Below are 144179 nucleotides of genomic sequence, written 5' to 3'. Positions count from 1 at the left end.
ATGCTAGTTTTAGTCTCAAGGAGTGACACAAACTGCATAGCAAAAAATAAACCCACAGTATTTATGTAAACCGCAGTGCTTGCATTAAAACCCTTGTAAAACGGTGACTGAACATTAGTTCAGAAGAACCAAACAGTCTTTCTTCTTAACGCACTAGAATCAGAGAGGCTGAGATCTATCAACAAAGAGCTGCAATTCATCAAAGGTGCTCCAGTGAATGTGCCTCAACTGGACAAGTGAAACGACAGAGTTATGAAGACATAAAAAAATATGTGCAGCCATTTCAATGCAAATGCTGTTCCACAACATAAATAAGAGCATTCTGTAGCTGTTATTTACGGACACAGGAACCTCCCAAGACAGCGTGAAAGGATTCACTCACACTGCCTCAGTTCAAAGACACACACACAAAATCCACTCTGAAACAAAAGTGAAAGGACATTCATTTCACAATGAGTTTACACCATACTGTGTCTCAGGCGCCAGGCCAAAGCTTTTGTTCATTTGCCCACTTCGTTACGTCAATCAGTGCACTATTTCCAGGGACAGTGGCATCAGTGCTTTCTGCCAGTACCAGCTCTTCACCAACTCATTCCTCCAGTGCAAAGATCTGTCGCCTCTACACAAACAAAATACTGATCAATGATATGGCTGCCGGTTGTCTGAGCTTTTATCTCTTTATTAAAACAAAAGTAGTTTTGACATATAGAAGATTATATGTGCTTTGTTGCAATCTTAAAGTTGATCAAATTGATTAAATTGCAAGCCCATATGCTAAAGTACTATACTGCAAAGTGTAAAAATTGTTTAGTTTGATTATTATTAGTGGTGGTATATTTAATTTATTATAATAATCATTGTTTTATAATAAATACACGTAATTTATTTCACAATATTTTGGTGTCAAATCATATTGTTGCCCTTTAAAAGCATTAATCTTCTGTAACAGTCAACAAACAAACATGATGATTATTAGCAGTAGTTCTCATTATTGATATTATATAAAAATCTGTATTGATGATATTGCTGTAATAAAAAAAAAATAATAATAATATTGCAACACAAAGCCTTCTGGGGCTTGAAACTTTATTATTATTAGTAGTAGTATTAGTAACACTACTACCACTACTACTATGACTACATTTTACTAGTAGTATATTTAATAAATTATAATGACCGTTATTGATATTAAAATAAATAAATAAATATATATTAGTATAGTAGTTTTACAGATGCAATGTAAAATAAAATAATATTGTTTTTCTTTAATATATTTAAACAGTAACCTTTTTTATTATATTTAATAATTTGTATATTAGTATTCAATAATAATAAGTATACCTGTATTATTATTATTGCTTGTTGTTGTTGAATAGCCATAAAGATATATAAACAAAATGTTCTCCAAATTGTGCAGCCATACAAGTCAAGTCACTTTTATTTATATAGCACTTTTAACAATACAATTATATCAAAGCAACTTTAGTAGTATTGAATAGGAAAATAGTGTTTTAATAATGCAAATGACAATAGTAAAAACTCATTTTTCATTTGAAGGCAGTTCATCATTGAATTCAGTGATGTCATCATCCAGCTCAGTTCAGTGTAAATCATTGTCTGTGCAATCAGGTCAACAAAATTAGCTGTAGATGAAGTGACCCCAACTAAGCAAGCCAGAGGCGACAGCGGCAAGGAACTGTAACTACATCGGTGACAGAATGGAGAAAAAAACCTTAGGAGAAACCAGGCTCAGTTGGGGGGCCAGTTCTCCTCTGACCAGACGAAACCAGTAGTTCAATTCCAGGCTGCAGCAAAGTCAGATTGTGCAGAAAAATCATCTGTTTCCTGTGGTCTTGTCCTGGTGGTCATCTGAGACAAGGTCTTTACAGGGGATCTGTATCTGGGGCTCTAGTTGTCCTGGTCTCCGCTGTCTTTCAGGGATGCAGAGGTTCTTTCTAGGTGCTGATCCACCATCTGGTCTGCACACGTACTGGATCTACAAACAAGCACAACTAATCTTAGGTAGTTAGTTTGGGAGTTAGGTAAGTAGGTAGGTACAGTAGGCATTACGATGCATAATAAATTATTTGTCAATGTCTTGGAATCAACAACAATAAAATGCTTGAAAGTGGGTCAGTATATAACTGTATATTGCAAAAACATGTAAAAATATGCATACTTTTTAAAATATATATATTTGTGTGTGTGTGTGTGTGTGTGTGTGTGCGTGCGTGAAGAAAGAAAGAAAGAAAGAAAGAGAAAAAGGAAAGGTATTGAAAAAAAAACAGTTAAATAGATATTAAAATCATTACCCAATATTTGAGTGTTGTGTACAATGAATCCCTGATGAATGAATGAACAAACCCCCAAATTCTATAAATTACATTTTGGGGCATAACTGGTCACACCTAATCCATTTATGAAGTTCTTTGAGGAGAGATGTGCTAGTACTTTACTAAATGATCACACTTACAATTTTTGTCCTACAGAAAAAAAGAACACCCTAGAATGCACTCAGGACACCCTTACAACCACATGACAACAGCCTGCTAACGTGACGGCACCACTCACACTTCTTCAGAACATGTAAAAAGGTGTTTTGCTCCACGATCTGTGGCTGTTATAAGGCGTTGAAGCAGTGCACTTGTGTCCAGGCTGACGCAGGGATTGGTGGAGCCGTTTCCCTGGCTCTGAATCCTCTGACGCAGGGCCACTCCGCTCATCTGCATATCGATGGCGGGCAGATTAGCAACATTCCGCTTCACACAAAAAGCCAGCCACAGCGACACACACTGAAGCACAAGATCTCACCCGATTTCACTCTCGCCCCCTTCAGCTTCCCCAGTCAATGCATTCCCCAGCAGCAGCCTATTGACAGCGAGCCTCTGGAACAATACCAAGACGCAATGTAGGATCAATCCTGCTGTTTGCTCCTTCTCCCCAGAGCGAACAAAGACTGCAAAGAAAGGGCCGAACCCCACTGTTAAAAAAAGGTGGGGAGCAACGGGGCAGAGAGGGGAGGCGTTCAGCAGAGCAGAAGCAGGGGGTGATGGGTAAGCATTAGGGAAAATGGGCTTGACGGGCAGCTGGAAAGAGTAAGCTCATTTAGAAAATCGACATCCCCAGCTGAGATAAAACCAATGATGATTTGTACTGTATCTTCAGGGGATAAAAGCACTTCTATAGGATTTCATAGCACGCAGCATGAAAGAGGTGGCTGGGGGAAGAGAGCGCTACATTTCTAAGTGAGCGAGAGGCCTTGAATTCCCATAATAAATAGGGAGAGTTAAACACTGGTGCTGAGAGAGGCTGCTCTGCTCGGTTGGCTCTCTGCTTGACTCCGACATATCAGAGCACTTTCAACTCTTCTGTGCCACTTAAACTCATACAGATTTAACTGACAGCGCTCCATCCCAAGGAAGACCAACTGACTGACTGCCTTGGCCTGCAGTCCAAAAACAATCGGGGAAAAGAGTTCACATGAATCCTTATGAAATAGTTAGCTGTGATAATGACTGTAGAGTTTAATGCAGAATAGAGGATCTTTCATAATACCAGATTTTTCAAGCCCTGAAATCTTAATGGTCAAGTGACATCTAAAGATATTCTAAAGTAGTAAAATAGTACTTCACCAGCAAAAATGCAGTTTGCTTTTTTTTTTTGTCAGGTTTAAAAACAAATAAAATAATAAGAATAATCATTGAATAATAAAATAATAAGAATAATAAGTGATCCTGTCTTTTCTCAAAACTTGATTCAGTTATTATAAATTATATATTGCAGCATTTAAATAATTAATTTACAATAATTTTGTAATTACAGAAAACACATTTTGGTTTGTTTTAACTAGACTTTCACTTCAGTTTTACGTGTTACATTTACATTTTTTCATTTTTTTTGTTTGGTTGAAACGTTTATTTAGTAAGTAAAAAAAATAAGTTAATCAGAAAAACAAACAAGTAGGTAAACAAACAAACAACTCAAGCAATCAATACAATCAATACAATACATTATTCAGTAAGTAATAAATGAATAAATAAATATTTTTGTTGTTGTTGAAATCCTTATATTAAGTAAACAAACAAATAAATAAAATTGCTGTTATGATGAAATCAGCTGCTTTTTGGTTGAAATTGTTATTCAGTTAGTAAACAAGTAAATAAATACTTAAGTAAGTAAGTAAACATAGATAATTAAATTAGAAAGTAAATAAGTAGGGAAAGTCAATGTATTTTCATTTAAAATATTAATTGTTAAACACTTTGCCACACCTAATGTTTGGTGTCACTGCGAGACTGGGACTCAGTTCCAAGTGCTCAAAAAGGTCAGTTTATTCGACAGTCTTGAATTTCAAAGGAGAGAAGAAAAAATAAACAAACAAAAAATTATCCAGGTACAGGGCAGTCTGGAGCAGATCCAAAAGAGCCTCCCTGACGAATTCCAATTGGAAAATCCACTAATGCAATGCCCAGATAAACTGACAGGTAGGCAGGGGCGCTGTTGAGGCGAGGAACTGGTGGCACGCTGCAGCGAGGCGAAGAAGAGGAGTGACAGCGATTGGTGATCGCAACCACAGGAGGGCTGAAGAGTAGCGCTGCCTGAAAGCAGGAGGAAGAGGGAAAAATCTAAACTAAAGGATGGAAAACAAAATGGGCACGATCTCTGTGCAGGCCAAACGAGAGATGTGGACAGAGCTAAGACATACATGAGGAGACTAGATAGAGAAGGAGTGATTAACTTGATGCAGAGCAGGTGATGGTGACCGATAACAAGATAATAATGAAACAAGAGAAGGCTGGGGAACCATCTACTAGATGGGGAGGGGGAGGGTTAGTAGCAGATGATTTTAGGTGAGAGTGAAACATAGGCTTGACCCGAGAAACATGAAAGAGTGGGTGTACCAGACCAAGTGTGGGAGGTAACTTGAGCTTTACCGCCACCAGACTCAATACCTTAGTGATCTGACATGCCCCATGAACCTGAGGGATAACTTGCGAGAAGTCACCCAGAGAGGAAGGTCCTTGGTTGACAGCCATACTCTCTGACCACATACATAGTGGGGAGCAGGAATACGGTGACGGTCAGCCGCTGCTTTGGTTCGTCTGGAAACCCGAGAGAAGGTTTCCTCAGCCCTCCTCCGGGTGCGGCGACACCTGCGGACGAAGGCTAAGGAAGACGGAACAGCAGCAACAACTCCTGTGAGGGGAACATAGGAGGTTGAAAACCAATGGAGCACTGGAATAGAGACATACATGTGGCCGCCACTGGCAAGGAGTTATGGGCACATTCAATCCAGGATAACTGTTGGCTCCAAGAACTCGGATTATGGGACGTCAGGCAGCGGAGAGCTTGTTCCAGAACCTGGTTTGCCCACTCGGACTGCCCATTGGTCTGAGGGTGAAAACCTGACGACAGACTTGTACAGGCCCCGATCTGTCAACAGAACTCCTTCCAGAACCGGGAAAGAAACTTAGGCCCCCTATCAGAAACCACGTCCACCGGAAGGCCATGAATCTGGAAGATGTTGTCAACCACCACTTGAGCTGTCTCCTTAGCTTAAGGAAATTTCGGAAGGGGGATGAAATGGGCTGCCTTAGAGATGTCCATCACCGTCAATACTACGGTGTTAGCCCTCGATGGTGGAAGACCAGTGACAAAGTCAAGGGCTATGTGTGACCAGGGGCGGGAAGGGATGGGTAAGGGGTGTAGCAGACCAACAGGAGGCTGATTAGAACTCTTGTTCTGGGTGCAAACTGGGCAGGCAAACACAAACTGCCTGACATCCTGGGCCATGGATGGCCCCCAGAATCGGTGGCGGATGGCAGCCAGACATCTCCGAACCCCAGGATGACAGACTAACTAGGATGAATGCCCCCACTGGAGGACTTCATGGCGCAGCACAGCCGGCACAAAAAGTCTACCCTCTGGGCACCCCCTTGGCACCTCTCTCTCTCGTATGGCCTCCAGCACTCTCCACTCCACATCCCAGGAGAGGGACCCCACCACAATTTCTCTAGGAATAATGGTTTCAGTTGATGCACCTGTTCTCTTAGTATCCCTGTAAAGATGGGAGAGGGTATCGGGTTTTCCATTTTTGGAGCCTGGGTGATATGAGAGAGAGAAGTTGAACCGGCCAAAGAAGAGTGCCCATCGGGCCTGGCGTGAACTCACCCTCTAGGCCGAATGGACGTATTCCAAAATTCTTATGGTCTGTCCAAACCAAGAAGGGCTGTGCTGACCCGTCCAATCAGTGACGCCACTCACCCAAGGCCAGCCTGACCGGCAACAGCTCCCGGTTCCCTACGTCATAATTCCATTCTGCTGGGCTCAGGTGGTGAGAGTAGTAGGCACAGGGATGTACCTACCCATCTCTGGGACCTCTGAGAAAGGACCGCACCTAATCCAATCTCAGAATCATCCACCTCCACTATAAACTGACATTCAGGGTCTGGAAACGAAAGAACAGGAGCAGAAATTAATCAGGACACGCATTAACCAGAGCCTGGAAGACAGCTGGGGCATCTGTCAGGCCAAAGGGTAGCACCCGGTACTCATAATGTCCCGAAGGAGTGATGAATGCTGTCTTTTGCACTCATCCCCCACTCGAATCCGAACCAGGTGATAAGCATTATGGAGTTCCAACTCACTGAAGACCTTAGCTCCCTGCAAAAGTTCTAAGGCAGATGATATTAAGGGCAGGGGGTACCTATTCTTAATGATAATGTCATTCAAACCTCTGTAATCAATACAAGGGCACAAGGAGCCATCCTTCTTCTTAACAAAGAAAATTCCTGCACCAGCAGGAGACGAGGAGGGACAGACGAGACTGGCATCAAGGGACTCACAAATATATTTGTCCATAGCCTCTCTTTCTGGACCAGACAGGGAATATAACTGACCCCTGGGCGGAGAAGTGCCTGAGAGGAGGTTGATGGCACAATCATAAGTGATGGTGGTGATAGGGGAATCATCAAGAGACCGAACAGAGATAGGAGTCGAGAGGGGAATGGCAGGAATTCCCCACTGCTTGGGTAGTGCAGTGTCCATGAAACTACCACCAGCCTCAGAATCCACCAGGGCCGAACAGGAGTGACTGGAACCTCCAAACTGAACACCCACAGGAAGAAATTAAGAGGAGATGTGCCCACCAGAATCCCCCTGGCTACTGATGGGCCCTGGCTTTTAGCGGGCATTTTCCGACGAAGTGTCCGGCCCTCCCACATTAGAAATATAAGCGGCGGGTGAGTCTCTCTTGCTTCTGCTGAGGAGTGAGACGCAGACGTCCCACCTGCATAGGTTCAGGGTCAGCAGGAGATGGCAGAGCCAGGACAGGGGTGGAGTCGCTGGTCATTTCTCCCACCCTCCAAGAAGTGCGAGCAGTCGATTGTTGGCAACGAAGCTAAGGCGGCTCTCTACACGGAGGGCCAAGTCGACCAGATCATCAAAGCTGCGTGGAAGCTCCTGGGTGGCAATCTTGTCTTGGATCTCCTCATCCAGTCCAGCATGGAACACAGCTCTGCAAGACCCCTCATTCCAGTCACAGGCCGCTGCTAAGGTCTTGAATTCAATGGCAAACTCAGTCACTGAACGGCCTCCTTGCCGTAGCCGTGCCAGATGGGCTGGACAGAGCAGAACGATCGAATAACTTGACGATCTCCCGTCAGAAGTCCTCAAAAGGAGCACAAAAAGGGAGCCCGGGCCTCCCACACTGAAGTTCCCCAGTCACGGGCCATGCCTGTGAGGAGGGTTAAAACATAAGCCACCTTAGTCTCTTCCTGGCCACACCAACAGGCTGGAGGGCAAAGACTAGGGATCACTGAGACAGGAAGGCTCTGCAGGAGTTAGGGTTCCCATCATAGGGAGGTGGGTTGTTGGCATTAGGCTCAGGGTCATGACGGGTAGAGGAAAGGCTAGTACACACGATCTATGTGCAGGCCAAACAAGAGATGTGGACAGAGCTAAGACATAAACGAGTACAACACGACGATCTGATAACAGACAGCACACATGAGGAGACTAAATAGAGAAAGGGTGATTAATCTGATGCAGAGCAGGTGATGGTGACCAATAACAAGATAATAATGAAACAAGAGGGTGGAGACGGGCACCACGGTGACACAGAAGCACATGGTAAGTGTAAACAACTACACACACTATAAGGAAAAACAGACAGATCAGCCTGGGGACGTGACATTTTGGCTGAAATTGTTATCCAGTGAGTAAACAAGTAAATAAATAAGTAATCTAAACAATAATAATAATAATAATAATAATAATAATAATAATAATAAATATGCAAGTAGGTAAGTAAGTAGTTAATGTGGTGCAAACAGTTCATGCATCCAGTGTTCATTTCAACCCAAAACACTGAGGATAAAATTTCAGCTCAGTTTCATTGTCAGGTTTCCTGGCAGGCGTATCACACTAAAACAAGCCATTTCATTCCCTTTTCTTCTTTATCTCCCATTCTCATGTGCAGCAAACAGGCTGAGCTCCACATTGATAAATAACACCAAACCGGTGAAAGTAAAATATGACAGGTCCAATCCTCGGTCAGCAGCCAGCAGTCGCTGTACAAAGGCCTGGGGGTACTCAACAGAATTTGAAATTTGGGCCCCTTTTTCTGTCTCTGTTGTTTATTGATTGACTTCATAGACCACGTCCCTTAATGTTTTACTTTCATGTCTGGGCTTTGTTGCATGGATGGTGAACAGAATATTGCAAATTGATCTGTCTCGTCTATACTATTGATTCGTTTCTGAGTGAAGTACTATTGCATTAGCTATCTGTTGACTTGTCATCTCCTGATGTCCTCCACTTTTCTGCTCTCTTGTCTTGCCCTCTTCTTCTCTTTATTGGGTGGAATGAGCATGGCTAAACAGCAGCTCCTGAGCTGATTAATCTTATGCATGCTCCACAGGCTCGCTTGATGCGCTAGCGGTGATGATCTATGTCGTAAACTGACCCATTTGATTTTCTGACCTACACAGCCTCTAGCATCTCCCCTCAAGCTTCCACCTCAGTGGGTAGTTACGCTTTTTGGCAGCTCTATAAAACATAAAAGACAACACAAGATCTCAGACACCTGCTTTGTAAAGGTTTCATGAATTCTTGTGTTGAAAAGCATCAATCAGTTGTTATTACAATTTGTAAATGTTAATAAATTAAATGCTAGTTACAAGCCATATGCATTCAGCACAATAAGTGCTGTCCAATTTGCCAATAACTGACTCTTTTAAACTGGTTCTGTAAATTGCTTAAGATTCCCATTCCCAGTGTAGTAGTCCTAGTCAAAAATGTCCCACACAAAAAGAAGGCAAAGTATGTGAGCAGAAAAAGGTATTGTCTGTCTATCACAGTGCATCTCTGCAGACTAAATGAAAGAGTTCACAACACACCTGAAAATATAAAGCGTCCTTGTTTCCCACAGCAGTGTGGTGCAGATGCTCTGCAGGTTGAGCTTCATTGCTCCTGAGCAAATCAAAGAGGTGGCATTCAGTCCAGGTATAATTACACTTTGATCACTTTCTTAGTATGGTGGAATTACAGTAATTAAGATGGGATATTCTGCAGTCCCAGGTCCCAGGTCCCAGATCTTTTGTCATGGCACCAGGGCGGCTGAAGGATGGCAGTTGTTGGCGGTGGGCGTGGGCTGGCGGGAAAAGCAGTTGAGGGACCGCTGCAATCATCTTGATTTCATGTGCTGAACGATTACATGCTATGCTAATTGCTAGCAGAGGGATCTTTAATAAATATTTCATTCAGCGTAGCATCATTACAGCCTAATGCCATTATTAATCTCTACTGGTAATTTCTATTGAGGAGGAGAAGCTCTTTTGTGAGGAAAGCAGCGTTTCCCCAGCATGGAGAGGGGGGGGGGGGACATGGCCAGGAACAAGTTACTTGTCCATAAAATTACACTGAATTGTTAACATGACTCTCCTATCTCCCTGAGTGGAAACCACGCAGGCATTCTAATTAATGTCCCTCTTAAAAATGGATCTTTAGTGAAATTAGAGTTCAGTGACTAAGAGCATCACAAAGCTCCCACACAGAGAGACAGAATAAGAGTCCTTCTGTTCCAGCGATGTATCTTAGTACTGAATGCAAAGATCAACAAATATTTAGTGCACATGCAGTTTCCATAGTGCTGAATACAGGGACAGAATCACGGAATACAGTCATAAAACTGAGTTTTTGAATGAAATCAAAAGTAGGCGTACAATTAATTTAATTGTGAAATGGATTGAACAGCCAGGTTTTGTCTACTACAGTACACATTCAAACACACTGGTGATGATTTCAGCATCTGCCATTTCACTATATGAGCACATGAACACAAACTTCATCTCTAGAGATGATCTGAGAGTCACACCAGAATTTCACCATTTCATTTGATCAAACTATTGCAAGATACTCATTTAGAGTCAAAGGTCTTCACTACAAAATAAAAGTTTGGTTTAACTTGAAGAAATTATGACTTAATACATTACTATTGTAAAGGATAATGTATAATAATAATAATAAGTTTAAGGAATATCATACAATATCATAATTATTTTGCTTCAAAGTGTTCATTTAAACAGTAAACTGATTTGACAAATACAATGAAATAAGCTGTTACATTTTTAAAGATTAATCAAATTGTGTTATGTTATGTAGTAGACATTTTATCACCATTTCTTGCTAATAATTTGTATTAAATCAAATAAAAACACACAATCCAGAAAAAATGTAAACAGACGACACAGAGTTTCTGGGGAAAAAATGTAATAAAATTCACAGGGCCCTGTTATTGTTAAAATTTTATGAATGATGAATTCAATGAATAAGACATTTTTTTCATTAGATTTTAATTAAAACATTAAAATGGAATCAACAAAAATCCAAAAATGGAAAACAAAGACTTTCTGAATAAATTAAGTGGAATTTGACACTTAATTTATTCAGTGTATTTATATATATACATTTCAGAAAAAATATAGTATATTATTACTTATATGTTTATTATTCTTATTTTTATTTGTTATTTTTTTATTTTTTATTATGCTAAAGTTGATATAGATCAGTCCTTTATTCACTCTGACAAATGGTTTTAAGCTTTTCCACTTCAACTTTTTTTTTTCCTACCTTTTGTGTATAGCTGACAATTATATTTCATTACAAATCTGGAGAAATTCTTTCATGTCCCAGATTTAATAGCCTGTTACATTTGAAATCAATATGAATAGAAAGTGAACGAGTTGCATATGTTACATTAATCTCATTCAGTGATAATAAAATGCATGTAGTGCACTGAGAAAAGTTTCATAGAAACATTCAAGAGAACTATAGACTGATGATAACACGTGGGTTTTGTTCTGTCTTCTAAAATGCATTCACTAAAGCGCTGCCTTAAAAAACAAGCAGCGGAGGAAGCATTAGCATCTGAAAGAGCCTCCGCACAAACCAAAGCAATCCAAGGTGGAACAGTTTTGTGAAATTGAAGTTGTGTACTTCCAATTATCTGTCAGCGGTGACAGATAGCCTCAATAATATATTCACATTACAGCCGTGGATCAATTTTTAATCAAGCCGAAAACTGTAGAGGAAGTGAGCTAAAATGACCCGTGAGGAGAAGCCTTGATTCTCCACCAATCAAATTACTGCCTCTCACAATAACACATAATCATGCCTGCCAGTGAGTCTGCACTAATGGCAGGGCTTGAGTGCCATCTAAAAACAAGGTCAAAGGTCAAAAGAACGATGACCTTGTACAGTCATTCAGGTCTAATGATAAAGTGATTTGTTATTGCAAACAAAGTGTGCTTTGTGTTAGGAAACTGCTGGAAAAAGCCATTAGCACTGCAGTGCTCTCTTTATCAGAGCTGGGTCATTTGCAGCCAAAGCCGTCCTGTTTGTAATATAATATCGGGCTTATAAACAAACCCCTTAAGCGAAAAAAAAACATCCGTGGAACAAATGAGTGTAAAGGTAATTGAACGCAACTGAAATGTAATTTCCAATAAAGCCCTTCACCCCTTCCTAAACCAAAAGCCTCAGAGTATCCCATCTTTTAATGGCTCCCCCCCAATAACCACGCAACCTCAACATCTCCACCCCCCCCCCCCTCACCCCCCGGTTCAAGAAGATTGAGCGCTGGTCTCAAGTGCATGCTTGGGCGTAAACAAACTCATTTACAGATCACAGAGAGAGGGTGGAAAGGAGCGCGCCTGGTTTTCCAGGGATTTACATTAGAATCGCATTAGCACCAGAGATGTGTTTCATTCAAAACACAAAGTGCACTGCTTGACGGCAACATACCTGGGACTGTGTGAGCCTGGGCTAAATGCTGCATTCCAGTGAATGGGGCTAAAGCATACACCGCCTCAAAGGGCTTTGATAGAATCAGCTTCTTTATCTGATGCTGAACCTGACATTCAGGCATTTCAGCGGGGCTTTCCCCGGTGTCTTTCGTTATCTGTCCTCCAAACAAGACCTGAATGACCCGGCTTTCAAAGGGGAAACTGATAACTTGCTTTGGGGGTGGGATCAGCGAAAGACTCCGCAGACCCGGCCCTTGAATTCATTTCAAAGGATGGGGGGACTATAATGGCATTAAGGGGAGGCAGGAGTTTTAGATTTGGTTATTTTCAAGTTGCTGATGCTGCCTTAATCTACAGGCCTTTAAACTAATGTCGTTAGTGGATGGGCGGGCAGATCCTCCGTAATTAGGCCCAGTGGCTCCCAGACGTAAATGAGAGTGATGGGGCTTTGGAACAAGTTTGTCAGCCGCATTTCCAAATTGGAGGTTTAAAACTGAAGAAATGTGGATGGCATGCTCCTCTCTCTCTCTCTCTCTCTCTCTCTCTCTCTCTGTCTCTCTCTCTCTCTCTTTCATGCACATGTTTTCTTTATTCCTGGTACGTTAATGCTGTGGTGGGATTAAGGTGCACATGTAATGAGAGGAAATATCCTTAAGATGTTTAACTGATTAATACTTTGCTACTTCTCTTTGATTTTGTTTCCGCAGGCTGAACCACTTTGCTATAGTGAAAGGATGCCAGGTTTGATAAAACAAACATTCCCATCATGCCAATACACATGCTGCCTAAAATAATAATAATAATAAAAAAAAACGTATAAAGCATTCCATATGTCTACATTATTAAATATGATAACCTTATTCGAGCTACAGATCTAAAGTCATTTATCTTACCACTTCAGTTTGATTTATTTTAGTATGTTTTGGCAGTAAAAATCATCATTCTTTAAAATTTCATCCCTCTGTTATCAATGACAGGAAATCATGTGGGATTGGGGATTTAATAATTATAGTATTTATAGGGATTTGATTATGCTAGTTTTTATTCTGTATTATAATGACATTAGCAACATACAGTCCCATTAAAAAAATTAATGAATGAACTAATTAATGCTTTTATTCAGAATGGGTAGATAAAATAGAGCCCATTAGAATTATATTTCAAATAAATATTTTGCTGGGTTTTATACTATATATTCTGCTCCACTCTTGCATCTTGTTTAGACACTGTTTGCCCCTTATCTTCCAGGCCCGCCCGTAACAGCCTTTCTGCCCCTTGGTTATCTGATGTTCTACGCGAAAACCGTTCTAAGCTTAGAGCTTCTGAAAGGGTGTGGCGCAAGTCTAAAAATACTACTGACATTATTGTGTATCAGTAACTCCTATCTTCTTTCTCTGCTTATTTCTCCTCTGCTAAAAATACATACTACCATAACAAAATAACAATTCATCTAACTCTCGCATGCTTTTTAAAACATTTTCCTCACTTCTTTGTCCTCCTCCTCCCCCTCCTGCTTTATCTCTAGCTGACGACTTTGCAACGTTTTTCATTAATAAAATTAAACACATTAGTTCACAATGTTCCACAACCCAATCATTCAAGCTCATATCACAAGCAAACTTACACTCATTTACATCCTTCTCTCCACTCTCTGAGGCAGAAGTCTCAAAACTCATTCTTCACCCTACTACTTGCCCCCTTGATCCTATTCCATCTCATCTTCTTCAAGCCCTTTCTCCTGCAGTTGCACCTGCACTCACTCACATCATCAACACATCCCTCCACACTGGTGTTTTTCCCTCATCATTTAGACAGGCAGGTATAACTCCACTACTTAAGAAACCCAACCTCAACCCATCTCTTTTAGAGAACTACAGACCAGTTTATCTTCTTCCTTTCATTGCAAAAACACTTGAACAAGCTGTGTTCAAACAACTCTATACATTTCTCACACACAACAATCTCCTTGACAGCAACCAATCTGGCTTCAGAAGTGAACATTCAACTGAGACGGCCTTGTTTTCAGTTGTTGAAGCTCTAAGACTGGCAAGAGCAGAATCCAAATCTTCAGTACTTATCCTGCTTGATCTGTCCGCTGCTTTTGACATGGTTAATCACCAGATCCTCCTATCAACCCTACTGGCAAATGGCATCTCAGGAACCACACTTGAATGGTATGAGTGTTACCTATCAGATAGGTCCTTCAAAGTATCTTGGAGAGGTGAGGTGTCCAAGTCTCAAAATCTAACTACTGGGGTGCCTCAGGGCTCAGTTCTTGGACCTCTTCTCTTCTCTGTCTACATGGCATCATTAGGTTCTGTCATTCAGAAACATGGCTTTTCACACCACTGCTATGCTGATGACACTCAACTCTACCTCTCATTCCATCCTGATGATCCGACGGTAGCTATTCACATCTTAGCTTGTCTAACAGACATTTCTTCCTGGATGATGGACCATCACCTTCAACTCAACCTTGCCAAGACAGAACTGCTTGTGATTCCAGCAAACCCATCGTTCCATCACAATTTCACTATCAAGTTAGGCACATCAACCATAACTCCTTCAAAAACAGCTAGAAGCCATGGAGTTATGATTGATGATCAGCTGACTTTCTCAGACCACATTGCTAAAACTGTCCGATCCTGCAGATTTGCTTTATTCAACATCAAGAAGATCAGGCCCTTTCTTTCGGAACATGCTGCACAACTCCTTGTTCAAGCTCTTGTTCTGTCCAGGCTGTACTATTGCAATGCTCTCTTGGCAGGTCTTCCAGCCAATTCTATCAAACCTTTACAATTAATTCAGAACGCAGCAGCAATATTAATTTTTAATGAGCCAAAAAGAATACACGTCACACCTCTGTTTATCAATTTGCACTGGCTTCCAATAGCTGCTCGCATAAAATTCAAGGCATTGATGTTTGCCTACAAACTACCAGTGGCTCTGCACCCATTTACCTAAATTTGTTACTTGAGACTTATGTGCCCCCTAGAAGCTTGCGTTCTGCAAGTGAACGTCGCTTGATTGTGCCATCCCAAAGAGGCACAAAGTCACTTTTACGGACTTTTAAATTAAATGTTCCCTCCTGGTGGAATGACCTGAGCTGGTTCTGAGGGCCAGTGCGTGTACAGATGAGTCTGTTATTAGGAGATGCATGCGTGTGTGTGTGTGTGTGTGTGTGTGTTTATAATAGAAGCGTGCTCCTCCAGACTAATTACAGCGTGAGGAGCCACATGCCCCAGTACTCTGATGTGTTTTTCATGTTAACACTTCCCACTGCCTCAGGTACATTCCCCACTACCAAGCCCACAAAGCCCTTCTACCATGTTCTACGGAAACGACATCACTTTATTTTTGGATTAAATTTTCATTCTTTTGTGTTTTCCCCTTTTGCACATTTCTTTATTCTCACTTTTTTTCTGTAAAAAATACACAAAATAGGTCAGAAGTGTAACTTGCTTACAATAAAGTTGGATATACAGTACATTACCAGAAATATAAATATATATGACCCTCAACCACAAAACAAGTCTTAAGTGTAAATTGTTTAAATAAATTCTGAATAAATAATCTTTCCATTGATGTATGGTTTATTAGGATCAGACAATATCTGGCCGAGATACAACTATTTGAAAATATGGAATGTGAGGGTGCTGAGAAAACCACCTTTAAAGCTGTCCAAACGAATTCTTAGCAATACATATTACTAATCAAAAATTAAGTTTTAATATATTTATGGTAGGAAATTTACAACATATTTTTATGGAACATGATCTTTACTTAATATCCTATTAATTTTGGGCATAAAAGAAAAATATATAATTTTGACCCATTCAAGTTTTTTTTATTTTTTTTTATTATTGTTTATTTATTTTTTATTATTGCTACAAATATACCCCAGTGACTTAAGACTGGTTTTGTAATCCACAGTCACATATATACATATATACACACATATATTATACATATATGTACAGGTGCATCTCAATAAATTAGAATATTGTGGAAAAGTTAATTTATTTCAGTGATTCAACTCACATTGTGAAACTTGTGTATTAAAAGAATTCAATGCACACAGACTGAAGTAGTTTAAGTCTTTGGTTCTTTTAATTGTGATATTGTCTCACATTTAACAAAAACCCACCAATTCACTGTCGAAACAAATTAGAAAATGGTGACGTGCTAATCAGCTAATCAACTAAAAATGGTCTCTCAGTTTGGTTCCCTAGGCTACACAATCATGGGGAAGACTGCTGATCTGACAGTTGTCCAGAAGACAAACATTGACACCCTTCACAAGGAGGGTAAGCCACAAACATTCATTGCCAAAGAAGCTGGCTGTTCACAGAGTGCTGTATCCAAGCATGTTAACAGAAAGTTGAGTGGAATGAAAAAGTGTGGAAGAAAAAGATGCACAACCAACTGAGAGAAACGCAGCCTTATGAGGATTGTCAAAAAATCGATTCAAGAATTTGAGTGAACTTCACAAGGAATGGACTGAGGCTGGAGTCAAGGCATACAGAAGTGTCAAGTAATTTGGCTAAAGTTGTTGTAGTCCTCTTGTTAAGCCACTCCAGAACCACAGACAATGTCAGAGGCGTCTTACTTGGGCTAAGGAGAAGAACTGGACTGTTGACATTGGTCCAAAGTCCTCTTTTCAGATGAGAGCAAGTTTTGTATTTTATTTGGAAACCAAGGTCCTAGAGTCTGGAGAAAGGGTGGAGAAGCTCATAGCCCAAGTAGCTTGAAGTCCAATGCTAAGTTTACACAGTTTGTGACGATTTGGGGTGCAATGTCATCTGCTGGTGTTGGTGCATTGTGTTTTTTTGAAAACCAAAGTCACTGCACCCGTTTACCAAGAAATTGGAGCACTTCATGCTTCCTTCTGCTGACCAGCTTTTTGAAGATGCTGATTTCATTTTCCAGCAGGATTTGACACCTGCCCACACTGCCAAAAGCACCAAAAGTTGGTTAAATGAACATGGTGTTGGTGTGCTTGACGGGCCAGCAGAATCACCAGACCTGAACCCCACAGAGAATCTATGGAGTATTGTCAAGAGGAAAATGAGAAACAAGAGACCAAACAATGCAGATGAGCTGAAGGCCACTGTCAAAGAAACCTGGGCTTCCAGACCACCTCAGCAGTGCCACAAACTGATCACCTCCATGCCACACTGAATTGAGGCAGTAATTAAAGCAAAAGGAGCTCCTACCAGGTATTGAGTACATTTGCAGTAAATTAACATACTTTCCAGAAGGCCAACAGTTCTCAATTTCTTTCTTTTTTTTTTTTTGGTTTTATAAAGTATTCTAGTTTATTGAGATTATTGAGTGAATTTGTGCGTTTATTTAGTGAATTGGTGGGTTTTTGTTAAATGTGAGCCAAAATCATCACAATTAAAGAGTCAAAAACTTAAAACCTGTATATAAGTTTGGAATAATTAAGATAATTTAATGTTTTTTAAAAGAAGTATCTTATGTTCAAGTCTGCATTTATTTGATAGAAGAAAAAAAAACTATAAAAACTCTTAAATATTGTTACACTTTTAAAGAGCTGTTTTCTCTTTGAATATATTTTAAAATGCAATTCAATCCTGTGATGCAAAGAAGAATTTTCAGCATCATTAGTCCAGTCTTCAATATTACATGATCCTTCAGAAATCATTATAACATGCTGCATCTGTGCTTAGTTATGAATTATCACTGGTGCCCAATTATTAATAATATATCAATGTTATTAAATAAAAAAAAGAGTTTTTGAAAATATTTTTGTGCGTTTTTGATGAACAGAAAGTTGAATGAACAGCATTTATTTGAATCAGAAATCTTAGTAATATTATAAATGTCATTTCCGTCACTTTCTATCAATTTAATGCATACTTAGTGCAAACATAGTAACACAGTAGAGTGTATTGTTGTGAAGGGCTGGTGCGAGTGTTAATGGTGGGTGCAGGGTGGCTGAGCACTAACCCTGTTGTCAGTTCGGGTGTAATTAATGCCACTTTATGCAGCTTGAGGGGATGTCAGGAGAGAGTGGGCTGCAGAGCGTCCCCCTGGGGCCCGGCAAGCTTGAGCCTCGTCCCCCCAGGAGCCACACAGCCTCAGGTGCCTCCACTACAGCCACACTGACCCAGCATGCACTTCTCTCATGACTGTAGCTGAAACAGACACAATCTGACAATCCAACTCTTATAACAGTCGGACAAATGGATACCTAGTGTCTATATATATAACAATACCCAGGATGCTTTGCAGGACAACTTGATGAGTGTTTTTGCTTCTTATTGGTTGTCTTGAGGCAGCTGGTGTCATGAGACCACTAGGTCCAAAGATGACATCTGAAAGAAGAGACCTTGCATTCATCTAATACCTGACACTGACATTGATAGTTGATAGATGAAAAAAAGAGCTAAGCTGAAAGTGCCATCGTATGTCAACCTGCTATAACACTCGTGTTTCGATGGGTTTATTGATATTAGACCCTCAAAGCTTTGATGAATCAGCTTTCTGACCCCAACCAACTGATGCCACACTGCATTGGACTTTAAGTGCTTGAGGGATGATGGATCCTCCTCCCACTGATCTCCAGCAGACCTGAACATATATCTTCTTCTGTCTATTCTTCAGAAATCAATACTCTCACACCAGGGGCTGATTATCAGTGGCAGGTCAAGTGTGATGTGGGAATTCAAAGGAAGCATGTGTGCGATCAAGTGTGCACTTGCTTGATAGTATAGTATGCAAGATGAGAATTAGTACGTCACAAATCACAGCAAACTACAGCAAAAAGCCAGTCTCCAACAAACTACATAATTTTAGTGCGCAGTAGACATATGTAAATGAGAATGTAGCTTTTTTGTATTTGAGGATATTTTTTTTTACTTTATACAGAATGCATATTTGCCAACTTGTTACTGCAACGCTTGCCCCGCCTCTGGGGTCTTCTGATTGGTCCACTGTTGTGGAACTGAAATTGATGAGCAGCGCTGCTTGTAAAAGTTCTTTTAATTTGACTCTGCATCTTAAAAACGCAGCGCTCATGTGTGTGTTTAGATAGAAAATAATGGAAAAGTAGCGCACTGGAATGAAAAAACACATTGTGTGTGAACAGCCCCTAGTCTTTTGATTCGGGTTATTAAGAGACAAACTATCAGAATCTCACAGATAAATAAAGCAGTGAACAACAAGAGCTGCAAGCTGCCAGCTGGGAATGAGAGCAGAAAACAGCACACTTCCTGACACACCAACACCAACACTTACTTCTCAGCGAGGTCTGTAAAATATACATCATAAAAGGGAAGGCAGAAAACTAAGATATTTCTTCATGGCTCTTGAGCAGAAAGAAACCTACAGGTAAGTGAGTGAGAGTCTGCGAGGATGAAATATTGATGCATCTGAGAACATTACTGATGTCAAGTTTTATATATATATTCCCACCTATAAACATATAAGCGTGAAAAACACTGATAGATTTAAATGAACTCATTAATAACCATGGCACTGGAAAGACAGAGTTGAGTTTCTGATGATGGTTCAAGATTAGCGAAGCTATATGGACATGATCTGTGATATGCTGTAAAACTCATCACTCAGAAATATAAAAACAACCCAAAAGTTGCATGTACAGTAGAAGTCTAAGAGGCACTAGGATTAAAAATGTTTTACTTTATAGCCACAAGACATTAAAAGTGTTTAGGACAATAAGGATTATACCTAAAATAATTCAAAATATTCATATTTTTTTCATCAAACTTTTTCCTGAAACACACAATCCTAAAACATTACATAATTTAATTTCAATTAATTATAAGGTTTGTTTTGTATTTGTATTTAAAATATTTTTTTCATTAAACATTGTCCTGAAGAAAGAAAAATAAAATACAAACTAATTTATGTTATACATTATAAAACATCACTAGTCCACTTTAAATGTTTTGCGCTACATATATTATACATATAATTATCAACCAATTTTCTTGAAAAAATACAACAATTTATATCATACATTATATAACTCAGTTCATTTCAATTATTAATACATTTACAGTGATAAACAAGAAAATAACGATTCAATGATGCGGCTCTAACCCATTTCTGTTCAATTTTACAAAGTGAGGAATTAATCAAAAATCATTTAAGTGGTAAACGAAGCTCAGTTTAATAACACTGCTTAACAGGACTTAGCATTTGGTAAAGTTTGTCAAGTACAGTACAAAGCGTGCAGACTCCATACACATTACATATGACTGGGAGAAATATAGGACTAAATAAAGCATGAGCAGGATTGTAAATGGTGTCTGTGCGCTCCACCTGTGAGGACGACCTTGCAGCCGGTGAATGGAGACGGAGGTGTGAATAGGATCGCATCACAGAGACAGTAATGCACGGCTCTCGCTGGTGACCCCGTCTCTGACCTGCGAGACCACCACAGAAACTGATGCTGAAGACCAGCTGAGAACGTCTCCAGTCTCCACTGTCAAACATCTCCTCAATTCACAGTCACAGTCACGTGGCTATAAATATACACCTGCTATATACAGCCACCTCCACCTCCAGATCCCTGTTCTTCATCCATATCTGTGTGTGTGAACTGTAAAATGTTTTAGAATATTAATAATTATTGAAAAAGTCATCTTAAATCCACATCAGCACACAAATTCTGTATCATGCGTCGCTAATCCAAACAAAGCATGAATTCAATGCAGCAACAGGCCGATGTGATGAATCACTCACTCTGCGATGGACAGCGTAGCATTAATGAGAGGAGACGGTCTGTATGCAAGCATGTGTGTGAAGCCGTGATCTGAAGGATTTGGCAGGACCCCTCTGAACTTCAGGGGAGAGGGGTCTGGCCAAGTGTAGCTATGTCTCATGAAACCACAGAGCCGCAGGGAAATGAATAAATAAATATCCCCTCCAACCATGCTGCCATGTTTCAGCAGGGCAGGAAAAGCCAGGAGTCCAGTCGCTGCATGAACATTAAGACAAACAGCAGCAGACCTGTGCCTTTCCTCTCCACGCAGTCAGGAGAAATACATCTCTATACGTCTCTGCACAACTCCAGACACGTTCAATTACTCCCAAAATAAGACCAGTCTAACAAAAACTGCGGCATTGTAATCTTGATGCATTGTGACTTTAACTATTGCTGTCACCAAATAACCAACTATGAGACATTAAAGGGATACTCCATCCAAAAATGAAAATACTGATAGATAGATAGATAGATAGATAGATAGATAGATAGATAGATAGATAGATAGATAGATAGATAGATAGATAGATACATGGTAAAGCCATTGGGACAGAGCTGGCAGATGCACCAATGCTCTCATAATAACCATCAAACACACGGGACTTGGTAGGAGATTCATACGACCATCTCTTGACATTGCTTCATAAATCAAAGTTCAGTCATTTTTTCCAAATGCACTTAATTGGCCCTCAAAAGCAGTGTTTTCTCCTGGTGAGATTAAAAGTGTTTAGATGACAACATAAAGCCTAGTCTGGCATGAAGCTGATGCTGCTCATGGAGATGATAATGACCCTTAAGCTGTAAGCACAGAGACATTCATATTTTATTCATGCAGTTATGCCTCGTGGTACACACCTTGCCTTTTTCTAATCTCAAGCAACTGTAGCCATCTTTTTTAAGGGTCTCGGTGAGGCGTGCACACACACACACACACACACAGTGCTCCAGGGACCCATCTGCCCACCCTTTTATTAATTCATCAGACTTAAGCATCATTTGGTCTGAACTGGAATCAAATATTTCTGGGATTCCTTTATTTGAGTCCCTAATATCTCTTTATTCTCCACTCACAGTCTGCACAAGCTGTGCATTTGATGCACCCAAATCATTGTTTGAAAAAGAAATACATCTGTGTTCTTAGAAATGTGTAGCATTGATTTGTACAGGTGCAAATTAGCATTTTTAAACAAACCTGTGATGCTATTCAGGAAATGACTGAAATGATATTCCTAAATTATTGATCACCAGGAAAGATTCAGTGCATGTAATTTCAGGAGTTTTGCCTAACTTTAACATGTATTTATTTCCCTCCACCTTTCATATTCAGTTCACATCTGATCTCAAAATCAAAAGAAATATATTATATTTTCCATAAAGTAAGTGAAGGAGCCTATTAGTGTTACCATTTAGTCATTTAGCATTGTTTTCATTAAAATTAAGCACGTTTTCCCCATAAATCCTTTTTATGGGAATGCAACCCGTTCTCATTAATAATTAATTTGCATTGCAGGAATATGAACGAGTTGCATTTGCATTGTTTATTAATGTACTACACTCCATTTATGCATCAGGATAGTTTTTGCTGTATACATCTGATTGTGTTTGAACTTCATACATTTATGCAGATATTATTTACCAATTCATTATATGAAAAAAAATCATAATATGCTTCTGTATTAAGTTTTGATTTGTATTTCTCATTGTTGATAGACTCTCATTACTTTAATGCTATACGTGTGAATATGTATGTATCACGTGTGTGAAAATAAAAAATCTTAAGGGTCCTGCAACTTAAAAATTGTGTATGATTTTTCTTAAAAATAATTTACTATTCTGTATAGTTGTTGTTGTTGGTCCTTTTGATCTGCGGTCGAAATGTAACCAAATCTTGAATTAAATAAATGGTCCCACAAAGGTAATTTCCGACCTTGTTTATGGGTGTTGGCCTCTCTTACAGGACGTCCTTTTCCCCAAAGCAGCCTATTTAGACACAGTCAGTGACAGAAAGACTCTGTATCTCTGTACAGGACAGACCAGACTGTACTACAGCAGGAACAGAGCCATTAACTCCTGCCTGACCGTAAGGTTGATACTGCCCTCCAGTGGCCAAAGCAGCTCCATCCATAAAGAGGAGAACAGAAGAAGAGCACTTCAGGCATGAGGGATTGTGTCTTTGCACTTACGGTGTAAGAGGTATAATATTTGAGGAGTAGCAATACTCTGAAAATAGTTTGTCCCTCCAGATACTAAAAAGTATTTGATATTTAATAAACTCATTTAAATTGTCATTGATTAAAGGCGCCATCTGAACCTCTTTTAAACGGTTACCTTTTGCAATTATTTGTATCCAACTGAACATGAAATCATCTCACACAGGAGAGGAACCGCAGGTAACTATAATGATCCACTAACATTTGTCACAATGCTCTTCACTTTTGAACAGAACATCTACTGTTTCTCATTTAATGGTGTGCTGTTTCTTTAAAATAAATGCCATTGGTTTGATTTTTTGTTATCTAACGCAGCCACATTCAGACATTTTTAAGTGTCCAGACTGTTTTCAGACTGCTTTGCTTTGCTGTGTGTTCTGGCTGCTGGTGGTTGTAAGTTTAGCTGTTAGCAGGACACAGCTCCACCTCTGTAAATTCACCCTCCGGGGCCCAACACAGAAACATTCCTTTCATGCCCCTGAACCCTGATCAACCCCTGCACCGGCAGGGAACAATGAATTCCCCAACCTCATCCATGTGTGCAGGTAAAACTCTCTTGGCTTTATGGTGGTAACCTATAAAATAAGTCAGGCTTTGAAGCTCTTAGTTGAACCAGAGGTGAATACAGTCATGACATCTCCCCTAAAATATTAATGACACAACTCACTCTACAGAAACAGTCTGGTTTATTTCAAGAGGCTCACCTGACACCTGCTCACGATAAAAGCCTTGAGTGACAGATAAGGTGTCGGAGAAGATACGGACAAAAAATATATGTATATTTTATTTTATTTTGTTTCATACATCTTTAAAAAAAAACATTTACTTACCTTTACCTTTAATTTATTGATTTTAAAATGCTTAAACCTTTAATACATACATTTTTCTATGCATTTCATGATTTTCAAGACAAAAAGAAAAAATAATATTATTTTACAAATATCAAAAATCTCATTGTTTACAGTTAATGAAAGATTAATATTAAGTTTTTTGAAAACATATGTTAACCCATGGAGGGTTATGGTTCCTACATCTTAAACCATAAAAAAACCTGTCACTTCACATAAAATACATTTTCACTTATTTAAAAAAAATTCATTTTTTATTAAATTGACAAGACATCTTTTCTAATTTTTAACAACTAAAAATTATAAAATTAAAAACTTAAAAAACGAGCCATTAAAAAACATTTTTGATTAAAGCTTTAATTAAAATGAAAACACAAAATACACTAAAACTAAATTAAAAATATGAAAAATCATACAATAGTATCTCGATACTAAAATAACACTGCTACCATGCCCTATTTTGTTTTTATATAAATATGTAATAATATTTCCATGAGACCTAAGGACCTGTTTCAATAAGTGCTTCATCGTTTTTTTTTTTTTTTTTTTTTAATCAATGATTCCTTATGTTTTCTTTTTCAATAACAATTCTAGAAAATAATTAAAATAGCACAATGAATTCATAATTAATTATTGTGAAGAATTCATCATAGAGGTCCCTGTGTATATGGATTGCATATGTAATGTATTTCTGTAAATGGATTAGAGGAAAAATCAGAGTTGACTACAATATGTTGCACCTTAGGTTCATGACGAACAACAAAAAGCAGAAAGAAATTCTCTGTAAAACCTGTAATACAACTTGTTCTTCAACTGTGGGCACAACACACAACAATCACATGCACAAAGATTAAAAACACCCACACACATACACATGCAAACAAAAACATCCTTTCACACACTTAACTCATACGAACACACAGGAGCTTCCACGTGCGCAGGAAACCTCAGGCGATGAATGGTAATCGACTGCATGCAATTTTTTACAGTATGCTAATACATGTTTTCCTTGTGCAGATAGTGGGCCTCATCAGAGAACCACACCGAGAGTCATACACACCAGATGACAACTCGCCCCTCGTGCAGGAACAGGAAACAGCAAGCTCAAAGCCCAGGCCTGTGTTTACCCACAGGAGCATTACTCTGAGTGAGGGCCACAACCTCCAACAGGGACATGACGCTACTTAAGCCGCTTGTCTCTTCGAGCAAATGATTGTGTCATCGTGATCACACCGCGGGGACACAGATCAGTTTTGACATGCTGGCCGCAGCACTTTAGGCTTTAGTGCGACAGGGATGGAGAGTGACATGGGCTGATAACTCATGCCAGGCGTGGCATGATATCATGAGTATCTGTGCCAGTGATTGTCGGCTAGGGAATGCCAAGGAAAACAAGTGAGAGGAAACGGGAATCGTATGAGGAGTGCATGACTGCTATAAGTTACAAATGGCAGGAGTGTCAGCCAAGAGCCAAACTGGGCGATATAAAAGACAGTCCATAACTATTTTGTCCCACATGGCCATATATGAGATACACAGTAACACTCAGGTCAGATTTATGCTTGTCTGTGCAAAAAGCTGCAGTGTTTAGATGTGGGAGGTTATTGCCAGGGCTGGTTAGGTCACTGTTATACGTCAAAACAGCCCATCTTCTCCATTATATTCTGGTCTCTAGATATGGATTTCTTATTTTTATAATACAATAATTATAGATGCATTGATCATGACTGATGATGCTGACATGCACATCATGAAAGACTGATATGACAGCTGATATTTGGCCTTTTGCAAATGATCAAGGGAAATTTTTGAAAAAACAAAAACAAAAAAACAAATCCAGTATATACTTTCGTTAAGTTTTCTTATGAGTCTGTACATTTGAAAAAAAAAAAATTAAATTAAAAGCGTCTTGTTTATACTAAACATTTATATATATATATATATATATATATATATATATATATATATATATATATATATATGCAGAGCAGTATTTACAGCATAATTCCTCAGTGTCACATGATCTTCAGAAATCATTCAGATATACTGATTTGATGCTCAATAAATATTTCTAATAAATATTACCAATGTTGAAAACTAATGTTGTACTGCTTAATATATATATATTTTTTTTTTCAGCAAATAAATAAATACAAATTTACTGTGACTTGATCATTTTCGTGTCCTTTCTGAATAAAATCATATTAATGCTGTAAATTTTAATATATTAGAATTTTTAATAATACTGTATTTGGAGTAATATGTATTACACATGTAAAAAAAAGATGTATATGTCATATGCAATATGTAATAATGTAAAAATAAGCATTCATAAATTGTAATTTGTCATTAACTAAGCAATTTTTGTTCATTTGCCATCACTGAATTTAATCATTTATATATCAGCAAAAAAATCTGCCATCCTGCCCTTTATATATCAGCATTATCCACTAACAAACCCATAATTAAAATTTATTTGTTAATTTTGTAAAATATTGTGCAAAATTATTATTAATTTAATACAAATAACTGTATGTTGCTGTAAGTCAACAAATGTAATGAAATCTCCAACGCAAATTTAAGGATGCTAACGGAAAACTGTGGACAGTGACAGAAGCAGACTGTCTCTCTCTTCCAGCAGTGAGCAGTCTGAGCTGAGCTGCCAGACAGAAAGCCCATTAGTACGTGCTATGCCAATAAAGCAGAAACTATTCAGATATGTGAATATAATGTGAGTGACTGTCCAAAAGAGGAAAATCTGCGTGACGCTGAGCGCCGCTCGAGAGAGAGAGAGAGAGAGAGAGAGAGAGAGAGAACCTGTGCCATTTTGGGGGGAGACGCTAAGGATGTGTTTGGCAGTAATGAAGGAATGGAATGTAGTCTGTCTAGGGTCTGAGAGCATAGCAGTTTTTTTTCTTTCCCTGGCTACAGATTTCTTGTTTTTCATGTGAAGGATTTGGTTGCAGAATACTGCTTATGATTTAGACGGGCAGGTCTTTGCGGGGAAAGCTGATTTTTGGTCCAAGCAGGCTATATCAGTGTGTTTGCTTACAGGATCGATCTAAAATTTGGAAGTACTAATAAAAGGACAGTGTGAGTGTGTGTTTATAGTTTTTCCTGTTGCCCCTCCAAACCTCTTTTTAATTCTGTCTGCTCAGAATTGGGACTGATTTCGTATTCCAACACGAAAACCTGTGATGGTTTTGGTCAAGGTTAAAGGAACACAGGACATATAGAATAGAAGTAAGAAATAGAACAGTGGAGGAATGTGTGGTCTAATTCTAGTTAAGAAGTGATGATTCCCATTGTTCCCTGCTGGTGAAACGAGCCCGACTCGATCCGAGCAGCATTCTTCAAGAAACGGCTCAAAACACATCTCCTCCATCTACACTTGACCCTCCAGCACTAGACCTCTTCATTCTTTTTCTATTCTATCGACATGTTTTCTTTATCTTTATTACTATTTAAAATAAAAACTGCTATATGTTCTGTTAGACTATCCGTGACTTCACAGCACTTCTGGAGAGAACAAATTCTTATCGCTGAAATCTTATCACGTCATGTCAAAGTGTCACTGTTATTCCACCTAAGAAATTTTAGGGGAAAAAACGAGGCAAAGCTGCTACTTAAACACAACTAAGCATTATTAAAGTCTCCAGAGCTATGAAAAAGCACCCTCTGAGCAGTCCTCCAGCTACTTATGTCCTATTGATTTAAGCTTTCTTTCTTTCCGGAAAACTGCCAGGAGATCTACTCTTGATTCACCTTCAAGCTAATGTGCTGATATTTCGAATTTCCTGAGCTAATTTGCCCTCTTTCCTCACTTCTCTGGGGAAATATTGTCTTGGCAAACATGGCTGTTTATTTCACTTAAATGGGGCACTAATTCACCCAGTTTGTATAATTAAAACACAACACACACAACAGAGAGTGGCATTTTATTTAGCAGTTAATTGTGCTGACACCAGGGACCAAGATGTTTTATGTATTCAGCTTACAGAAGCAGGACATAGAAAAAATAATATCTGCTCCTCCTTAATGTTATACTTGAATATCAAACCCGGACTATATACGTCACTAGGGACACTTTGCATAATAATCTCCGCCTACCGTCTTGGGAGAAATGGAACTCTGACCTGCCCCACCCCCACACACAGACGCTCTGGTTGGTGTGATAGCATCATGTCGAGGAGACAGTGTGTTTTTAATTGTAAAGGCAAGTTTGTTTTATTTTCACTGCCAAAGAATGAAAATCAGAAGAACCAATGGCTAAAATTCAATTTTACCACAGATCAGTACAACAAATCCCTTTTGTATGTGTGCTGTCTGCAGCCTTTGTCTGAGCTGATCTTCATGTACAAACACGTAGTTAAAATGAAGTGTAACTCCGTGAATACTCAACGAAGAGACATGAGAGAGATATCTATAGAAAGCTTGACATGTCTACTTTAAGACTAAACAAGTGCTGCCGAAAACAGATATTCTGTGATAAAGTAATCCATATGAAAACAACGCAATGTCTGTTTTTCGTCTCCCTTCATTATATCTAATGTGACCACGCCCCCGCGCTGAACGCGCTATTCAGATTCAAACTGAAGCGCGCGGCTTGAATACACACACACAGAAGAAAAAGCAGCGAGACAATTTTTTTATTTTACTGTTTGCTTCGCGATGAGAGGAATAAGACATAATACACATTCAACATGAAGTTGTGTGCGGAACAACCAATCAAAACTGACTATGTCAGTTGACCAATCAGAACACAGTATGCTACCGAAAGGTGGGGTTTAAGGAAACTGAATCTTTTGAACAGCGTTGCGCGAAACGTTTGGGGATCTCTGAGAAATGAGGTAATTTTAAAATGATATTTTGAAAAAAAGGCAATGTTTTTTAACCTTGGATGGATTTAAACCTGTTGTACAGGACTTATAAACAGTGATAGGAAGCTTAGAATTTTCATCTTACTGGCTCTTTCATTATTGTACCATACAGTACCAATCAGCAAACTTTCCTAGCATTGCATTAGCTGTTTAAAACCCATATTGGTTGACATTTAATCTGTTCATTACGTCTCTGTTTAGTTAAAAGTGTACTTTTTCATATATCACCTTTAATTGTTTAGTAGACGGAAAGAGTTTCATTTGAGCTGAAAAACACAAGGCAAACAGGATGTGACTTATCAAGCATCAGAATTTGGGGGTTCTTTTCTGTTTTGAAACACAAGCCTCATTTTCCCTTTATGGTCCAGCTGGAGTTTTGCTTGAAAGGGCCAAAAAAGTCTAAAAATATAGAGACGGAACCAGTGATTGATTCCTCCTGGCCCTTAAAAATAACAACATCTCATCATGTTACCAAATTGAAGCTGCATGGAAGAATTACCCAGACAACTATGAAATTCAAGATTACAACTCCAGATAATCGACATCATTCTGAACACTCCGTTATCTCACAGATGATTGTTTTCCTAGTGAGTCAAGCGTCACTATCAAGATCAGTGCAGGAGCGCTTGATTGCTCTCTCTGATTTCTGCAAGCTGATTAAACGCAGGCTGTAACTCATATTAATGATCAAATAATCGTATTATGATGCATTGTTAAATCTGACTGTATAGTCAGATTTGGGGAAGTCGTGGCCTAATGGTTAGAGAGTCGGACTTGCAATCGAAAGGTTATGAGTTCGAGTCTCGGGCCGGCAGGAATTGTGGGGGTGCAGTTATACCCCCAGTTCTCTCTCCACCCTAAACACCATGACTTAGGTGCCCTTGAGCAAGGCATCGAACCCCCAACTGCTCCCCGGTGCCGCAGCATGAGTATAGTGAATATGGTTAGCATTACATTTCACATTATTTCTGTATAAAAAAACAAGTAACGTTAGTAATCACGTTGTGCCTATGCAGGAGGTGTTTGGAGCAGTTGTTCGCACATTGCAATAAGGTTTCTAAAGTGTTCTGGGCAGTTTCCACATGCTTCTTTACCAGGCCAAAACCCTTGAGTGTCCTTTTTATGCCTGCTATTAAAATCCCTCTTGGCTGATCTTGGCTATTGTAACTCGCTGCTTAACTACCATAATACAGTGCATTGTTGGAGAAAATATCTAGTTAATCACAACTGTTTCCCAAAACCGTAATAATGGTATACACATCCATCATTCAAACTGCACTGGTTCAATAATGTAGGTGTAGTAATAGTTTAAGATCAAATTAATGTCAGATTACTGCTATAAATAATGAAGATGGCATCTGAGGAATACTTCATTTATTTTGCTGTATTTACAGATATTAGATTCAATCGTGTGTTAACCTTTTATGTGATCATTCTGGGTTACTAGAGCATATTCAAACATGCACACTGTTCAGAAAACTTTTTATAGCTTTTATTCTCTAGATAAACTAAGGGTACATCTACATGTCAGTAATATACTAAAAGCAGAAAAGACTAGTAGATGGCGATATCACCTTGTAAAAAAAGTGATGAGTGTACGTAAACTAGTGGCCAAAATAGGTAAAACTTTTTCCTTTTTAGTTGAAAGTGACATTGCGTAAACACACCCTAAATGACAGACATGTTTTAAATATGGAATAAAATGTATAGATTGTACTGCATGTTAGCTTGATTATTTTGTACAAGAACATGAACTGTTTAAAGGGGGCGTAACACACATAGTTTCACCCAGTCTCAATTTAATCTTGAGTACCTATAGAGTAGTGGCTACATCCTTCATATCTCCAAAAGTTATTTAGTTTTAACATATTTATAAAAGAAAGATACAGCTTTACGATTCTATCTGAAAAAAAAACAGCTCCTGTGTTGGGAGCTAAAGAGTGATGAGCACTTGAGGGCTGAATGCCAACAAAACAGACATTTGATGCCGTTTCACTTACCGTCTGCAGTTCTGAATCATGACTGGGATCTTTTAGAGCTGGGACCGCTCCATCTTTCAGTATCAAACGATGTGTCAATCCCTCATCGAACTGGGCCTTCATCAACAAACATACTTGTGGAACTCCATTGCTGGCCTGGAAAAACAAACTTTATTCACTGTTTACATAATGTTGGGTTCTTTAGTAAAGCTGAACAAAGTTATCTTTCCCTTACAACCAAAAACACTCTTCTTTAGAGACATTCTTCCTGAGCACGTCCTGTGCAGCGCTGCCACCTGATGAAGCTTGTTGATGGGCACGATTTTGCTCTCACTCTGGTCGATGCTTGCGCAGATGCTCACTTCCAGGAGAAATGCCCATATAAGGAGTTCCACCCTCATCTATGTCATGAAGAGCCACGATCGAAAAAAACTCTACAAAACTTATGCGAACCAGTAAGTAAGATTTTTAGCACAGAAATACGCCGTCATCATACGTCCAAACTGTTTTTTGAAACTTTGTCCGTGCTTAGCATAAGAATCCAACTTTTTAACAGTGTAAACAACTCTGAATGCAAGAAACAGCATTGTAACCCCCCTTTAAGTCAATAAGACTGACTAACAAGAAACAATGCTTTTTACCACAGGTCGAGAGCTGTAATTCCAACCACAGAAGTTTGCAGTTCCCATTTGTAAATGTTTGTTGAAAGTATGGTTTCGGGAAACACTGAATCATTGAACTATGTGAGTAATGACAAAGCTTGAGACCACAGTTGCCTAACAGTACTTTTAGGACAATGCACCGTTCATTGCAAGTGGTCAGTGGACACACATCACTACCTAAACTCATTTACACCCCAAGCTGCATGATTTGATGTATTCTAACACAAATGATGTAGGTTACATGCTAAAATGTATTATATTGGTGCATCCTTAATAAGTGTCAAGAAGCTGTTGGTTATGGTCATTTTATTATGGATAAAGGGTGTCTTCAATAATACAGAACTGATAAGAGGTGACAGCCTGGGTATTCTGGCTACTTTACAATAGCTTCAGCTGTGTGTATACATATCTCTGTTATAATAACAAAAGTTTTAAAATTAGAAAGAAACGTTTATGAATGTCCAATCCATTCTGTTACAGCCCTTAAAAGAGTCTTGTGTAACAAGGGATGTGTGTTTGTGTTTGTGTTTGTGTGTGTGTGTGTGCATGTGTGCGTTTTCAGATACTGAGATGTAAGAGACACTCAGAGCTCCTGGAACCGGAGACTGTGTGCTCTCCAGACTGGAAGTCCTGTACATAAATCTTGGCCATTTAGAAACGGAAAACTGGTGCCTGTTCTCCTGTGGGGGGGAACAGCCTATAGACTAAACAATACTGACCCGCATGACTGTTGACCTGGCCACTTTTCACAACCCCCCCTTCAGACTACACCAGCGTAATAATGAACTCCTGGGACAGCCTCTGACTCCACAGCCAACCCCCACATAACTTTGTATATACGACAGAGATTTTTCAAAAATACAGAAAAAGACCATAGTTTTTCTTTTAAGATCACCAAAGGGACAAACCTAAAGCCCTGCGGTCCTCACACCTTTGACCTGCCAAAAATTAGAAGACCATGCCATGTGAAAAATGGGACACAAGCTGTCCAAAAGATGTTTTCTAGATACCATTAAAGGGGTCATTGGCTGCCCATTTTCCACAAGTTGATTCTTTAGGGTGTGAAAAGTCTGTAACATGCTTTGGTTAGGGTTAGTTCAACCGAAAATGAAAATCAGCCCATAAATTACTCACCCTCAAGTCATCCTAGGTGTATATGACTTTCTTCTTTCAGACTTATCCAGTTGGAGTTATATAAAACATTGTCTTTGCTCTTTCAAGCTGATTAATGCCAGCCAGCGGGTGTTGCATGCATCAGTCCAAAAGAAGTAAAAAAAAAAAGCTCAGATGCCTAAAAAAAAGTGTATCACGTGGCTACGATTTGATGTGTTTTTGTAAGAAAAATATCCATATTCAGAGCGTAATAATCACTTTAATCTTGCTATCGCTCACAGTTGTACATGGAAGCAGCTCTGGGTGGATGACGTATGGAGGTCGGCTTTGAACTTGTGCCACTCAGAAGTGAGGAATGCAGAAAAGCAGGGGAGAGATCAAAACAACGGTTACTATTTAGAAGTACAAAACAAGGATTTATAAAGAGGAATTTTGGAGGATTTCGATACAAGTCAAGAGGAAACTGGTTTTCTTTTGCTAAAGTAAGGAAACATTGCTTCCTTTGCTTCTGTTACCAAACATTGGTTTTCACGAGACTCACTGGTGCATGGGCAATGATGACGTCATACGTCATCGGCCCAGAACTGTTTCTTTGAACAACTGTTGGCGCAAACCACATTAAAGTGATTATTAAGTTTTGAATTTTTTCCTTTTTTTTTTAAACGCATAGATTTGTTAAAGGAGGCCTTTTTTCACCCCCGGAGCAGTCTGAGAACACTGTTTTAATGGATGGGCACTTTTCATTTAACTTCATTTAGACTGATGCATGCAACAATCACTGAATGGCATTGAAGGGATACTCCACCCTAAAAAAAAAAAAAATTGTCATTAATAACTTACACCCAAGTCGTTCCAAACCCGTAAAAGTTCAGTTCGTCTTCAGAGCACAATTTAAGATATCACAGTGCTGCTCATGCTCTTCTGTGTCCTACACGCCACAATGATGCGCTGTTTCTATGTGTATTTAGCTTTGATTTGAAATAAAACAGCACATCCTTGTGGTGCAGAGGACACAGAAGAGCATACACAAGTGACAGAGGAGACTGTTGACAAAGGAATTATTTAATAAAGTCATTAATTTTGTTTTTCTTCGCTTACAAAAAAGTGTTCCCGTCACTTCATATAACCCAGATTTCATGTCTGATGAATGGAATATTCTGATGACGACTTTTCATACCATTTTCTGGACCTTGACACTGTTATTTCCTTGGCAGACTATGGGACGGTCTCAAGCCTCCCGGTTTTCATCCAAAATATCTTAAATTGTGTTCTGAAGATGAACAGAGCTTTTACGGGTTTGGAATGACATGGGGGTAAGTGAATAATGAGAAAATTAATTGAAAAAAAATTTAGAAAATTTTGTTGGTGGAGTAACCCTTTAAACAGCTTGAAAGTTCAAAGACCATTTTTAATATAACTCTGACTGGATTTGTCTGAAGGAGAAAGTGATATACACATAGGATGACTTGAGGGAGTAAATTATGGGTTGATTTTTACTTTTGAATGAACTAACCCTTTACAATTTCTCAATGGTAGTTTAAATTTCTTAATGTTTACCCTGTCAAAAACAGCTCTTTACAGAGCAAGTCTTTTTGTTCTATGCAGCTTTAAATGCTAATGAGCTCTGCTCACCCCGCCCCTCTTTTCTGTGGTGACCAGCTTTGGAAAGCGCCTTTCATTTGCTTGTGGATGTTTGCGTCACAAGTGATGTGGTGCGGACGGGCCTGGAAAAAACTAGTGCGTTGCGAGCGCGTCGCTTCCATTATGAGCACGCATACAGCATTTGAAATAACGAACTTGAACGCAAAAAAAAAAAAGATGTGATATGTGAACGGCCCCTTCATTGGTCAAAATGTTTACTTTCGGTTAGTGGTTAAACGGTCAATATGAGCATCTCTAACTGGTATATAAACATAACATACAAAAGTAATTAATTTTAGGCCACACAAAGTCAACATGTTGGTATGTCTTGCTCTGAATCTGCCATAAAAAAAGAAAAGTTTATTGATCTTTGAAAAGGTGTACAAGCGTTATTATGCCATTATCATTATATTAGTTGAAACTGGTCTTAGAACGACAATATTATCGTTTATCGCGATACTTTCTTGCACAATTTATTGTCCAGCAAAATTTGTTATCGTGACAGCCCTACTCAGGTGATAAAGTGATAAAACTAATGACGGACGCCAATGTCTATCAGCGGTCGTGGGAGGGGCCTGGGTATGTGTGATGTCACACTGGCATGAATCTGAGAATGGCTTGATTTGACAAAAGTTAATGATTTTAGGAGGAAAAAAACAATGGGTGGATTTTTATCATTATAGGGTGGATGTGTACACACACTGCCAACACACATTTATGTTCAAACAAAATACAAAAGTGCATTTTGCATCCGATGAGTCCTTTAAGACAAGATATATTTTATTGCCATTTGGAACAAATTTGGCTAGAGTACAATACATTTTAAATACTGTTGTTGTTGTTGTAGTACAACGTACAACTACATATATGTGTGTGTGTGTGTGTGTGTGTGTGTGTGTGTGTGTGTGTGTGTGTGTTTGTGTGTGTGCGTGTGTTATTTTATTTTATTTTTTAAAGAGCGAGAGAGAGAGAGAGAGAGAGAGAGAGAGAGATTTTCCTGTATGGAGGCATCATGCATTAAATCAATAGTAAAGACATTTTAACAATTGACAGTAAAACATTTATAATCTAACAAAATGTTTTTATTTCAAATAGATGTTTTTTTTTTTTTACTTTTAATTTAACCACCAATTATTGTTATTTTATATGAATCACCCGTCAGCCTCACAAACACGCTTGTGAGGTTTCCGAAGCCTTGATATAATCCTGTTTTAGACGTGCACTCGCAGTCGTTCGATTCTATAACATCTGATACTCTGAGCTGAATTGCCATTAAGCATGTCACCAACAGAAAGCCTTATCTACAAACCAGAACTCATTATCCCACACAATAAATCAGCTCTGACTAATACATATAAGCAAAACCTATTCAGGTTCAACCAAGCTAACCTAATCTTAACAAAACAAAACAAAAAGGGCTGAATTTGATCAGACATTTGACAAGAGCTATCAAAGCGAGCAGCCCGAAACTTTAATAGCACACATAAAGCTTGTGGTCCATTGTCACTTGGCAGCTTCGAGCCATTGCGCTGATGGGGCCACATTGACGTTCGGATTAGAACACGCCTCTGTGATCAAGTGCTCAAATACTAGATAAAAACTACAGAACCCTTTAATCCTCACAAACCACCTCTAAATAGGATCTTAAGGGGAAGCACATCGTCACAGTTGGTTGTTTTCAAAATGGTCCAGTGTCTTTGGCTTACTTCTGGTGCTGCTGCAAACAGATTTGTGTTTAGCGTTTGAAAACCAAGGTGAACATGCTGAGAGGAGGGCAAACACCTTAACCTAGTTGATAAACCTTTAGGCTGTGAAGTCCTGAAAGAATTGGAACAGCGCCGTGTGGAAATGTTTCAGTAAATGCAAAACATTCACATTTTACACTTATTGTATAGTAGAGAAGAATGCAATTTCAGATGCAGCCGAGTGCAACAATGCCTTTTTCAGCAGCCTGCTGGTTGCATAATGTTCATAGCATGCTGTACACTAGAATCCCTAAGTCACATTTATTATTATCTGTATATCTAGCACTGACATGTTGACCTCAATTCTCACATTTCTGGCCAACAAGACATTATTAGTCTTTCCAAATCTTGCATATAGTTTGTGCAAAGTGCAAGGACTCACTAAACACCATTCCACAGATTCACCTGTGACACAAATATGTTCATATCTTTTCACCAAGCCTATGCCATCAATCATCAGAGCAGTAACTGCAGGCGACATTCACACAAGCCAATCTGAGTTTATGACAGGTTAAGAGATGTTTGAGCTAGGCGTGATCGAGGACAATGGGAACTAGTGAGGGCAGATGTGTTCATTTATTGTATAAATCACCTGTATAAATCACTTCATCGCATATTTCACTGAAGGCTAACACTACTTATATAACCACATGCATCACAAGTACAAAAACCTCCCCAAGGAGAATGACTTTAATACATGATTAAGATCCTAACATCATTTCCTGAAATTCATTCACTCACCATTACGTCATTATGGACCTTGATGAATTTATTTTCTGGAACATGAGATGATAAGGAGAATGTTCATGCTGCTCTTTTCCCCAAGTGGATGGGGACTGGTTATTTCAAGCTCCAGCAAAGTTAAAACACACCATAAAAGTATTATTACAATAGGTCAGTATGAGTCGTGTGCTGAATTATAAAGAATTACAAGCTTTGCTTGAGTGAAAGGCAGAAATTCAAACTGTTAGCTAAAAATATTTATATGCACTCTTTTCATAAAGGCTTCCTCAGGTTTAAACCACGGAGGTCATCATGATCGGTCACGTGACATGCAAAAGCCAATGAACTCATGCGATTGGTCAGATTTTCAAAGGTTATATTTCCTTTTATATAACTACATAAAAGTGTCAAGGCTTTTCATAAATAGTTAAACTCTCCTTTGTACTTTTTAACAAATAGTTCATTTTCACAAATATAGGTTAAATCTAAGTAAATATATAACATAGGCGACTGTTGACTGGAAATGTATTGGGATCTGTTGCTGTATTGTGGATTAGTCTCTGTCTCCCCCTATTGGCGCCAGTTATTCATTATCAACCCTCATATATTTCTTTCAGATTATTAGATTTCAGATTATATTAACTCATTTTGAGGTGTGTATGAATATTTGACAGCAAAAGCCCTAATTTTACCTGCTTTGAGGTTTATTTATTTATTCATTTTCTCAAAAGGCAGTTTTGACCTTTTAAAACCCATGAAACAAGTGACTGGAGGCCCCCCGGCAGGCCTGCTGGAGCCCGGTGGTCATTAATCATTGGGATGGGCCGTGTTGTGTTAGTGGGGGCTGTGATTATGTGCTTTCACTGGTGATTATGCTCCTGTAACAATCATCCTCTACAAACACATGGAGGTAAACCAGAAGCACCCCTGGGGAACTGTAAGAGAGTGGACTGTGTGGGACGCTCGTTTGTGGCAATCACTAGGTCATGAAGAACAAATATCTAAGTATAGTAATATTAGTAAATGTTTTAGGTCCCCATGAGGAAACAAGCTTATGAATCAAATGAAATGAAGTGTTTAGAAAACCTAAAATGCAGAAAGTTTCCTGTGATTTGTTGGTGTAGGGCTAGGAGAAGGGGATAGACAATGCAGTTTGTACAGAAGAAAAGCCATTATGCCTATACAGTACATGTAATGTCCCCATAAAAATAGAAATACCAGGGTGTGTGTGTGTGTGTGTGTGTGTGTGTGTGTGTGCGTGCGTGTGTGTTATAAATCTTACTAACAAGTTAGGCCTATGCATTAAACACCTCCACTCATACACTCGGAAACTTTGAACTTTTTATTCCATGTTTATTCAATCCATAAATAAAAAAAATACAAATAAAAAATGGATGAAAAGCTTGAATAGGATGAGTTTTTATTTACTGGCAGATTATCAGCAGTCAGCTGTAAACAAGGGCATCTTTTTTCCAGTTCATGAATCCCATGCAGTGGGGTCAAACTGATTTCCACACCGTCGCTGCCAGTGGCCACCAGCTCCACAAACACACATCACTGAAACTGAGCTCTCTGAGGATGAGAGAAGCACCTTATAAGTGTCACAAACATGTGAATACGGTCAAGGTGACATCTGCTTTATGATCTGACAACTTTTATTAGACTTGAGGCCAAAAAAAAAACATGTATCAAGAAGAGTATTAAGAAAACAGATTTTCTTTAAATGTTCATTACAGTTTAAAGCAAGTCAGTTGTAATGTTTTATATTTTATATCATAAAAATAATATCTGCCATATTTTGGTATATGAGAAAAGTTGTGCTAACATTAATATCATAATATCAGCAGTTAGGGTTTATTTTGCCTTTTTACATGATTACATCAGCTTTCAGAAATCATAAGTGGTAGCAATATTATAATTATTTAAAGTTAGTTTATTAATTTTTTTAGCTTAAGTTTTACTGGAAATATACTTTAAAAAATAAATGTGCAAGCTTACAGATTTCAGATTAATACAGGCTGAAGTTATTGCCGCTTTAACAGAAAATTACTCAGGAGTCTTCCTCTTCTCAATGGATTGAAGACATGTCTAGTAATCTTACAATAATCTTGGAAATCTGACATTTGATTTTACTGAAAAATAGATGTAATAAGACGAGCACCCCTTTAATTTTTCCCTATTATATGTTAAATCATGACTGTGAACAAATCCCTGATGTGAGATTTCTTAATTATTTTTTATAAACATTTACTGATAATTGTCAATTTAATTTAAGTATTTTTTATTTATTTTTTATTAATGATTTTTACTATATTTATTATCATTATTATTATTATTATTATTAATTTAATTTGGTAGAAATGTGCTTTTCATAAATAGTTACCTCTCCTTTGTACTTTTTAACAAATAGTCTATTTTGACAAATATAGGTTAAATCTAAATAAATAAATAAAATAGGCGACTGTTGACTGGATCTGTATTGGGATCTGCTGCTGTATTGTGGATTAGTCTCTGTCTCCCCCTATTGGCGCCAGTTATTCATTATCAACCCTCAAATATTTCTTTCAGATTATTAGATTTCAGATTATATTAACTCATTTTGAGGTGTGTATGAATATTTGACAGCAAAAGCCCTAATTTTACCTGCTTTGAGGTTTATTTATTTATTTATTTATTTCTCAAAAGGCAATTTTCACTGTTTAAAACCCATGAAACAAGTGAATGGAGAAATCACCTAGAATCATGCTAGAATCACCTAGCTAAGTGCTAAAACATGCTTACAACATGTTAAGGCATTTTACCTAAGCTCTAATAATATTAACTTCATGTTAACAACATGATAATCATGTTAGCATGTTGCTAACTTCATGTCAATAGGTTAGCTTCTTGTTAAAAAAATACTAGCATCAGGCTAACAACATATATAAACATAATTATTAACAACATGCTAATCATGTTAACATCCTGTTAAAAAAATATGCGAGCATCTTACTAGCAGCAGGATAATCATATTTAGTTCACGTTAACAACATGTTACTTGTGTTAACAATTAGCCGGTTGTTAACATGATGCTAACACAATTAGTGTTAGCATTAGTGCGTAGTGCCAAGTCTTGCCACATCAAGCACCACTCATATTTAAAAAAAAAAAAATTAATATGTAGTCATTATTAGTGGTACTTGCCAATAAGGCAATCACTGTCGTTCTCTCTCACACTTATTTGACTTCTCTTTCCAAGTGACCAATGTAATATAGCCACACCCTAGCAACCACTTACAGCACTCTAGCAACCACACCATAGACTTCAATTTAAACAGATCAAAAGGGACATATTTGGATAGAAGTGTCATATAGAAACATGGGGATGTTGCTCCTTTAACGCATGCTAGCAAACAGCAAACACAGCATCATGCTACACATGCTAGTAGTGTGCTAGCGATTAGCTAAGTGTTAAAACATGCTTCTTCAGAAAATGTACAAATATAGTTGTTATTATTATAATTATTACTAATAAGTTTCACTTTATTATACTATAAGATGCTGTGGGACAGCTGTGATGGTTCTGTATTTTCTGTTGTTCCTTTAAATGGTATTACAAAATTTTTTGAAATTAACTGGAAAAAAAAAAATATTTAACTGAAAATCTGTAAATTGTTCAACTTCGTATTATGTAATTTCACTGTAAAATACTGTAAAATATTAGCTTTTTTTGCAAGTAAAAACTATGAAGAGTAGAAGGACATTCCCATAAGGCCTACAAGTCACCTTGCATATGATTATATTTTATTTTTTATGCATTTTTTTCTGTATGACCCTATGCACCATCAATAAATGAAGCCATGTTTTACACACAGACCACGTACCACGTCCACAATAACTTGTATTATTATGGTGGTTATAAGTAGTTTTTATACTTTTTAAGATACAAAACAAAACAAAAAAGTAGCTCAAGATCAACATTCAATAAATCAATATCTTTATAATTGTAAAATATACTTAAAACATTGCCACCATATTTTTTACACTGCATCTTCAGCCAATTTTATTTGTTTATTTACTTTATATAAGCTCATTTTTAATATATATATATATATATATATATATATATATATATATATATTTTTTTTTTTTTTTTTTTTTTTTTTTTTTGGTTTTGTTTTGTTTTTAAGTTCAGTGGACACCTTAAAATCAGCTTTTGGCTAAAAATCTCTCACATAGTGAAGTGATCTCACTCTTTTCTCAGCCAGAGAGAGGATTTAACTGAGCATGGGCAGAATAACTGTGACTTCCGCTAGTTTGTGAATGAAGCTCGTTGTGTGACAGCTTTGTTCCTTTAAAAGTTCAGTGTAGCTGTGCTGTGAAATGTCACTTCACACACACGATAGGTCTATTGTGTTGTTTTACAGGCCGCACAGAAGAGCAGAAGCGCTCCGTGCAGCAGCAGCATTCCTCAGGATGTCAGAAACAGGCGCACAAGTGTGCATTAGAGAGTCCAAAGGTTAGCGCTCATTTCAAAGGTTACTGTTACTGTTCGGCCCACTGCACCAGCATAATGAAGTCCTCCTTCATGTGATAGCATGCTGTGTCTCCTGGCAGTTCCTCTCTCAAAGCTGCTTTCTTTTCTTCTGTCAAAAGGCTTAAACAAAAAATATGTCCTCTCTGACCCAAGTGTTGCCATGGGACCAGTCAAACTACATATTTCCAGTCTTCACTTCCCTGCGGGCAGCTCTGAGTGTAATTATACATTAGACACACGGCGATGACAACAGCCTCAGTGTCATTTCATCACTCATGCCAGATGAACGTGTGGTTTGGTTCAACCGGCTCCTCTCTGTTTTTTCTTCAGCATATACTCTGCTGTGATTTAGTTTGACGTTTTGTTCGTAACAGTTGGTAACAGTTGAGGGAATATCATGTGTGGTTTCAAGTGGGGAAAAAAAGTTAAATTGCTCTCATAGTTTAGACATTAACAAATCAAACGGAAAATCATCAAATTATTAATTAACTACAATTACAGCCAGACTGAAAGATGATTAGATAACTCCCTTTGACAATAAGCCAGGAAAATATTTTGTCATTCATTATGATAATAAATTATTTTATATTGCCCTATTATGCCATAATTATTGTTGTCAATATTTAATAGTTAATTACTTTCTGTGAAATGTTTGGTTGTTGCTCATTTGCTCACTTTGTCCATGTATGCACCAATGTTCAGCACAGGGTGGCGCTAAAGGACATGATTTACTCAAACACTATATTTATTTTTTATTTATTTTTTAGTTTTACGAAAACTGTCAAATACTTAACCTGTAAATATTCTGCAACCAATTTTTCAATATAAAACAATAAAAAATAAATAATAAATAAATAATTAAGAATTATATGTTTAATTAATTCTCTTTTTCATGAGAATAAAGCATATCCCAGATTTGTAGCATGAAAAAAAAAATTGTCAATTCTGTATACATGATGGCATTTAAATAAAATATCTAATAAAGTTATCTGAATTTAATTAGGAAATAACAATAAGTACAAATCTTTCTTTCAGATGAATAAATAAATTCAAATATATAGAAGTAAAATATAATTAATACAAATTCACAAATAAATGAATACATATACATTATAAATGCAGATAGAAATCATTTATAATGATATAGTTTTAATAATAACTTTGATCAAATATATATTACACACATACACACACTATAAATATATATTATATATTTTAATAAAATGTGCTTAGTTATACATACACTACTGTTCACAAGAAAACTCGTAAAAATGAGTTTTTAAAGTCTTTCCATTTATTTGACTAAAATACTTTAAAATCCATAATATTGTTAAATATTATTAAGATTAAAAAAAAACAGATTTCTATTTTATTATATTTTAAACTAGTTTATTCTGGTGATGATCAGTGTCGGGGGAAACCCATTAACTCTAGTTCTTCTGTCCCCGTGTTGAGAGATATTGAGAGTGAGACGAAGAGCCAGACGCACTTCCTTCTGCGTGAGGATTATTCATTTAACTTGTGAAAGAGTCTTTACAGTTGACAAAAGTATAACTTTTGCATTTTTAATAAGCAAGTCCAGCCAAGGGGACAAAAAGTAATGAAAAAGTAACACAAGGCATTACTTTCCATAAAAAGTAACTAAGTAATGCATTCTTTTTATTTATGAAGTAACACAATATTGTAATGCATTACTTTTAAAATAACTTTCTCTAACATTGGTGATGATAATTATTACAGCCATTACTCCACTCATATTATATTTTGTAATGTAAATGTGATTTTTTTAAGATTCTCCGATCAATAGAAAGTTACAAAGTCTCTTTACTCTCTCTCTCTCTTTACTTTTGATCAATTATATGCATCCTTGCTAAATAAAATTATAAATGTGCATATCATCATATATTTACCATTTAAAGTGCACACATTATGGGTTATGAAAGGTTCATATTTTGTTTTGGGGAGTCTCTAATAATAGATTGACATGCATGCAGGGTCAAAAAACATTTTAATTGTCTTATAATATCCATTTATTTTTACCTTATTTACTCAACGTCTCCCAAATGATTCGCTCAACGATTCATTTTTCCAAACCCCTCCTATGCGTGATGCTAATCTTCAGAGATTGGTCTCAGTTTAATTTCATCATGAGCCTGTAAAGCCTGATAAAGCAGTGTTTGTGAGCACAGTGCTGCTTTGTGTACAGCGTTATCGGGGAAACCAATATTTCTACCGCTCCGACAGCGGCAACTAGTGGCAAAGAATGAATTAGCATTTTCATTCAGACCAACGGAAAAGACCAACAAGTGGGCGGGAAATATGCTAATGTTTCATGTTGACGTCAACATGAAATGCTTGGGATTCGTTTTAAAAATGACTAATATCAATCATTCAGAGTCGACTCTTTCTTTTGATAGACAATAACTTTATACACGGTGCACTTTCAGATTTAAAACTTTGCAGGTTGTTTTAATTCCCTTTCTGAGCCGTGTTACACACTGCATGAAAAGTCATTTTCGAAAATCCATAATAGTGCCACTTTAAGAGGGACGCATACTCTTGATCTTATTTAAAAAAAACATTTTAAAAAGAAGAAGAAGAAAAGGTAAATAATGTCCTCTACACGTGGTATTATTCCCAAGATGCAGGGTTTGTGGAAAACTTTGGGAAATAACAATTGGAAATGTCTGTACTTCAGCTGATGAACTCAGTCGGCACAGTTGAGCTTGGAGAGCAGTTCATGATTGAAGCTGAGGCAGAAAGTCTTTGATGTGGCGAAATCACTGCATGAATTCCACACAGATGTTGCCCTGCTCTCCTGAGCAACAGCACAGTCTTACTGCCGACTACAGGTCTCAAACCTTCCCAATAAACTAGGTTTCATTTGTTTAACATGTTCTGTATGTTTGGTTACTGCATAATTACTTTTTATTTCTGTTATTTCATAGTTTTCATTACTTTCATATTATTATGATGTGGAAAATAGTAAAAGTAAAGAATGGATAGGTGTGTCCAAACTTTTGTGACCTTCTGGAAGTGAAGATCAGTTGTTTATATCTTAGATTCGTTTTTTTTTTTTTTTTGATGACTGCAATGTGAGAATGAAAAAGATCAAGATAATTGTATCATGTACAAAGACATTATGTGAATATACATAAACGTTATATCTTTTTAAAACAATGGCAAGAAACAAGATGAGAAGAATCCGTGTTAAGCTCATTGAGCCTGCATGAAGTTTGAGATGGGAGGGAGAGAGAGGGCTGTAATTACACAGCAGACTGTCAAATACACCTCCCCTCGGCCTCAGGGGGTCAGCTTGTAAAGGAAGGAAGGAAGTCATTTTCAGAACAAAAACAGAAAAGACCTCTGGAAAAAAAAGGAGGGGTGGGGGGGGTCAGTTTGTGAAAAAGAAAACAAAGGCAGATGGACAAAGAATGAGGAAATGTAAATGTGGCATGGAATAGAGGAACCATCAGAGGAAGAGGCTCAATATCCGTGCCTGGAATAGAGAGGGAAGGGAAACGTTTGCTTTATGGCCTGCTGTCACACAATGCCTACCTCCTGCCTGACCCAACAACTGAACGACCGACCCACCAACACACGGTACAGCTGTACCGACTCACCATAGCGGACGTCCTAATGTGCACAACGGACAGGAAAACTTCCTCTTACATTCATTTTTGGCTCCGAAACTATGAATATTGAACATTTCCCATGAGCAAAACCACAAGTGAAATATATTCATATATATATATATATATATATATATATATATATATATATATATATATATATATATATATATATATATATATATATATAATGAAAAATTATAAATAATTGAATACATATTATAAATTAATAGATAAAATGTATATATAAATATATTTATATATATCGTGTTCAGCAGAGTTAACACGTTATGTTTTGGTAAAGGAGCGGTCCACTTGGAACCTCAACCGAGGTGGTACTAAAAAAGGTACCAGGTACTGTACCAAGTGGAAAACCCCCCAAAAGTGAACTGTACCGTGCCGTACCATGCAGTGGAAAAGCGGCATAAGTAAGAAAAAGGATCTGCTGGCCGTAGTTGATATTGATATTCTAAGTATTATCAAGTGGCCAAATTTTTGAGATCACAGCAGAAATGAAGATATACTATATTGCAATAAGAGCTCACTAGAGGACTGAGGAGCTAAACCATTCAGAGCTTTATAAGAAATTAGCAAGACTTTACAATCTATATGATGTTTAATATGGAGCCAGTGCAGTGTTGACAGAACCGGGCTAATATGGTTCTAGTAAGAATTCTAGCTGCTGCATTTTGGACCAGCTGCAGTTTATTAAGTGCGCAAAGCAACCACTCAATAAATCATTTCAATAATCTATCCTTGAAGTCATGAACACATAAATTAACATTTCTGCGTTTGACATTGAGTGCATAGGTTGTATTTTAGATATAGAAAAATGCAGTTTTACAAATGCTAAAAACATGAGTTTCAAAGGAAAAATATCAGTCAAATAACACACCTAGGTTACTAACTGATGGCGAAGAATTGATAGCACAGCCATCAAGTGTTCCAGATTATTACATGCAGGGGATTTTGGTCCTATAATTAACAACTCTGTTTTTAGCAGTAGGTAATTACTAGTCATCCAGATTTTTTATATCAACTACAAATTCTGATACGTAGTTTTGCAAACTGGCATGGTTCTCCCAGCCGCAAAGAAATATAAAGCTGAGTATCATCAGTATTGTAGTGAAAGCTAACACCATGTTTCCTGATAATATCCAACAAGGGTAGCAAAAGTATAAAAGTAATGTGTAAAGCAACGGTCCTGTTACTGAGCCTTGTGGTACTCCATACTGCACTTGTGAACAATATGATACTTATTCATTCCCTGCTAAAAGTTGATGACGGTCAGATAAGCATTATTTGAACCATGCCAATGCAATTCAAACAATGCCAACATAATTAAAGTCTTTTCAAAATAATATTGTGGAAGATAGTGTAATAATAGAGAGATACAATCACGATCAGGTGACAAGAGCAGGTAATTTCTAACTCATTTACTATGATACTGTCTAAATCCTGACTGGAAATCCTCAAAGATAAAGATATGAAAAAAAAAAACATAGCTGAGAGGATATTAATAACTTTGACAGAAAAGGAAGATTTAAGATCAGTCTGTAATTAACTAATTCCCACCCACAACATATTTGCAGGGTTATTATTTAATGCAAATATAGCAATACATCTTTGATACCAAAGCAACACTTTATATACTTATGGATGTAAATATAGATGCACCAAAAAAGACATGCTCCCATAGTGGCCATCATATTTTTCATTCCAGAGATGTCGAGATCAGTTGATTTTAGCTCTCCTGGTCCTGTATAAATACATCAGTAAACACTGGGTCATAGAGGGTTTGTAACTTGTGAAGAGTGTATTTGCAGATGCTGATGATCGAGTACTGCAATCAAAAAGACACAATGGATGCACATGTAAATACACGCACACTCCTGACTCCGCGAGAGCGGCTGCGTGGAGCTGTGCAGAGGACAGGGAGTATCATGTTCACATTTGTTTCAGATTTCAGCCATGTAAACAAAGGGAGGCAGGCAGACACACTGGGGCCCGTTTAAATTAGGCCCCAATAAGATCTGTCAAATCCACAAGCCCAGACCCTCTTGCAAAGCCCAAATCGAATCAAAAGCAGCCCTTTGATGGTCTCTGAGTTTGGTCTCTATAACAATTATTTTTATTTTAATAATCATTCCCTGGTTTTGGGCTGGAAGGCACAGCAAAGCTTTGGTGGGAGGGAATGGAGCCTTTACACACACACACACACATTAAAGGAATAGGGAGCAAGCACTCAGATGCAGCAGGATTTCTCCAGTCTCTTCTTGAGCCCAAGAATGATATCATGCATTCTAGGGAGTGTGGGAGCGAGTTCAGCTCCATCCTTGATTTGCTCCACTCAGAATGAATGACCTGAGAGGCACATCCATTAGTGAAGAATGTGCTGCAGTAAAGTTGTGCTTTGGTCTAAAGGGGTCATATCATGAGGAGTCCAATCTGCCTTGATCTTCTGAGAAAAGAGTTTGTTGTTTAAAAATGTACTGTAACTTTCAGAACTTCCTCCCCTGTGAAAATTAGTAGCTGTAAAAACAACATGTTCTGATTTTTCACAGCAAAAACACCTATTGGGAAATCAGAAACTTGGTCCAAGCAGTCATGGTGAGGTTATAAGGAGGAAGTAAGAAATATGCTGTTATTTCTCAATGCCAAAACAGCTAATGATCAAACAAATGTACATCAGATCTTGTGCTGTTTCTGGCTGCGTGTAGCACCTTTTGCTCTGCACTTCCCTTAAAAGAATAAAAATTAGAAAAGTATATTTTTAACAAGGGAGTGTTCATTTCAGTCAAGCAGACTTTTTGCAGTGATGCCATGTAATAATCAATGGGTTCCCCAAAGAAACTTCCAGTGAATTGTTCTTAAAACGTTGTTCTTTTTTTAGTGTCAAGTAGTTTTATTTTAGTTAGTTAAATATATACATATTTTTTTATATAGTTTTAGTTGCTCTTCAATTTACAGTACACACACTTACCTGTACTTACAAAAAGTACTGGATAATATAAGGTAACTACTTTGGTTAGGGTTAGGTTTATGGGTAGGTTCAGGGTTAGGAGTCATTACCCAGTTATTGCTATTACAATAATAAGTACATTGTATGTACAAACCCGATTCCAAAAAAGTTGGGACACTGTACAAATTGTGAGCAAAAAAGGAATGAAATAATTTACAAATCTCAAAAACGTATATTTTATTCACAATAGAATATAGATAACATATGAAATGTTGAAAGTGAGACATTTTGAAATGTCATGCCAAATATTGGCTCATTTTGGATTTCATGAGAGCTACACATTCCAAAAAAGTTGGGACAGGTAGCAATAAGAGGTCGGAAAAGTTAAATGTGCATATGTGGAACAGCTGGACGACAGGTCAATTGGGAACATGATTGGGTCCCACTTTATATTAGGTGGCCTTAACTACTATGTACTTACATAAAAAAAATAAGTACAATGTACTTATTGTGTTCATATTGTATTGTAAAATACTTTTGCTGCTGTTGAGGTGGGTTAGGGTGAGGGTTGGAGGTATGGGTAAGTTTAAGGGTGGGTTAAGGTGTAAAGTATGGGTCAACAGTGTAATTATAAATGTAATTACAGAAATTAAATACAGATGTAATTACATGTTTTTTTTTTTTTTTTAAATATAAGTACAATGTAAAAACATGTATGTACACAATAAGTACATTGTACTAAATTATTAATTAAAATGTAAGTACATAGTAGTTGAGGCCACTTAATATAAAGTGGGTCCCATGATTGGTTATAAAAAGAGCCTCTCAGAGTAACAGTGTCTCTCAGAAGTCAAGATGGGTAGAGGATCACCAATTCCCCCAATGCTGCGGTGAAAAATAGTGGAGCAATATCAGAAAGGAGTTTATCAGAGAAAAATTGAGAAACAGAGATTGTAGTAATCATCATATCTGAACCTTCCACATCATTGCATTCTGTTTTTATTCACAATTTATACGGTGCCCAACTTTTTTTGGAATCGGGTTTGTACATGCAGAACAGAACTGTAAAATAAAGTACGATCATAGTTTTTATTCATTTTTAATAAATTGTTATATTTCTAGGTATCATTTTAATTTTAGTTTTTAAGTTTTGTTATTTGCTTTTGTCATTTTGTTTTTTACATTAGTTTTTTTTAGGTCAGTTTTAGTTTTAATTCTTATAAAACTTAAAAAAAACTATTATAGTCCTTAATTTTACAGTTATGTTCTGCATGTACAAACCCGATTCCAAAAAAGTTGGGACATTGTACAAATTGTCAATAAAAACAGAATGCAATGATGTGGAAGTTTCAGATTTTAAGATTTTATTCAGAATACAACATAGATGCCATATCAAATGTTTAAACCGAGAAAATGTATAATTTTAAGGGAAAAATAAGTTGATTTTAAATTTCATGGCATCAACATCTCAAAAAAGTTGGGACAAGGCCATGTTTACCACTCTGTGGCATCCCCTCTTCTTTTTATAAGAATATGTTATCTATATTCTATTGTGAATAAAATTTCAGTTTTTGAGATTTGTAAATTATTCCATTTCTTTTTTACTCACAATTTGTACAGTGTCCCAACCTTTTTGCAATCGGGTTTGTATTTTTTCCAGTTAATAATTTTAGAGATTCACCTTAAACATACTGTATTTCAGTTAGTTGCCAAGGTTTTTTTATTTTATTTATTTTTTCATAGAAAAATCCACTATATTTCAATGACAAATTTCTTTTTAATAGATTTAGTTTTAGTCGAAAATAATAATATTTTATATAAAAATAATAATCTGAAGAACCTGTTTTCACTATAACTTTTTTTTTTTTTTTTTTTTTGCAACTGAAATATTCCACAGATTTTATAAAGTTCCTGAATATGAATACGACTTATACAGCCCTAAAACTGAAACTTACAAGCCTATTATCTAAATGCATCTAAGAAAGGGAAAGATTACAGAGCAACAACTTATTAAGTCAGCACATGGAGTCTAGCTTTTCTCCCTTTAGGCTGCAACTTTCATCAGGATCTGGACTCTTTTTACTTCCTGTCCATGGCAACCTGCTGAGACGGGCCTCAAACCAAACAAATCCAAAAGATCTTATTCAATGACCTGTTTCTGCAGCTCAGAGAACAGAAACAAAGCACAACTGCTACAAACTAACCTTAAAATCTGGGATGAACTTTGCAAATGTTATAACTTGAGATGTTTATCTGTGCAAACTTGCCAGTGTGGGTGATTGCCAGTGAGTTAAAGCTTATTAGCACAATACTGTGTATATGATGGGTTGTCGCGGTGGAGACAATGCCCACTGTGGCTTTTCCTCAGCTGGCCGGATTGGGAAAGCAGTCGCCCCTCCCCTTCCAGTCAGAGGATGTGGAGGCTCAAAGCTGTTATCTGCTCACAATAACATCCTGGTGCATGTACCACACTGCTCTGTCAAAGGGAAGTTGAACACAAATAAAAGACGGCACAATCAAGGACCAGGGTGGAGGGAGTGACAGTAAATACAAGAACCATTTACTGAGGTCAAAGCAGGGAAATATTACTTCCAATGTCATCAGTAACAAGCTAAGACATGATTAAATAGTTTACATGAAACTGCCGACAATGGGGCCATAACAGAAATAAGAAAGTATAATTTGCATGAAGAAAAATTAAGTCTGTTTTTAAATTGGGGTTGGGAAGGTTTTTTATTATTTTTATTATAAATATAAATGCAACCTTGGTTAGCAAAGAAAATTTACTTAAAATTTAAATTAGATTAATACTAGTAAAACAGTATTAATACTAATACTACTAATAATGAAAATCGCTACTGAAAAAAAAATACATTTATTAATTTGTAAAGACAATTGGAGGGAAAATAATGTTACAATGGAAAAATCTTAATGGTCCTAAAAAGTCTTGATTTTCATCATTCAAAATATAATTTCCTATTCTTTATTCTTTTGATTTTGAGGTGAAATGTGGCATGAGATTAGTCTGATGCGTCCAGACAGGAACGGCTGTATCTGCGCCTGAATGACTCCAAAAACAACACCTACAGCAGGAGACAAACAACAGGTGGAGAAGCAAGTCCAAACAAGCAAACAGGAAAGAGCAGAAGCAGCTGCAGACAGGAAAGCTCAGAGCTCGCCACGCTCTTCTTCAAACAGCACTGTGACCTGACAAAAACAGGAAGGCAGATTACTGCGGTTTGCAGGTCGACAGTAGCCCAAGTGAATAATTCCCCAAACTGATTTATTACATTTACTCAGGTCATTGCAGACTCGCAGGACTTCTTCTGTGGATCACAAACAGAGATATGTTGAAGAAAATAATGGTTTCTGCACATAATGACAGTGAACGGTGACTGGGTATCATAAAACTAGTCTACTATATGACAAACAGTGGTTCTGCATAGGGGGAAAATCTGTGAAATATACATAAAATAAATAAATAAATAAAATTACCTTTACAGCATAAAGCATTTTTTCATAGATATATATAGGTTTGCTTTTTTTTTCTGAGGCTAAAGTAGGTTTTTCAATTGTTTTCAGTGGGAGTGCAGTATTTTTATTTATTTATTTATTTACACATCTTGAGACCTTGTGTTTTTTTCTATTTACTGGTTTTACACATTGTCTCACATTTCTCAAAGGAAAAAGCATTCTGCGAACACACTCCTAGGGATTTTACTATTAACCAGTTACTGAAATTAATGAAAGAGCCCCTATTATGGGTTATGAAAGGTTCATATTTTGGTTTTGGGAGTACACAACAACAGGTTGACATGCATGCAAGGTTAAAAAACACTTTCATTGTCTTAGACATGGTAACTTATGATATAGTATGCATTTATTTTTACCTTATTTACTCAACGACTCCCAAATTATTTGCTCAACGATTAATTTTTCCAAACCCTCCTTTGTGTGATGCTTATTTTTTTTTTAATTATAAAAACTATATATACTATATAACAATATTATTTCATAGAGACTGAATTATTTCTGTTGAGGATCTTTTAGGGGCCTTGTATTTCAATCAGAATTCCAAAAGCGGCAAAAGGGCCCTTAGCAGAGGTAAGGAATTGCTTCCTTTCTTTTAAAGCAAGAAAAAAGTGAACTCATTATGAGAAAATACATCTTAAATGTTTGCACATGTGGAGGCTGATGCTATTTGCAGTCACCAAGCAGCCTTTGGGGACATTTCTCTCCCGCCTCTTTTCTTGCCAGATAATCGTCCATATGCTTTTTCAGAAACATCCTGAGTGCAACAGCTTAATGTCCTGTATGGCTCTCACATGTTTGAGCTGCTCAAAGGCTTCTGGGTCCAGATGTGAGCACTGCAGTCAAGTCTGGCTAGAAGCACATTAGGAGCCGGGGAAGAGTGTCACGTGGTCCATCTGCAATTTTGACTCATTACAGCTTTCGGAGGAACAATGACCAGTTCGTATGGGTGAACTGATGGCTAAAGGACGGCAACATGTCACTGAGTTCAACGGGACACATAGGAGGTCAAAGCGGGGTTAAAGTTAACTATAGGTAAAAACGTTAGTTGAGTTAAAATAAAATTGAAATTAAACATTAATAAAGTTCAATAATAATAATAATAATAATAATAACACAATTTCTAATTTTCATTTAGTTTAACTTGACTTACTGAAATAACAAAAAATTAAAGCAAAATAAATAATAATCAAAAACGTTATAAGCTTATTTAAAGTAATAATAATAATACAAAAACACACAACAAAATTACTTAAAACATACCTAAATGAACGACAAAAACTACTAATACTATTACTAATAATAACTAAAATTAAAATTAAAAAAGGAAATTTGAAACCTTTTAAAAAACTAATGCAAAATATTAATACAAACTACACAGATAAAAACTAATAAAATGACAAACTAATAATACTTTAAAATTAAAACAGAAAATATAAAAATAAAAACTAATTCAACATAGTAATACAAACTACACGGATAAAAAAAAACTAACAAAAATGACAAAAACGAAAAATACTCGAACTAAAATTAAAAGAAAACATAAAACAAATATTTAAAATATTCAAAACATTAATTACAACTATAATGGTTTCTCTATGATAAGTCTAAATCCAGCCATATTGATTTTTTTTTTTTTTTTTATTGAACAGCCGCTGGGCAATCGTGGTAAACAGCAGGAATGTAGACGTGTTACTGGTTTCTTTCATTTTTATTGGGACCTATGACAGACATGTAGAACTGCACAGGTGTCATGTAGCTCCCAGATAATCAACTGCTATTTACAAAGTACTGTCTTTTTTCCATCTTATCCTAAAAGCAGGAGCTACATTGATCATACATATTAGAAACGATAAAAAAAAGAAAACGAAATAAAAAATGTACATCATACACTTGATATAGATTTTTTTTTGCTTTTTACAGAGGTACAAATTTGGATCGTAAAAAAACCAAACTGATCAATACAATAGGGTTATTTCATTTTTTATCTTTTTCGGTTTCTTTTCTCTTTTTTAGTATACAAGGAGATAGATTACAATGATGCTTCAGGCACTTTTTAACAGGTAAATGTTGCACCAGGACAGACTGCTTTTGGTTAACTTTCCATTACCACAGATAGAAAAATAAAAGGCAGCTCTTCTCTGAGCTCAGATGACAGCGGTATTGCAGAAGCCGACATATTCAGATACAGAAAGGACACAGTGACAGCTTCCTCCCCGCCACCCATCAGCGAGAGGACTCCAGTGAAGCGACGGGAGCGAGATCGACGCCTCCACACTAATGAACACACGCAGACAAAAAGGTACAAAAGTTGACACCGGGGCAGCACCTTTTCAAAAGGTAATAATATGTACGCTTAATATTTTTTTCTTTAGGAGAAATTAAGGTTCAAAGGTACCGTCCCAGTGACAGGTTTTGTACCTTTTTTTTCTGAGAGCGAAACCAAACAGCAGCACCCCACTCTTAAAAATAAAGGCTTTTACAACATGAACCTTTTAAGCTCTACGGCTCTTTAGAAAAGGTCCAAAAGTCACTCTGAATGTTGGTTTTCCATCTAAACCTGCACATTTACACAGAATGTGTTTGTTAATTTAAAAAAGGTATAAACAAAGAAACAAAGGGAACATAGTAAGTACGGGGGATGGGACTAAACCTAAATGTTTCAAAGCTCATGCCTTCAATTTTTAAGTATAATCAACTTGGTTGTTCAAGTCCTGGTTGCACTTAAATTACATTAACCACTTGAAAAACCAAGTTGAATTTCAACTGTTGATTAGTTTAAGTAATGTAAAAACATAAGTTGCCATGAATTACTGATCATATATATATATATATATATATATATATATATATATATATATATATATATATATATATATTACAGTGCAGAGAATAGGTAACAAAAATAGACTTTCTTAGAAAAAATACAAATTTGAAGCACTTCAAAGAACAGAAGATACAGAGACCATGTTCGGAATTGAATACTGTTTTGTAAACAATGTAATTCGACAACAATCCCGTCATTCACAATCATCTCATTACATTGCTTAATTAATGCTAATTATTAATTGCATACATTTGCTTTGATAAATAACCATAATTCAAGAAAACGTTTTGGAATCCAATTTTGCGTTAATTGTATATTTATTCGATTGAAAATTGATGGTCGAGTCAACCTCATTGCATTGTGGGATGGTATACATGCATACTGCGAATTCCGGCAAATGTTGTTTGGATATAATATGCATTAAAACAAATGCAAACCATTTACTGCAGCACTAGTCGGAGTAGTATACAATTCCGAACCAATCTTTGAACCAATAATGTGAAGATCTCCAAATGAAAAACCTTTATTTTTAAGAGTTTCATCATGTACACATGGTTTTGAGGCTGGACGCTTATATAAGATGAAGAAGCATCTGATGCACTGTACATTCTTTGACGGCTCACATACACTGAGCATCTATGAGAGCGCTGCTTGGTCAGTGGATGATTTATACAGACAAAGCAGGAGCAGAGGAAGGTGATTGGTTAAATATGAAGTCCTTCACATATGAGCCACCTCGTGATTGTACCAATGCCATTCGACTCCCGCAAATAACTGGAGCACTTCTTATTTTGAAACGAAAGGCCTATCTATTGGGCTGTTGTTTTTTATATAATAGAAAAATATCTTTTCACCATTTTCTCTTCTTTAAGGAACTGCATCGATTCATTTGAATGTCCTCTCAAAAATTAAGGCGTTAAGTTATTGTCATGAAGAAACGGGAGATCGTTTTGGCAAACGTCCCTCTATAAAGCACCCTTAAAATCAAGCTTATTTTTCTGTGTCCTTTCATTTCTCTCGAGAGAACAGGACTGGAGCTGGAAACATTTTTGAGACAACACTTCCTTCCATTTTCTATCTCACATCCGTCAGTAAAAAGATAGCGCTTTAGTGTTTTCTCTCCAGAGGATATATGAAATCAAATAGACAGCATACAATCATTTCATTAATTCTTTTTTTTTTGTCTTGTTTTCCAGTAAAAATATCTGAACAGTCCTAAAACACACACAAATGTTAAGAGAAGCAAAGCTGCATAAGGTATTATTTTGTATTTCCTGGGTTTTCTTTTTCTTATCCCACTGGCAAACTGATTCTTGTTTTAAGCATAGATCTAATAAAATTGTGTGAGGTTTGTTTCAATCAAATAGCAATCTATAATAAATAAAAAACAAGGTAAAATTAAACCAAATTCAGGTATATTTAAAAATAAAAAAATCTAAAAAGTACTTTGTTGTGAGGATATCTAGAATTCGTTTTTCAAGACAAAAATGCTGTATTTTCCGTGCAGTTTGACTGCTCACGGGCTCGCTGGAAAGCCCTCTTTCCCCATATGGCTGTACTGTTTTGCCCACAGTCTAATAATTTCGCTCTATTTTTTTATTTATTTTTTTCTCCCTTTGGCTGGTGATTCAATTGACCGCGAAAATAAATATGACAAAAATAGTCTTTGGATATCAAATATGCATCAGACCCAAAAGCCACCCTGGCATCCAAAATACGTCAACTCTAAGGAGAATGTCCCATGTCTGAAGCACAGCTGTGGCTGTCGAAGGCGATTACAATAATTCGATTTGAAACATATACATGGGAGTATACAGTATTTACATATACTCTGGATGCAGCTTATGTAAATTTGGCTTAAATATAATAACGACAATACTATGCTGTGATACAATGTTCTCGTTCCTTTACAACACACACGCAGGCATCGACACACGCTCTCCCACAGACACACTACAAATGGACGTTTCTGACTACAGGGTTAGTGTCTCGAGCTAATCTCACTCTTATTGTTCTGAACGGTTAAAGGGCTTGGGATGGAAATGCCAGGTTGTGTACGGAGCTGTTCAGGAAGAGTAAACAGCAAATTCCTCCCTTCGCTGGCCACAGCGGACAAACGCAAAACCTCGTAAAAACAACGAGTGATTCAGGTTCTCGAAAAGTCAAATCAGTGTAAAAAATATAAAGTACCTGCATAAGTAATGCATGACATGGAGGCTCCAAAAGCAACCTGACAAAAGAGCCGAGCGAAACATCCACAACAAAAGGGAAATAAAAGAACATATATATATATATATATACACGCACACACACAATACCGATCGAAAGTTTGGGATCAGTAAAACTTGTAATTTTTTTAAAGAAGTCTCTTATGCTCCCAAGGCTGGATTTATTAGATCAAAAATACAGAAAAAAACAGTATTCCTGCAAAATGTTATTACAATACAAAATAATGATTTCTATTTCGATATCCTATAAAATATAATTTATTTCTGTGATGAAAAACTTAATTTCCATCAGCCATTACTCAGCCATTACAGAAATCATTCTAATATGCTTTCATTATTATGAGAATTATCAGTGTTGGCAAGAGTTGTGAAATGCAATACTTTTCAGGATTCTTTGATGAATAAAAAGTTCAAAAGAACAGCATTTATTCAAAATATAAATATTTCTTTAATTTCTTTCAAAACAAAAAAAAGAATACAAATATACTGACCCCTAACTTTTGAACGATTGTGTATACTGTTAGAAAAGATTTTTTTTTTTTTAATTAATGCTCTTCTTTTTAACTTTTTATTCATCAAAAAATCCTGAAAAAAAAGTATTACAAAAAATAATAATAAGCAGCACAACAGTTCCAGCACTGATAATAAATCAGTGTATCAGAATGATTTCTGAAGGATCATGTGACAGTGAAGACTGGAGTAATAATGCTGAAAATTCAGCTTTGCATCACAGAAATAAATTATATTTTAATGCATATTAAAATAGAAAAACATTCTTTTACATCATAATAATATTTCACAATATAATTTTTTTGTGTATTTTTGGATCAAATATATGCAGCCTTGATGAGCATAAGAAACCCCTGTAAAAAAAAACATTAAAAAATCGTTCTGATCCCAAACTTTTGACCGGTAGTGTATACAATGCATATATATATATATATATATATATATATATATATATATATATATATATATATATATATATATATATATATATATATATATATATATATATATATACAGTCATATTTATAAAAACAACCAAAAGAGAACATTGCCGAGCCAGATAAAGCATGAATTGTTTTCTGGAACCAGGAGAGACTGTAAAGTTAAGGACAGTAAAAGCGCCAACTGGGCTGTGTCGGTTTCGTCCGCTCCTGCCCTCCTCAGTGCTACTGTTCCGAGGGGAGTTTAGGGCTCATTCGGGACGGGCGGGGGGTTCAGCCGACAGCCTTGTGCTTTCCTCCACAGCACGCGCAGGCCACGCCGCAGCGGTGGCACAGGTGGAGCGGCGGGTAGCAGCACAGACAGGGCGCCAACAGTGACAGACCCAACAGGGCCGTCCAGCGAAGGCAGAAACGTTCCTCGCTGGTGTCGCACGAGCACGGGTCCGAGTAGTCGCCCTCCGGGTCGGACATGCAGTGGTAGAGCATGCTGTCGGCGCACCACATGAAGCTGACCCGGTGGATGCAGGTCCGGATGGGGTCGGGGGCGTCGTGGCACTGTCCGCGCCGGTTCTCCTCGTGGTTGAACATGTCCCGACAGTAGACGCAGCGCGATCGCTCCCCGTCCTCTTTCCTTCGCTTGCCCTTGAGCTTGAACACCCGTGGCTGGGTGGCCACTACGCCTCCGTCGCCCCCGCAGTGGCTCTTGAGATCGCACTGGCTGAAGTCAGAGCTGGGCACATAAGGGTAGTTGTAGTCATGCTTTAAAGGTTCGTTCTTAGCGATGTGAACATACGAGTCAGAGTCCTCGTGTTGGATGAACTTGTCCGGCATAGGGGCGTCTCGATAGTCCTCGTAGCCTGTGATCAGCCAGCGCTCCCGGGGGTTGATTCGGACGATCTCCTCATCCTCAAACGGGAAGGGGTTCCTGGAGAACTTCTGAGAGGCAAGAGAAAATAAGAGCATAAATGTGATGACTGTGGCTAGAAGATCATATAACGCAGTTCTGTTTGTCCCTCACAATACTGAATCATGTCACGTATTTGAAAATGTAATTTACGTGTTTCTTTTACGCATTACATAATCTGATTTAAGGCTGGAATACACGGCACGGTTTTTCAAATCTGAATGAGAATCACACACTACCAGACTTTCAAGTTGTTCCAAACACAACAAACTTTTAGGAGATAAATGACATGAAAAAAGTATGAAATCTAAATATCAAATGTTTATATCCTCGGACTGAATGGAATCAGTCAGGTTCTGTTGTCTGGTGTAGTGCAGATCTGTGAATGAATGTTCTGAAGTGAAGTAAACTTCAACAGATTTCCCTGCTCAGGGAGTAGGGAGCATGCATACTGTGTAGGGAACATGTCAATGGGAACACAGTTCATGCACGGAGCTCACTTCTAACGAGCTGATTATCTGAATCAGGTGTGTTAACAGAGAGACATGCCAAAATATGCAGAGCTGGGGGGCGTAAGGACCGGAATTGCGAACCTGTAGGCGTTTCTCAATGTCAAGGATACTTCCTTGGTAGGACTGGTCCTTCCAAGTCACTTCCTTCAGAGGCTAGGTGAGAGACTCCTCTTTAGCATACGGAGAACACGTAAATGGCTAGCAAGTGCACGTAATTGCGTCATTACGTCAGTGAAAAGGTCCGTTTGAATAACGCTGTGAATGGTATCATCAAATTACTTTGGAGAACTGCCGTTGACGCAACCAATTGTTAAATGACAGGTCCGGTTCAGTTAACCATTTGTATTTGTATAATTTACAATATCAATACGGTAGTAATTTGTACTGGCATTTAAACGTCAAACTTTACTTATATTTACTACAGTTATAACAAATATTTGGTGACGTAAATAAAAACCGTTAACGCTCCGACTACGTTAACGTTCGACATTTTTTTATTTTTTTAACTAACGTTTTATAGCAAAGCTGCGCACATAGGATTGTGGGTGATTTGAGAGCGTGAAGAGCGCGAAGGATACACATATGCATCCTTTCCTGTGTATGGGATATTCTTCAAACGAGGGATTCAGTCCTTGGTTGAAATTCCGAGGATTCTCGACATTGGAACAGTCCTTCGACGGATGTCAATGACGTAGCATCCTCGAAATACTGGCTTCCGAGGATCCTTCCTTGACATTGAGAAACACCTACTGATCTAAACGATTAATTAATGCAAATATTGACTAGACTCCAGCTCTTATATGCCTCCACCTTACGCACCTGATCCAAGCTGTAGCCCTCAGGCGGCCGGTACTGCAGAATGCAGCGATGTGGATGAGGCTCGTAGAAGGTGGAGGTGGCCACTAGCTGTGTAGCGAGCTCCTTCTTCTGAGATGAGTTCGAGGAGCTGTCGGTGGCAGTCTGAAGAACAAAAGAAAGAAAATACACACTCAGTCTCAAATGACTAAATGAAAACCATCTCCAAAAACACATCAGGAAGAAAAAAAGACAAGAGCTGAAAACAGGGCATGCATTGTCCAGGAAATTTTAAGAAAAAGACAGAAAGACAATCCCGATCACAGACAGGTGTTTTTCCGAGTAAATGCGGTTTTCCACGACGTCATGGGCGACTGGCATTGATTCACAGTTAAATATTAATACACCACACACGGCCATACACTGCACATAAACACACACGTAGACGTCAGTGCAGTCAATCCGACGTGACGTGGCTCAACTTCACTGTGCAATTAAACAAAAAAATAAGGCCTCAGGCTGCAGGATCTGTAAAAAACCTCTGAAGTCTCCCTGTTATTAGAGGAACTCAAAATGATTCCAGCATGCTGGGATACAGGCCATCACACACAAAACCTACAGCTCTGGTCCATAACATCACCAGAGAGACCTACAGAACACCTCAGTGCTTGGGTTACTGAGCAAAATCAAGATATTCTCAAGCTACTGAGCCCCCCCGCGGGGCTCTTGTAGGAGTAAATTTGAGACTGTCAGAAGAGGTCAATGGAAACGGCCACATGTCTACTTTAAAGGTATGAACAGAAACGCAGGATTTGAGCTCTCTGTCTGGATGAGCTCCAGCGAAAAGTTTCCAGCCTAGTCGTTAAACACAAAACATAAGAATGGTTGAGACAGACAGCTGCCTGCGGAGGTGGACTAAACCGACAGACAGACAGACAGAGCGGCTGGGCGGATGGGAAGTGATTAGTGGCTGAGAGTCTGGACGTGATCCTTCCTTTGGCTGAAGCGGATGCCTTCAACAACCACCTGCCAGGTGGAGTGTGAGCACCAACACACAGCACAGACCCACACTCCCAGCTTTAAAAAGATTTATGTGGTTAGAAGAATGCATGTCAAAATGTCACCAAAAGAAACTTGTTGGAGTAGTGAGCGATCGACAGAAAAAAAAAAAGTGTAAATGTTGGTTGTTGGTGGATGTCTGTTGGCTTTGAGGTGCTAGTGTACTCCTAAAGGTTGTCAAAACTCCCTTTTAGCAGATGTTCACATTTGAAATCTTTGAAGTCTTTCTCTTTCGGTAAAATAAACCCAAACTATTCACAATTTATCTTAAATATATGCAGTATCCAATAAAATGCCATCCCGATTCAGTTTGAGAATGTGAAACCTATTTCATTACAAATAGGAATACTGTGTTTAATTTTACTTTTACTTTATTTTGTTATAGCTAAAAGTATGAGAGAGACTGTATTTCAGTTTTATTTTATATAAAATATGGCAAATAAATATGTGGATTAAAAGCAAATAAGTATGTTTATTAGTGCCTGCAGTGTGAGCAGCTGAAAGTGAGATTTGTGTTGTTCCATGTTGTTATAAGTCACATTACTTTATGTTATATGTTATGTTATATTATATGTTGTTATATGTTATGTTATGTTATATGTTATGTTATATGTTATGTTATATGTTATGTTATATGTTATGTTATATGTTATGCTATGTTATATGTTATGTTATATTATATGTTGTTATATTATATTTTATGTTATATGTTATATGTTATGTTATATTATATTTTATGTTATATGTTATATGTTATGTTATATGTTATATATTATGTTATATGTTGTTAAATGTTATGTTGTGTTATGTTATGTTATATTATATGTTGTTATATGTTATGTTATATGTTATGTTGTTATATGTTATGTTATGTTATATGTTATGTTATATTATATGTTAAATGTTATATGTTATGTTATATGTTATGTTATATTATATGTTGTTATATGTTATATTATATGTTATATATTATGTTATATGTTGTTAAATGTTATGTTATATGTTATGTTATATTATATGTTGTATGTTATGTTATTTTAGCATTACAGGGCTATGATTTATCTAAACTATGCTTCATTAACCATGTTTATCAAGTCATTCATGAGGTCTGTAGAATCCATCCACCATTACACTGCACTGGCATGGCAATGTTGTGCCACTCAAACTGAGTTTTCCATGTTAGAGGCTAAACTCCAGCTGGGCGAGAGGAACCGGAGTCTCCGGTGGCTGGCCATGTCCGTGCACCTTGGCTCTCTCTCTCTCTCTCTCTCTCTCTCTCTCTCTCTCTCTCTCTCTCTGTACCAGTCCAGCCTGGCCAGGACTTGGTTTCCCCATCGTGTTCATACAAAGACCTCAGAACTGCTTGCCAAAAATAACACCGGCATCCCTCAAAGTACTGCCAAGAGATCCTGAGCCGACATGACTTAAAAATATGTTTAGGAGGATAGCTGGGGCCGGACTGCTGGAGATAATTAAAAACACAGACCATTTCAAATGTTTACGCTGCAGGTCTAAAAAACATTGGGCCAAAGTACTCAATCAGTATGAGGCCGACATAGATATAAAAAACTAGTGAGCTGCCTTGCTGTCTAATGCCTTCTGAGGCAGCATCATAAGCAAATGGAACCTAAAGACCGAGGTCTGCATTTTCCATGTTCAGCTCTGCCAGTTCATTCTTTGACTTGTATATCATGGCCTGTTAGCATGTTGCTAAAATAATGGTATCACACTCTTTTGAGAATTAAATACATAACACACAAATATTTGGTTAAATAGTCAATGTAACTGCACTGAAATATTTTAATAATACTTTCCAGAATTGAATACCACATATGTAGCCTTTCTAAGTATAGTCCATTTGAGGTGTACGCAAACACAGGAGGTCGACACATGCCCCATAAAACTTCATCTTCATTTGACCAGTGTCTGCTCTATATTTCTTCTTAACTTATGACCGATAAAAATGTCTTTGTACTCTTTTAAACTAAAGTTGCTGCTATCTCATAACCCTCTCAGATAAGCGCTTGTCAATGCAATGAAGTTTCGGTTCCTTGCCGCTGTCGCCTTTGGCTTGCTTAGTTGGGGTCACTTCATCTACAACGGTATCGTTGACTTGATTGCAAATAAATGCACAGACACCATTTAAACTGAACTGAGATGATGTTATCACTGAATTCATTGATGAACTGCCTTTGACTGTCATTTTGCATTATTTACACACTGTTTTCCTAATTAATGTTGTTCAGTTGCTTTGACGCAATGTTTTTTATTTAAAGCGCTATATAAATAAAGGAGAAAAACATGTCTATAGCTGCGTTTACATGAACCCTACTTATCCGATCGTAATAGGACTAAAAGCACAATCAGAATAAAAAAGTCACATGTAAACACATTAATCCGTTCACTTTATTCACCGTTCATGTAAACACTATGCTCGGATTCGTCAATCAGAAAGAATACATTCCGATGGAAGCAAAAAGTGTCCATGTAAACGTACATTATGATGCAGTAAAATGCTGACTTGATAGGCAGCTCATGGATTTTGAAGGAGCATATAAGTACCAAAAATTGCACTTTCAAGTAAATCACCAACCCCCACTATAAAAATCGGCTGACTTATCGAAAAGCGCTAAAATGTGTGGCGTAGCGCAGATAACCAGAGAGTTCAAAGGCACATGTGGCCCAACTCTGATTCAAAGGCATACCTTCCCAGCAGCAGAGCCGATGCCGGCCTGTTAATGACGTGCAATCAGTGGTGCGATGGGGGAGGGCGGAGAGATAATGGGGGGGGGCAAGGCTTTGGGGACCTGAAATCTTTCGGGTAATTTCACAAATGGGCCCCCGTTCATTAAGTCCTAGACTGGCCACCCTGTGGCACGACACCACAACAGACCAATCCAAAATGGGCTGGCCAGAACTGTCTGAGCAATAAACAAGCTATAACTGGACATAGCTTAATGTGGCCCCATAAGACCTGCTGAGAGGGAACCAGCATGAAGAGCTCAAAAAATAGAAACAGCAGTCAAAACCATACCCATACATAATCCAAAACTGAGTTCAGGGGTCAGAAACAATAATGTAAGCCATCAACAACATATTGAAAGGACTGAGTACTACATAAGCAACAACAAAAATGGACTTAGTAGAAACAGTACTGAGGAAAGCTAATCATTTATTTTTTTAAGGAAGAGTGGTTTTTGTTCTTGCAAAATTTTAAGTACAATATATACTTTGGTCTTTGCATGAACGCTAGAGTGTCTTTAAACAACAGGAGTTTTGGACCGATTTAACACCAATTTATAAAAATAAATCTTGTTTTGGTAATGTGAGGCGTTTTCAGATTGAACCCTAAACATTCAGATCTGGTCACAGGCACAAACAAACATGTTTGATATTTAGGATTTTAAATCAGAATGATTACGACTATGATTACAGCATTACTTTCACCATAGCTAGTGAAAGACAAGTCTACAAAGAGACAGAGATGAATGAGAGAAGTTTTGAAGTGGCGACCATGAAACAAGCTGCCATACAGGTCCATAGGAGAGTGGAGGAACGGTTTGTGAAAGTATGGCAACAACACAACTGATGTATAACATATACCACAACTGTACAGACAAAGAGAAGAACAGGGAAGAAAGCACAGATAGCTGCTAGTGCTATAAGCTAACGTACTGATGTTGTGGCTAAGCAGCGGTAAACATTTTAGCCCTTGAGACTAACATTAGCTAGCATACTACTGTTAACAAATATTAAAATTGGCATATAAATCTCACCTCCAGTTGTCACTGAAGAACAGACAATTATCAATTTTGTTTATGTCCGCTTCCATATAAGATCACGTGAGGTGCTCATTCTGGCATGATCACCATATAGCGTTTTTCAGATTGACTGGTTAGAATCGTCACTACCACTGAACTTAAGACACACATACACAACAGAACCGCTAGATTTAAATAAGCAAAGCCAGCAAAGGATCGAATGCCAAGGATCTGAGCTAAGCCGAGTCATACCCTTAATGTCTTGTAGTGTGTGATGAGCCACAATTTTCAAATCTTGTGTGTGCATGTTTGAGTCTTGAAAGAGGACGATCTGTAAAGATTCTCATTATGTGTGTGATGCAACCATATTTCATAATCTTTCCACAACTCATATAGTTGGCTCAAGTGTTGCAACAAAACAGAAGTACACTTTGGGCTTTAAAGCTTAGATGCACTTTAAGAGAAGAATGAACCGGTGTAACATCATTTTAAACAAACTGTGTTCTAAACCATGCAGAACAAAAAAGAGCAACAGTAGCACTATATCGGGAACTTTAGGGTCTTCGGATAGCTGTTTGTTTAGCCAGAGGAACGTGTCCTGAGGGTTGCATGCTTTACAGGTTAGCAGTTAGCATTATTGGTCTGAGCATAGTGGGATTTGCTGTCCATCAAAAGCTTTCCTGCTGCTCAGGCCAACTGCAAGCAATCAGATTTGATCGCACCAAACACCTGGCTATACAGTAAGCATGTGCTCGGCTACGTGCATGACTGATGCTATCTGGAAAAGGCTTTTTAATTCTCTATAGGACTCCAAACCACTGACAACAATGTTTTTATGGCATTTTGAGCTATTATTCCTCAATAAGACAATCCAGGGAGTGAAAAATGTGCTGGAACTAATTGAGTTCCAAGTCAAATTGCCTGTAATTAGCCACCTTGAGTCTGAGGCAGGCGTCCCGGAGGGTGGAGGGGCACCGGTACCTTTTCCACTGCTGTGATTAGTGCTGCGAGCCTTAGCGTACACATACTCCACACACAGATGCCCAGTGCTGCTAAGGACCAGAGAGGATAACAGAATAAAGCTTTTCTACCTCTTGCATAAAGGAGCATTGATTCTTTCCACCTTATTTTTCCCCCTCTTCCCAGAACTGGTAGTCTTCCCCATCCCACTTCCTCTGAGCATCCTCCAGGGCCCTGGCTGGGAGCTCTCTATACAGCAAAGCCTTATCCTGCCCAACTGCTGCACAGGAAGTTGTGTTTTGTCATTTATATAGTTCCCTCAACACACACACACACACACACACACTACACAGCCAAAATATCCAGGACTCCTTACTCTATACAAATTATTTTAATGTTTTAAAATGAAAGCTACAAGAAAAATACTTTCAGTATTTGCCAATGCATCGCTATATAAAAGTGTTCCTTTACATGCAAAGTATAGCATAAAGTTGAACAAATGAACACTATGATGGCTATTCAGATTAGAGGTCCATCAAAAACTACCTTGGTCATCATCATTCTTTCTTGCTGATTTGACCAGTTTCGTTCTGTGTGTAGAATGATGAGTACACCCAAGATCTTCTGAAAATCCCAAACAAAACACTCATTGCTCCACATAACTGATGACTCATTCTAGCCGTTCTGACATTTCTGAGCATCATCAGGCAGCGCTGCTTGAATCATGGTGTAGGGTGACGCTGTGATGGGTTTATGTGTCGTCGTTATGACCTCTGGAGCTCGTGAATCACTTAGTGCTCATCTCTTACACAGTCCATCAATGTAAGTCTATGGAATTTTGACATCTTTGGAATTCAGCGTCTGAGAGTGGGATCAGTTAGAAAACATATATCCGAAATTTGAGTCTCAAAAGAAAATTCAAGCACATGTAATACAATAAATCAATAGAATGTAATGTGTTTACAAATAATAATTCATATAAAACAATGATGATGTAAAAAAAAAAAATTTTTTTTTAAATACATTAAAATTTAAATTAAAACCTACCTTCCAGAAAATATTCTGTCTAATTCTGTTTAAAGCATCCAATATTTATATTCTTTTTTTTTATTCTTTCGTTCAATTTCTTTTCTGTTGGTGAAACAAAATTAATCAATACTGCTATAATTTCTATGACATTTAATGATGTATTATTAATACTATGTATTATAAATGTAATACTATATATTATAAATGTAATACTATATATTTTATATGTATGCATAGTTAAATTGGTGCATAAAATATGTTAAATATTATTTTTTATTTAGTAAATAAAAAATAAAAAAATATTTTACTCCTTTTAATACTCTAATTTACTAAGTTCTGCTTCTGAAAGTGAGTTCAGCCAGAAAAATATATCAGAACATTTTCAAGTCTCGAAAGAAAAAAACAACATCAGTATGTTGGCTTTCTCAAGTATGCATTATAAAATAAATAAATAATGCTTTTAAAAACAATAATTTATATGAAACCATGATGTGCAAAAGTATTCTAATTGTGTTTTGCTGTATTATACTGTGTATTATATCTGTATGCATTGATGCATAAAAAATGATTAATTCATTATTAACTAATTGCTAAATAATTAAATATTCATCCTTTCATGATTAAAAAAAAAATCTCTAAATTGCTTCTTTAAATGTTTGGTTACTTTGGAGGTCTGGTTGAAATGACTGGAAAAATATAAAAATAACCTTTCTGATCAGTTCTAGACTGAGGTGTTGTGTGAGCACAAGTATCCCAAAACCAGGCGTCCCAGAGTGACACACCCTGCGTTCAGAGACGCAGAGCGAGTCCTTTTCTGATCTGAATGAGCTAAAAGGAGCTGAGGTTAAGTATAGGTTAGCTCACGAGGAACCATCAGGAGGAATGCACGTCCCAGCACAGGAACAACTCCCCTCGACATAATCGCCCGAGCTGTAAATCCAGACCCGCATTTCTGCTGTCTGCGGCCGCTTGCCTCACGCGGGAATATAAGGAAAGGTCACCAACACCAGCCCCGTCCCAACAACTGTCACAACGACCTCACGTGGAAATGTGCGTGTCCACTAGCTTTCGATCCACAGAATAAGTGTGTGTGTCCTGCAAAACAGGTAGGTTTTAAAAAGAAAACGGTTTGGCAGTTAATCTTGTCCTGTTTTCTGAAAAGCAAGGATGGGCCCAACAGCTCAAGAAGAGCATAAATTCCAGGACGGAAAGAAGCGTTGGATTAAGTTTCCTTTCAAGCTCGGGGTCCTTGGCTTAGCAGTCTACCCTTTTGGCCTGAAAGCGAGACAGACAGCAAGTGAAAGAGGAGCCATGAGGCTTCCCCTGAGCGCGCCCCCCTCCTTCCCTGGGCGGCAGTAAATCAGGATGGCAGTTAGCTAGGAAGCAGCTGCTAATGATAGTTTTACTGGGGAGGGGAGGAAGTCATCATCTGACCCCTGCTCCAGGTCTCCTGTGACTGGGACAAAAGGACAGTGAGTGGGCAAAAGCCAAGCGTCGACACAGACTGCTCGGAAAGTGCCACAGGAAACCTGCCTGCGCTTCGATCATATCCACCATCTTCAAAAAACAAAGGCCCGTCTCTTTCCACGGGGAAAATATATGACAAGGCCTCAGCCTATTCTGGGACTCTTCGCACACACTCAAACCAAACCCACAGACATGTAAGCTAAAGGGAAGAGGAAGTTACTAAATATTACTTTCAAAATGTACATGCCATTAGTGCACATATAACACAAAACTACACATCCCATATGTTTGGGGGAAACTCACGAAAGGTCAAGAACATATGGTGAAAAAAAACAACAACAACATGCTGGCCATATTCATTCCCACAACGCATAAAATATGTACAAAATAAAGACTATTGGAGCAAGAAAATACTATTTCATCCCTTTGGAATTAGAAAGTTCTATCTGCATTCTGAGTAGTTCTGAGATATTGAGAATTCTATTTGACTGTGTTTGCACAATATGGGAATAGCTCAGTTTTGACAAAAATGTCAGATAAAACCTTATAATTTCACAAATGTTTTTATTTTATTTATTTAATGTAAAAAAAAAAAAAAAAACATTTAACTCTTTTGTCCCCAAATCTTATTATTGTGATTCAAAATATATCATTCTCATTGCTGTAATGCTCTAAAGAAATTTAATTATAATGAAATGTTATGATAATCATCATATTATATTAATTTATTATTATATTTCAAATGTGTTTAAATTGAACTTATATATTATTAAATATTTATATTTCAGATGTGTTACTTAAATGATATTTATTATCGAAGTATTAACCCTGATAGCATTTGTTGTACTCACTTAAATCTATGTAGGTTCAATGAAAAAAAAAATATATATATATATATATTATATATTATATATTATATATATATATATAATGTAAAATAATGTATTATTTAATGGTATATTGTTCTGCTACTGAAATTAGAACTTTTTACTCTATTTCTACTCATTTCCAGGTGTGCTGGGAAGTTTATTTATTTCATTATTTGTTTATTTTTTGCAAGTGGACAATATGATGATTTTAAAAAATGGTTCTAAAGCTTCACTTACTGTGAACACATCATCATCCCCAAGTTCAGCCTCGTTCTGGAGTGTTGAAGAGGAAGTTGTGGAACCTAAAATAAAACACACAAACAGGAGACATGAGCTGACAGACCTACACATATCCTGTCAGTTAATGGTGGTATTTGAGGTTGGAGAGAGAAAGAAACTGACAAGGAGACAGTAAAAGATTGATGGATGGATGAAACACAACTCTATGCTGATCTCCCAGAGCGCATCACCCTTCACATAGCTGCTTATAGTTCATTCACAGTCCTGCAGCACATTCAAGACTGTAAAATATGTAACTGCATTTGCATCATATATCAATATATATATCAAAATTCATCAGCCTACAAAACAAAAATTAGCAGCCTAAAGAACACTTACACAAGGAACTTCTGCTTATGGCAACAAAAACATAACAACAACAAAATAAACTAGACTAACTGATATAGATGTCAAACATTAAAACATGTAAACAGTCTAAAATAAAACATGAACAAGCAGTAGCACAAATAAATACAACTAAAAGTTCAGATACAGAAAGTGAAATCAAATGTAAATTAACACTGTATAGTTTTATTTTTATAAATAAAATAAAGATTAATCCTTATTAAAGTTACAGAAGTTATTCAGTGAAAATCATTCAGTGATTTTGCTTTTCTTTAGTTCTTTGATTAACATTAATAGCAGAAAGTAACAGCATTATTAGGGGCCATTCACACAGAACACATTTTTTCATTCCAATGCGCTATTTTACATTGTTTTTCTATGTAAACATGTGCTAGACCAGGGGTCGGCAACCTTTTTGACATGACGTGCCAATTTAAATTTGTCTGGTTAACCACTGTGCCAAAATTGTCATCACTGGATATAGCTGTTGGTCATTTAACATTTCTATCGGAAAGCGTATTATTAAAAGTTGACTAATATTAAATGATTTGCAGCTTCATCTTACATCGCTCTCTTTAACGCTAAACTGATGCTACACGCTCTGCTTCTGTGAACAGTAAACCCCGCCTACTTTAATTTGATTGGCCATCTCAGTCATTTTGACATTGACGAGCGCTGTTAGACCACTGAGGCTTTGATCTGGAGCACCTAGTATTTGCAGCGGTCACACGCGCATCCGTAGACTAGCGCAAGTTATTTCTCAAACTTTAATAGTAATTATAGCTCCTAACAGGCTGTGTGACTATGAGAAGTTATTACCTCAAAATGTATGTCATTATGCAGTTTTCCCTACCGCTCGCGTGCCAGCAATTATCCCTCAGCGTGCCACTGTTAGCACACTTGCTGTAGGTTGCTGACCGCTGTGCTAGACGGACATGTATGATTGCTGCACAGGATTGCTGCGTTTTTAAGATGCAGAGTCAAGTTAACAGAATTTCAAATTACGTGAAGCGCTGCTCATCAATGTCAGTTCCAAAACAGTGGACCAATCAGAAGACCCCGGAGGCGGGCAAGCATTGCAACTGATTAATTTCATTGCAACATGACAGAGGAGGCATTCTGCGCTGAGCATCTGAGCACTGCTTCTCATGATTTTAGACCCAAAATCACATTCTGTGTGAATGACCCTTAGGCTGCTGTCACTTTAAGACCTAATGCATGGACCCAGTAAACTGACAGACGTGAATCCTCTTTCTTCTCGTTTACGTAAACTGTCTGTGTTTACAAGGATATTCTGACATAATTTTGTGTGTATTTGTCCTTTCCCGTGTAAGAAGATGTGAAAGAGAACAAAACTCAGTATTCATGCACTATATAAGAAGCAGCTTTTTTGTTGAGTGTGTTGTATTGATTCCACTGTTCTTGGATATTTCGGAGCAATTCTCAATAGCCACCCCTATGAATAATAAGAGCAAAACTAAAGTAAGCAGTTAAATCAGCAGGTCATGTGACCTCAAGATGGCTGCCACCATGAGGGGAGACCCCACTTATATAATAGTCTTCATTTATATGTGAGTGTGCAGAATTTTAAAGAAACTTGTAAAAGGTACTTTAAAAGTACTTTATGTGTGTTTAGGTCTAAAACTATTTTTCTTGGAAACATATGTATATGTAACAAACACATCTGTGTAAAAGATATCTAGCGCCCCTTTAATCCTGGCTACATGTGTTTGGTCTGAATTCAAAGTAGTGTTTTACTGTTTTCGATGTTCTTACCCTCCGTTATGTCCTCCAAGGCTTTCCGCACTCCTCTGTCAAAGGCACGCGCATCGGCGGGGCTCTGGAACGTCAGGCCACATTTTTTGTTGTCGACCTTCCAGTGGTGAAATGTGGGCGTGGCCTTGTTGTAGATCAGATCCTTCCTCACGAAACATTCCAAAATCACCTGCCAGCCAAAACAAGTGAGACATATCAGAGACGGAGCCCACGGCCTGCCGCTGCTCTGCTCTGCTAGAGGTCACTGCCTGAGGAAAGTCTTTCAAATCACATAACAAATGGATTCGTGACCAGATTTGACTTGGAAAAGAACCCAGCATGGGTTGTAAATCAGCTTGATTTCCTAAAAGCTCCTGGGGAGGAAGACTGTGAGTGTTGGTGCCACACCTGCTTGTCTTTGAGGCGTTCGCCGTGGATGAGGAAGTCATTGCGGCCGGTCAGCTCAGCAGGCATCACCTTACAGACGCCCACCCTGCTGAGGCCCCCACCTTCCTGTGCCAGCCATCCCCCACTCGAGTCATCTCGGGTCATGACCACCGCTTTGACGCGCACAATGTAACTGTCACTGAGAGAGAGAGAGAGAGAGAGAAAGAGAAAGTTTAATTCTCAAAGACACCTGAGGAACATTTGCAATGCATTTGAAACAATATTTTGCAGGTGATCAAAAATACACTGTAAAAATCAAGATGGTTTTAATACTAGTTATTACCATAAAGACTAGTTCTGCAACGTTTTTCTCTTTTAAAGCTGCAGTAGGTAACTTTTGTAAAAATATATGTTTTACATATTTGTTAAACATGTCATTATGTCAGACAGATCAAGCTCCTCTGGCTCCTCCCAGTACTACTATTGCCATTTGCAGAAAGTAATGTGCTCCCGGTAAAAATCAACCAATCAGAGCTGCGGTCCGTAACTTTGTTTGTGTTCAAAATGTAGAAAAATGAACATAATAAGCGAGTGCACCATGAATCCATTTTCCAAACCGTGTTTTTGGCTTGTCCTGAATCACTAGGGTGCACCTATAATAAGTGTTTATATTCAGACTATTTTAGATTGCTTCGGGGGTACCGCGGCGGAGTAACCCAGTACCTTTGTGATTCTTCATAGACATAAACAGAGAGAAGTACTTCCGGCTACGATGTTCTTCCGCAAGACGCAAGCAGTTCTGTTTATTAACCGCTAGAGCGTCAAAAGTTCCCTACCGCAGGCTTTAAAGGGAAAGTTCACACAAAAATTACAATTCTGTGATCACTCACCCTCGCGTTGTTAATAACATTTCTTTCAGATTCAAAACTCAAAAAATACAAGGATTAGTTTACGTTATCAAATATTCTCAAGCAGTCAACAGGTGTCATTAAATGTTTCAGTAAACATACATTTGGGATAATACAGTCTTAATAAAATTGGATTGAATATCAATCGTCCTTATTCATAAAGTGAGAAACTGTCTTCAAAACAAGCCTTGATTCATTCTTGTACTGTATTTGACGTCTTATTGTGTAAAAATAACTGTTTTCTTTTTGAAAATAATTACAAAAAATGTATTCATGTGATCAAAGCTGTATTTTGAGCATCATTACACCAGATCAGCGTCACATGATCCTTCAGAAATCAGTTTGATGTGCTGATGTGAAGCTCAAGAAACATTTATTACTATTATCCATGTTGAAATATTTGTGCTGCTTGATAATTTCGTGGAGCTACTTATTTCTCAGGTAGAAAGTTCAAAAGAACAGCATTTGTTTAAAACAGAAACTTTATGAATAGTCTTACCCTCACTTTCGAACACTTTTCTTTTCACTTTCAAAAGAAAACATAAAACATACTGACCTTAAACTTTTGAATATTAGTGTACTTTCGATAAATACTTCTTTTTTTTAATCATTGAAAAACATTTTATTTCAACTAATACAACATCATATTTCAGCCGCGCTGGCCAGCTGTGCTCTAAATCCAGCTGTGTATTTTCCATTCATCTGCGGCTCTACACAGTGATGTCAGACATAGCAATGGGGAAATCAAGCATCAACACCTCAGGCCAAACAAGACGGCCTGTCAGTAAGAAGCTCACAGTCTTCACAGTGTTACACATGGCCAGAGGACAAGAAAGCTAAATTAAAATCAATGTGAAAAAAGTCCTCCCTAGAGGCATCTGCACTCAGACTCGAGCCAGGTTTACTTCCAGACGAACTCAAGCGTTCTTCCTCTGTGATGCCGTGAACGCCAGCAGTCAGCCTTATATGGTAACCTGAGCAGCGTGTTCAATAATTAACCGCAGAAGGAGAGCGGACGGGTGAGGAGGTGAGGGCACGTCTCAAGATCAATAGAAAGAGTCAGAGGAAGGAAAGGGTCTCGTGTACGTGTGAACGCTCACACTCGTCATTAAGCCCTCAAACCTCGGACTCCTAAAGAAACAGTAGTGAAGAAAAGTCTCTTTAAGATCTCAAACGTTTCCCTTGAGACTGCAGTGAGACGTCGAGCAAATGAACTTCTTAGATCTCAGACGTGTCTTTTCTAGGATTTCTAGGATAGGAAATGACTCAATAGAGTAAAGGAATCAGTGAAAAGAATAAATGCAGCATCTCACATGCACATTAGACAGAAGCAAAACTATCCCGTTTTTATCAGATAATATTGGCGTTTTTGAAAAACAGACTCAGCCAGTAATTTATTCGAGTTTTCCATTCAAATAGACAGGAGCTGTAGCAAGACTATTGGTTAGACAGAAAACTGTGTGGCCATGATGGCTGCCAAGTGGACTGACTTGCCTTGAAGGAAATTTGGCTCAGAATCGCCAAGTCTGCAATAAAAAGTCCGAGATTTGAGCACGAAATCAAACATTTCTTCTTCAGACCTAATGATCTGCACACATCTGCCACATCCATTTTATCACAACCCTACCTTTACAAAATACATACATATTTTAAACCAAAAATGAGACCGCATATATCAGTCTTGTTATGCACTTGCCAGAGATATACGTATCAAAATGACTGTTTTTTTTTGTTTTTTGCACACAGTTCTATTAATCAGCACAGAAACAGATATACATTTGGTTGATATTACTGACAATTCTTCCACAATAAAAAATAAACAGTATGATCGTTACGTTAACTATTAAACTATTCGTTTGCTGACAGTATATTTTAAAGTGTAGATTCATAAACTTAAACAGCCTCAAAGTCTATTATTGTTTCACTAAGCAATAGTTTTTTTTGCCAAAGGTGTGCTAGTTTAGCCCTGATAAGTATTGGGTTATAGTACACTGTTTTAAGTATACTTGCATTTAGTAAACAGTATGCCACCGATTACATCTTATTTCTATTGTCCTGACTGAGTCTGAGACTAAGCCGATGTTTAAATGAAATATCCCAAAAGTAGAGCAACCTTTAAGCAATAAACGTTTCCTCGCGGATGTGATGTTGAATTGAAAAGCATGCATCTAGAACAATCCAAGCAGATTCTGTCTAATGAAAGAGAATACGACTTGATCTACAAAACACTGAGCCATGGCATAGACCACAGCAACAATACGGCCGGGTATTAACCATCATCCATTTGTAATTATTATACACAGTCACTGGCCCAGGGCCTACGTAGATGTGGCTCCTCTAGTGGAAAGAAAGAGAGAAATGCTGTCTGTGGGATCAGAATGAATGAGGGAGGAAGTCCTGTGGGAGCAGCACTGTCTAATGTACTTACACTACGAGAGCCAGGCCAGGGGATTGTCTCCATGCCACAGTCATTCAATATCAGCAGCTAATTAAAACCAAATCAAATGCAAATCCTAATAAAACGAGGTGTTTTTCATAATTGAACGAGCGGAGGCCTGGTGAATCCTGTCTAAGCTGCAGCTGTTTCCCACCACACGTCTGGAGCACTGGAGACCAAAAGCTGTCAGTCAATACCTGAACAAACACTTGAAAATGTTGTCCGATATATGATACGGATATGATACTGAGCTGTGATCTTTCAAGAACGTCATATTTCACCTCAAACCCATAATAAAAAAGCATGCATAATATAACAGCATTATTTTAGTATAATTTATACACTGTTATAGTATTTAACATTTTAATAAGTACTCTAAATACTATTTTTAAATGAAACTTTAATTTTTATATTTTCAGTTTTAATTGTAATTTCATTTTTAGAAATTTCAGTAATACTAATTTTACTTATTTCACTTGGTTGCCAAATTTCAGTTTAGATTTTTTTTCATACAATATACATATATTATTTTATTATTTATAGTTTTAGTTACAGTAATAATACACACACACACACACACACACACACACACACATACACACACACACACACATATCACACACACACATATATATATGTGTGTGTGTGTTATAAATCTTACTTACAGGTTAGGCCTACTGTATGCATTAAAAATGTGTGTGTGTGTGTGTGCATATATAGACCATAAATTGTAATATATATATATATATTACATATATATAATAATAATTACAACCCGAAAAACAATTCTTTATCATTAACAAGACTGCTGATTTTGGAGTAAACATTAAGGAAATCTACAATGTTTGTCAAGCCAAAATGTCCAATACCAGTTACTTGACTGATGCATGTATATTCATTAAAACCATTGCTAATATTACTGATAAGCTCTCTCACAACAGGTCTAAAAAAGAAGGCATGATAAAACCTGGATGTTAAACGCAGAAAGGCGAGTGAAAATGTCACTGAAGTATGTGTGAGTGTTTATGTCTGTGTGTGTGAGAGAGTGACTCATTCCATCCATCTGTGATGTGGAAATTTACAAAAAAACAGCCCTTTTTCCTCGTTTTTCCCTCATAACGATTGAAAGATCGTACCTACACTCCGGTGAGTGCAGGAGGGCACAACAGGGTGAATGGGTGAGATATCTTTTAGAAATATAAGTGCAAATAGGACTGTTTGTCAGTGTGAACATGCCCACTCATTTTATGCAAAACGATACTGAAATCTTCTCTTTTATTTCTAACACACTCTTATCATAGTCAGTGAATGTAATGAGGAAACGTCTGATTAAAATTAGAGACGGCTGTTTCCTTCCTGTGTGATATCATTGTTGCTTCCTGTTGTTTATCTCTTATGTCCTTCTAAGGACACTAGACATCTATAACAGGAGACTTGTTTTTTAACTTACATCCTTGGCATTTTAAATCATCATCTTATTTTAAAACTCTTTGCATTAGCTACATATTCTTTCGGATATCTGATACAGTCAAACAGAGACGTCAAAATCACGCTACAGTATACTGAACAAAATCTGAGAACAACTAAATATTCCTGCGCTGTTTGAGCAATGAATTTCCATGACCTTTCCAGTCGTTCACGAGCACTGGATAAGGATTTTTTTATATATATATTTCTTTAAAGGCAGATTTAAGAAACCGGTTTGGACAACTTCGATTCATCGATGGAACGCGCCTCTACCTAAATTAAAATTCCAGTAAAAATAAACACTAGTTGCAGTAAAACACCTACAACTTAAATTTTTTCTTCACACATATTATTAATAAAGACTTATTTTGCTTGGCTCCACAATACTGTTTATTAACCATAGCAATTTTTTTTTTACATAAGCAGGTCCATATTGTACTGAAATTTATAACAAAAATAGCCATGCAATGCAGAAAAATATATAAAGTTAAACGTTTTACACAGATTAAAGTGAAAAAGAACTAAAACCAATAGGTATCACTACGTCCTTATTAGTTAACCTTAATTAATGCATTAACATTCACAATAAGAATTAGTTACATTTGCTACAGAAGTTATTAATCTTTGTTAAAAAAAATAAGTCTTGGTTCATGTTAGCTCATTAAATGACAAAGTTGCAACTTACGATTTTCACAACATGTTGTTAAATATTGGAATACCTAAGAATTAACTAATGTAAACTAATGTTAAGTGTGAATGAACAATAAAGAATCAAAACACTTTCAAACAATATCCAGGGCATGTCGTAATCCAAATTAAAATGTAAAAAAAAAGTTTGAAAATAAATAGCCTATTAAATCTAAATATTTAGGTATTTGGCAAATCCACAAATCTGAATGGCTATTTAAATACTTTCTAAAAAATAGCGCAGCTGCTTTATTTATAGGGTTTCATGGGTAACGGCTGCATTTTCTGCAGTTTGGCGCCATCTGCTGTCAGAGAGTGAATGTGCTTTCATTCAGCGCGTCTCTCGTGAGTTCCCCCATGTGCTTCTCATGCGTGCTTGTTTACATCAAACAGTTTACGGCAGTGTTGTGCATTTTTACCAGTTGACTGGAAAAATATTCTTAAAATGGACTTCAAAATTCTGAATAATTTGTTATATATAATTATTCATGGTATTTAGAAGTACTTACGATAACAAAATTGTGCACATTCATTAACGTGATATGTTGCATTACCGAATACCGGCACGTCTACCACTCACTAGACATTTTACATTGAAAGTGTTGCAGAACATGCAAAAAGCATCATAACATCATTTTGCAGAAATGCTGCAACAAGCACGTTTTTCCACATTGCCTGGGTTGGGTTTGGAATAACATGAGGGTGAGTAAATGATAACAGAATTTTGTTTTCATTTTGGATGAGTTATGTAATCAGACTGGTTTTTGTCTACACAAGTTCTTCCAAAGAGCAAACAGCCAAAGAAACAAAACTAGAACAAAAACTACTAAAAACAGTCCCTTTCCATGACCATTGACATCCAAAATATAACCTGCATGATTCAAACACATCCACAGATTTCACTCCATTCATGTTAAGCAGTTGCTTTTACCAGTGACAGTTAGCTGGTCATCGTTTCCAAGTAAATAACTCAGAATATTTAGCATGTCTCTTTAGCATGCTGGGACATCTACCATCTGGCTTTCTGGGGGGTGGGGGGGGATAGGGTCATAAAATTACAGCCATTTAACAGACACAATGTGGAGCGTGTGCGTACACACATATACAAACACAGACACACACAACAGAATGTACGAAGGCGGCGAAAGCCACGACTCCCTCTGCTCGCTGCCATCCCAGGCTGGAAGGTGTCTCAGTGCGCCCTCTCTCCCATCTGTGCAGCAGTGGGCGTCAGGCCAGCGTCGCACCCCGCCATAAGCAGCCAAGAAACAACACACTGAGCGCAACACAGGTGAAACTCCACCAACCTGAACACAACCATCTTCCTTGTTGCGCCTCCATTCATCAGCTGCATCACATGTGTTCATTCAATTGTTATAGTCTTTTAGAAGGAATCACAATGGAAATTTAAAAAGAAAAGAAACAACCCCCATCCATTTTCATTGTGCACTCAACCATGTAAACAAGTGTCTGACTTCCTACTAATATTTTAACAATAAAGAGTTCTTTGGGAGTGAACATGTGTGTAGTTCTGTCGTGGGTAGCATGGCTAAATAAATTATCATCGACATCATTTGCAATCCTAGACCCTATTTAGTGGGTTCCAACTCGATTTTAAGTCAATAAATTCACCCAAAGAGTGAGTTCACCAAAAAACTAAAAGTTCCATTAATTATTCACCCTCATTTGGTTCCAAGCCAATAAGACCTAAATTCAACTTTGAACATTTTTAATGAAAGTCCATGCAACCAAGACTTGTATTGATCAATGCTTATACATAATAAAAACCTACATTAAATACGTTCATCGTATAAAGCGATCATGTCTCTTTTAGAAGACTGCTTGATTAATACTGCATAATTTTGTAAAGCATCAAAGTTATAATTGAGGAGGAATTGATTGGAAAGACAGACATCTCTCAGGTTTCTTTAAAAATATCTTCATTTGTGTTTCAATTGTATGAAAGTCTTAAGGGTTTGGAATAACGTAAGTGGGAGTAAATGATGACCGAATTTGACATTTAAAATGAACAAATTTTCATTAAAATTCCAGTCTATTGCTCAAATGATTTATTAAAACTTGGATTATTGTGCAAATGGACCGCTTTTATGATACTTTGATGGTGCTTGACAGCCACTGGTCGCTGTATGCTAACATGGAAAAGAGCATTCAGCTTTCCTCCAAAGAAAGAAATCGTTACAGGTTGGGAACAAAATGAGGGTGAGCGAATGGTGACAGAATTTGAATTTCAGAGGGGAACGAACACTAAATGAACGTTTCAGCAAAACAAAATCTCTTACGTTGATTGTATTTAACCTCAAGAAGATTCCCCGTGTTTTCTAAATAATGGCCCATCCTCCATTGCTTGGATAAACAGTTCGACTTTCCCCAAACTCTCTTGTATTATGGTTAGGCACTTCAAACAAAGTCTGAGCGAGTGCCACAGAAATGACACACTTCACCTTAAAATGGAAGTGAGAAAAAGACAAGCCAAAGATGACCTTGACACAAATCAACAAATAGTACGTATCTATTTCCAAACTAACCACATTAAAAGGTCAAAGAAAGCCACTGGGATTCTTTAAGTGCCTTCTAAAGAGCCAGCAAAAACACCCACTTGGGGTTTCCTCAAAGATGAAGGTCTACAAGCTCCAGTTTACAGAAGTAACAATGGCAAAACTTTCTACAGAATGGGTATTTTGGTGTACGTGCAGGTTGGCAGGCCATAGAGGAACTAGGGATAGACGGATGTGTCACCATAGTTTAGTCTATTTGATTAGCATCAGGGGGCACCGGCTTCACAATAGGGCACAATGGTTTCCGCACAATGTGGAACTGTCCACGTTCTCAAGGCTTTAAATGATATGTCGCCACCTCTTCCCAGAGTCTCAGTGAGATCAACAATGGACGACTCAGAGAATTATGACAGCACAGCTCCAAATGAATTCAATCAGCAATCTTCTCCTGCGGCCAAATATCATATCTTCATGAGATGCTGGGAACATTACTCCCAATTAATTTCAAATTAAACGACAAAAACAGAAAACATTAGGTCATATTAGGTGAGTAAATTAACAACAAAGTTAAGTTTTTGGGTGAACCATCCCATCATGGTTTTACCAGCACTGTACCCCTTAACTGTGATTTTTTCTTTTTTTTTAAATCACATGCGCACTGGTTTATGATTTAAAATTCAAAAGCCAAAATCTCTTGTGCTAATCTGATTCATAAATCAAACATTCTTCATCCTGTCACTGAAGCTAGATTTGTGGGGGTTGTGTGGGCACAGAAAAAAAAATAAATAAAAAAAACAGATTAACCAAAATTTCTAATTAATTTTTAAAATTGCTGGGCAATGGAAAGCTTAGGATAATACATTCCAGTGCCATGTCATGTACAGCCCTGAAAAAATGCTAAAACATCAACATAAAGAACATGAACCAACATTGATCATTCTTATGCACATCCATAAACGATGACCAAATTTAAGATGGCTAAGATGCAGCATTTCATTTACATAGAGTGAAAGCGGCCTCTGATTTGATCAAAGCTGCTTCTTCCACTCCTATCGACCAGTCAACGCAGACATATTTCTTCCTAAATCTCTACACAGAATTTGCACCCCAGTGAAAAACTGAGATGCATTGTGCATCATTTTGGAATCAGATTATAACCGAAACTGAAGATGCCACATGGACCTCACTACTGCCATTCAAAACAGCACCTTGTGTTTTATACAAAGACATGGCAACCCTTGAAAGACAAACGCAGAGCAGAACGGCACATGACAACAGAACAATCCGGAAAAACCTGCCTCGACCTGGCTTACCGGCAGCTCTCCATCATCTCTGCGTATCTAGAGGCAGCGCTCACGGCATCGGCGGGGCGAGCGTCTCACGGTCGCACTCAGAAGGACGGAGACCGAGCATGTCTGCGTCCAGAAAGCAGGGAGAAAGCTCCAGCCTCCTCTTCACACACTGTATGATTCAGTCTCCTTGACAAACACTCTGAGTGCTGGAGTATGAGTCATCCGCAAGCAGCCATTTCTGCCTTGAGCCGGCGGCCTACAGCACAGATTTCCCTCTCTCTCTCTCTCTCTCTCTCTCTCTCTCTCTCTCTCTCTCTCTCGCGGTCTAACTTGCAGAGAATATAATCTCCAAGCAGCGTAAGCTCCAGCTCGCCTACACCTCCAGCTACAGCTACGACCAACAACACCCACACATGCACAGGGTGTGGGCTCAACCGAACATGAACCAGTGCAGTTAGTTACTATGCCCCTCTACATCAAACAACACACCTACACACACGGCAAGAGCTGACTATACGCTGTGTAAACACCTATATCTAAACCATCAATAATCGGTGTGAACAGGAGAACTGGTCCGGAGCGCTGTTTGACGGTGTAGCATTGTTCAATCTAATGTAGAGGATGAATAAAAGAGAGCCATCAATGGAGAAAGACATTTGCATTTACTAGGAGGGGTTAACAATTTAAACCAGGACCCACTGGTTTCTTCATTGGGGGCCATTAAAAAGCAGCCATCTTTTATGATTTGTTTATAAGTAATATATACACTGAAACTTTCGTGTACACCCAGGGGATCCTAAACCATTTCTGCTACTTCAATGAATGGGGAAGTTCACCTAAAGTCAAATGTCACCAAAACTGGTTCCCAGCATTCTTTAAAATATCTTTGTGTTCTGCAGAAGAAAGTCATACAGGTTTAAAACAATAGGAGTGTGAGTAAATGATGACAGAATGTTTATTTTTGTCTAAACGATTGCCTCAGGCATAATGTTATTTTAGTTCCTATACTACCATTCAAAAGTTTAGGGTTGGTACGTTTTTTTTTTATGTTTTTGAAAGAGGTCTTCCAAAGGCTGCATTTATTGAAATACAAAGTACAATAACTGTGAAATATTTTTACTATTTAAAAAAAGCTGTTTCTATTTGAATTTTTTATTTGGTATTTGAATTTCTTATTTGATATTTGAATTTAAAATGTAATTTCTATGTTCTTTGGAAACATTTACAAGACAAAATTCTTTCTTTGAAAAGAAAGTTCAAAAAGTTCAAAATACTTCAGCACTTTTACTTCAGTATTAATTAAAATAAATAAATCGCTGCTCTAACAATACACCAATTTTATCATATTTTTAATGAAATGATGATAATGCATATGGAATTTCACATATGAAATGAATCAATCATCTTCTTTCCACTGAAAGAAATCTGAACTCCAACCAGTTTTACCAGGTACAGTATATCATCCTCTGTTTTTATTTTATCAACATTTAACATACTTTAGATGCTGGAACAGTTCAAATCGTCATATTTGTATCATATTATACATTATATATATATATATATATATATATATATATATATATATATATATATATATATATTCAGTTAGCGTCATATGCTGGTGTGGAAGAAACAATCCAATTATATATTTTATTTAAAATAGACCTGGTAATGTTCAGATATATGATCTTGTTAATACATTTATTGTATTTACAGCACTTTAATTCCTTTGGATGAATTTACTTGAAGTGTTGTTGTTGTTGTTGTTGTTTTTTAATAATTATGGTAAACAGAATTATTTTTTCAGCACAATTACACCAGTATATGTATTTATTGGTTTATTAATTAACTGTGTGAAGGCACTGAGCTGTATAATTTATGTATAATTTCTGTTGTCCTAGTGCTGCAGTCTGCACTTTAATGCTAATCAAATAACAAAAGACAAAAGATCGCACTCTTTTCTTGACTAAATAACTTTTGTAACTTTTGTAACCAAAACTTTACCGATGTTTTATTAAGGTTATTGTGTCATTTTCACTCCAAAAAAAATCACCATAAGAGCTAATGAAAACACAGCACGAGAAGTGCACATTAAACTCTCTCTCTCAGTTGATTTATCATCAACATACAGCGAATTGAACAAATATATACAGATCTCATGCCCTTTTCGGAGTGTACTGATAAGCTGACAAACTTTAAATCCCAAGAACTGCATGATTTCATTACCAATAAAATGTTAAAATAAGAGTCCCGCCTTAGTAAAGGAGATCTCATACATTTAAACTTACAAAAATATTAATGTATACAAAAATAAGATTAATCATAATAAAATGTTACAATAAAGAAGGATTAATATGCATTTAATGTATACAGTGAAGTGTTATTTTAAGATTTTTAACTTTATTTCTGAACCTGAAATCTACCTAGAAAGCACTGTGTATTCATGTGTCTTTGTTCTGTTGTATTTATGTAGGCCTGCTGATTGTTAAATCAATCCATGTTTATTAGAAATTATTTGATGATACAGCAATAAGACTGCTAGTATAATTTAACGCAGGCGTTTTCGAACTTTGCTGATATAAACAATACAATACAATTTTATTGTACAGATAATATTTGATTCCAGGAAGTAACAAATATCGGTATCGGCTAATAAGTGTTTGTTAAAATCGATATCGGCCCCAAAAAAAGCCTAAAAGTGCATTCCTAGTATAATCTATAGGTAAAAACCCTAAGTGACACATTAAAGTAAACTAGTTCATTGCTCTACATGTCAATCAGATTGTTTCTTATCTAAATTGTTGGTTCTTGACCAAAATAAGCTGCAATGTGGACCAGACTTTATGGCATAGTCAAATGTCATGGCTGAGAGTATGTGAATATTCAGAAAAGAATAATAGACTTTGTCATTGCGTCCTGATGCATCCCGGACAACTGTTAAGAACTGCACACTGCATTATAGTTCAATTTGGAACCAACATTTTGTTTTTCTTTGCAACTTTCTCGATGTAGAAAGGGAAAAAAAAAACTTCCGGGCACCAAATTGCATCATAGTTGTACAAAAGTGGAATGTGGACAGGAATACAGTCTGCCCTCGCTATTCAGTCCAGTGGTGCAGTGGACATTCAGGAGACATGTGAACACATGACATTTATCACATGAGTGTTGCAACACTTAGTGCAGTCAGTAGAGTCTTTTTCGCTCTTTCTTTAGGGAAAACACGTGGATTCTGGGGGATGGGACACAATCGTGCAGCCTCTCTATCAGCAACAGCGTGCTGCGCTCTTCTCTGCTTACGAATATCTTCCAGCTCAAACTTATAGGAAAATGTGATCAAATAAAAAGAAATTTAGGTTTGGTTATTCAAGCAATAAGCCACTCCAGGCCATGCGTTTATAAGTGATTTTACCAGGTGTGAGAGGTGTATATGTAAGTCCTACCTTAAGTGGCTCATTGCATTTATAAAACAAAAGTAATCAAAGTTCAATAAATGGTTTAAGACACTATGAATCAAAATAGACCTTATTTACTTGCTCAGTACATGTTTTCGGTCTCATTTAGACACAGAAGTTCGCACATCTCTCAGCATATGAAGCTAAAGAGAAAATCTGAAGATGTGCCTGGTTTGACATTATTGACTCCTAAAAGAATTGGCATGAATAACGTGAATGAGACTTGAAAACCAAGTGATTTTGTGCGATTAATGACTTAAATTTAACTCTTTTCCTCATGCAAAGAGCTCAGTGTCATTTTGTTTACACACTGTATGCTTTCATGCATATTCTGAACACTCTGGGCAGTTTATAAACCATTTGTATTAGTAAGACAAAGGCACCCTAAGGCACACATATAAAAACAAACAAAAAAAACCAAGCAAGATATGAAAAGCAAATCTATAAATGTGGGGCAGCGTGGTTTCCGCCTCTTTTGGAAGGTGGGTTAAACAGTTGCACCAAACCTGATAAGGGCAGACTGTTACTTCCTAAGATAAGGTGTGTGTAACCCTGCCTGGCTCTACTTACAGCCAACTACAAAAGAGAGGGAAGAGGAAACAAGACTCTCTTTTTAAAGCATGTCTATTTTGTACACCTCAGGCATTACAATGAAGGAATTTTAATCTTGAAAAGCCTATTAAATTAGGGAGTTTTGTGCAAATTCTGCACTTGTGTTACTGAAATTACATGCTTTATTATTATTATTTCTCATGTAAATATCTAATAAGCTCAAGATGCTTATCTCACCCACAGATTCATGACTGATCCATTGTCCTAAACTGTTTTTGAGGCATGTGTCAAAAGCAGAACTAGTACCAATCTGACATGGTGTCTAAAAAACAAAAAGCTCATAGTGTGAAATGCTAAAAAAAAAAAAAAAAAAACAGCTGTGAAACAGTAGCAAATCCAACCATCTGACATATATATTCACACTATACTGTTCAAATGTTTAGGGCCTGTATTTTTATTTCATTTTTTAAAATGAAATTAATTCTTTTCTTCAGCAAGGATGCATTAAATTAATTAAAAGTGACAGTAAAGACTTTTATAATGTTATAATTTGATTTCCAATAAATGCTGTTTATTTTACTTTCTATGCAGAAAAAAAATACATCTAAGCATACTAAGCAGCACAACTGTCTTCAACATAGTGCTAAAAAAATATTTAAATTATTTCTAAAAGATCATGTGACAATGAAGACTGAAGTAAGTGGTAAAACCATCAAGAAATCAAAAATTAACCCAGAAAAAAATAAATATTCCTAATCACTGTTTAAAAAAAAAAAATTTTAATCAAAATGTTCAAGTTTTTTTTTTTTTTTTTTTTTATTATTAATTTCTGAATCTAATGGTTATACCATCTGACAACCTTACTAATATTTTTTTTTTTAAATCAGCTAATTAAAAGATTGCTGTCGAAGTTGCATGGTGGTTTTCTGTGAGAAATTCCTGAATTACATTTGCAATGTTTTTCTGAATAAATAAATAGACACCTAACAACACACCTAAACATATGGTTACAAACACAATATAGCGCTATTCAGCCACAGAACTGCTCTAAGTGTCATATCAACTACATCCACAACCTAAGAAGGGGAAAACCAAGCCTCAAGGCCAGAAAGGACACAAAGAAAGCCAAATAATGATGGCAAGTAATACCAAAGCTATTGTTCATGTCCAGGTGTCCCGTTGCATCTAATGTTGAATTCAGCTTGAATCCTGATTTAGAGATAACACACTCTCAGTCTGGCGGTTGGACTAACACTGGACTCTGACATTTGGCAAAAACTCTCCTCATTTCTGAATGGCCGGTCACTGGACCGTAGGAGCACACTGAAATAAAAGGACTTGTGCTTCCAGTGGACACATGCACATTTCCATATGAGAGCGGTGAAATTCACAAGACCTCATTTGGCTCTGCAATGCCTTTCGGGAGGAGGGGAGGGCTGATTGAATGAAAAAGAACAACAGGTTCAATAAAGCGCAGATAATGGCTTCCTGTCTGGGCCGCGACAGAAGAGCTATCTGTGTTCCCTTCTCAGCAGGACCACAGAGGGGTGAGAAGTTGACAACGCTTTCATTCTCCTGAGGACTGGGAGCTATGGAAGAGTGGCCTTCACAAATAAACCATCGCATTTTACTACCTGGCTCGACCAAGAAAACTTTTAAGGAGACAATCAAATATAAAAAAATAACAGCCTGGAAGATCGGGCAGGAGCAATTGGCCCTTGTGTGTTTTCCACAGGATGTGAAACATATTCATAAGAAGCGCTGGTCGTCTGATAACAGGGAATAAGAAAAGCACTTGAACTTTGAAATGAAATGGCAGATGCAAAACTCAGTCAGTCTTAAGTCTTAACTTATGCTGTTATGTGAAGTGCATGTGCAATGTGACTGAAATCAGATTAATCTGTGTAACATTATTTACTCATAGAACAAGAATCAAAAGCTCACTTCCAATACAAAGACATCCCATTAAAGTTAAATCAATGGAAATGCACTTCTGGTCACAGTAGCTTATCAGTCAATCCTCGGTTTATAACACTTCAAAAAACACAACCCGCCCAGAATATAAGCAGATTTAGACTAAGTAAAGCTCTTTTTTTTTTCATTTTCAGACAAAAGCCTGGGAAATCAATACAGTCCAACATCCTCTTAAAGGGAATTAAATCGCTAACATTACCAATATTAAGTCAAATTAATAGAAAGACAGACATATATCTGTAAAAGGGCTGAGCTTGCCCTTGTTAGATTGAGGACTCATCGTTTTAAAGGCATTAAGGTTAATTATTGCTGTATAAAATATAAGACAAGCTGGGAAAAGAAGTTAGAAGCTTTTATTTTCTAAAACTATTTTCTAACAGTATTGTAATTAGACTGTGTAACAGAAACAGAATGTAGAAAGAGAGCAAACTATAGGAACTGAAGAGAAACTATAAGGATAATCATCCACAGACAGAAAGCAATACACAGAGTAATAGTTTTATTTAAAGCAGACACACGGTCTGTGCCAGGGCTGTTATGAGTCAGAGTGAAAACCAGGATCTGAAATCGATTTTTCCTGCACAGGGAAGGGGACTGGGAATGACCTTTTCTGAAAGTCATTTTGCACTGCTTTCTTCTTCACTATTTACTGGCAGAGTCAAATGTTAGTTTGGAAACATTATTACTGAGATGATCAATACCATTGACATGACCGGACTTCCTGAGTTTGAGTGCTATGATCACATTCATCCTGTTAGGGAACAAGGCCCTAAATAACGCGATATAAACGTAACTAATTACTTTTACTACTGTAAAATCAAACTGAAATACGAAAGTGTGACATGCTTTAGGAATATTTGACTCGTTTCATTGTATGTTTTGATGACAGTGGCCATAACAGTTGTATTGTAGGGTCACATTTTAGATTAAATGTCTTTAACTTCTTAAGTAAAATACATATTATTATTAATATTGTTGCTGTTGTTGTTTGTTACAATGTTCTACTTACTGTGTTCATATTCTATAAAAAAAAAAATAAAAAAAACTCTTGCTGATATGTAAGTGGGATATGGTTATGATTAGGGACAGGTTTATTGGTATGGTTAGGTTTAACTGTGGGTTATGGGTCGACAGTGTAAATAAATGTAATTACATGCAGGTGTTTTTTATATATATATATATCTATATAAATAGTCTACAAGCATGTACAAAATAAGTGTATTGTATCAAATGATTGGTTTAAATGTGTAGTAGTAGGCTTTATATAACATGTGATATAATATAATATTACTATAAGTGGGCCCTACTTTAAAAAACACAGTTTTTTTATTAGCAGAGTAACTTTGGTATAAATTTAATATAGGTAAACACATCATAACTACTCATGCAAGAACCCTTCCATAAAAAAAAAGTGAATAAACTCGTTATAAACGTTTATTTCTCGCTATTTTATTGTAGTAGCAAACACTGAGTATATATATATATATATATATATATATATATATATATGCTACTTTGGAGGAACTGTTATAAATACTCTTGGTGAGCAGCTGTAACTCGTTGTGTAGTTGCACTCTTGTATCAGACGCTCGCTTCAGTCATGAATGGAGCGGCTGGAGGTTACAGCTTTTATGAATGAGCGCAAACAACAACTGCTCTGCCCTTCGCCCTTCCGTCGGACAAGCCCTGGCAGACTGACTCCGATTCATCCGCCAGGACACTGTTGTTAACGTGTGACAGCTACTCTGTCACGGAGGGCCGCGATATTACGAAATAAAGCTGGAGACATGACGGATAACGCGTGGGCCTAAACGAGAGCCCACCGTCGCGTCGGCGAAAAACAAAAACATACGGCGAAAATATGTCGGCTAACTGTGGTTAAAACTGCATTTAACACTTATTATTCGACGTAAGTTAACATTCGTGGGTTAACCCAGCGCTTTCAGGCCCAATTGAGGAGAATAAACAGCCCGAGTAACAATTATAACGCTTTGTCACGCGGCCAAATGCTGTTTTTATGAATGGAGCACTGTATGCAAATGAGGACGATTCAAAGCGCCCGACGAGGAGAAAAAAACAACACAAAAACAAACAAAAGGCGGGTAAATACAACCACTGCAACACACTTTCCAACAAAATAAAACCATTTCGGTTATTATGACTAGTCAATATATTGACGCAAGCTCAACTGTTCAAGAAACAAACAAACACAATGTCTCTGCTGCGCAAAACAACATGTGACGCGCAAACACAGAGGAATGCTGAAGGAAGGGCCTTTCAAACATCAGATCCCTTTACAAAATGTTTCCGATCCACCCCACTCCATCTCCCTCCTCCTCCTCCGGACGAGGGCCCCATGATCCCCCCGTCCCCTGACAATACCACTCAACATTTCCACGCAAAACAGATTCCCAAACTTTCCCAGCTCCGTCTTCAGATGCGATCTTGTGCCTCGCGCCGTGAAAGATGTGAACAAACGTGCAGAACAAAAAACGACCCTCCAAAAACAGACATTTATTTCCAGGTACTTACTCGTTTGGGTGTGTTTCTTCAATCATTTTCTCGTTTCACCTACAAAAAAATCCCACAGCGGGTGCACTTTGTTCGCTCGTCATTTTTATGCCACTCTTTTCCAAATAATCCCTCTATAACGTGTGTCCGTGGTGCGCGCTCTCCTCTCCTCGTCTCCGTCTTGATGGGTCTTTCGTTTCTTTTCTTTTTTTTTCTTCTTCTTTTTTTTTTCACTGGTTCTAACCAGTTGCTAATGAAAACCTGGGAGCTCTTGGAATACAAAAAGGCTAAACCAGATCCTCCCGAATAGTTTCCCACAGTTTGAGCGCTTCCGTGTATTTCCGAGGATCTCTTAGATGAGATATGTGTCGCTGCTGCTGAGGGTGGCCCCGACGAGCCCCATCTCTGATTACTCCATGTTGGATTATCGAGCAGCAGCAGCAGCAGCTCGCGGGGGAGGAGGAAGAAGGGCGGAAGCGATGAGGTCACACTGCAGCCGAGCGCCTCTCAAACCAGTGGGAATCGTTTTACAGATCCTCATACTGAAGGACGGAAGTCTGGCTGGACTGCTGCTTAAAGAAGTGGCATTACAACTTACGCATATTGGATAAATCTCACATTTACTAACAAGAAACCGTCATGCTTTTGTTTTTCAAGGATATGGAATGCGAAGCTGACCCCTTTTCAATTGCAAAAATAAAACAAATAAATAAATAAAAAATAAAAAAACCAAAGCAACACATACACACACACATAAAAATACAAAATAAATAAAACAAGCAACATACACAAAACGAAACAAAGCAAAAAGAAACACACACACAAAACAAAAAAGCTAAGCAATACACACACAAACTAAACAAAGCAAAACAAGCAAACAAACAAAAAACAAGGCAAAACAAAACATAAAAAGCAAAGCAGCACACAAAACAAAGCAAAAAAAAAAAAAAACAAGGCAAAATTATATATATATATATATAAATAAAGAAACAAAGCACAAAGTAAAAATTAAATAAAACAAAACTCAATTAAAACTATTTGCAATACAAATGTGTTTAGTAAAAAAAGTTTTCTCAAAGATAAAATAAAATATTATGCTATCTGACTTTTTCATTGTCACACAAACACACACAAATAAAAATACAAAATAAATAAAACAAGCAACACACAAAACGAAACTAAGCAAAAAAAAAAAAAAAAGCAAATAAACAAGGCAAAACAAAACATACAAAAAAAACAAAACAACACACACAAATAAAAATACAAAACAAACAACACACACAAAACGAAACAAAGCAAAAAGAAACACACACACACACACACACACAAACAAAACAAAAAAGCTAAGCAATACACACACAAGCTAAAACCAAAACGAGCAAACAAAAAAGCAAAAGAAAACAAGGCAAAACAAAACATAAAAAGCAAAGCAGCAAACAAAAAGCAAAAAAAAAAACAAGGCAAAACTATATATATATATATATATATATATATATATATATATATATATATATATAAAGAAACAAAGCACAAAGTAAAAATTTAATAAAACAAACTCAAAACTATTTGCTATACAAATGTGTTTAGTAAAAAACGTTTTCTCAAAGATAAAAAATATTATGCTATCTGACTTTTTCATTGTCATGCAGCACTTTTTTACTCGTGATTTTTGTGAATTTCATATAAAAATAATATATTTGGCAAACATAAACCCCTTTTGTACTGTATTTATGACTTTGTTATTAAGGCTTAGAAATTTTTTCTAGGCCTTAAAAAAGTTATGTCTTCTTTCAGGATTTTTATTTGTAGTGGTTTTTAATTATTCTTTTTTTAAATTGGGATCCCAGTGATTCTGTAATTTGATACGGATGTGCTTGGTCTTGATCTTCAGTAAAAATAGAAAATTAGTGAATGGATAATAATATAATTGAACTGTCTTCAAATAACAAGCCATGCACAGCTAGTTACAGCAAAAACGTACATAAACTGGTCATTATCCAGGACTTTAATTCCAAATAATTCAGAATTTGCCTTTTTGTTCAGCACAGCTGTGGGGGGGACATGCATCTTTTCTGTGTTGTCCACCTTATATGTGAGCAACGATTCCTAACGTTACACAACAACAAAGGTTTTTCAAGTGCTACTTCAGTGCATCGACTCCTCTGGAAAGTGTAAACAGGGTCAAAGGTGGACAGCGCAGACTCCTTATCTGTGTAACTTCTGACTCGGAGGGAAAGCTGTGGATTAGACGTGCTTTGATCAAGGGGCTAGAGAGGCATTTTGAGACCCGAGGGCTACGTTCACCAAATTCCTCACTGATCACTTTAAATCAGGGCTCCCTTAAAGCATTCTTCATCCAATCACTTTATACTACACACTTACACAACGACTTACAGAAAGGACTGCCAGTGTTGGCCAATAAGCATCATTTGGAAATCTTATCAAAGTATCTCAGATGCCATAAAGTAATCAGGAAGGTGCTTTTCAGGCCATACACACTGCTTCGGACACTTGACAATTGTTAACTACCTTCCGATCAACAATTACAGTGATTTCAGTCATACTTCAAGATAAGAACTGCCTCACGATCATGTGACGTTTCAGCACTGACAGTCCCGAGCACTCATTGGTGGCTACAGCAAATGTTTGATCACCGGAAAAGTGGTAAAACATTCACAGAAGGTTAAACTGTCCTCTTTTTGGATTAGAGAGTGATAAAAAAGGAACAAATCACAAGCGATGTATACATCACAATCTTTATTTAAATCAGCATTCAGCAGTTATGCTATGATCGAGAGAGAGAGAGAGAGAGAGAGAGAGAGAGAGAGAGAGAGAAGATCCACTTACATAATTTGAGCTTGGCACTGGATAAGAATATATTTTAAAAATAATAACAGACAAATATATGGTGCCTTTAATATATGCACAAGACAATTAGACGCAGAACACTCAATTATCAATGTTTTTTATGTACTTTATGAATGTCCATAAATAATCGATCCCAAACGATATAATCTACACCTGATATACTTCCGAACCTCAGTTACATAAAACAGCATCCCTTATTATCAAATTATTTCAATAAAAGCTACTGTCCGACAGATATTGCAGAAGATTTTTTATTATTTTAATCTAAGCCAGACACAGCACTGCAAGAGAAAATGTATAATGAAGTAAAAAAACAACAACAATAATAACAACAATAGGGATTAATAGAATCAAAACAAATCCCATCTTCTTAATATATATATTTTGATATATAAGCAACACAAAACTTGAGTTGAAACAGTATGTTGTGGTGTGCTCAAACCGTTTTCAAAGGCAGACCTACAGAAGACCGGCCTGCTTGATAAATACATTAGTAAAAATCCCACAGACTCTCAGTCCAAACACTTATGAGTAACGCGAGAAGCACTTGTTATTCTGGACCAGCACATGACACAGTGACGGGACGGACAGAAACAGAAGAAAGGCTTCCCTCAGCTACAGCTAAAGCTCATTGACCTCACTCAAAATAACCCTGATAAGTTCTGGTTGCTCAGTTTCAGTCGTAACACTGGAGGAGAACCGCTATTTCCTCTAGGAAGAAAAAAAAAATGGCGATGATAACAGGTTTGTGTCTCTGTCACCGGACTGACAACTTGTCGTGAGTATTACAGCTCACAATAGTCTTAGCAGTAATACAGAAGTGATGATGGTGCCGGTCATAACCATTGGAAGCTCATCACTGATTGGGTCATTTCTGTCATGCAGTAACAATAAAAAGCAATTTCATAATTCAGACACTTTGAAATGAATTATTTAGACAAACGACAGGACATAAAAAAAGATGCAGGTAGAAAAGAAAGAGCTAAAGTTAACCAGTGCTTAGGCACGGACTGTTTAATAGTTGACTGTGTGTGTGTGTGATTTTAATCAGATCATATGGTTTCTGTATTTTTCTGTAGTTCAAACAGTTGACGTGTTTCAGGATGTTACAAGCCGCAAATTACAAAACATCACAGAATCCATTCATCTTTTTTTTTCTAATATTGCATGTGCTGCTGTTTTCCCACCAAAATGATGTCACTTCCTGGAGATGATGTCTGTGAGGAACTGGCCTTTCGTTAGTTTCGAGGGATATTATGAAAGACTAGCAGGATGGAAAATGAAATAAAATGTTTAGTTTAAACACACACACACACACACACACACATCTTAATAAATAAGCTCCCCTTGTCAAAAGTGCAGCACTCGGGTACAAGGTAAAAACAATAAGTTCTGATTTAATGGCTAAAAGTGGTGAAATGATTGAAAACATCCATGTTCACTTAATCCTGATACTACGAAAAAATAAACTGAATATGATTTTCATTATTAATCTCATTTAAAGTACACACAACCGTTCAAAAGTTTGCAAGACTGTTTGGAATTAATATTAATTAATTAATATATACTGCAGGATGCATTAAACTGATCAAAAGTAACAGTAAAGACTTTACATCAATACAAAATTTCTTCAAAAAAAAATTATAATGGTCTGCACAAAAATATTAAACAGCATTAAAATATTAAAAACCGTTTTTTTTTACATTGATAATAAGAAATGTTTTTTGAGCAGCTAATCAGCATATTAAAATGATTTCTGAAGGATCATGTGACACTACAGACTGGAGGAATGATGCTGCAAATATAGTTTTGCATCACAGGAATGAATTACATTTAAAAATATATAATGGCGTAATACTTCACAATATTACTGTTTTTATTGTATTCTTCGTCAAATAACTTGGGGAGACGAAACTATTTCTTCCAAAAATATTTCACAAATCTTAGCAACCCCACACTTTTGAATAGTATTATATATGAATTATATTTATAACCAACATTGTCACTAAGAAAGGGAAAAGAAAATGGATCGCAAAGCAGGAATGAGCCGATCTCCGCTAAACATGTGTCAGTGCAGTGACAGAGGACCAAAACAACCCTAAACCTCCCGTCCCCTTCATAATCCACCCCCGATGACACCATTCAGCGGCACAACAGAAGAGAAGGGTGTGTGAAATAGATGCACTGACAGACGCAGGGGTCGTGGGGGTTTATCTGACGGTGACGCCGAGCTTCTCCAGAACGCGCACGCCCTTTTCCTGATACTCCTCCCGCGTCAGCCAGAAGTTGTCTTTGTCTTTCATGATGTCAGCCAGCACCGCCCCACCCAGGAACACCATGTGCTTGCGGCGGGGAGGGTCCTCGATGCGGATCTTGAATTTCTATGGGGGTATCAAACAGAATTTCAGGGGAGGGGAACAGAACGGACACTGACCCACATACCAGAAAAAAACACTGTGAATGGATCTCTTTAATACACATAAAAAGCTCACTGTCCCGACTTGAATCGAGGATAATGAGGTGCGCAGCGCATGCAGAGCCTCTCAGACCCTGAACGGGCCACAAACAGGTGGCTGAAAGGGTCGCACGGAGGCCTTCGTGTAAAGTCTTAAACACAGTTTGGGGACAGACAGAGACCCTATCAGGCATACCATCTGTAATTGATCATCTATATATAGAGGGCAGACATGCAGCCCACTCTGAGGCTCCCCAAAATGCTTTTCCAGGCCAGTGGCCAGGTTTTAAATGAGATGGGGCTCGGCTGTATGGCAGTATGGGGCGTCCTGTGTAAGCGAGGCCGTTTAGGGGTATGATGCAGCCCCATCTGCTGGTGCACCGGAGGCATTACGACACATATGAGTATACTCTTCTATCCCATTCCCAGCTAAACCCTACAAAGCCTTCTGCATTGTATTTGATAAGCACATTTCAAAGGCTCAACATGTTCGAAGCACTACTGAAAAACCTGTAATCTACTACATGCTTTCAGCTTTCTGACTGACAGTTCACACTTTTTTGGCAAGTAAAAGGCCTTTTGTAATTATAAACATCCTTCCTCAGGTTGTGGTTCATCGGTCAACCCACTCTACCCTGATGTAAACTGAGTCTTTGGCGCCTTCACAATGCTGCTGCTAAATCTATGCCAATAATCACTAGATCACACAGCCCTACTTACGGAGTTATTAGTATACCTTAGATGCAACATGGCGATTTCTGTCTGCAGGGTGACATGTTTACGTGTGCACAGAACTGGAAGACTTACCGAGAGCTTGTCGACATCACCCTTCAGTACCCGCTCTAGATAAAGCTGTTTCAGTTCCCTCTCGAGTCGAGAGGGCAGACCAGGATACATGGTGGATCCTCCTGACAGAACAATGTGCTTATAAAACTCGGACCTGAGGGACAGAGAGAAGGCAAGCACTGATAACAACACACAGTCAGCTCCATGGACGTTACTAAAGTGACGAGACCATCTTTAGATGACAGATTGTTTCTTGTCGTATCAGCTACTGGAGAAGTGGAGCTCACCTGGTGTCAATGTCTGCTGCTTGAATGGTGTTGAAGAGAAGTTCGGCCACTCCGACCCCTTCCACGTTAATGAGGTGCGGCTGGAAGAGAGCTTCTGGGGCCTCGAAGCGCTCCCCTCCGACCTTAATAACCCGGCCGTCAGGGAGCTGGAGAACAGAGAATATAAAAACATCAAGGCTTTAAACCAGTCAGCATGCCAATACATCAAAGTTCACAACATACTTGAGGTTTCTGCTGCTGGTATAAAATGTCTAGTTCCCTAAAGAAGCCATTAGACTAGATTTCTGATAATTGAGTATTAAATTAAAGTCAGTGTTGGAATTCATAAATTCATAGTACTATTTTTTATAGTAAACATGGATGTTTAATACCAGGTATTGCGATATAAATGAACAATATTAGAGATCACTTTTCCTTAAAGAAATCACCAACTTTCATGTTTTCCCAAAACTGCATGATTATTTTTTATAAAACATAATATAAATTAGTCTTCTATGCTCACCAAGGCTGCATTTATTTGATCAAAAATTAATTAAAAACAGTAATGTAAAATATTTTTACGATTTAAAAGAACTGTTTTCTATGTGAATGTATGTTAAAATGTAATTTATTTTTTAATTAAAGCTGTATTTTCAGCATCATTCCTCCAGTCTTCAGTGTCACATGATCTTCAGAAATCATTTTAATATGCTGATTTGCTGCTCAAGAAACATTATCTGTTTAAAACGGTTGTGCTGCTTCCCATTTTATGTAAACTGTGTTAATTTTTTTTCAGAATTCTTTATGAAAAAATAATAATAATAAAAAGCATTTATTAGAATTTTTTTATGATCACTTTGCTGAATAAAACTACTAATTTCTTTACTATTATCTGTGATTATCAGTTGAAAACTGCTGTGCTGCTTAATATTTTTGTGCAAACTGTGGTATATATAGGATTCTCTGGTGATTATATATATATATATATATATATATATATATATATATATATATATATATTTTTTTTTTTTTTTTTTTTTTTTTTAAGAAAACCTTTTCTCACATTTATTTTATTTAATCCATTCTTGCTGAATAAAATTATTAATTTCTTTTAAAAGTGATACGTGACTTGCATTATTAAACCGTGTACAGTGGCAACAGGACCTCGGCAAGTATTTATGATTTATGATAAGTAACCTAGCTGTAAAATACTGTGAGTAAATAACCACACCTCGTGTCAACATTTGGCTGGTTTCTTATCACATGCTTCACTCCTTCAAATCGACCTTGATCTTGAGATGCTCCTGTAAGAGCAAAGTCTCAGGTCTGAAGCGTAACACACAGCCGAGCAAAACCCTGATGACTAATGAGAAAATGGCCACGGGTGCGTGGGAGCACATAAAGAGCCCATTGAGGATGTCCAGAGGTCGGAAATGCAGAGCTTCCCAGCTGTGGCCACGCAGGAAATGATGTTACATGCTGGTTAACAACTCCAACATCACACAGCCTTCCTTGTTTCAAAAATTGCTCAGTTGATTCTTTCTTTTTTCTCTTGAAGAAAACGTTTAGAAAGAAAATCAACAGAAAAACAACGCCCATGCCTAACAACTCAAAGTAAAGAAGGAACTTTGCACAGTGTGTGTGATGAGCACTACTCTGAACAACTTGTCAGCGAGCGCTGCCCCCTTGAGGCCGCTCTGTTTCATCACACACCCAGCAGCCAATCAGAATCCAGCAGAGTGTGGTCTCAAGTGTAGACTGAAGAATTTCCCTGCTGCTAAATCCAATCCGAAGAGCATATTACCATGGAAACACAGAACACTTCTGCGTCCCGGCGGGAAATCTGTGAAACCACATACTAAAAACCTCAGCCAGAAAAACTTCTGCCTCACTGTAACATTTGAAGTGTAACTTTTGAACATCTCAGAGAGAAGGATACTTTCACCCTGCAGGCCATTAACACCTTTTCAGAATGAAAGCTTGTATGGAGTCAAAACAGGGCCATATATACTTGCAAAGGGATTGAAGTACTGCAAAAGAAAATAAAGTTTTGCAAATGAAAATAAGAAGTTGATTGCATTCTTTTACATTAACACTAGCAGTAACTCTGAACAAATGAAAACAAAGAGCGCTTATGTGCGCTGGCGTCGTCCCACAGGTTAAGAGATTTTAAACAAACACGGTTCATACACATTTAGTGAACAAAATGAAACAATAGACATTTTAATGCTATAAACATGTGCACATTGAGAAAAATAAACAACGTGCCCAGGCCTGTTGTGCACACCCCCATCCCCTGACTCCACCCCCATGACAAAACAGTGCCAGAAAGTGAGATGCGCAGAAACGTAAAGCGCAAAGGGGAAAAGGGTATCGCGAGCTCAAACTTGACTGAAACTCAAAATAAAAGCAGCGTTGCAAATAAATTAGTAGATATAGCCATGCTAAATATGTAACAATCATTGCTTTTGCGCGGTTTCATTTATATTTAGCAATTTTTTATTTTTGTTTGCAATCCTTCATTTTCTTTTGCAATACTTCAATTCTTTTCCAAGTATACAGTATGTGGCCCTGTTTTGACTCCATACGCTTGCGATTAAACTTTACATGAAATTCCTCCTAGTGTCAGATCAAACTGACCGTGTAGGACTCCACCAATACGGTGGTCTCCAGAGCAAGCTTCTGCTCCTGTTCAATGTTGTATCCCACGTAGCAGAGCTTCTCCTTCATCATGCGCACCGTCTCGAAGTCTGCCGAATGGTTGAAGGCGTAACCTCGCAGCAAGAGCAACTGTGTGGCAAAAAAGAAAAAAACATTCACCATATTTTACAGAATATAAGTCATGTTTTTCATCATCTGAAACATGTTGCAAATTAAATCAACATTAAGCACGTAAAACATCGAGCTGAACGAGAGAGGCACATGAGCCACACCATTATTATGTTTATAATGTCTGTTAGGTTTTTGTTTTATTAACCAGTATTTTACATTATTCCTGAATGCAGTAATACAATGCAATACAATACAATTTCAACTTATGTTTTCCAGAAAGTATGAGAAAACGCCTTTTAGGTGACATGTCACAATTATAGTCTAAAGGGCGGTTCAAACAGAATGCACTTTTTCATTCCACTGCACTGTTTTTCCATAGTTTTTCTGCGTAAACAGACCAATGTGTTTCAGTCTTGTACTCTAGAGCTTCTCGCGCATGACACAGCGTTCTAAAAATGCAGGACTCCAGTTAAAAATAAGGTAAAGGGATAGTTCATGCAAAATTCTATCACTATTTGCTCCCCCTCAAAACATTCCAAAACCCTCGGGCCAATTCCTAAATGACTTTTTTTTCTCTGTGGAACATGAAAGTGATGCCAAGAATGATGCCAACATTTTTGGTTCCCATTGACTTCAAATGTATTTTTTGTCCATAAATTATTTGGTTACCAACATTCTTCAAACTATCATGTTGTGCACAAGAAAGAAATGCATACAGGTTTGAAATGACTTGAAGGTGAGGAAACAATGACAGAGCTTTAATTTTGGGGTGAACTATCCCTTTAAACTCTTAAAAAGCATGTCTCTAAACCATGGGTTTTTTGCAATTTAGCAATCCATGGCAATTTTAAATGGCCTCTAGGACTGAATAATACAAAGGGTTTGTTTCAATGTGTGAATAGGGCATTTTATGGTAATGTGGGACATCTAAGCTCTGATGTGTCAAATGAGGAAATCAAAAAAGTTAAATTAGATACTTAACATTATTTTAAACTAGAAGCTGAAGCATGTAAACTGAAATCTTGTGTACCTTGATGAGATAGCGTGTTATGTCCCGTCCTGCAATGTCGAGTCTCCTTGTAAGATGGGGCAGAGAGAAGCCCTCATACACAGGACAAATGTGGGTGACTCCATCGCCTGAATCCACCACCACCCCTGTCAACAGGCCTGGGTGTAGCACAACAGACAGATACTGATTGATACAGTGTCTGAAATAAGCCATGCACTGATAGTTGACACACTAATGTAGATACAATAAAATGCTTGCCAACTCAACATGTTGAGGTTTAAAATCACCTTGAGCATAGAGTGTCAGAACAGCCTGGATGGCGATGTAAACACCTGCAAACTGGTATGTCTCAAACATGACCTAAAGGACAGGGGGACAAACACAAAGTCAAATGAATTTAAGAAACATGAAGAAAAATGACTATAAGAACACTAGACCCAAATCAAAAAGATGTTCCCTCTGTCAAAGTTCTGCTGCTCATGTCTGGTGTGAAGTGTTCAAATAAAGCATCTGTTTTCGCACTGATTTTGGGGTTGAATTATGAGAAATAAAGTATTACATATAGTGTATTGAACACTACTGTTACTCAGTAAGCCAATGGCTGAATTTGGCCATGATGCCGAGGTCACACCTTTACTCTTTTCGAAAGACATCCTGGGATTTTTAATGACCACAGAAGAGTCAGGACTTCGGTTTAACATATCATCGAAAGGATGGTGCTTTTTGTCAGTATAGCGTCCCCATCACTGGGGTGTTAGGACCAAGCGCCAACCTCCCCTTCTCTCTGGTGAAGCCCATATGGAAGTAGCTTAAACTGTTCATCGACTGGCCGCTTGAGGCTGGCTGCAAAAGGGAGTCATTTCCATAGACTCCCCATGTTAAAATGCCCAAATTTACATCAGAAAAAAATGTCTAGAGGGTAAAGTTGAGTCTTATTTTGGCCACAACGTTTTCTTTGTTTGAGCTAATGGAATGATTTTTGGTGACAAATCTTATTTTGACCCATATTTTGGGAAAATGCGTAAATTTTTTTTCAAAAACTCGACGGTTCACTCTGTGCAAATTCACTACCCTTTCGTTATGTTTGTGGATGAAAACACCCACTACATTAAACTGCTGTAAAAATGTATCAGATAAATATTTTTTTCAATTTTTTTGGCATAAATATATTAATCAACCTCAGTCCTGATCAAAACTACCAAATGAACAAAAGTTCATAAATGATGTCACTGATTGGGGGGGGGGGCACACAAAATTACATATTTTCAATTTAAAAAGTGATTGTGAACTGGATATTTTTTTTATCTTTTATCACAGTCTTTGTCAAAGATTAGTCTTAAGATTAGGCTGTTTTGCCCCATTGACTTGAGGGGAAGTCGTGGCCTAATGGTTAGAGAGTCGGACTCCCAATCGAAAGGTTGTGAGTTTGAGTGCCGGGCCGGCAGGAATTGTGGGTGGGGGGAGTGCATGTACAGTTCTCTCTCCACCTTCAATACCACGACTTAGGTGCCCTTGAGCAAAGGCATTGAACCCCCAACTGCTTGAACCCCCAACTCCCCGGGCGCCGCAGCATAAATGGCTGCCCACTGCTCCGGGTGTGTGTTCACATTGTGTGTGTGTGTGTGTGTTCACTGCTCTGTGTGTGTGTACTTCGGATGGGTTAAATGCAGAGCACAAATTCTGAGTATGGGTCACCATACTTGGCTGAATGTCACTTCACTTCACTTCATCACTTCATTATAACAACATTTTTTGATTGCAAAGCCATGACACCATATAATCATGCATTCTTGATTGTTTGTGGGTTTTTCTTTTGGGAAGAGGTAAAATTTTTTATTTTTTACAGTTGATCACTAGGTGGGACCATTAACCCTTAAGATAGGCCTGTGCAAAAAAAAGGCTTAGTTTTCCAGCAGCAACCTAGTATTTTTTCCAGGAGGTCTCCCATCCAGGTACAGACCAGTCTTGGGCTGCAGGGCGATAAGGCGGCTGGCAATGAGGGTAATGACCGAGTAACAATGGAGTAATGACTTACAGAAGGGAGACAATAACATAATATATGTAGACAATATACGATTAATCATACCAACATATATCTCTTCATATGTGGCTACGCTACAGCACAGTAGTGTATATTCAGAGTTTGTGGCACCAAAATTGTCCAAACTATTGGGAGGATAGGCCAAACTTGTATCATACTTGTATGATCAAACTTGTATCATGTATCATCCAGATCAGACACTTACAACTTTTTTTAGTGACATTTCCAATCCGCATAGATTTCACACTTATAGAGGTAATTTTGCACTAAACCACCAGAAATATGCAAATAATATTTGGAAGGGCCATCTTCATTTGACATTATGGAAAGTATAATTTATTGTTACCTTTTCTTTGGATTATGTGGTGACACATGACTTGGAGAGGTTAACATGTATGGTCTCACTACACACCTCTATGATCTTCTCACGGTTCTTGGTCGGGTTCATGGGAGGTTCTGTCAGGAGGATCTTGCAGTCACGCGAGTTGATTTTGAGCTTCTCGGGACCGAAGGTGTAATCCCATAAGTGCTTCATGTCATCCCAGTTCCTGACGATGCCATTCTCCATGGGATAGTTGACCTCCAACATTGAGCGCAGCTCACTGGCTTCGTCTCCCACCATCAGATCCTGAAACAATCACAGGTCACAGGTTAGAAAAACCACCTCACTTCATAGCTATGCTGATGAAACCATAGGTCAGTATCCACCAAAAACCTTTCAATGTGGCAGCCCAGCATCAGCATTTCCACAACAGATGGCTGGCACCGGGAATCTCATGTCCCAGATTTGCCACAGCTGATCCACATTCTGTGCGGAGTTACAGTTTGAGGCACAAGGAAACTTCATGTTACGGCTCATGGAGAGCTCAAGCACAGTAAACACAGCCGCTGGGATGAGATGAGCGTATGGACAGATGTTGCGCTCGTTCAGTAGCACCAGCATGCACAGAACAGCAGACCTCCATGCATTTCATTCACAGGCTTCTCTGCTCGCAGTGTTAGCACTGACATAAAGACCCATTTGAAGGTGATTATTGTAAAGTTTTAATAACTGTTCTAATTATGAGAATTGGGACACCCATAGTACAGCTATATCAATAACGACACAGAAGAACGACATATTTGGAATAACGTTTACAAAAATAATTGTAAACACTGTCAGCAAATCAGAATCCACCTAAATGTATTTAAAGCAGCAGACAACAAAACTGCAGCGTTTTCTTAGAATAAACATGTTAATAATCCATGTGTATAGTTTTTGTAATGATTATTGTTATAGTATCGTTCTTGTTGTGAAAGGGCCCTTCGTCACAAGATTTAAACCACAGAGAGCATCTCTCTATTAGTTCCACTGTTACAATACAACTCTGCAAAAAAAAAAAAAAAAAGCTTTTGTATAATTCAGACTTATCTTTGTTCTGAGAGTTCATGCTAAGACTTTATTTAAACCCCTAAACTTTAAGGCTGAAATACACTACAAGGCTTTTAAAACCAGAACAGGTTTTTAAACAAGACATCAAACCCTTGCCAACTTTGTAAATGGAGGAAACCACTAAACGTACTAAATGAACGACTTACAAATCGTTCGGAGAACAAACATGCAGAAGCATGTGCCTTGTTGCTATGAGGTGCATGACCAATGAAAACAATTTGTTTTAAACCTAGCTCACGTCTGATATTCTCTGGCTCTATGAAGCTAAAAATTGAAGTCTGTGTCTATCATCCACGACATGATTTTCTCTGAAATCTGTTAACTCTGACTGCCCAAAATCCACAGACTGGCTTTGACAGACAGCAAATTGGGGAAAAATATGGGCAGGAGTTGTGTAGCGTATTTCACCCTTTAGTTTATGCTTTGTTACCAGTTATGCAAATACCTCTAATAACTAGCAAAGCCCCGAATGAAGGACTGGGTGTTAAATGCACAGATTATCATGGAGTGTGCAAGTACTGTGTGTTCTTTGGCACGGTTACAGGATGTGTCTGGTAGTGCCATGTGTTTTCAATGAAGCCCTGCTGTCCTTAAATTTCATCTGTCTGACTCACATCCTGGGTACAGCACAGCTTCAGCAACATTTTGTTTATCTGAGATGGGAAATGCAGGCTTCTCGAAAAGACTTTTGAAAGGAGCTCTGTGTGTGAAACAATATCTTGTGAACACCAAAGTAGCTTTTATGACACATCAGAATCTATTTAGAGCCTAGTGGTTTAGTTCTAGTTCCTCAAACAGTATAGAGGCCAAAGGACGTTGAACAGAGACATCGACATTTTCCTGCATCTTAAGGCCAACTTCTGCTAAATCTATTTCGGACCGGAGGAGGGGGAGAAAATTAAGCTATAATGTCTGGTTGGGATCTGAATAGTTGCCAGGTTCTGTGAAAGACATTTGCCGCATTGAAACAGAAGACAAAGTGCAGCGTAAGAGCACTTTGAGCAATGCACTGTGGTGAATACTGGAGTAAGAAAACAAATTATGCAAAAACCTAAACATTAGTGAGAAAGTCTGATTCATTCCCCATGGCATTTTACATAAATCAATACACACACAGAACAAGAAATACAACACAAATTACAAGTAGGGCTCAGCAATATATCAGACACTAACAATATATTTTGCTAACATTCAAACTTAACCCTTTGCCTGGCAAGCATTTAAATCTGCATGGCTGCTCGTAGTGAGAAATCTGCTCATCCTGTGCTACAAGTGGATCTAGTTCACATATTTACACATGTTGGAGGGGACCTACCCCTTTAAAAAGCCACTGTTCAGCATTAGCTTATTAGGTTTACACTGAAATTGTATGAATTAAATGCTTTTTTTTTTTTTTGTAATCTGTCTTTAAATGTTTGAATCTCAGGGGATACGTCACCCTTTTAGGGGTATGAAATCAAAATATAAATATATACAGGTGCTGGTCATATAATTAGAATATCATCAAAAAGTTGATTTCACTAATTCCATTCAAAAAGTGAAACTTGTATATTATATTCATTCATTACATACAGACTAATATATTTCAAATGTTTATTTTTTTTTTTCATTTTGATGTTTATAACTGACAACTAAAGAAGATCCTAAATTCATTATCTCACAAAATTAGAATATTGTGAAAAGGTTCAATATTGAAGACACCTGGTGCCACCCTCTAATCAGCTAATTAACTCAAAACACCTGCAAAGGCCTTTAAATGGTCTCTCAGTCTAGTTCTGTAGGCTACACAATCATGGGGAAGACTGCTGACTTGACAGTTGTCCAAAAGACGACCACTGACACCTTGCACAAGGAGGGCAAGACACAAAAGGTCATTGCAAAAGAAGGTGACTGTTCACAGAGCTCTGTGTCCAAGCACATTAATAGAGAGGTGAAGGGAAGGAAAAGATGAAAAAGTGTACAAGCAATAGGGATAACCTCACCCTGGAGAGGATTGTGAAACAAAACCCATTCGAAAATGTGGGGGAGATTCACAAAGAGTGGACTGCAGCTGGAGTCAGTGCTTCAAGAACCACTACACACAGACGTATGCAAGACATGGGTTTCAGCTTCGCAATCCTTGTGTCAAGCCACTCTTGAATAACAGACAGCGTCAGAAGCAACTTGCTTCATAAATGACAGTACTGCTGTTGAGTGGTCCAAAGTAATGTTCTCTGATTATAGTAAATTTTGCATTTACTTTAGATATCAGGGTCCCAGAGTCTGGAGGAAGAGAGGAGAGGAACACAATCCATGTTGCTTGAGGTCTAGTGTAAAGATCCACAGTCAGTGATGGTTTGGGGTGCCATGTCATCTGTTGGTGTTGGTCCACTGTGTTTTCTGATGTCCTAGGTCAATGCAGCCGTATACAAGGAAGTTTTAGAGCAATTCATGCTTCCTGCTGCTGACCAACTTTATGAAGATGCAGATTTCATTTTCCAACAGGACTTGGCACCTGCACTACCAAAGCTACCAGCACCTGGTTTAAGGACCAGGGTATCCCTGTTCTTAATTGTCCAGCAACCTCACCTGATCTTAACCCCATAGAAAATCTATGCGTTATTGTGATAAAGATGCGATATGCCAGACCCAACAATGCAGGAGAGCTGAAGGCCACAATCAGATCAACCTGGGCTCTCATAACACCTGAGCAGTGCCACAGACTGATCCACTCCATGCCATGCCGCATTGCTGCAGTAATTCAGGCAAAAGGAGTCCCAACTAAGTATTGAGTGCTGTACATGCTCATACTTTTCATTGTTATACTTTTCAGTTGGCCAAGATTTCTAAAAATCCTTTCTTTGTATTGGTCTTAAGTAATATTCTAATTTTCTGAGATGAATTTTTTGAATTTGGGATTTTCCTTAGTTGTCAGTTATAATCATCAAAATTAAAAGAAATAAACTTTTGAAATATATCAGTCTGTGTGTAATGAATTAATATAATATATAAGTTTCACTTTTTGAATAGAATTTGTGAAATAAATCAATTTTCTGATAATATTCTAATTATATGACCAGCATCTGTATATTGAGATTTTGTGGCTTGTGTTTTAGAAAATATAATATATATAATATAATATTCCATATTTAGTGACTGCTTTGTTATAGAAGTGATATTGTGACAGAAATTGATTGTTTAGTGACAAAAAAAAAAACTACATCAGAAAAATCGAGAGTTTGGGTGTAACCCAGAGGTTATTGATGGTACAGTGCCCAAACAAAATCTCACAGGAACCACAACATTTGTGATATCAACTTCAAATTTTACTTTAAACATTTTACTAAAAATTCACATCAAATTCCTATTACTGCTCAATGCATATGCCGTTCAACAGAACACTACTCAATATAGTTTAAACTTTGGTTACGATACTAGCTATTACCTGTACACTTCTGAATGGTGCACCTACATTTACAACAAAACTTTTTTTTTAAAACACAAAGAACTAATCACGTTAAATCTCTAACAGTTTAGAGGTTTTCTGATGTCTCTTTATGGTCTTGCCCTTTAAAGGGTTAAGAAAAAAAAAACTGCATTTTAATTCATTAGAATGGTTGTATCCAAATTAGTAAACCGATTCAAAACATTTTGTTTCACTGTGGCCTTTTTTAATATATTAAAATGCTTTAATAAAAATGTTTTAAGTAAAAAAAAAAGTTATGTTTATGCTGTTGTACTGTATGATGCATAAACAAACAAACAAATCAATTCTCCTTGTGTTCATTTAGTGGACAACAAGTCTTGATTATTTTATTATCTGCATTAATATTTTACTTCTTGTAATTAAACATACTGAATTCAGTTGCTACAACAGATGTTTGGTTAAAATGATAATCCTGTTACTGAGAGACAATAAAAGAACAAACTCTTAAACCCATTTTAGAGCAAATACACTAACAGAATTACAAGCACTCTTTTGGCCATATCACCCAGCCCAGGTTAAAAAGAATTAGATAATCTACTAGATAAAAGAAAATCAAAGCTCAATAATACGCAACCTCACGAACACCACTGAAATACATGGTGCAATACACTCTCCTCAGCAGGCAGTCAGTGTTAAACACAACACACGTCAGGCTGCACTTACCATTTTTCTGTTATTCTACTTGATCATGTGAAGAACAAGAAGGAAAGAGTGCAAGTATAAAAAGGTAAACAGGAGAGAATGAAGGCTTACGTTAAAACAATTAAGATAATAAGGTTTTGAAAAATAACTTTGAGAACCCATCAATCTAGAGTATTACCAACACTGTCATTCAGAAACTGCCACAACAGACTCCAAGGGGTTAATCTGACCGGGTGGAAGGTATAGTGTGAGTGTGGAGCTCACCTTAATCTCAATGTTTCCCACTTTAGTTGTGGATCGGATGATGGGTCTGCCCACCAGGGCTGGGAAGATGTGTTCTGGGAAGTTGGATCCGGCATAACCACACTTCACAAACTAAATGATTGAGAGAGAGAGAGACAAAAGCAAAACAGAACTGAATTTTTGACTTCTTAAACACATGTTAATGACTGGCTAATGTTACGGTCCAAAGATGCAGGGGTTATTATGTATAAAGTAATGGATAATGTACATCCAGCCATTTTTGATCACAGAATAAACACTGACGCGAAGTGGAGGATGGATTTACTGGATGTACACTATCCCACTTATTATGTTACCAGCACTTGTAAAAGTATTAGATTAGTATTAGATTTTACTCACAAATAGCAATTCCTAGCTTATTAAACATTTTACAGATGAGCATAATTATAAAAACTATTTATTCACAAAATTTGTTCCTGACTTTTCAATGACCTTGAAAGGTTTTGTAAAGCCTAGAAATCACAAAAGTAACATTTTCTCCTATTTACAGGTTTTTAATATGAATGTGAGATATGCTTTATAAAACAGAATAATAAGAGTGCTATAAGGACAACACTTTGCTGTTGAAAATACAGAAGTTAACTTCACAATGGTTTCCTTAAAAAAAGAAAAAAGAAAAAGCATAACATTTGTTTTACAGATTTTTATTTATTTATTACAGCAATGAAATACCTTTGTGACCAACAAAAGTTTGTGATTCTTATATATTTTGTTAATTGGGGATGTGCCAATCATGATTTTTCATGCCTGATTCTGATTGATGATTTTTTTTTACAACCAAATGGACTGATTCCAGTTTTTAGCATGAGCATGTATTCTCTCTGCTTTCTTCATAATATTTCCACACAAATGGCATTTTGGGAAATGACTGCAATGCAGTTTGTGTGCAAGGTTGGAACAGATATCAGCCAAAAAATAAATAAAAATGTCCAGTCACTATTTATGGTTGTCGACCAGTGCATCTGTATTGTTCATCATTATAATCTTCACAAATGAACACAACTTTTATGAATAATGATGAAGTATAAATGCAATTGGCAGATGTAAAAAAAAAAAGCTCAAACAGCAGTCTTAAAAGAAATATACTGCAATATAACACTTTAGCCTTGTCCAAACACCCACACTTGCGGTCTTTGCACTTGATTACTTCTATGATGTACTTCCTGTATTTGGTCCAAGTGTTCAAGTATGAAGAACACAAGTGTGTGTCAAACTTTCCATTGCCTGATGGGACACACAAAAATGCAAGTGAACATAGCATTATTTTAATTTTAAAATCAACTTCTAAATGTCTGTTCGGTCCGTCTAACTTGACAATTTTAATTAAATGATAAAAAGCCGTTCCAAATGTTGTACAAAATAAATATACTAATCTATGCAGCAATAAAATGTTGATTTTTGATTTTACTACCAAATTATATTAAGACCTAATTATTATTAGTATTTATCTTACACTGTAAAGGTTTCCGTGACCTCTCTGGATTCATTTCCACAACATGATGCATGATGGGATACACTAAGCCTAAGCTCCGGATTGGTATTTGAGAAAGTGTGGATTTAGTGTGCGTTAAGGGCACTGCATTTTGGCATTTTTAAGATCTGGACAGTCTTGCACACTTACTTCCGGTCGCGCGCATGCGCTCTCAAGTGTTCAAGACCGCAAGTGTGGATATCTGGACAAGGCATACATTTCAAATATAAAAGTTTGAGTTAAACAGCAAGAGCGTGGGTATAAATACACAATGAGGCTATGAGGCAAACTAGTGAGTAGATGAGGTTTCCTGACGTTTAATGTCACCAAGAGCCTCTGTAGTCCCCTTTAGTAACCTGTTGACAACTTCCTTTTTTAAAGGTAGTGTAGGCGATTTCGGAGAGGCTTTGAAAGCATAAGACCCCATCCTCCCTGAAAGAAATCACTCTCCAAAGCCACGTCTCTCACGCAGACTTTCAACCAAACTTAAACAAAATAAAAAGAGGTGTTTTGAACCCTGGCCTATAAGACCCTTGGCGTTCAAGTGGGTTTCAAAAAAACAAACCCAAGTATGGTATCACTGATGAAATTTATGTTGAAGAATATAATGTGAAAATATCTTGAGCTTGTGTTAACCACAGATGTTATTTCAGGCCAGCAACGGGTTTCCTTGTTTAAGGTCTCTTTTCTGCAGCATTCTCTACTTCAGTTAGTATTTGGGGACTTTTTTGTTTATTTGTTTTAAATATAGTTTTTTTATTTAATTCAGACTTGCTGCAACAACAAATGATCTGTCTACTGAACATCCCATTTTGTTTAAGATATTTAATGGTAATTCCCATCCACAGCTCAGAACAGTGTTTAACTGACTGGTTTCATCCTTTACTGTCTGTACTTGTTCTATGAATCATCCCCAACAGCTACTTGTTTGCATTAAACTGAATCTATTGTGTCTTGTATTAACATTCCAAAAATGGTCTGAAGGCTTTCAGGCTCATTTATTGGTTGTCTGTCAAGTAGAGCCATGTTCTCTGTGCAGGCTGTGGTTTTATCGGGTGACATCACTTCCTTCAGAGCCTGCCTCATGGCTCTATTTCATTGGCTGCCCTGACCTCAACAAATTAGCTGTTTACTTGAAATACACAACCAAAACATCCCCAATCCACATTATTTCCAGATTCCCGAGTGAAAACCAGTCCACGCCATCCGTTAACCAAACATGAGGATAACCAGACGTGAGGATGTATGACCACGCCCCCAAGTTCCAGGGCAAATTATTTCTGGCAGTTATTATATATTGACTAAAACTGTATCATCCACAAAGACCAGCGTCCTCCAACTTTAGTGAAACTCGATGGACACTCCTTTCTATCGGCGAGGTGAGGAAGTGACATTACCCGGTGCTTGAAATATGCAAAGCGTTATCAAAACAAAGCGGATGACTTCATAACAGACAGCTATAACATAGAGTATCTGTAACCATAGCGACGCAAAACTCATTTTAATATTTTGTTTTGGTAGCAATGACTGGAGCGAGCTAGCAAGCTAAGAGATCGATGTATGGTCACGTAACCGACCCATAAACGAATGTTTACTCGTGCCTCTGTGTTTATATTATCATATAGATATATATGAGGACAATATAACCAAATCAAGGCACATTTAGCAGGAACTGTGCTGCTAGTGTCTAATGCAGTCTGTGGAATAAGTGAACGCTATTTTTTTAAACAGGATAAATATAGAATATAAATCAGTTTAGTGTCGGATAACACCGAGAAAAATAAGAGGGCAAAGACACTGCAGCTGTCAGACATTCCTCACAGATGCGCTAAGCTTTCTTTACTTCCTGGTAGGAGTCTGCCTTGGTCTCATTAAACTTTACTCAAAACAGCTAACGTTGAACGAGACAAACATAAATGTCAAGGTGTTCGAGCTGCGGACATACCCCTGTTCCGTTATCGCAGACCACCACCTTTCTTCCTTGGCTGTCCATCTTCAAAAGCCCCGTAGCCGTCAGCGGCAGCCAAACTTTCTCGGAGTCGGACACAGTGCTACAAGCGCTCAGCCGCAGCAGGTTTCACTTCCTGTTCCAGAGACGCTCGCGCGAGCGGATCCAGCCCGTTTTATCAAAAGCCCCGCCTCCTGCGTTCGGACTGGCTGATACAATTTGCAAGCGGTCAGCGATTGGACAGTTGAGAAGTCAATCATCGATACGTCACCGTAGTAAACAGATTTCCCAAAGCTCGTTATATGTCATTTATTTTCTATAATATTTAATTATAGAAATCATTAATCAATGTTGCCCTTTAGTTTCAATAATGTATAACTTCTAACCTATAGGTATTAGAGTAAAAAATACTTAAGATATTACAAAATAATATAAATCTTAAACATTAACAGATTAATTGTTTCAAGACATTAAAAACATTAACAGTGCTGGGCAGCAAATGGCAAGGAGGTCATAAGGAAATGGGAGTGCAGGACGGTATTTCATGCTAAACAACAACAATAATATTAATAATAATAATAATAATAATAATAATAATAATAAGTTCGAAAAGCAAAAAACATAGTCTAATTGATTAAGCCTTAATTGATAGATAAATGTTTAATCATAAGATTTAAATAAAAAAGTTAATGTTTTGTCTATTAAAATAATTATAATACAAAGGCATAACAAATATTTCCTGTAAGTATAAATCGTTCCAATTAAAATTAAATAAAATGTAAATAAGAGAGGGATATAGATAAAAAAAAAATTGTTATCAATATTAATTGTTTAAATATTAAAATGTATTAATATTTTGTGTATTATATATATATATATATATATATATATATATATATATATATATATATATATATATATATATATATATATATATATATATATATATATATATATATATATATATATATATATATATATATATATATATTTATTATTATTATTATTATTTTTTATTTTTTTATTTTTTTTTTGTGTGTGTGTGTGTGTGTGTGTGTGTGTGTGTGTGTGTGTGTGTTCGGAACGCTTCGTCTCGTTCCTGGTTTCCGGTCGGACTGTGACTGTGACGCTCTCTGATCAGCGGAGCGTCAACATGGCAGCGGTTCTGTCACCGAGACCGTGCGAGAGCAATCCCGCGACTCCCGGGACGCAGTCTGTGAAGGTGTGTGGGTGTTCGCGGCTACATCTTGTTGCACAGACCACAGTTATAACACTCTAGCATGAGAAGTTTACATCTGTTCAGTTACTGCGTCTATATCAACGTGAATGTGAGCATCAGTCGCCTTTGTTTATTTACTATTAGCCTGCTAGCCGATGAAGCTAAATATCTAGATGAACGGACGATGTTCTGAGTAATTATACCTTTAAACAAATAAACCATATAAACGGACTCCAGCTGTCTTCCTATTTGTATTTTGGACAATCATTGATAGTATGTTGTAATGGGCTTTAGACCTAGCTATAATAGCCCTTCTTAACATAATACCTCTCAATCCAGATTGAAATGTGTGACTCCTCCAACAGGATGACATTGAGGAGAGCTCCAGTGATGGTAGTCAGGCCCCCAAGAGACGGCGGATGGGCTCCGGAGACAGCTCCAGGAGCTGTGACACCTCCAGCCATGAGCAGGGGTGAGAGATCATCATACACTCTTCACATTATACCACGCTGACCGCCGAATCCCTTTTAACACAAGACACCACAGATGAATAGGGTAAAAATAACCTGTTATGTATTTCTGACTGAGTACAGTCACCTGTTCCTGGAATTATTGGCTCACTGAAAATGTTTTGAATCTTTATTCTGTTCTTTTACGGTGTATTGAGGTTTGCTATTTCATTACAGACCAACATACTTTCCTGCTGAGAATCTGACCGAATACAAATGGCCCCCAGATGACTCAGGGGAGTATTATATGTTACAGGAACAAGTGAGCGAGTACCTAGGAGTCACTTCATTCAAACGGAAATATCCAGGTATGTACGATGAGCCTCTGACGGTCTGCAGAGAAAAATCAAATTAAGTGGTATTCACGTTATTGGTCAAACGGTGGTTTGATTTTCAGATTTAATTACTCATGACAGAGAAGACTTTCTGTATTGTGCTGTGACTGTCCCAACACCCAAAGTTTTTCTTCTCTACTTCATACCAGATTTGGAAAGAAGAGACCTGTCTCACAAAGAAAAACTTTATCTGAGAGAACAAAATGTTATTACAGAAACACAGTGCACTTTGGGTAAGAATTCAGTTTTTCTCGTTTCCGTCTCTTGAATCTGTGAAACAAACAAAAACAATCATTATTTTGTAATTATTATTCTTACTCCGTCGCTTCTCCGTCAGGCCTCACTGCTCTGCGCAGTGATGAAGTGATTGATCTGATGATTAAGGAGTATCCCGTCAAACATGCGGAGTACTCTGTCATACTCCAGGAGCGAGAGCGCCAGAGGATCACTAAAGAGTACTCTGTGAGCACGCTGAGTGCGGTGAGGGACACACTCTTTTATTTATTACTGGCTTTAGATATTACTCTTGTTAAAGAAATACATACTCTTATTTGGCATAGACACATTAAATCAGCGGTTCTCAATTCCAGTCCTCGCGCCACTGCTCTGCACATTTTGTATGTTTCTCTTATGGCTTCAGACGTTTGTTCTATTCGAACGTAAGTGCCCTGCGAAGTGGACATCACAGGATATTCCTCCATGATTGCAGTTCGACACGAGCGTATATGTTCCATTCAAAGTGCATGGGCGAGGACTGGAACTGAGAACCGCTGCATTAAATTGATCAAAAGTAATGATGATGATGATCAGAAATGTTTTTTGGGCAGCAAATCAGCATATCAAAATGATTTCTGAAGGATCATGTGACTGAAGACTGGAGCAATGATGCTGAAAATTCAGCTTTACTTCCCAGGAATTAATTAAAATTTGAATTGTTAGTATTAAAAAATATTACTTATTATTTTTACTGTATTTTTGATCAAAAAATGCTTAGCTTTATTTATTTTGATGAATTTATATATTAGTGCTGTCAAATGATTAATCGCATCCCAAATAAGTTTGTTTAAATAATATATGTGTGTGTACTTTGTGTATATTTATTATGTATCTATAAATGCACACACATTTAAGATAAATATTTGACATTTATATATTAAATGCATTTATATATATATATATATATATATATATATGATATAATTTATATAAATATATACACGTAAATACATGTAAATATTATCTAAATATATGCTATGTGTGTCTTTTATATATGCATGCATAATAAATATACTCCATACACACATTAGAATATTATATATTGGATGCAATTAATCACACACACACACACACACACACACACACACATATATATATATATATGTGAATTTTATATTTTTTTTAAGTAAAGGCTGGTGTATGTGGTAATAATGATCAATATGGTTGAACTTAGCTAAAAGTATGTTAGTCCTAATGGTCAGATTTTTTTTTTCTTTTAGCAAATGCAGCAACAGAATCCTCAAAAAGTTGAAGCCAGTAAAGTGCCCGACTACATCAAGAAAGCAGCTAAAAAAGCTGCTGAATTCAACAGTAATTTCAACCGAGAGCGGATGGAGGAGAGGAGGGCTTATTTTGATCTTCAAACACATGTAAGATGTGCTCATGTTCTTTAATCTGATTGTGTACTGTTACTGTGGTGTGTAAAATGCATGTAAAACTGCTGTACCACCCAAAAAAACCCTAGGACCGGCTTAATAGCCTGGCAGCTAACCCCAACTCCTGAGCATCCACTTACAGACCTCAGTCAGGATCAGTAGGGCAGGGTTTCAGATTTTATTGAAGCACCCCTGGGCGCCGCCATTGGCTAGCGGACCCCCACCTGCTGTTAGCATTCCATTGACTCCCATTCATTTTGGCGTCACTTTGACAAGCGAATAACAAGCGAATAACATCTGAGGCATTTAAAGACTCCATTTGTCCATTCATTATTTCTTAAGAAACACGAAAATGTATAAAAGGCTCCATTACCTTGTATCTTACGTTATGGTCCCGTAGAAGCAGTTTTTGTAAAAATAGGCTAACGATTGCATCATAACCTGCGACTCTCTGTCGCGCAGTAGAGAAATTACCATATGGACAGGAGGAGAAGCTTGCAGACAATCTTTTACCGCCTATGAGGCTATCGGGAGGGGTGGAGGAAGGCATAAAGTCAAGGGAGAAACCCATAGAGAGTCCATAGAAGCAACGGGACAAAATTGTCACTGTGTCCATTTATTTTGCGGTCTATGGATAGGATAGCGCCATGTTTCATTTTTGAAATAAATGAAAGCAATAAGAATAGAAATAAAAGACCCCATTAAACCATTTTGATAACACACTTATTTTCCCAGGTCTCATTACTTGTTCTCTTTCACCCCCAGATTATTCAGGTGCCTCAAGGAAGATACAGAATCCTCCCTCCAGAAAGGACCAGGACCGGTCCATACCCAGTCGCCCTCATTCCTGGCCAGTTCCAAGAGTACTACAAAAGGTGGATTCCGTAATAAGCCATCCATCACTGTACTGGAGACAAACGAAACGAAAGCCTTAAATTCGTTCAGCGTTCTGACTGGGTTTTTTTGTTTGTAGGTACTCTCCAAATGAGCTCCGCTACTTGCCTTTGAACACGGCTCTGTACGAGCCTCCACTGGACCCCGAGCTGCCTGCCCTGGACAGTGATGGGGATTCGGATGAAGGTGAGGACGGGAAAGAAGACGGCAGAAAAAATAAAGCTTCCTCTGTAAGTTGATTTCAGGTGACTGCCTGTTACTTATAAAAGTGCACAGTTGGTTTAGTTAGTTCAAATGTGATTTTCTGTCTATAGTTTTCAGTCCAGTGCAATTTAGTGTCTCGAAAGCAACTGCAAAATATTGAATGTTTATGGACACATTTCCAAGTGAAAGTGCTAAAATGACTAAAACGGAAATAGAAACGTCTCGGTTACGTATGGTAACCTTCTTTCCCTGAAGGAGGGAACGGAGACGACATGTCGGTGACCGACGAATATGGGATATCGCTTCGATAGACCAATCAACTTCGAGTGTAAACTAAACGAGCCAATGCACATTGGCATGCAATTATTGCATCCAGCGGCCGCTGATCACTGCATGAGTATAAGAAGGCAGCAGGTGCAATGCATTCCAGTTTTTTGCTGAGGAGCCTAGCCGGGGACCCGGCAGCTCAGCGGCGGTACAGCAACCATGGCGACGGGACGTGACGGTGACCGATGAATATGGGATGCCATGGGTGCTGCCGCTTCCAGTGCCCTGTGCGAGCCACCTGCGACCCTATTAGGTGTAGGCCGGGGCTCAGAACAAGTAGCTCCACTCACTGTTGTCAAAGCACTACCTCACTGGGTTAGATTGGATAACACTGGGAAAACGTACCCGGTCCGCTTGGAACCGGGACGCTGCGGAAGCCCCATCCTTCCGGAAGGAGGTCTCGGAGGCAAATACACACATAGCATCCGTTTAGGAGTATACGGAGAAATTTGAGTTGATTAAAAACCCTCTTGGGTTATATACACATACGAGTACCGCTTAAGGTCTCAATATGGAACCCACCCTTCCATGGTTCTCACGGATACATCATGAAGGCCTGGCACCGGACGTTCCGCCGCGTCCAGCTGCCTAGGGTGATGGAGGATCTCAACAGGGTCTACAGTACGGACACTCTGGAGTAGTTTTAGCAAGCCGACACTAACCGGGGCCTCTCAGTGCCATTACCCGTTTGAGGTGAGAACACAGGAGGATACCGGCTCTACACGAAGGCTATAGAGCCTAGCGAACGTGTTAGAGGTTGCCCAGCCCGCAGCTCAACAAATATCTGTAAGCGAGGCGTCACGAGCCAGCGCCCAGGAGGATGCAACACTTCTAGTTGAGTGAGCTCGCAACCTGAACGGGCAGGGCACATCCTGAGCCTGATAAGCCAGGGTTATGGCATCCACAATCCAGTGGGCCATCTTCTGCTAAGAGACGGCACTCCCCTTCTGCCGGCCTCCGTAACAGACAAAGAGCTGGTCTGAGGTCCTGAAGCTTTGTGTCCGGTCTACATAGCACCTTAATGCTCGGACGGGACAAAGCAAAGCCAGGGCTGGGTCTGCTTCCTCCAGGGTCAGTGCTTGCAGGTTCACCACTTGGTCTTTGAAGGGTGTAGTGGGAACCTTGGGCCTGTAGCCAGGCTGGGGCCTCAGGATTACCTGGGAGTCAGCCGGCCCAAACTCTAGGCACGAATTGTCGACCGAAAATGCATGCAGATCCCCTACCCTCTTGATGGAGGCCAGTGTAAGCAGGAGCAGAGTTGGAGCAGGAGCAGAGTAGGGCCTTTGTTGACGCCCTCGTAAGTGAAGTGACATTCAGCCAAGTATGGTGACCCATACTCAGAATTCGTGCTCTGCATTTAACCCATCCAAAGTGCACACACACAGAGCAGTGAACACACACACACACACACACTGTGAACACACACCCGGAGCAGTGGGCAGCCATTTATGCTGCGGTGCCCGGGGAGCAGTTGGGGGTTCGTTGCCTTGCTCAAGGGCACCTAAGTCGTGGTATTGAGGGTGGAGAGGACACTGTACATGCACTTCCCCCACCCACAATTCCTGCCGGCCCAAGACTCAAACTCACAACCCTTCGATTCCAAGTCCGACTCTCTAACCATTAGGCCACAACTTCCCCAGTACCCCCCGCTGCTGCCATCTGGCGAAGGAGGAGTATGAGTGAGTTCCGGTGCTTGGCCGTCTGCAACTCCCCATGCCCTCCTGGGACCCAGAGAGGGAGAAAACTGCTCTCCTTTCGAGATTTCCAGATTTTCCGCCTGGTCCTCCTCCAGGGGAGGGGGAGGTGCCTTCACCATCCCCCAGAAAGCAGCTACCTCTCTCTGGGTCACCTGTCCCGGGGCCTCTTGCTCTTCTGCTCACCGCCAAGTTTGACGGGGGTCAGGACGAGAGGGGCAGTCTGCCTGCGCCCAGCTCCACGGCACCACTTGGAGGCTGCTGCAGATGCGATGCGTGAACAGGGGCGGTGGTTCTCGTCTGTCGGCTGCCAGAACAAGCCCCAGATCGTGGCCGCGGCAACGGTACTGCGCCCCCCTTAAGGTAGCGGAGCCTGGTTTGCAGCTCCAAGATGGTCATATTCCTGCAGTGAGAACATGACTCATCCACGAAAGCCACCTCAGCGTGCTCGACGCCCAGACACATGAGGCAGCGATCGTGACCATCACCCATTGCCAGGTAACGACCGCATCCAGAAACCCACGGGTGAAACGGCATCCTTATAAGGAGGATCCGTCGTCTTTACGTGAGGCTCTTTTAGAGAAATTTGCTCTTCAGGAAATGCTCTTTTAGTGCTGAGGCGCACAGGGGAAATGGCTGCTTTCAACACGACAGGGGTAGTGCAGCCTGAAGTGTGCTATCCACTCAACACAGGAACGACCGCCGCTGAAGCGCCGTCTCGCCAACACACAAAGCTTCCGACAGCGTGCTGAACTCGTAGTTCACAGCAGACACAGTTGAGCAGAGCGATACTAACGCTCGGCTCCGAAGCGAAAAGCTGGAATGCATTGCACCTGCTGCCTTCTTATACTAACGCAGTGATCAGTGGCAGCTGGATGCAATAATTGCATGCCAATGTGCATTGTCTCGTTTAGTTTACACTCGAAGTAGATTGGTCTATCGAAGTGATATCCCATATTCGTCGCTCACCGACTTGACGTCGAAAGTGAAAGACTGAAAGGGAACTAAAGCTAAATTTACATATAAAAAAAACGAATGAAAATGACAACATCATAACACATAACAAAAGTACTTATAAAAAAAAAAAGAAAAATATCTAAAAAGACTAGCTAATTCAAAATATGAGTAATACTCTATAGTAGTAGAGCTTTTGACCATTATGAATAAATTGGATCATGAAAAGCGGTCCCTTTTTGAGATTTGACATAATCCGAAAAGCAAACCATGACTCGTGGATGATAGTCAGTGTATTAAATGATTGAGATATTTATTCACTTACAGGACAGCTCATCAGGAAACACTTCAGACGGAGACAGCCAAGACAGTGGAATTCAGTCCAAAGTCAAGAGCAAAGACGCCACTCCTCGCACCGTCCAACACAAATCTGTCCCCGGGTACAAGGTAGAAGAAAAAAGCCCCTGATCTTTTTTAAAATAACCCAACACCTCTCTTCTCCCCTTTTCGCCACTCCTCTTTTCCAGCACTTTCAGCAGAGAAGTCTTCTTTCTTCTGACTTGATCATCAGTACATGGTCCAAACACACGCTCTCTCTCTCACACACACACACACACACACACGCACACACACACACACACTCTCCCCCCGGTTGGTCATAGATCGGGACTGCACGTGTAAATGGAACTTATCTTCTCTTTGAAGAGTGGCACTCATTTGTTTTCAGTGCCAGGAAACCCAGTGACAGTTCCTGTGTTCTGCACAGACCTTTGGAGCAATAACATTTTTGTGTGGCATTGCCATTAGTTTAGGTTTTTTTTGTTTTGTTTTTTTTTTGTTTTTTTGCTGTGTTGCACTTGTGAAGGTAAATACCCTCATAAAATGAACAGTACTTCATATAGCTTAAAATGCCTCTCTTTATCCCTCCACCTGCCTGTCGGTTAAGCTGAAGGGCATGCGAGCGGTTTCATTTGGCTGCTAAACACTAAAAAAACTGCTAATAATCCATAGATATGAAACAATTGAAGAAATATCAAGGGTGCACTCAGTAATGTTTTCCCCTGTTCTATATGGAACGAAGTCGTCGTCTTATGGGTGCCACAATGTTGAGGTCACATGACCAGCTGAGTGTTGCAAAACAACCAAGTTACTAGCAAAAGCAATAAAAGAAGCACCAAGCACGTTTGCAGCACTTTTCCATTTATCAGCAGCTGTAAGCAAAACAGTTCCCCTCATTAAAAATAAATAATATTCGAAAGCACCATATGAAGTTATCATACGTCTTCGCAAAACGTTAAAAAATAATTCCTCCAGCTGGTGTGAAATGTCATTAATCCACGCTGATAGTCTGAAACTTTGATTGACTGACTTCTGGGAAACCGTTCTGGTTTCCACTGACTTCCATTTTATGGACAAAAAGTTTGGAACAACATTAGGGTGAATAAATGAAGAAACTTTTCCTTATAGATCCTTTTAATTATGCCTTTAACAGTTAAACAAACGTACTGAGTGCACTTTTAAAGTTAGCTTTATTTATCCTTTAGTTGCTTTACTCTCTTATCAACGATTGTTTGGTATAACATTGTCAAACTGAATATCAGTTTGTGGGCACCTTAAATATGCTTGATATCCGTGTTTTACTCTGATAAATTATGTAAGTTACTTTTTTTCCTGTCAAAATGCTTGCTGGATCAACAAAAGGTTTACCTTTTCACATTAGAAAATAAGGAAAACAAAATTTATACGAAGTAAATTGCCATGCACAATAATTTAGCAGTGTTATATTGCAAGAAGTCATTTAATAACTTGCCTGCATATGCTTGCATTTGAGCTACAGTTCTGCATACTTAAATTATGCTTTGTACAATATGTGAATTTTTTTTGGTTTTGTTCCAGATGGTTTACATTTTCTTGATTGAAAATGTAAATTCTTATCTAATGTGTTTTTGTGGGGAAAAAATGTTTCCATATTTTATTATTAAAAAATACGCCCCAGCTAGAGGCTTATTTTAGCCCCGTCTTCGTTACTAGTTTTCCTTGTAGTTGTGTTTCTCAGGAAGCGTGAGCCGTCTGTTCTCCAGCAGTATGCACAGTAGGTTGACCTGCTACATTTGTCAAAGTATCTTGCCAGTCCACTGCAGTGCACTCCATTTCCCACAATGCACTGCACTCTAAACTCTAATGAATTCCAGAATGAAATTGAACTTTTTTTTGTAAACACAAAATGGAATTCACTTTAGAATGCTATCCGTTATTTTGAGGGATGATAACTATACTACACTCATGTGTGATGTTAGAAGGTCATGTGACCGTGTAGCATACTACTGGTCGAAACATTCTTTGAATGTTGCACACGTTTCACTTTTTTAAAGACAAGAATATGCAGTATTCTGAGTGAGTGTGGGGTTTCAGTCCTAAATCACTGCAGCACGTATGACAGTCTTGATTTAGGAGACGGTAGGTACAGCTCTCACTCGACAGTGTGTTGTTTCCATCGCTTTTTCATGCAATCTCTCGAGTCTTGTTAAGAGTGTTTGTAGTTAAACCACATTAAATGGTCTTGTTCCTGTTATGTGATTTTCATATTTTATGTCATACTCCTAGTTCAGCTGGAATTTTTCTGCTGTTACCGAATGAAAGGATTTTGTCTTTTTGTTATCATTACTGTGAGCTTCACTAACATCTAAATGTGTCTTTAACTTGTAGCCATGGCCTGCGTCTGGAAACCTTTAGTTTGGTTTTCCACAATGTTGTCACTGGCCTGTTTTTATTTTTTTATGGTAGGGCCTTAGACATGTCATTATTTAGAGTAACCTTTTGAATAAAGAGGTTTTAAAGAAATTAGACTGTAGAGAGATTTCTTAATGACTGTGAGCGCTGAATGAAAGTAGCACAAGAACATTTTCTATTTTGTGTGCTTTGTTATGCACTTGTTACACTTTGCACTTGTTACACTTGTTACACTTTGCATTGACTTTTTCTTCTGCCAGTTTGTTTACTGTGGTGAAACACTTTTCTTTGGGTTATCTGTGTGTGTCTGTGTGTGTCTGTTTCTGTGTGTGTCTGTTTCTGTGTGTGTCTGTTTCTGTGTGTGTGTATGTGTGTGTCTGTGTCTGTGTCTGTGTGTGTCTGTCTGTGTGTGTCTGTGTATGTCTGTGTCTGTGTGTGTGTGTGTCTGTGTGTGTCTGTGTGTGTGTGTGTCTCTCTGTGTCTGTCAGTGTGTGTCTGTGTGTGTCTGTGTCTGTCTGTGTCTGTGTGTGTCTGTGTCTGTCTGTGTGTGTCTGTGTGTGTCTGTGTGTGTGTCTGTCTGTGTCTGTCTGTGTCTGTGTGTGTCTGTGTGTGTCTGTGTGTGTGTGTGTGTGTGTGTGTGTGTTTGAAAAGAGTCTCTTATGCTAAGCAAGGCTGCATTTATTTACAATTAAGAATAAAAATATAAATGAGATTAAATACAGAAAATGCTAATGTCTAATGTCAAGTTGTCTATTTAATATACGTCACTCCTTTCTTCAGTGTGGCATGTTTCTTCAGAAGTCATTTTAAAATGCTGATTTGCTGCTCAAGAAACACGTTTATTTTTATCAGTATTGAACAAAAGAAAAAAGAAAAGATTTGCTGCTTAATTTTGTGTAAAACTCACGATTTTAATGAAAAAATATTTCGTTCCATTATAAATGTATCTTGCTATCACTTAACAAGTTAATGTTTTCTTTCTGAATAAATATTAATAAATAAAAAAAAAGAATTTTTGAACAGTAGTCTTTTATCTTGATTTAAGTGACATTTTTATTTTTTATTGAATTAAATGTTTTGGTATTTTTGGCTTGTGTATTTATACATTATATGCATTAACCATTCTTAAAATTGAAATATTAGGCTATTGTAATACCTTTTAAGAAGCTGCATCCAGTTTACTGTAGTATTTGTACTAATTTAATTTTAAAACTCATAGTGGTTTTGATTCAAGCATTAAATCAGATGGTGTGTATGACCTTGGTTGCCTGGCGTTTATAGCGTTACTCTGCCCTTGCAGCCTAAGGTCATTCCCAATGCTATATGTGGCATATGTCAGAAGGGTAAGGAGGCCAACAAGAAAGGCAAACCAGAGACTCTCATCCACTGCTCCCAGTGCCAGAACAGCGGTAAGTCCAAACTCTTCCTGACTCGTCTGTTGAATGAAAATCTTCTAGTAATATGTCCTGATAATGTTTGTTCCTTCACTACATGTTGAGGCTCTGTGGTGTGTGACATTGTGCGTATATCATGAGAGGCCTGACTTTGTGTCCAGGTCACCCGTCCTGCTTGGACATGAGTGTGGAGCTGGTGTCCCAGATCAAGATGTACCCCTGGCAGTGCATGGAGTGCAAGACGTGCACCGTGTGCCAGCAGCCACACCATGAGGAGGAGATGATGTTCTGTGACAAGTGTGACCGAGGTTTCCACACCTTCTGTGTGGGCATGGACTCCATTCCTCAGGGTGAGGCTCGGAGATGCCTTCTCCCTCATGTGCATGCATGAATGAATACTTACAATGCTAAGCTGAGGTGAAATCTTACCTCACCAATAAGGTTTTTTTATTATTTGGTACTTTTAATCGCTTTAAGGTTAAAGACCGAGATTAGGTTCCAGACATTCTTACCATAGAGAGAAATTGTTTGGACAAAAATTTGTGCAAGTGCAGGATAAGTTGTATAAGTTTTTTTTTTTTACATATTGGGTCATAACAGATATAAATATTTAATGATTTTGAAAGAAATTTCTTATGCTAGGCTGAATTTATTTGATGTGTGTGTGTGTGTGTGTGTGTGTGTGTGTGTGTGTGTGTGTGTGTGTTAATTTAATGCACCGTTTCGGAATAAAAATTTAATCTTAAAAAATGTATCTTAATTTGTTAATCTGACAACTGAGGGTCACTGTCTTGAGACTAAACGCCCGAGACTGAGACTATCACCCAGGAACACACACAGAGGGCTTTTTAGATTTTTTTCTTTATTATTATTATTATTATAGGTGAGTTTTAATTAGTTATATTGTGATTTTTTTTTTTTTAAAGTGTTGTATTTTTGCTAGTGAGAGTTTAGAAGAGAAGTTGGAGATAAATGTGTCCTGAACAGTATTCCTTACTGTTTTATAATTATTTCTCTCTCTTTCTCTCAGGTTGCTGGGTCTGTGATTTGTGCAACAAAGAGTTTTCTACACCTCAAAAGAAAGGAACAAAAACACCCAAAAAATCTAAATGAGATCCAAAAAGTCGACCAATTTTTTTTACCTCACTTTGGTATTAATTTCTATTTTTCTATTATTTGACATCCTTTATGTGTTTCAATGTTGCATTAACTTTTTGTAATTTACATTTTTGTTGTTATAAACAGTTGTTTCGGCATCACATAAGGTTTTTTGTATTGTTAACTTGTTTAAAATAAAGTTGAAAAAGCATTTTGTGTTTGTGTGTGTCTTACTGGTTTTGTTGTGGTCATGCTAGACATTTCTCCCTCACTCTTTCATACGGACAGTCAGGATTCAGAGCTGAAATGTCCTGCTGCAGTCATTATGCAGCGTCTCATTCAGTTGTAATGAGCAGCAGGAGGCCCAGCCTGTTTCAGCTACACCATAACAGCATTTTTCCCCGTCTAGTTAATGGGACGGTGTTTAGTGTGGTGTAGCAGATGCCCCGTGGAGGTCCACAGAGAAGCAGCAGGTGCGACGGCTGCTCTGACACCTGATAACCTGGAAAAGAGACCCTTGTGAAAGCCTCGTCACAAAGGATCCGGCTTTCCGTTGAGCAGTCGGGCTCTGTTTTGACCGAGTCACTGGTGATGTCTGGCTGTTTGGAGTTTGTGTTGTGTAACTAGATCCACACAGCATTGGATCACTTTTCTAAAGCTGTTGGATATTTGATCCCATCCACACGAGGGCGCAGTGACTCTGTTTTCATGTTTCGAGCACATTATATGAAGCCTAGCTTAATGCATTGGATAAAAAGATTAAACTCGCCATTTCTAAAGACAGCAAAATTACTTGATTTGCTTTTTTCTTATCCAAATATCACAATTGGGTCAAAGCAGATATGAATTTGAAATCATTTAGCTACTTTTAGTGGACATTGCAGTGTTTGCCTTTTTTGCTGGCATCTAACATTCAGAAGCCTATACCATAACCTTATATCATAACCTTTCTCTCTTATATTTCTTAAAAATCAGTTATAGCCTTTTATATAGGCCTAAGTGCCTCCTTGAATTGCTAAACGCATGCATATTAATTTAAAAGAGTCACAGAGTTCAAATGCGGTGCATGAGAAGAGCGACCCTCTCTTTTGGAGCTGGCTAACCTTTACATGATTCACAAATCCAGCTCTTTAACCCTCTACCCAAATTCCCAGTGCAGTCGGTGGGTTTATAAGCAATTGTGGCTTTAGGACTAGCCAAATTATGTCAAGCCATAATATCCGGCGGGCAAGAATATTTTCAATGCGAAGACTTCAAATGCAGAATAAATACCAAAATGCATAACTAATGCTATGACTTAGATTTTACATAGCCGCTGGTTATTAACCTACATAATAATAATTGTTGGAAATGTTTGTTAAGGCCCATATACTGAGAAATGCATAAACCAACAATCCTAAGTACTATGAAATTGGTCTAGTAAGCAACCCCCTAGAAACTGGATAGAAACACGCTAAAACCATTCAGAACATCTTAGAAATAATAGGATATGAAGATGATGATGATAATTTGGATGGCTGTGGTTGGCTAATGTCAAATTGTTTTACTGTAATCCCGAGTTGTCCAGACCTAAAGGTGCACGTAACAGAAGGTGATGGATCTTTTATTCTGTATCGAGGGAAACAGATTATCAAAAAGAAGTGAGGAGGTTCAGTTCATAAAATGTTGGTTGCATGGTACATTTCAGCGTATTTTTAAATGGAGTAGACTTGCTTATTACAGAAACATAGTGCTTTAAAGAAATAAGTCTGAACTGAATGTAATGTCATTGGACACTGCATAATATTTGTAATTGCTTTCAATTAGTTGAACCTACAAAGTAGGACTTGAACATATCTTCGTATGTAAATTCATAATGATTGCTATTTTCTTTGAAATATGGTTAAAGTGTATTGCTGGATATACGGGCCAGTTTGTATGATAAACTGAATTAAATATCATTTATATCAAAGCTTATCATGTTTTTAAATATAGTAAACACATTTTCAAAATGTAATTTAGTGCACTTAAAATATATTTACTTTGAATTAGCACTGTTGTTTTAGCGCGTTAGTTCAATTAATTAGTTATGAAAAAAATAACGCGATTGTATTTTTTAACAAATAACGCACTCGCCCCAGATATGATCTTCATCTTATATTTCATACAGTTGACTGTTAACAAACAAGCGGGGGCGAAATGATGTAGCCTGAAATGTTTCTTAAGTTTAATATATTGGAGCAGAAATGCACCTTATGAGTTTTTGTCTGGTATTAATATAATATGATAACTAGCAGCTAGGATAAAAATTGCACAAGTGCAATGGGTTTAAAAGTGCACTGTATGGGATTTACAAGTGCACTGTAGCTTAATGTTTAAAGTTTAATGTTATCATTAAACACAAAAATGGCTTTAAAATTATATTTTAGGGGTATTTTCACAACCAGATTCAATTTGTGTAATTAGATTAATCACCACAACATTTAATTCATTATATTAAAAATTGTAATCAACCGACAGCCCTGCTTTAAATGAATAGCACACTTCACTTAAAATTCTAATCAAGTACTTTAAATGTGCTTTAGTATGTCAACACATCAAAATAAGAGTACTATTTTAAAGCATGACAAATGATTATTAAAACATGATTCTAAAGTTCTTTAAAAACTTAATATGACATTATTACGAATTGCACTTAAAAAAAAGTGTTTAACTCTCTTATATGCTGAAGTAGCATTTTGTTTTATCTGCAATTACAGTTAAAAAAAAAAAAAAAAAATCTTGAGAGCACATTAAATCCAATAACTCACACTTTTTCACAAGAGGCAGATCTAATTGCGATGAGATTTGAGTTATGGTCAAATGTACTAAAGAGGTGGAGTTCAGTGGATGAAATGATTGGACAAGTCAGGAATATGTCACTATACAGAGAAGTCAAAAGATCAAGTTATGACATTTAGAAAGATTTTTTTTTTAAATCAATCACACTATGCATGGATGAATAAACCACTAGATCATTAACATGCATTAAGAAAACTCATAGGGTGAATTTGCATTTTATGCTGACTTCAAAGATCTCAACATTTTAAAGAGTTCACCTCCCTGCATGTGATCGAGTATCAATATTTAAACAACTAACCCCATTACAAGGTTTAAATGAACAGTTTTTCTACTCCTTGAATATTGAGTGGACAGATGGCCAATAAATACTTTCCCTGGTTTTCGATTTCTTTGGCACTAAAACTGCTCTAACCACAAGACAGCAGTTAAGCAACGGAGAAACTCATTCATATTTGAGCAGCGGGCTTGTAGCTTGGGCACCTGCCTCTCACCTGTTGCCCCGTCACAATAGAAATGGCTCCATCTCTTTGCTTCTGGGACATTGCCGCTGACACCAGTTGTTGATGGAATTGAATAAAATTGACTCTAACAATAATGCAGAGCAAACTCTCTAGAGAGTGATATTGGTGGGTGAGGAGTGATGTTGTCCTCTCTGACACTCCTCGCACTCACTCCGAGCAGGGCTCGAACCCGGGTCTCCGGCATGGGAGGCGGACACACTAACAAGGAGGTTAAATGGCTACAGCCACTAGCGTCTGTCGCTAGTGCGTCTCTTGAGATCGGGGAGTGAGGTTTACCTGCACAGCACCACTCGCTGGCCTCCGTTACAGCTGCACGCCTGTCTTTCTGAAGTGGAACGGCGGCTGTTGCTGTGGGCCAAAACAAGGACTTGGAGATGTTAAAGCTCAAGTTGGTAGAGATGCTCATTCGATCAGGCCAGCAGCAACTGATAGTCTAGGGCTCCGTTCCAACAGAGCACAATATTCAGGCTCTGGAAGTAAAAACCCCATTCATTTTCTACATAGGGAAAGTCATTTTGAATGATCGCAATTACCTTTTTTTGCTTATTTTCAGAAACAGGCTTCCATAATGATGTGATTCACCTTGTAGCTGGTTGGTTTGATTCATAGCCTACAATGCTTTAATAAAAATCCCTATGAAAAATAGTCAGTGGAAGAATACCTGGAGCCAAGGGTGCTGAGAAAGTGGGTGGACACTAATCAAGTCAAGTCACCTTTATTTATATGGCGCTTTTAACAATACAGATTATATCAAAGCAACTTTACTAGTGTTTAATAGGAAAATAGTGTTTCAATAATGCAAATGACAATAGTAAACACTAAATTTTCCGTTGAAGGCAGTTCATCGTTGAATTCAGTGATGTTATCATCCAGCTCAGTTCAGTTTAAATAGTATCTGTGCAATCAAGTTGACGATATCGCTGGAAATGAAGTAAACCCCAACTAAGTAAGCCGGAGGCAACAGCAGCAAGGAACCAAAACTCCATCGGTGACAGAATGGAGAAAAAACTTTGGGAGAAACCAGGCTCAGTCGGGGGTTCTCCTCTGACCAGACGAAACATAATTAATGCAGCCTAAAAATCCTTTAACGGATCTGGATATTAAAAGCTTATTAGTGTGTTATGTGTAAGCCAGGTTAAAGAGAACAGGGCTAATATGGTCATACTTCCTGGTTCTAATAAGTACTCTTGCTGCATTTTGGATTAGCTGTAGTTTGTTTACTAAGCGTGCAGAACAACCACCCAATAAAGCATTACAATAATCTAACCTTGAGGTCATAAATACATGGATTAACATTTCTGCTTTTGACATTGAGAGCACAGGCCGTAATTTAGATATATTTTTTAAGATGGAAAATGCAGTTTTACACATGCTAGAATCGTGGCTTTCTAAGGAAAGATTTCAATCAAATAGCACACCTAGGTTCTTTAATGATAACGACTTTAAGGTCCCACTGACTTTTTTTAGCAGTAAGAAATTACTCGTCATCCAGTTTTTTATATCGACTATGCATTTCGTAAATTTTTCAAATGGGTATGTTTCACCAGGCCAAGAAGAAATATGGAGCTGAGTATCATCAGCATAACAGTGAAAGCTAACACCATATACCTCCCAAGGGTAACATGTAAAGTGTGGAAAGTAATGGTACTCAATACTGAACTTGTGATCGATATGATACCTCTTCATTCACAGTTATGAAAAGATAGCGATCAGATAAGTACGATTTGAACCATACTAATGCACATTCACTAATGCCAACAAATTATTCCAGTCTATGCAAAAGAATGTTGTGGTCAATAGTGTCAAACGCAGTGCTAACATCCAGTAGCACTAATAGAGAGATACAACCATGATCAGATGATGAGAGCAGGTCATTTGTAAATTTTAATGAACTGCTCTTGCACTTTATATCTATATCTCTATATATGTAGACAGTATTCTGAGGTTTCGTAAGCGCCTTTCCTACATTAAGGCTGTGTTCATTAGCTAGTTATGGCTGATTTCCAAAGCAGCATGTGTTATTTGCAGGGAAGGCAATCCCAGAATGCACTGCAACAAGCTCCCTTAATAAACTCCAAGATAGCGGATGCAGCAAAAGTGATTCTGATTATAAATAAACTGATAATTAATTAAATACTCTAAGTAATCAATCAATGTACAGGTGCTGGTCATATAATTAGAATAATCATCAAAAAGTTGATTTATTTCACTAATTCCATTCAAAAAGTGAAACTTGTATATTATATTCATCCATTAAACAGACTGATATATTTCAAATGTTTATTTCTTTTAATTTTGATGATTATAACTGACAACTAAGGAAAATACCAAATTCAGTATCTCAGAAAATTAGAATATTGTGAAAAGGTTCAATATTGAAGATGCCTGGTGCCACACTCTAATCAGTTAATTAACTCAAAACACCTGCAAAGGCCTTTAAATGTTCTCTCAGTCTAGAACTGTGGGCTACACAATCACGGGGAAGACTGCTGACTTGACTGTTGTCCAAAAGACGACCATTGACACCTTGCACAAGGAGGGCAAGACACAAAAGGTCATTGCAAAAGAGGCTGGCTGTTCACAGAGCTCTGTTCCCAAGCACATTAATAGAGAGGAGAAGGGAAGGAAAAGATGTGTTAGAAAAAAGTCTACAAGCAATAAGGAAAACCGCACCCTGGAGAGGATTGTGAAACAAAACCCATTCAGAAATGTGGGGGAGATTCATAAAAAGTGGACTGCAGCTGGAGTCAGTGCTTCAAGAACCACTACACACAGACATATACAAGACAGCATCAGAAGCATCTAAAGACAAAAAGCACTGGACTGCTGCTGAGTGGTCCAAAGTTATGTTCTCTGATGAAAGTACATTTTGCATTTCCTTTGAATATCAGGGTCCCGGAGTCTGGAGGAAGAGAGGAGAGGAACACAATCCACGTTGCTTGAGGTCCAGTGTAAAGTTTCCACAGTCAGTGATGGTTTGTGGGGCCATGTCATCTGTTGGTGTTGGCCAGAGACAATTTATTAGAGACATGCCACTTCCTCAATCCTCAATACAACTATATAAGGAAAACCTGTAATGGCAAATATGGCAGTTGTATACACATGTCCCACCCCTCCCACTTGAAAGCCAATCATCTGCTTTTAATAAGTCAAGCCGGAAAACATTTAAGCTTATTGTCTGGTTCCATTGACGTATGCGCACAGTTGAGGAACCCTTGTGCATGCATAGTAAAAGTATAACATGTGGGGGAAAAGGCGTTTTAAACCTTATTTTGGGAAAAGTCATCAACATTTTTCAGCAAATTTTTTTTTCATATTTTACTGCCGTTTCTATACATGTAGTTTTATGTCCCGGTGACCAGTGAAAATGCAGTTCTGACTCTATGCCCATTCATTTAGATAGGAGCCTGGTCTTGTTAGTCTGAAATAGCTGCCCAGAGGCATTGCCAAGGACTTTGTGTAGGTCCACTGTGTTTTCTGAGGTCCAAGGTCAACACAGCTGTATACCAGGAAGTTTTAGAGCACTTCATGCTTCCTGCTTTATGAAGATGAAGATTTCATTTTCCAACAGGACTTGGCACCTGCACACAGTGACAAAGCTACCAGTCCCTGGTTTAAGGACCATGGTATCCCTGTTCTTAATTGTCCAGCAACCTCGCCTGACCTTAACCCCATAGAAAATCTTTGCGTTATTGTGATAAAGATGCGATATGCCAGACCCAACAATGCAGGAGAGCTGAAGGCCACAATCAGATCAACCTGGGCTCTCATAACACCTGAGCAGTGCCACAGACTGATCCACTCCATGCCATGCCGCATTGCTGCAGTAATTCAGGCAAAAGGAGTCCCAACTAAGTATTGAGTGCTGTACATGCTCATACTTTTCATGTTCATACTTTTCAGTTGGCCAAGATTTCTAAAAATCCTTTCTTTGTATTGGTCTTAAGTTATATTCAAATTTTCTGAGATATTGAATTTGGGATTTTCCTTAGTTGTCAGTTATAATCATCAAAATTAAAAGAAATAAACATTTGAAATATATCAGTCTGTGTGTAATGAATGAATATAATATACAAATTTCCCTTTTTGAATAGAATTTGTGAAATAAATCAACTTTCTGATGATATTCTAATTATATGACCAGCACCTGTAGTAAAAAAAAAAAAAAAAAAGTTACTTACTATTTGTGTGTTCTGAGTATTTTTATGCTTAAAGTGCAACAGTTGGGATCCGAAAGTAAAATTACCACTCATTTTCTCCATATAGGTGATTTGATTTTTAATGATAACTCATCTGATGGTAACCTTCAAAGACAGACCTACTATAATTTGTGCAATATATGTGAAAAACATTGTTTATATATGTCTAATCTTTAATAGTTTTATATTTATCTGACATTTTTAAATGAATTATCATTCGCAATACTTAAAGGGGGGGTGAAATGCTATTTCATGCATACTGAGTTTTTTACACTGTTAAAGAGTTGGATTCCCATGCTAAACATGGACAAAGTTTCAAAAATTAAGTTGTACGTTTGAAGGAGTATTTCTGTTCCAAAAATACTCCTTCCGGTTTGTCACAAGTTTCGGAAAGTTTTTTTCAAGTATGGCTCTGTGTGACATTAGATGGAGCAGAATTTCCTTATATGGGTCCTGAGGTCACGTCTGCCGGAAGAGCGCGCGCTCCCGTATAGCAGAGCACTGAGAGCACAGACGTTCACTGATCAGAGCGAGAGCGTCGCAAAATGTCACAAAAGGAGTGTGTTTTTGGTTGCCAGGGCAAGACAACCCTGCACAGATTAGCAAAGAAAAAACTGCATTAAGGGATCAGTGGACGGAGTTTATTTTTACAGAGCATCAACGGAGTTGCGCAAGTGTTTGTGTTTTTTCCCTGCATTTCTAAAATGCTTGTTTTACAAACAAAGCCCAGTTTGACGACGGATTTGTGTATCGTTTATTTCTTAAGGATGATGCAATCCCAACGAAAAAGGGTCACGATTGTGTGTTGGAACCACATGCGGTGAGTAAAACTGCTTCAAATATCTCTGCCTCCTTGTTAGTGTTCGAGCCCCGCTCGGAGCGAGTCCTTGCTGCTGCTGCTCTCGTTCAGTTTCAGCTGTCACAGCTTCCAAACGCTCTCGACGCAAAAGCCTACTGGCGCTCGTGACTCTTAACCTCCGCCCACACTTCACGCCTCCAGGCGCTCGTGTTTTTCCGGGAAAAATCGGTACAGACTATCTTTCTCTTATGAATATAATAAAACTAAATACTTTTTGGAGTTATGAAGGATGCAGTACTACTCTATAGGTACTCAAGATTAACAGGATATTGAGTGAAAACGAGCATTTCACCCCCCCTTTAAAGGGTAACTCCACCCCAAAATGAAAGATTTGTCATTAATCACTCACCCCCATGTCGTTCCAAACCCGTAAAAGCTCTGTTCGTCTTCGGAACACATAGTTATTTTGGATGAAAACCTGGAGGCTTGAGACTGTCCCATAGTCTGCCAAGTAAATAACAGTGTCAAGGTCCATTAAAAGGTATGAAAAGTCATCATCAGAATACTCCATCTGCCATCAGACGTGCAATCTGGGTTATATGAAGCGACCGGGACACTTTTTATAAGCAAAGAAAACAAAAATAACGACTTTATTCAATCCTTTATCAATGGTCTGCTCTGGTTACTCCATATTATCATGCTGCGTGTGCTCTTCTGTGTCCTCCGCACCACAAGGATGCGCTGTTTCTATATGTATTTAGCTTTGATTTTAAATAAATCAGCGCTTCCTTGTGGAGCAGAGGACACAGAAGAGCACACGCAGCTTACAGTTATATGGACAGTATTGGAGTATTGGTATATACAGTATTGTTCAAAATAATAGCAGTACAATGTGACTAACCAGAATAATCAAGGTTTTTCGTATATTTTTTTATTGCTACATGGCAAACAAGTTACCAGTAGGTTCAGTAGATTCTCAGAAAACAAATGAGACCCAGCATTCATGATATGCACGCTCTTAAGGCTGTGCAATTGGGCAATTAGTTGAATTAGTTGAAAGGGGTGTGTTCAAAAAAATAGCAGTGTGGCATTCAATCACTGAGGTCATCAATTTTGTGAAGAAACAGGTGTGAATCAGGTGGCCCCTATTTAAGGATGAAGCCAACACTTGTTGAACATGCATTTGAAAGCTGAGGAAAATGGGTCGTTCAAGACATTGTTCAGAAGAACAGCGTACTTTGATTAAAAAGTTGATTAGAGAGGGGAAAACCTATAAAGAGGTGCAAAAAATGATAGGCTGTTCAGCTAAAATGATCTCCAATGCCTTAAAATGGAGAGCAAAACCAGAGAGACGTGGAAGAAAACGGAAGACAACCATCAAAATGGATAGAAGAATAACCAGAATGGCAAAGGCTCAGCCAATGATCACCTCCAGGATGATCAAAGACAGTCTGGAGTTACCTGTAAGTACTGTGACAGTTAGAAGACGTCTGTGTGAAGCTAATCTATTTTCAAGAATCCCCCGCAAAGTCCCTCTGTTAAAAAAAAGGCATGTGCAGAAGAGGTTACAATTTGCCAAAGAACACATCAACTGGCCTAAAGAGAAATGGAGGAACATTTTGTGGACTGATGAGAGTAAAATTGTTCTTTTTGGGTCCAAGGGCCACAGGCAGTTTGTGAGACGACCCCCAAACTCTGAATTCAAGCCACAGTACACAGTGAAGACAGTGAAGCATGGAGGTGCAAGCATCATGATATGGGCATGTTTCTCCTACTATGGTGTTGGGCCTATTTATCGCATACCAGGGATCATGGATCAGTTTGCATATGTTAAAATACTTGAAGAGGTCATGTTGCCCTATGCTGAAGAGGACATGCCCTTGAAATGGTTGTTTCAACAAGACAATGACCCAAAACACACTAGTAAACGGGCAAAGTCTTGGTTCCAAACCAACAAAATTAATGTTATGGAGTGGCCAGCCCAATCTCCAGACCTTAATCCAATTGAGAACTTGTGGGGTGATATCAAAAATGCTGTTTCTGAAGCAAAACCAAGAAATGTGAATGAATTGTGGAATGTTGTTAAAGAATCATGGAGTGGAATAACAGCTGAGAGGTGCCACAAGTTGGTTGACTCCATGCCACACAGATGTCAAGCAGTTTTAAAAAACTGTGGTCATACAACTAAATATTAGTTTAGTGATTCACAGGATTGCTAAATCCCAGAAAAAAAAAATGTTTGTACAAAATAGTTTTGAGTTTGTACAGTCAAAGGTAGACACTGCTATTTTTTTGAACACACCCTTTTCAACTAATTGCCCAATTGCACAGCCTTAAGAGCGTGCATATCATGAATGCTGGGTCTTGTTTGTTTTCTGAGAATCTACTGAACCTACTGGTAACTTGTTTGCCACGTAGCAATAAAAAATATACTAAAAACCTTGATTATTCTGGTTAGTCACATTGTACTGCTATTATTTTGAACAATACTGTATATGGAGAGTACGATAGAGTACGATAACTTTTCATACCTTTTAATGGACCTTGAGACTGTTATTTACTGTTATTTACAATCCATGGGGCAGTCTCACGCCTCCAGGTTTTCATCCAAAATATCTTAAATTGTGTTCCGAAGACGAACTGAACTTTTACAGGAACGACATGGGGATGAGTGATTAATGATAAAATTGTAATTTTGGGGTGTAGTAACCCTTTAATGGGATCGTAGTTCTTTTCCTAATTAAAGTCTTTGTATTTTTGTTTGATTTTCATATACTTTTTGCGACAAATGACAGTTTATAATGTTGTGATTCACCTCTCAGCTGTTTGCTTTAGTTATGGCTTATAACTCTTTAAAATCCCAATGGGAAAATGAATGGAAAAAGCCGATGTGGGTTGTGTGTTAAATCACTTTTATTGTACGGACAGGATGTCTATGTAGGTAGTCGGCAGAATGGTCCCCACCAGGTTTTGAAAAAGAGCCTGGTTTTGGCTGTTCAACCAGCATATGGATACTGACTTGAGCTTTTCTGCCAAGTTTATCCTTCAGGATACAAAGGCTGACATAATAATGTCATATCACATTTCAACTTCCCTAAAAGGTATGGATTCAAACACCTCACAGTTCTTAACTGAACGTCACAGCCTAACAGGTCCGTGCCCTGTGAGTGAAGACAACATATGGACAATGCCCTCCCTTCCTGTTTCAAGGGAATGTTGTTCTGGCTGGGTGGACTCCTGGGAAGGGGAGCGCTACCTTTGACCTCTGGGAGAACTCATTTACTCTGACCCACAGCGAGAAGATGATGGGATCTGCAGAAAAGGATGCAGCTAACCAGCTGTCTCTGGCAACACACCGCAGTCCTATAGAAGCCCAGTGATTAAACGTTCCCCTTCTGAGAGGAGCAAAAGAGCCACATCCATTATCACCCGTCCTACTTTTATCCCAAACCATTATACACTGGGATTCTCCACACAAGCTCCATCATTGAAAGGTGACATGTGAAGAGCTGCAGGAAACTTTTGCATGAAAAATTGCATCTTTCTGTTATAAAACATGCTCATTATATCTGGGCCAACTGGGTGGTGTGACTTCAAAAATGTAAACTAGAGAAATTTTCATTAATATATATATATATATATATATATATATATATATATATATATATATATATATATATATATATATATATATATACTGTATTTTTATTTTCTTTTTACTTACTGTTTGTTTGTAAAAAATAAAAATAAAATTACTACAAACTTATTAATCAGGTTAAATTAGCATACAGGGAATTTTTTTAAATGGTTTTTATTTAAAAAAAAAAATCTTTTTTTAGAAAACAAATGACCATAATTTACAGTTTAGGCTGCATTGATTCAAACAAAAATACAGAAAAAATAGTAATATAATGAAATATCATTACAGTTTTCAATTTTAATGTAGATAAAAATAAAAATCTTTTGTAACATTACTGTCACTTTTGATTAAGTTGATGTAAACTTGGTCAGTACAAATATCTATTTTTTAAAACTTATTGTCCTCAAACTTTTGAAAACTGCATATGGAATAGTAAAAATATGAGCCATTTTAATAGTAGAATTATATTTAACAGTAGAATTATATTTTGTCAATGTTTTACCTAAGTTGTATTAATATATGAGTAATTTGTAATTAAATGAGATTATTATTAAAATATATTTAATTTACTGATGATACAAATACAGGTATAATTCTTCAATATTTAAATATTTTTAATTTTCATTTGATTTTCCAGTAAAACAACTTTATTTTGACAGCTACTGTGTTACCATGATGTTAAAATGACTCTTGATAGAAGATCTGGTTCTTCCATCATTGCGTGTTTCCATGCGTTCATGCATCAAACGAATCTTAATGAGGTAAAGTTTCGCCCCTATGTCTTTTAGCCCATGTTTTACTGCTCTCTTTTTCTCGGCAGTGACAGCTGTGGGCCTGACATCACTTCCCAGCCCTTCATGTGCTGAAGATGTAATTCAAGTAGCCAGTATTTACAGACTCAGACACATCTTTCTGGCCTGTCACACATCCTTTGGGATCTCACCCTGCCTCATGTGCCAGCAGGAAAAGTGTTTTGAACCGTTACGAACTGTTTATGTAGAGTTGTGCCAAAATGGTAAACTTTTGTAAAGTATCGTATATGCATGATATTGTTAGTCATGATTTATAAAAATACATATTTGCCAGACATTATAGGAATAATAAATATTCATTGTGAACATTGCAAAGTAAATATTTAAAAGATATAACAGAATCTTATAAGGCACTTGAGTAACAGCATCTTCATGAACGTAAACGAGAGCAAATGTTTATATGCTGGTTTACATTTCATTCAAACACCATGTGTGTTCACACAAATGGCACAACTATCCATTTGCCTGCTTATTTTTTAATGTGCTGCTGATTTGTAGTTATTATTTTTCTTATATTTTATTATTATTTCAGTTGTATTTATTTTTTTCCAGTATATTTGGAAATAGATCTTAGGAACTAGATTTAAGTATTTGCATTGACTTCATAGAACAAAGCAGCATCTGCTTAAAGGGTTAAAGAGGCCTTTGTTCATCGCCTGGAGTCATGTGAGACACTTTTATTTAATGGATGAGCTTTTTATTAAACTTCTCTTGGACTGATGGAGTCCACTGAGTTGCATCAAATGGCTTGAAAGATCAAAGACCATTTTTAAAATAACTCCTACTGAATTCATCTGTAAGAAGAAAGTCTACATCTAGGATGACTTCAGGGTGAGTAATTTATGGCTTAGTTTTTCATTTTTGGCTGAACTAACCCTTTAAATGAATACATGTAAATGCAATGTGAAACAAGGGTGTAAAACTTGTCGCCACAATGCTGTGGGCTGTTTTCAGAGTGTCTTTATGCAGTTGCTAAGGTGTTCAAAGTGTTTTTAATGGGTTGCAATGCATTTGTTAGGCCAGCTGCGTATCTTCTTGTTCTCTTTTGCCTGAATTTTGAAAGATCCCCAGTCTCTGCTAATGAAATGCAGTATTGTGATGAAATTTACTATAGTTCACTGGAGCTAAAGTGTTTTTATTGCATAGGCAAACGGAAACAGATGACTAGCTTTCCAATGCCTTGTATGGGAAGCTGAGCACATAACTAGCATCCAAACCTCAGTAGTTGAACTTCATAAGTGACTGATTCAAGCAGCACAAACACACGTGACACTAATAGCATTCCTCATGAGAACCACACAGGAGACCAGACTCACAACTGATATAGCATAGGCTCAATACTCTGCTTAATAATATATTTACCTTACAGTAATTAATAAGGCACTTTTCAGTAGGACAGTTGCTGTCTTTGTAGATCTGCTGCTTCATAATGTTACAAAACAGTTCTGTTTTAAACAAACTTTATATTCATCATAGAATCCTGAAAAATAATAGATTATGGATGGTTTTCTACAAAAATATTAAGCAGTGTATTAAACAACTGTATTAAACATCGATAATAAGACAATGACAACATTTTCAGCTGAAAACGTATTAAGGTGAGACAAAGTGCTTTTTCAAACTAGTGGAAGGAAAACATCGAAAAGACATGTTTCTTTTATAGCACTTTATCTGTTTGTGTCAATAGATTTCAATTACAATACATATTTTTAAAGGCCATTTTCTCAAAATGAGTTTTTTCTTCAACACTGAGCCATAATTCTCCACTTCAGTAGCACTTACACACACCAAACTTGACATTTTTATTCCTGTCTATATTCTGAAGGTTTTTACAGAGGGATTTGTTCATATATATTTTCCTTAATTATATGCAACATTTTATTCCCCCCAAAATTGTGAAAACATATTGTTTTCTGGCTGTTCAAAGTATTTTCTGAATTACGGAGTGACAAAAAAAGATAACCAGAATTCCCTCTGTAAAAACATTTGACTCTAATTTGTCAAAAAAATTAAACAAAAATTTTGAAACTGACTTCATCTAGTGTTCAGATTTTTGTACTAGACATTTATGCATATTAGCACATATTTCATTCATCTCATTTGCATATTTAAACATAACATTTTTGAAAACTTGTAATACAAAAAATGTTTGCAATAATCAATGTAATCAATCAACTGGGTAAGTAAGGTGATAACTATTAATTTTTTTTTTTTTTTGCCCTATTCACCTGCAGTGTCTCGCCTTAAAGCAGTTTTCTTTTTTTCAAGTTTTTGAAAACAGTAGTGTTATTATTTCCAAGTAAACTATAAAAATGTGAGATTGTGGATTCATGTTATGTGCTCGGTCTATGTACTGTATATGCGAAGGCTAGTGTTCTTTACACTGCAAAGTAACATGCCAACTGTTTCTTTTTCTTAGATATTTTATGGCGATTGGTGTGTATTCTGCTACTGGGATGGAGTTTGGAGCATTGGTGTTAAGAAAAGGAAGTAATAATTATAAAGTAAGGGTATTACTTCCCTTCCTTTGAAACCACATAACTGTGATTTCTTGTTGCATTGTTGCATCAATAGGAAGAGAATTATAATAATATAAATGAGGTTCCAAGAGCCCAACCAAAGAGAGCACTAATCACTATAATGGTGATTTTAAAGTTAAACTAAACTTTTTTTGTTATGAGGTTGCTTTTAGAAGGTGAACTAACTTCTAATTAAATCATTAGTTAGCCTATTTTCCATGTTGATTAGCGATCTTTTACAATTTTATTGTTTTTCATAAACACCCAGCTTTTATTTGGGTTGATATAATGCCATGATATCTATAGAGTGAGCAGCTTCAAATACCTTGGGGTACACATCTCCGAGGACCTGACCTGGACTAATCACATTCAAGCTTAAGTTTAAAAAGCCAGACAATGACTGTACCACCTAAGACACAGAAAATTCAAGGTTTCACCTGGAAACTATCGGGGCAATAGAAAGTATATTGACTTTCTATTGAAAGGCATTTCACCGTGGTATGGACACAGCTCGGCCCAGGATCATAAAGACCTGCAAAGAGTAGTGTGCTCAGCTGAGAGCATCTCCAGAACTGATCTTTCTTCTCTGCAAGACATCCACACCAGGAGAGGTAAATCCAGGGCTGTTCAGATCCTCAAAGACCCCATCCACCCTGGAAACCCACTGTTTAATCTGCTACAGTCAGGCAGATGCTTCTGCAGTCTGATGGCACAAATGGAGAGGCTCAGAAGAAGCTTCTTCCCTCATGCTATCAGACTGCTAAACATGGACATTAAACACACTGCACTTTAGAGACTATGGTAGTGTAGGGTTACCCAATAACTCTCTGCACTTTCTTTTTTTGAGATGAGCTAGCTATGCAACTCATCCTCGCTGCACATTGTTTACATCTCTGCACATCATCTTAGGTATATATTGTGTGTGTTTAAATTATTTTTTTGCAGCCTAAAAGACTATGCCAGACCTCCATTTCACTGCTTGTTGTATGTCATATAACTTGTCCGTGTCAAATATAAGTTGAATCTTGAATATCTGTTGCAATCGACCATGCTTGAGTCACACAGAGACTTCATCATTCAGTGCGCAAAACACAACAAGAATAACAAGTAAACTTTATTATTTTTAATTAATCAATAACCATTTTATTTACTCTTTTTTTTTTGTGAGACATTTTTTGTGAAATTGAAAAAAACCAACAACAAAAACAAACGGTAAAACAAAGCATTTGCATAATTTATTCATGCCGCAATGCACTCTGGGAGTTAGTAATTCTGAATAGCTATACTAAGCCAAGAGTAAACTTATCTAAAAAAAGTAGAAAATTAAACTTAAAAAAAGTAACTTATCAAGTTCTACCTACAGCTCTTTTTTAGTCACTAGATCTCGTGTGTAAGTGAACTATCCTTGTCATGTAAACGTACCCTTAGAATGATTACTAAAGACTGGAGTAATGCATCACAGGAATACATTACATATTAAAACATATTCAAATTAAAAACAGTTATTTAAAATTGTAATTATATTTTACAATATCACCGTTTGTTTTTGCAGTCTAAATGCAGTCTAAAAACATTTCAGTGCTACTTAAACCTACTTCATGTACTTTACCCACATTTGCCTAGGTAACTTTCACACTGTTTGAAATCTCCTCTTCTAAATGATTCCACTCAGCAAACCTCAGCAAATATCTAAGAACAAGCAGCAAACACTTGCCAAGGAAAACACTTTCTACCATTTAGTGCAATTACCCAATTTACCTTGCAAACAGTAATCAATCTCTCTCAGTCCCAGGTGTCAGATGTAACAGTCAGACTAAAACATACTCATTCACATTGTGCTATATCCTTTTAAGAAACACGTCAGCAACATTTTGCAAAGCAAGTACCTTTTTAAAACCTTTTTTTAACAGAATGATTTCAAATGTACTTTTTTGACATTACAAATAAAACAATTTAAAAATGCACAGAACATTCACTTTAGTGGCTTTTTATTTCAATAATACATTCTTTTATACTTTAAAGATTTGAAGTATGCCACAAGTACACACTTTCACAGGGGTCAGCACAACTGGAAAATACTGCATGACAAATCAGCATCCAGGATCTGTTTTCTAATGTCTAATAATACCTTTCTTTGCAGTGTGCTGGTATGGCAGCATCAGTATTACTCATATTATGAGAACTGATTCATCAAGTCTATAATGAACTCAGAAACACGGGCCATTTAATCCTCGGCACATTTACAAAGGGCTGCCAAAACAGGCAGGATCCCAGGCCATTGCAAGGATTGTGAGGAGCATAGACAAGAGCTGGAGACCCACTGGGAAGAGAGAAAACATTGGCTGGCCCTGTCTGACACCAGGGGTTAGGGGGTCAACCTCAGCCACTGTAGGCAGCTTAGAAGAGAGGCTGTCCCTCTCCCCCCAGCACCATCAGTTTGAAGAGCAGGCAGCTGGCAGGTGTCAGGAGTTACAAAGGGCCATCTGTGCGCGGAGAACTGTCCCCACCATTCCCTCGCCTGCTACTTCATTAAACTGTCCACTTTATAAAGCCAGCTCCAGCAAACTGACCAGAGAGTGGGACCTGCTCCAAAAGATGTTTTCTCCCACTTTGTCAGGAATTCACACAACTTTGTTTTGTGTACTTTTTGTACTTCAAGTCAAAAGAGCAATATTATATATATATATATATATATATATATATATATATATAGATATATATATATAGATAGATAGATAGATATAGATATATAGATATATTAGGGTTGTCATTTTAAAGTTATTATTTAAAATAAAAAGTTAAAAATAGTTAAAATTTAAATTATTAAAATGATGTATTTGAAGTTTTTTTATATATTTATTATATTTAATTTATTAAAGAACAGGTCGTAGGTCATTGTTTAAAGAGATCATTGGTGGAGACCTTTTTTTTGTGATCATGCATTTATGTACAAATTATGTTCTCCATAAAAAACATTAAAAAAAACATTAGAGGACCATAAAAAAAAAAGAATTATTAGTTTTGTGAGCATGATAAATAAATGGGGAAAAATAAATTGTATTAATATTTTATGCTGTCTTCTGTAGAAGACACCAGGACAAAGATGTTTTAAAAAATATACATGAAAATAAATTTATTTAAAAAAACATGCCCATTCTACACACATTGTATCTAATTTGCAGTTAATGTGGTCTTGGGGTGACATGTAATGTAAAAAAAAGTGTAATAATGGGAATAATAACTTGGCAACATTTTCATAAGAACATTTCATAGGAATATTGATCTATAAGTTAATTCCCTGTTAACTTCTTGTGTCTGATTTGCATGCATGCAACATTTTGGGTTCATATGAGCAGAATTTCAGAATCTAAAATTGGATCAGATTAATTTGGATTTCCAAAACAATAGTGCATGTAAACATACTGTACCTCATCAGATCGAAGTTTCATTGTGGTTGAGCTCAGCCGAGCTGATTAGTGTTTGCATAAAAGTCTTATTGAGCCGTCGATATGATAACTGATGGATTATTTGATTGAATAAAAATGAAGTTTAACATTGGCTTGCTTTTCAAAATGTTAACATAATCAGCTAATTCACTGATTAACAAGTTTATTTATTCAAAGCCGTTTTTGCCATTTATAATAATTATAATTATTTATATTTTTATTTCTAATGTTTTATCAGTCAGTTAATGTATGGACCACTTGAAATACAGTTTGTGAACCACTGAGGCACAATATTCTGAGTTTTGCTAAAGATTTAATTCAACGGTATTATTCAATTGTTTTACAGGTTTGATTTTAGTGGCAGATTATGACAAAACAAATCTGAATGTAAAAATATTAAATATGAGCATGCACAATAAATAGTCAATATCGGCCAATATATGTCTAATATATTGACAGTACTAGTGAAAAACAGACTGTTTCACTTATTTTTTTTTTAGGTGGGTGGGGGTAGAAAGAGTTAAATCTGTGACAAACCTGGAATGGAAAGGGTGGTCTCAGGATGTGAGAGGGAAATGGCCACAGTAAGGAAAGGCTCATTCTTTTCATTGTCAAATAGGAAATGGGCACAGATTCCAAGGAAACTGTCTTGTTCCTGACCCATTATTTGGGCAGACCCCCGTAAGGGGGAAAATCCCTTGGAAATGTGCAGCTTTCTAGACATCTATCCATGCACATTATTGCAGTCTGTTCATGTACTGTACATATAGCCGAGATAAATCTGCTCCACTCTGTAGCTTGTAAAAGAACCAGTCACTTGGATAGACCACATGACTGACATGTAAAGTGATAAATCACTTGATTTGTTTTCATACACAAAGTAGTGACCTGTAATTGTCACCTTCTTTCTTCCTGATTACACCCATAAAATTCCGGTTTGTTGGTATAAATTAATGGATTTAGGTTGAATCAGTTGTGTTAAATAATATTTTTGCCTTGATTAAAACCAGCTAATTTAGATTTAACCAGTTAATTTTTAGTTTACCGTTTATTTCGTCCAACATGTAGGATGTTTAAATCTGAAATCCATGATAATAATATGTACATGTTGGACTTCGTGACTAATGCCTTGAAATTTAGGAAGCTGGTCTTTTCCTTAAACTTATTTTCAACCCATTTTCAACATGCATTCCTCCAGTAGTCACATTAGCGTCTGGGTGCTTTCCAGTGGTTTGGAAGCTCACATACCATCAGAGAAAGGGAAGTTCCTCTTAAATGTGACAAATGCCACTGATTCTGTACTTCACTACACGGTCACTAGATAGAAAACAGTAAAAAAATGTCTGCGATCGATACATTCTGTTAGCATGCCCTTCAAGAAGAGAAGTACACAGTAGCATACTCCTAAAAAGAGTACTTAATAAGGAAATTATATACTTTAAAAGAATATGCCTATAGTGTGTACAGAATGTAATGATTTGAATGCAGTGATACGTAATGCATGTTACTTGCAATTCAAACAAAAA

At 37.6% G+C, this 144179-nt stretch overlaps 3 protein-coding genes across 5 annotated transcripts; 1 reads left to right on the top strand and 2 right to left on the bottom strand.

The window, feature by feature from the left end:
- Positions 1-57564: 57564 nt before the first annotated feature.
- Positions 57565-90107, bottom strand: LOC113113068 (sprouty-related, EVH1 domain-containing protein 2). 2 transcript variants are annotated; one of them, XM_026279225.1, is made up of 6 exons: positions 80961-81198; positions 71654-71831; positions 71267-71435; positions 69104-69168; positions 59746-59886; positions 57565-58446 (listed from the first exon to the last, which is right to left on the bottom strand). In XM_026279225.1, exons 1-6 carry the CDS (start codon positions 80975-80977, stop codon positions 57784-57786), a joined length of 1233 nt encoding a protein of 410 aa, XP_026135010.1. In that variant the 5' UTR covers positions 80978-81198; the 3' UTR covers positions 57565-57783. The 2 variants fall into 2 exon arrangements, with proteins under 2 accessions (XP_026135010.1, XP_026135009.1); XM_026279224.1 differs by lacking the exon at positions 80961-81198 and adding an exon at positions 89450-90107 and having other exon boundaries at positions 57566-58446.
- Positions 90108-92170: 2063 nt separating this feature from the next.
- On the bottom strand, positions 92171-111042 carry LOC113113067 (actin-related protein 2-B-like). The gene is made up of 9 exons (XM_026279223.1): positions 110885-111042; positions 107430-107540; positions 102038-102253; positions 99872-99944; positions 99606-99742; positions 98444-98593; positions 95825-95970; positions 95559-95691; positions 92171-94677 (listed from the first exon to the last, which is right to left on the bottom strand). Exons 1-9 carry the CDS (start codon positions 110930-110932, stop codon positions 94507-94509), a joined length of 1185 nt encoding a protein of 394 aa, XP_026135008.1. The 5' UTR covers positions 110933-111042; the 3' UTR covers positions 92171-94506.
- A 927-nt stretch (positions 111043-111969) lies between these two features.
- LOC113113066 (PHD finger protein 10) lies at positions 111970-124108 on the top strand. Of its 2 annotated transcripts, none has more exons than XM_026279221.1 (12): positions 111970-112109; positions 112472-112578; positions 112793-112923; positions 113100-113183; positions 113288-113430; positions 114447-114596; positions 115368-115477; positions 115576-115726; positions 119003-119122; positions 122706-122814; positions 122961-123149; positions 123830-124108. In XM_026279221.1, exons 1-12 carry the CDS (start codon positions 112041-112043, stop codon positions 123910-123912), a joined length of 1446 nt encoding a protein of 481 aa, XP_026135006.1. In that variant the 5' UTR covers positions 111970-112040; the 3' UTR covers positions 123913-124108. The 2 variants fall into 2 exon arrangements, with proteins under 2 accessions (XP_026135006.1, XP_026135007.1); XM_026279222.1 differs by having other exon boundaries at positions 112080-112215.
- The last annotated feature ends 20071 nt before the right edge of the window (positions 124109-144179 follow it).

Source organism: Carassius auratus, chromosome 13 (genome assembly GCF_003368295.1).
Source record: "Carassius auratus strain Wakin chromosome 13, ASM336829v1, whole genome shotgun sequence".
NCBI lineage: Eukaryota > Metazoa > Chordata > Actinopteri > Cypriniformes > Cyprinidae > Carassius > Carassius auratus.
The sequence above is the reverse complement of the archived record's forward strand: the minus strand, read 5'-3'. Positions and strand labels throughout refer to the sequence as shown.

What these genes read in the sequence shown, in the direction of transcription:
- LOC113113067 (XM_026279223.1), bottom strand. Translation starts at nt 110,932, where the DNA reads ATGGACAGCCAAGGAAGAAAGGTGGTGGTCTGCGATAACGGAACAGGG. An exon ending in TCTGACACTCTATGCTCAAG is followed by an intron (nt 99,743 to 99,871) that starts GTGATTTTAAAC and finishes TGCTACACCCAG; the next exon opens with GCCTGTTGACAGGGGTGGTG. An exon ending in GCAGCAGACATTGACACCAG is followed by an intron (nt 95,692 to 95,824) that starts GTGAGCTCCACT and finishes TCTGTCCCTCAG; the next exon opens with GTCCGAGTTTTATAAGCACA.
- LOC113113066 (XM_026279221.1), top strand. Translation starts at nt 112,041, where the DNA reads ATGGCAGCGGTTCTGTCACCGAGACCGTGCGAGAGCAATCCCGCGACT. An exon ending in ACCTCCAGCCATGAGCAGGG is followed by an intron (nt 112,579 to 112,792) that starts GTGAGAGATCAT and finishes ATTTCATTACAG; the next exon opens with ACCAACATACTTTCCTGCTG. An exon ending in CTGTGAGCACGCTGAGTGCG is followed by an intron (nt 113,431 to 114,446) that starts GTGAGGGACACA and finishes TTTTTCTTTTAG; the next exon opens with CAAATGCAGCAACAGAATCC.
- LOC113113068 (XM_026279224.1), bottom strand. Translation starts at nt 89,475, where the DNA reads ATGATTGAAGAAACACACCCAAACGA. An exon ending in GAAGAAACACACCCAAACGA is followed by an intron (nt 71,832 to 89,449) that starts GTAAGTACCTGG and finishes TCTCTCTCTCAG; the next exon opens with TGACAGTTACATTGTGCGCG. An exon ending in AGGGCTACAGCTTGGATCAG is followed by an intron (nt 58,447 to 59,745) that starts GTGCGTAAGGTG and finishes CTTGCCTCTCAG; the next exon opens with AAGTTCTCCAGGAACCCCTT.